Raw genomic sequence first — 111974 nt, forward strand, 5'->3', positions numbered from 1 at the left:
GCCACCAACTAAAATGGAATATCAGGCAGTATTTTTAGCTTTTTTCCTATATACTTACACCATTACCGCTGATTTGTTTACTCCCATGTCGCACTAGACAGAGGTTTAAAATGACACAACCACAACCCTCACATTGTAACTGTATTTTTTTTTTTTTTATTCAACTACCTTTAGGTGCAACTTTGCTGTATTAAGTCGTGTAAATAAATACCGCTTTACTGGATTGTGCCAGGTCTGGTTATCCCACCGTGGGAAAGCTTTAAGAGGGTGCGGCGTCATGTAAGTCAGAGACACAGATGGATTTAAAAGTGCACGTTTTCTGTCTGGCTGGAATTTCAACCTTTATGGGTGTTCTACTGCTGCTCCCTGCAAACACAGGGGATGAAAATAATCATATCAACAATCGCAAATGAATTCTGGATCATCCACATACTTAATTTTAAGTCTTTCTGCATTTATTGTTTACATAAAGTGATTTGTAACTGTATTGATAAATGACAATATGTTAAAGAAAACATGTTTGTCTGGACTTGGAATAAATGCAATTTAAAGGAGACCCAAAATTCGCAAAATAACGCTTTCACTCTGTTTAAAACTCATACGCCAGTGGCGGCAGAGACGTTTGTAGGACAAGCGGAAGCGGTAATGAACGAACGCCCGACGTTAGTCACACTGTGCTAAAAAAAACAGCCTTAAAGAAATACCTCTTTTTCCTGAAACCGTGACCCGGTGGCTCAGGTCAGTGATGGTGCTGAAAACCAGACTGGCGTAAACGGGTTGGGTTGTGGTTTGGTCAATTTTATTTTATCTTATACATCGATTTTTTCATATTTCCCCAATTGCCCCTCGGGGACAAATACATTTTTTTCCGCTCCTGATATTGACCTGATGTTCTCATTCGAATATTTTCCGATGCATTGACTTTCCCACGACAAATGGCGAGCGCGGCAGGGAACGGGACACCTATCTCCTCGGAGTTTACCGTCTCATTGCACTTGAGTTGCAGTCGACAATGCTTTTTTTTTTTTTATTTCGGCGGAATGAAGACCAACCAGCTGCATACCGTCGAGCTAATTTGTTCTTTTGGAGTTTCGGACTCTTCTGCAGATTTTATTGGGTGACTCATCGCACGACGGCGATGACAGATTCTTCTTCTTGTTTACGATAATCAATGAACACATCTTGAAAAAATTATAAAAGAGATAAAGACAAGTCCTGTTTTTTTTTTCTATAGCTACTAGCAAATTATAATTTTCTCAAGAATTTCATTACATTTGTGCACAAGCCTCAAGCGGATAGACAGTTTTGGCAGGGACTTGTGTATTTCTTTATTGAAAGTAAAAGCTTCCGAATCTCTTCAGAAACATTTTTGTGTAATGCAACTTCGCTGTCGCTGAGTTGGAAAAAAAAAAAAAAAACAGGCTGAGTCACCCGTCAAAAAACACATTGCTAGATGTAATCAAGGCATTTTCTGCATGAAACTAAACACACAATGGCGTGACGCCGCTGACTCAAAGGGGTGAGTTAAGGCACATGACATTGAAATACTGAAAGTGACTGAAAAGTGTAATATTTAGTCCAAAACACGGAGACCTGACACACACGCACACACACACACGTTGCAATGGAGGAACAGGTAGGGACACAGGATTGTTCAGACAGGAGGGAAACCGGAGTGGACAGTTTTTCCCCGGTCAGGCAGCTTCCTCCCCCTCAGGAAACGGCTCCTGACGGCCCAAATAAAACCTCCTAAAGATATAGTGACAACAACAATGTAGCACAGCGGCGCAGCGGTTCGCGCCTCTGCCAGAATTTGGCTTGCTTCGGGCCGTCCGGTTCCCTACCAAAGTCCAAAAACACGCAGGAGGCTCGTTGGAGCCCCCCAGAGGTGTGGTTTGAAACTAATGTGTGACTCAATGAGATGGTGACTGTGTGTATCACCATCAGATATATTTCACTGATGAAACTGAGTTTTTTTCTGTTATTCCATACAGTAAAGAAAATGAAATAAAAAAAAAAAAAAGATAAACAGAAATGATTAATTAAAAAAATAAAACACAATAATATATAAATGATAATAATATATACATAAATATAAATAAATAAAATAATAGTAATAAAATAAAATAAATACAATACCAATATATAATAATAATATAATCTATATAATAATAATAATATAATAAAACTAGTGCCAAGAATTAAGATAAATAAGTTAAAAATGGCAAAATACAATTATACAAATATTACACTTACACACACATACAGGTGTGGAAAATCAGTTTTCCTTGTTGCGACGGATGAAATACAACAACATTGTTGCACGGACAAATTAAAAAAAAAAGAGCCTGAAACGTAAAATCTGCATTAATAGAAGCAAAACACAAATAGATATTAGTAACATTTAACACAACAGAGTAGAAATGAGGGGATGTGGTGGTGGAGGTCAGTGGGGGAGGAAGATGCAAGGTTATTTAGGGGTTTGCAGGCAAGGAAGAGGAGTGTGTAGTGTGTAAGTTATCGGATGGGGGTGATGTCGTCTCTGGAGCCGGCGGAGGTGAGTAACCAGGCGGCTGAGAGCTGTATGAGGTGTAGTTTTTGGAAGTCAGTAGGGTAAACTAGAGGATGCTATTACAGTTGTAAAAGTGAATCAGAATTCCTAAAAGAGCAGGATATTCCTGTCCTGGGCTCCGTGTCCCCTCCGACATAAAGTGCACATATCTCACCCCCATCGATGAAACTAGATACGAAAAGGAGGGTTTTGAGGTGGGAACCACCTGCTGGATAGGAGGTAGGGGGAGACGCGGGGCATGGATTAGGAGTCTTGGCGAGGGTGGCTCAGTGACTTGTGCGATCGGAGACACGACAGAAGGCTTCTCTGGCAGCCCAACACCGGGGGAACTCGGCAGAATCAAAATATACGCTGCCAGATTCCTATTCTGGGCACTGAGAATGTTCATCTGGGTGGTTGTGGCAAATTGGACGTCCTCCTGAAGCCCCTGCAGACTCCCCAGGCAGGAGGGCGTTGAGTACAATATCTGGTCCTACCGACTTTATTGGTCGAGCTCAGAAAGTGAAAACTAAACAATCTTTAATTACAAAGTGCAAAGAGACATTTCTCACAGTGGTGAACATTGTATAACCATATAAATAACAATAAGAAAAAAAAAATCAACAGACCTGATCCTGATGTGAAGCTGGGACTTGGGGAGAAGTTTAAGACGAACCAAAAGGAACACACACACACACACACACACACAGACAGGTGTGGACAATCAGTTTTAATCAGATGAAACAATCAGATGAAATACAACAGCATAGTTACACGGACAAATAAAAAAAAACCTGTCACGTAAAATCTGCATTAATAGAATTCAAGTTACATTTATTATTGTTTTATTATTTCTATAATTATTATTTATTTGTCCCTGCCTGTTTTATCTAAGCTACACGTTACCTGTGCAAAATTCATTTTAGATTAATAAACATATGATGATCAAAAATATGTCGAATCCAATAATACAATTTCATTTAAATGTGTAATATATCACATTAATTCGAGGTTTAGAGTGAGCCGTTACAAAGCGGAAGTTCAATTTTCCTCCACAGGAAATTGTCAGTGGTGTTTGGATTGTTGTGATGGAAAAATGGCGACGCCCCGCCGCTCCCCTCAGCAGCCTCAGTCCAGTCCGCTAACGTCCTCCCTTCCCCGGGGTTCGTCTCCCGTCGTCACCCCGGCGTCCCCCACCGACGTCGCCGTTCCGCTTTCCCGTGCCGCCACGACGGAGAGTCCGGCCGACAGCGACGTTAGCTCGGCCTCTCTCACCGGCGCCTCCTCTCCATCTCTGGTTCTCGGCAGCGGCTCCTCCTCCCCGTCCGCCTCCGAGGGCTACGGGACCGGCGCAGACTCGGCGGCCGATTCTGGCGTCGGAAACCCGGATAGCACCGGTAGCAGCCCGGGTAGTGGGGGTGGAGCTCCGGAAGGAGCTCTCAGAGGGCTGTTCGAGGCCTGTCGGAACGGCGATGTTCCGAGGGTGAAGACACTCGTGGATGCGGTGAATGTGAACGCTAAAGATATGGCCGGACGCAAGTCGACGCCTCTTCACTTCGCCGCAGGTAACGACCAAAACACTGGGTTTATTTATTTTTTTTAAACCCAATTTTATTTATTTGCTAAATAACATTCAAGGTTGACGTCCAGGTTGTCCCCGCTACGGAGCTTTGCTGTAGAAATTGAAGTGACCACAACACATCTAACATCTTCCTTAACAAAAGATGATATAACGTTTGGTTTACTTTTAAGCAACAAAAGAGAGGAAGTCTGTGTCAATGTTAGTTTAGGCCTGGACAAGTTTTTAATTCACAAAAACAGAATGTAAAAGTAGTGCCCCAATTTTTATTTAAAAAATTCTTAAAACTTATGGAAAGATCCAAAAAATATACAGTTTGTTGTCTGAGATTCCTGGTGAACCACCAAGTTAAATCCATATTGTATTCCCCTTGCAAGTTTTTTTTTTTTTTTTTTTACTTTATTTATCTATTTATTTATTTTCTTTCACTTTCTTTTTCGTCTAGCATCAAACACTTCTCACAAACCTTTAACACTGTTAACTTGTACAGTTAATGTGTTTGCATACAGAACGAATGTCCTTATGTCCTTTGCTTCCTCATTTCCGTTTTTTTCTTTGACATTTGATTCTACCTTGCCACGTTTATTTGTACATGTGTATATCTGTTTATACTATTTATGTTCAATAAAAAAAACAAAACAACAAACAAACTCTTCCTTAACAACAGTTTGCATGATTTTCTAAACAACCACTCTGTTCAAACATGATCTGGTTGTAATTATTACTTTAAAGTTATTACATTTGCATTCAAGTTTGCTGTTTCAAGAAATCCTGTCTTTGCATGTCCATGTATTTTAATTAGCTTGTATTTATAAAGATGAAATTGATGGAATCATTGCCAGCTTGTGACCTTTCTGGTTGTTATTGTTGTTGTGTGGAAAATATTTATCTTGCTTAAATAGTGGAAAAACACATGCTGATCTCAGCTTTTGAATTATCTATAGTTTGTGACTGAATCCCCTAGAATAGGTGTCTTGAACGATTTCAGGCCAAGGACCCCCAAACTGATGGAGAAATAGAGCAGAGGCCCCCAGCTGTATAGTGTATAAGTTTTTATTTTTTTTATTTTTCATGAAACTGGGCTCATTGCCATGTATTAACATACCTTATTATTGTGTATTCAATTCTTAACTTGAAAAAAAAACGGAATCCCTTTTAATTCTTAAATCTGTGTAGAGTTTGCTTAAGTTTGCATAGAGAAGTATGTACACATGTTGCATATAACTAGAAGTGCAGTTAAAGGACAGGCTTTATGAATAATAATAATAATAATGATCTTTGACATTTATCTGAACGGTTATTATTCCTACTTTAAATGATTAGTCTTTTTCATCCAAATTTGTATTCAAATGTGAAAATGGTGCCCTATCACGAGTGTATGTGTCTGTCAGTGTGTGTAATGTCAAATTGCGAATCAGTCAATAGTAAGTCTTGATGATGTGTCATGCAAAAATTGATCCTTTTCATTTTTTAACCATCCTAACTGTGATTGTATTTCTCCACCTTCCTTCCTCTCTATTCCGTCACCTCAGGTTTTGGACGGAAAGATGTGGTTGACCATCTGCTTCAGATTGGTGCCAATGTGCATGCAAGGGATGATGGGGGTCTGATCCCTCTTCACAATGCTTGTTCCTTCGGTCACTCGGAGGTGAGATTTTTCTCCAAACCAGACAGTATTGCCAGTCCCACCTCTGTCTCGTACACATTACCTCTCATTCTTGCTGATACCCTTTTATCACACGTCACACCTTGCACTTTCCTCCACCTGTTCCAACCTCCTTACTCACCTTTCACTTATTTTCCATACTTGTCATTCCTCTGGACTGTTGACCCCAAGTACCGGATTTTCTGCACTATAAGGCGCACCTTCAATGAATGGCCTATTTTCACATTTTTTTTCATATACAAGGCGCACTGCATTATAAGGCGCATGTAATAGAAGCTACAGTAGTGGCTGGGGTTGCGTTATGCATCTACTAAATGGAGCTGCGCTAAAGGGAATGTCAACAAAACAGTCTGATAAGTCAGTCAAGCTATTAATAGAATACAAACCAATGTTCTGACAACTCCGTTCACTCCCAAAACTAGTTAGTGCATTGACGATACGGTACCGTACGTATTTGCGCCACCTTCGTTCAAACAATGTATTTCCAACACAATTTATCACAGTTCAAAGCGTTTCATAAAACGAAAGCACGAAGAAGGACTGCCTCTAAATTTATTGATGTTAAGTTCACGTGCTAGCACTGTTGCCTTCATTTGAATAGTGACTGTAGAGACGCTTCTTCTTGCTGCTCTCTGTTCAACAACCCACTGTTCAAGTTTATCCTTTAACTGTGGCCATCTTGCTTTATTTCCTCGGAAACTCTGTTTGGTCTTGTTTACTTGGCGCAGGTTATCTTGTCGCTTCCTCCACCCCGGCACCATTGATTCGTTAATATTGAATTCTCTCGCAGCCGCTCTATTCCCGTGTTCTACTGCGTGACTGATCGCCTTGAGTTTAAACTCAGCGTCGTAAGCGTGGCTCTTGAAAGATGCCATTTTGGGGTCTTTATACACACACAAGCGGTGTGGGACTGGAATTACCCTTTACACACACACAGATTCAAATGAAAATGCATGCTTTGCGCAGTCATATATCCCAGCATGCACCGCGCGCTACTTCATCTTTGGGAGAAAATAGAGTCGGAGGCTGCTTCCTGTAGTTGCGAGACCTCTTGCGGCTCAATATTGATCCATATATAAAGCGCACCGGATTATAAGGCGCACTGTTTGTTTTGAGAAGATTAGAGGCTTTTAGGCGTGCCTTATAGTGCGGAAAATTCGGTACTTAAAATCCCCCATTTTCTTTATCCTTATTCCTTATAGAGGGAGTGCCACCGCTACTCTTGGGTTTCTCTCATTCACACACATGTATTCTTTCTTGCACTGGCCGGGGAGACCTCAACCTCTTTGAGATTTTCCTCCCCCTCGCACCCTGTTCTCATTTTTCATTTGCAACCATCATAGTTCACGGAGATTCCCGTCTAACCTCATTTGCCACCCTGTCCATCACCAGAGCTCATTCCTGATCTAGTCCCACCTTCAGCTTGAACTCCTCTGTCAGACCTACGGCACACCTGCTCACTGTCTCACAACTCTCATACAAGCTCTGCACCAGTCCAACATACTCTTCTGCCACTCCAGACTTCCTCATACAGTACCACAGTTCCTCTCTCGGCTCCATGTTTTCTGCTTTTTCTACAAAAGCACAATGTAGCTCCTTCTTCTCTATCAACATTCTTGAAACAAATACTGCATGAAACCTACTGCTGCTCACAAAAACTGACTTCCGCTCTAAGTCTGAGTTCCACTCTTCTTTCCCATAACTCAGTTGCATGGCTCATCAACATTATTCCTCTGTCGTTAATGCAACCCTGCACATCCTCTTTGTTCAAAATATATAGACGCCATACCACTTCTCCTCCATCCCTTAGGCATCCTCTCTTTGTCTCCGATCCTGTTGAGTAAGTTAAAAACACCACTGTCGTCACAGGTCGTTCACAGGTCGATCATCAGGACCTACTGTCTTTCCATTCTTCTTCCTCTTCGATGTCCTTCTCACTTCACCCTCACTAATCTCTACTACATTGTAGTCCACAGAGTCTACTACTCTTCACTGTCTCTCATTTTCCTCATTCATCCACTCTCTTGATCTTCCTATCACATTTCTGGCACCTGTTAATACATTTCCCTCTCCGTCCTCTATCACTCTAACCCGCTGCAAGTCATTCCCATCTCTATCTCTCTGCTTGGCCAACCTGTATTACTGTATAACTATCTTACAAAAATATTTTTTTTTTAAATTTGTATTCATTGATTTTGTATGTCCAGCCCAGCATACAAGTCACTGTATGCTCACTCTGTTTGGCCTTTAGCTCCTTTGCCCTTTGCCTACTCTAGTCAGTTCTCTTCAGTCCCCTCAGTGTCCCACTTCTTTGTTAACGTCTTTCTTTGTATGCACTTCTGCACTTCATCATTCCATCACCTAGTCTCCTTCTCAACTTTCCTTCCAGACAACAAGTTCCCACCTACCTGAATTTAGTGATGGTTGCATTCGGCATGAATCAGTTGAATCAGCATGAATCAGTTTTCTCATCAGTTAGACAATTCCATGAACATGTGTCTTCCATCATTGGGAAACTATCTACAATTCGCATACGCATGATATGATCTGATCTGATATGATAAAATCACATTAATGATTAGCTCTGGAGTAAAAGCAAATATTTGTGAAACTGAACCAGTTCATTACCACAGTAGAAAAAAAAACAACAGATCGAAGGAGCTTTACTTTGCCATTTAAAAACTAAAGGCAGATGACTTATGTTTTTTTTTTTTTCCCCTCTCAGGTGGTGTCCTTGTTGTTGTGTCAGGGTGCAGACCCCCGGGCTCGAGACAACTGGAACTACACACCCCTGCATGAGGCGGCTATCAAGGGGAAGATCGACGTCTGTATAGGCAAGTACACAAATACCATTAAAATAATAGAACAACTGAGATATTAATTCAATTACAAGGCCTAAAGTTTTAATTTAATTGCCAGAGTTCTTCATCTGGGCCGTAAGTCCAGTGGTATTCGAATCCTTTCCTAAATGCTCTTCCGAAACCAAAATGTTTGGAAGCCGAGACAAAATTTCCCTTAACAAACAGTTTAATATTGATTCATCTGTTCCTAACCTCCCAAATGAAACCCTTTGAAAAAAAATGTAACATTTTCAAGTTTTTTTTTTATGCAAAGATTAACCTCCAAAGCCTCTTTCCAACACTGATTGATTTGTATGCTTTGTGTTTAAGAACGTCAACTCCCTTTATTCCCTTTGCTCGTCAGTATGGTACACCATGACAGTTTCGCCATACTGTACCCCAAAGATCCAAAACAAGAATCTCTTGTTCGTGATTTCATATGAGATCTTTATTCACCACTGTTGAGGTTCTCACAACTTTATTTTTCAAGTTTTCAATCACCATCTGCCTGCTTTGAGCCCATGGGAACTTAGTGACTGGTCTAAAAAAGAAAGTATAAAAGCAATGAAAGAACTGAGAACCAATAATGACTGCAGCCGTGGGGCCCTGCTGAAGCTTGGCTGATGTGCAAATGCGTATCTCAGCTAACAGTTAGCCAGCTGTTAGCAGGTAGTTTGCTTGTCAACCAACTTTTTCCAGGTGTATCAAGGCATTTGTTTCCCCTCAACTGTTGTTTGTAGAATGCCTCGTTTGGGAGCTGGTCTAATAGTAAACGGAGGTACCGCTGTATTTCTAAAGATTGCCCCTTTTTGACATGTGGCACATTTTTGGATGAAGACATTCTGCAACATCCCAAAACAAAAACGTAACTTCATTTTCATTCTATAGCTAATTTTAACTGGCATCCAGTAGAGTTGAAATGTATTTAATTGGTCTTCCTGTCTTTATGTCTGTGGCACAGACACTTAACAATGACTGATTACAGTTAATGATCAGTTTTTTTGGACCAAATTAGCATAATCTGACATTTCCCAATGGCAAGGCGAACCAGTGCGTCATGGCACAGGTGTTGAAAATCACGGCTCTAGGAAAGCCTTTGGACTTTGCGCCAGTCTCAGAGCATCATCCCTTTATCCATCTAGTCAGTTTGAAATTCTGGTCTCCTGCAAAGCCTGCGCAATAAGCTCTGTGGGAATTTCTTTTCATTCTCTTTGATCTGCCTATGGGCACTGCCCAGTGCAGGTCTCATTTCATTTCCTTGACTTGTAATAGATTGTTCATCCGATGAAAGCCAGTGCACCGGCTTCTGCCAAACCCTGTCTTTAAAAGCTGTGTTCATTTCTTCATCCTGAGACTCCGTAATTCCAGTTAATGCCCCCGAAACAATGGCTACGGCTGTCCTGACAATTCAACTCACTAGCCACAAACTTGACTGCGGAGGTTCTCGGTCATCCAGGTCACGGTGAATTCTTGTCGAAATGACACATGTCATAGGTCATCAGAACTGAAGAGGCCTCTCGGATGAGGGGTGAAAACATTTCAGTTCAAGTCCAGTTGCCAAGACGAGGAGATTTCGACATGAATTAGCAACAAACTTCATTACTCCCCCCCTTAACACACCCATCACCATAATGTGTTGTCTCAACAATGAAATAAAGATGGATCCTTTAATTTGAAACATCAACAAAATACAACTAGAACTTGAACATCCGGGATCATCTATATATACCCGGCTTAACCACGTGGCCCGACCGAAAGTCCCGTGGGGCGAGAGACCCCGACACCTCGTGTTCGCCACAATATCACCTTTTTCTTCAAAGGGCACCTACTTTCCTGTACCAGACAATTAATAATGCAATTCCCCCTTCTTAGCTTATCTTATGCAATTGTATGGAGGTACCTGTTGGAAGTCCCCCTTCAGGAATTGTTTTCATGTTAATGATGCAAGGGACTGCTTTTTAATGCCACCTGCACAACACGTCAGAAATCTCATGCTCCTTCCACCCAAACTTCCCCCATTTTTCCCTGTTTAGTGCATCAGAACTCTTATGTCAGTCATCCATTATAAAATACTACTGTTTCACAATTTTCTCCTCATGACTTTTAGTATTTTGGCTAGATGTAAGAGCTTCTTCAAGGTGAAATTCCCTTTCTCGTAATAAATATGTCACACTCCACAAACACTCACTTGTACCAAGTAAGCCATCGTGCCACCATAACTCAACAAATCACTTTACAATGCGGTTGTAGCATTGATATATTCAATGGATCCCAATTTGTCAATTGAAAAGAATGTATTAAAAGTGCAGCTTATATACCTGTATTGACAATTGTCTGACACCGTGTTCTCACTGTTCCATTCTGAAATCACTTTTTGTGGTGGTCTCAGCACCTTTAGTATGATTTGTAATTGAAGGTGATACTGCTTAGCTTCTCAGCCTTAAGTTCTGTATAAATGAAAATGTTGTAGAAGCTATAATATTGTCCCTACATACTGTAACCCATTGTTTTTCACTTATCGGAAAGAGGCAAATAAGCAGCAAATTCTAATGACAGACAATTCTTAGGTCTACTCAAAGTGTATTAACTTGTTTTCTAGGTCACATTTAAACTGAGGTTGACTTAATTTCCTATGTTATAAATGACAAAAATGCTGTTCCCTCAGCTTGTAAGGTACATCAATAACAGCAGGGCCACGTTCAAGGATCCCTGGGGGATTAGAAATCTGGTGAAAACAGTATATTTTGAGAGAATCTGAGAGGCCCGATTTAATACACTCCAAATGTATGCATCCAGATGATAATCAGCTCCCCATACAGCTGGTATCAGTCTTGGTTGCTAAGAAACAGGAGGCACAATGTGCCGGGGATTTTATTTTTTGACATTTCTATAGGAGTTTCCAAAAAATATTAACCTCTGAATGTTTGCATGGCAGCAGAGGGCATTGTGGATCCCTGAGCACTTTTTTTTTCATTTTTGGTTCAATATGCTTTTTAATAGAGAAAGCAATTGTGTGTGTGTGCACGCGCGTGTGAGTGTTCTTTGCTTTTTTATTTTTTTGTGCTTCAGTCACAAAAACGCAGTCAATTTGGAAATGGTGTGGGCGAGTGCTTCTTATGTTGTTGCTTAAAGTAATTTTTTGGGATTAGCTTTCAAGTTATCTACCCTCCATGCCAGCCTTCCCGCTCTGCTGCTCTCTGGTTCTCCGGCTCATTTTACCAAAAGGTTCACAACCAATTTGAACCTCAAATCACAGACAGGCTGCACAGAGGAGATAAGTCAAGGTAGATAAAACCGCTAATTTGACGAAGGTGAAGTTTTTTGAGCATGATCTCATGCAAATATTTTCCCATGTTTGTTCTCAACAAGTTAGTCGGCTACCTCATTCAATATTCACTCGGTATTGCATTCAGCTATTGTCATTTAAGCTTTCTTACTTTAGCTAAACTGAAATTAGCATCTAGTTAGGTACGGGACTGACTCAGAAAATTTGAATATTGTGATAAAGTTCTTTATCTTATGTAATGTAATTACAAAAACAAAAGTGTCATACATTCTGGATTCATTACAAATCAACTGAAATATTGCAGGCCTTTTATTATTTTAATATTGCTGATTTTGGCTTACATCTCAAGAAAACTCAAAAATTGAATCTCAAAATATTAGAATATCATGAAAAAGTAATTTTTGTTTTTTAATTACAGAAGATAAAGAACTTTATCATAATATTCTAATTTTCTGAGACATTCCTATTTATCTTTGATAATCATAGGCGTTAAAGTAGGTCCATTTTAAATATTGCGTTTTTAAATATCGCTGATAATCAGCTGGATTTTCCAGATAAATAAAGAGAGGGAGAAAACATCCGAGGCAGAGCCTGGCCAAGTTACTTTTAATGGGAAAGAAAGAGCATCCCCTCTGTTCAGTTCATTATTTAGGAAAAAATCAGCAACAAGCTGGCTAGTTTTCCTCTGAAGAAACTTCTAAAGGACTTGAGACACTGAGAGGTTTGGTGGAGGAAATGCCTTTATGCCTTTAGAGCTACATTTACATTAAATCTAAGAGCATTGGGTTCTTGTAGATTCAATCGGCAAGAACACACACAGCACTTCTACTAATAAATGTTGTTTGTGTCTCTGGGCCTCTTGCTGCTCTGTATATTTCTGCCTATATAAATCGAATACCTAATATTAGGTAGTCCCTCAACCCAGCTGTGTGTTTATTCGGTATATTACATATTATTTTATTCATTGGAATATTCTGAGAACATCACTTCTGAATATGATTATTACTCAATCAGATCTGTTCGTGTGAATTTCACTGCCTTTTTTTAAAAATAAGCTATTTTTTTTCTACTATTAATGAAACCGATAAATGTTCTGTTGTTATTACAAGTGTTAAATTTGCATTTAATAGCTACAGTGTTGAACGGATTTGATGAATGAAATGCTTTATCCAATTGGGCATTATTACACTGAGAAAAAAAACACAAAATAACTTGAAACAGAAAATTGTGAAATCATTTGTTTCATTGAGTGTCTTTTGAAAGAGTTATAGATATAATACTTACTGCTCATTGTATTTTATACAAAGAGTAGCAGGCTATCAAATAATTATTTCTCGTGTTCAAGAAAAACACCTTCATGCCATCTAGCCAGCTTCAGAATATTGCAATCAAGGGGGGGGCGTGAAATTTTCAGGCATGTATTTACAGAAAGCAAATGGGAGGAACCCATCCCACATATATATAGTTTTCCACAATATTATCAGCTTAATACTGCTAATATCAATATTCGTCTTAGGCACAAAGCAGATGATATTGAACATTTGTATTGTACCCTTGTGTTCCAAAACGGACATTTGGACCCATCACAAAAAAGATAACAAACCTGTGTTCATGCAAACACAACAATTTCCTTTTATGATTCTGAATTGCGAGATTTATTATATAATTCGTTGTGCAATCACTAGGAAGTGACACACGCATTGTGCATCTTACCTTGAGGGCCTTGTGAGTACCAAGCTGTAATTTTACTCATTGCATTTCACAGACAAGAAATGGATGATGTAGTTCATCTATTAAATGCAGATGCGGTCTGTGAAAGGCTGACCAATATATTGGCCACAATGAAGTCATTTCATTTATGACATTTCAATTAAAAAGTTGTTACTACTCTTTGGTTTTGCTATCACCAAGCCAGCACACAGCAGGCAGCACACTGGAATATATTAACATATTGAGTTTTACATGACAGTATATAGCTTGTTATAATATTCAGCCCAGCATTTATCCACCCATGCCTACAGGCAGTTGTCTGCTTCCCCTGCTGCTGTTATTGGTCTGAAAAGATAAATCAATTTGAATTATTGTCTAATCTCTTAACTTGACAGCTTACATCAGTGATAACCCCTGTGGCTTTCTGTCAGTAGAGTGGAAGAGGGGTTTTGTGTTTTCATTAGTGACAAGGCAGCAGAACAGGGGTCAGATCAGCTCTGACTGGGCACAGGATGGGATGTCTGTCCTCTCTGTACTGTAGATGAGACAAACTTTTTGTCTGATCCTCCATCTTGCTTCTCTTTTCTTGTTTTTTTTATTTATTTGGCTACTCAAATAATAAAGTTTGGGTTATAAACCCCTTTAGAGAATTTCAAGGACGCAAGGATTCAAAGTGTTTATTGTCACATGAACAGTAAGGAAACCCATTTCTCTGTGCAATGAAAATCTTTCCTTGCTGTTCGCAGTGAATGCCAGATAGTATTACATAAGTATTAATAGTAACATAAATACAAGTAAAATACATAATAGTACAATAAAAGGCAGCATGTGAAGGTAACAGTTAAAATGTAAAATCTACAAAAATGCGAATGATTTAGATGGGGCTACATACCAGTTTCTCAACTGTTGCGTTGAGGACACCAATGTTTGTGCAGATTAAACACATGCTAATTCAAAAGTGCAAATTGAGTGTGTGAGCACTGGAAAAGTAAACAGACAAGCGCAGGCAGTCCATGAATATTCTGAGGCGGTTGTGGCCGTTCGACGGCTATTGTGCACGATCAGCGTGAAAATTGAGATGTCAACATTGAAATATAAACAGTCAAGTGCAGAAGTGAGTGTGCAAATCAAAAAAAGGGGCCGATTGTAATGAAAAAAAATCGGAGTTGGCCTACATCTGATTGTTCAGAGGTAGTCCATGATTGTAACCTCCCATTTAGGAGTTTGATGCAAGGCGGGTAGAAAGGATTCTACAGTCGTGGGTTCCTGCTTGTCACACCTCTATATTTTTTCCCCTTTGGCGTTTGCCAAAGTGGTGATGCAGCCGGTGAAGATGCTGTCAACAATGTAGCTGCAGAAGTTACTGGGCATCTAAGACGACATGTCGAACTTCCTCAGCCAAGTGAACAAGTGGGGTTCTCATTGATTTGGACACCCAGGTATTTAAAACTGCTCTCCCTGATGAGGTCTTCTCTCCTTTGTCATGTCCACGACTATCTCCTTCGTCTTGTCTTAGGGTGAGAATTTCCTCACACCATGGCACCGGACTGGCCGCCTCCATCCTGTCAGCCGTTATGTCCCCTATAACGTTCTCATGGTGTTCTCTACTACGCACACAGGGCGCACTGTACTGGAGGGCGCGCCGCACATTTTAAAGAAAATCTAAGACTTTTTATGTCGTGAAAATACGGCATTGACATTTCGATCTTTAAAAGAGCACAAATTTATGCAAGATACGGAAAGATGCTGAAAAGAAATACCCTATGCTGGGAAAAGAAAACTTGACTTCCAAGGCATGGACTCCTAGAACTATGTGGGTGTGACGTAGTTGCTGGTACCACCTAGTTCGCAGCAGGGGAGGAGGGCTTTTGCCAGTCAGAGTTGTTTGCAAACTTCTGAAGAGAGATAAGGTGGCTCCCCAGAATTATCATAATGGTTGTTGAACATTTAGAATCTGGAATGAGTGTATGAGAGGAACGGCACATGTTGGATGAGTTGGAGAGAAGGTCAGAGAAGCCAGACTGAGACGGTTGGGTCATGCACAGAGGAGGGAGAGTGAATATATTGGATGCTGGAATTGGAGCTGCCAGGCAGGAGGTCTCGACGAAGACCAAAGAGAAGATTTATGGACGTAGTGAGAGAAGATACGAAGGCAGTTGGTGTGAGAGAGGAGGATACAGAGAATAGGTTGATTCGCTGTGGCGACCCCTGAAGGGAAAAGCCGAAAGGAGAAGAAGAAGAAGAAGAAGAAGAAGCTGTTGAACATTTAAACATTTAAAATGGTCACCCAGAAGATTAGCAGATGCTGTCTGTCGGTGAATGTGAAGCACGTGAAAGCAACACAGAAAACTAGAGCTCAAGCAGCCCATCATCTTGTCATGTTCACATTCCAGTGCTTCAGTTTGTATCTTTCATGATGTCTGATATCAAATTATCAGCAATAGCTTAAATCTCTTAAAGACCTCCAATGCATTGCACTGAAAGTTGTGATTTAATCTCTTATAAGCATTCAAAATGCGTAGATTTGCTATTGAGACAATACCTGCGTTTTTTTTCTTTTCTCCACACAAGCCGACCTCCTGTTTTGTTTTCCTTTCTTTCTGTCCGGCCTCCCTCATCCTCTCGGACTCTCAGTCTCATCCTTCCCCCTCCCTTCTTTCCCTCTCTTTTCTCATCTCGCTCTCCGCCGCATCACCCAGCGAGCCGGGGAGGCGAGAGTCTCTCCACTTGCACTGCCTGCCTCGCATCCCCCCTCGCCACCGTAATTATCTAAAGCCTCGCATCGTCTCGCTTCCAGTCTCGGTCCTCCATATTCATTTTTATTTATTTTTTTCTGTCATCCCTCTTGTAACCTCTCCAGTGAATCATGGATGTGAAATGTGTTTTGCAGCCTATCACCCGGATGCTTTGTTAGGTTTGTTGCTCTCTGGTGGTGCGGTGCAGCTTTTCGCTCGCGATAGTGTACCCCGTTCACACCGGCGGCGTGGCTCACGGGGTCGGGGCGGTCGGGGGGGGGGGGGCAACCGTGGGAGCGACGCTCGCAACAGAGGAGGAGCAGCTGGAGGAGGACGAGAGAAGTGTGAAGCAGGACCTGCCAGAAGACACAACCAGAGGAAGAGGGATAGCGTATGAGCGAGGACGAGGCCCAGAGCAAATGGGTTTGAGAGCAGGATGTGGTTCAGCGGCAGCGTCAGGAGGAGCACGAGGAGGAGGAGGAAGTGTTTGTTGGGGAGTTTGCATGTCAGTCCAGGAGCTCAGCTACTGTCTGTGTCTGCCCTGTTGTTGTACAGTGTTACTGCAGCACGGAGCCGACCCCAACATCCGCAATACCGATGGCAAGTCTGCCCTGGATCTTGCTGAGCCCTCTGCCAAGGCTGTACTTACAGGTCAGCGTAACATTCCACACACACAAGTCACTAAAACTATGTTTTTTTTTTTTTTTTTTTTTTGTGTTATTTTTTTTCCATTTCAGTGTTACTCTTATTATTAAGCGAAGGTTGTTGTCCCGGACTTGTTGTCACTTGCCAACATATAGCAAAGCCACATTTCTTTTCAAGGCTTAACTCTCTTAAACAACCTTTTTCTGTGAATAAAGTGAAAAAATGTCAAAAAATAAGCAAACAAAACTACCTGAATTGCAAAGTTTAACGGGCAAACAGGAGGGGACACAAATAGGACCCGCAAAAAGGATGTGTACCTTAGTATTCATTGGACTATTATGGTTCAGCTCAGTGTTTTTCATTGGACATGGATTTAAAAGAAATGTACTAATATTAATGTAATAGTAAAATGATATTGAGTAGGTTTTAGGAAAATCCCTGATGGCATTTTTATTATACATTCTTTTTCTTTATTTTTATGGAGCATTATAGAAATGTTTAGCTTTATTTTGCCAGCTCCCGGTGTTTGATGTCTATTTTTTCGTAAGACGTAATCTCCTTATGGTCTAATCCTAGTTTGTTCTTTGCTTCTGGGATTTTTTTTATCACATTTGTTTGATATTCAAAGAAACAAAACTTTTACTGTTAGTGCTACTTCATGGTAAATTATTGGCAATATTAAGTAAACCACATTAAGAGCTGTGGAAACCAGACATTTTGGCAATTATTTGATTTTCTTTTTTTTTTTGTCTTACTTTAGAGCTCCATCACAATTGTCATTTATATTTATCATAATAAAGTTTACATTTTTTTAAAGCAGTTTTGCAGACCACCATACAAGGGTTTACTGTAGTAAACCATTCTCCCGTGGCCATCAGAAACAAGTGTTGGAAGTTTGGTGTTTGTTTGACTTAAAGTTTGACAGATATAATCTTTTTCCAAGTTGGCCAAGACCAAAAATGAACTTAGACTTCTCCAAGATCCAAATTCTTGCGTCTAAAGAGCAGTTGCTGTGAGGTCATCATCCTGTAGGGCTTTGTTTCTTCGCCTGACGCCACTATGGAGTATCGCTACTGTTGACAGTGATCAATAAAGATAATCCTGTTGAAGACCATTTTATTATTGAAAGCACGGTGGCATAATAAGGGCTAAAGGGAATATTTGAGCCAAATCTTTAAAGGGGAAAACCTTCCAGAATGTAAATGTATATGCTATGTGGGTGTGTTTATGTCTTGCTCTATTTTGTACTGCAATGGCATCCTGCATGAGCTTTTTTTTTTTTTTTTTCATCTTGTCTCAGTCGTTCTGTGTGTGTGTGTGTGTGTGTGTGTGTGATTTAGAGGTTCTGCTCCGCTACCCATCAGTGCCACAGGCTAGCACAGCTTTCAGTTATAGCCCGGTGATGGAAACTTATATTAAACCATAAATTAGTTCTATGGCTGTGTCACATCCAAACTGCTCTCAGAAATGATAGACTTTGTCCCTTGTTCGCTGGAGAAAAGGGAATCCAAGACAGTTATTTTGAAAGAGCTTCAGATACTCAGTCTTTTTGAAAAGCAGCCGTATGTGTAACCGTAGTGAAACAGGAAACTAAATATATAGAAGTTTTTGATCAGGTTAAGCTGAGATTGGAACTGAGGATGCCCGTGCACATCATTTGATCCAAACTAAGTCCTCTCACATGTTTACCCTTTCACAAGCCGAACAGTCACCGTCGAAAGACACCACTGTTGAGACCACCCTGAGACAACAAGCTAAGACAACCATCACGAGTTCTGCTGTGTCGCTGCGCTTCTGCCCCGAAGCCATTCGTTACTAGAAATATTATCAGAAAAATATTGGTCATGCTGAAAGAGCTAATTTACAATTGTCTGGTAATTGATGTCAGAAGATGGAGATGTTATTGTAAACTTGCAGCTCATTTGGATTTTGATTAGTTGATGTTTGTGTTTAAAACAGGAATACAAATGATGTTTTGTATTTTTTTGGAATCGTTTTAGTTTAAAAGGATCACTATTTGAGCCAGCTGGTTGGGAGCAATTGTTGAAGAATATATCATTATTATTGTTTGATCAACTGATCAGTTACTTTCTGTCCCTTTTTGTGGCTTTGTATTCCTGATACAAAGCTACCCTTCTTCATCCATGAAGGATGCGCGATCAAACATTAACAAAATGCCCACTTGTTTGACACAAAGTCTTCTTTCAATTACCGGCCTGTTCACAAAGGGGCTCAATGAGCTCAGCTGACAAGATAATGTCCGTATAATGTCCCCTGAGTGATGACTACTTTCAGGGTGGCAATAAATATGTAAAACGGGTTTGATAAAGAGGAACATTAAACAAGTACTTCAACATTTAAACACTTGCAGTTTGTTTTAGCAACATCAAGAATATCACTTGTGATATTTCAAGGTTTTAACCTTTACTCTTTTTACGGAGTCATATTGTTTTTTTTTTTTATTTTTGTTTTTGTTTGATTAGGCTAGTGTAGCTACTCCACTTGAAATATATTAAAACAAAAGTGGTCAATCCGTGGCTTGCGGGGCCGCATCCGACCCGAAATATTTTTTTCTGGCCCTCAGGGATTTGCATCAACTACATCCTGTAAGATATTTACATATGTAGGATTAATTTAATCATTTGTTTTCCCGTGATACTTACTTAATACCATTAGATAACACACCACAACCACAAGAGGTCTTTTCTAATGTTAAGTCTCTCCTCTTTTCTCGACCTGATCTCAGATGCACATCAACACAAACGCACGGTTTTCAAAAGCGGACTGCAATTTTTTTTTTAACTGAACTGTGACCCAGGGCCGTGCGTTTTATTGCTCAGGAAAGCATAAAGAAGGAACACAACATGTAGCATGCTAACTGTGGTAAATGGTCTCAAGTTAGGTAGCGCTCTCACTTGAAAGCATTCATCTCTTCAAACACTGTTGGATGCATCGTTGCCGTACAAGATGGCAACCAGGCCAAGGGGAGCAACTTAGGGTTCAGTGTCTTTCCGAGGGCAATGTGACATGCAAACAGGGGGCGCCAGGGATCTGGCTGCCAACATCCTGAACCGAGAGACGTCCGCTCTACCGACTGAGCTACAGCCACCCGAACGCTACGTAACCATGCAAGCAACTTCTCATCCGCGGCTACTGATGCAAGTTTAGCCGCTCACAAACAGCCTCAGCAAATGATGTTTTTATTCATCATTCTACTGGCATACAAACAAGTAAATAAGCAAAAGATGACAAACGAATCCTCACGTCATTGATGCTGAAAGAAGAGGCAAGGAAAGCCAGTAACCTGCTGGACAAGCGGCACGGAGGATTCTCTGGCTAATTCTCTGATTGCTAAAGGTTGGAGAAGTGCCTTGGGCTGCTGTTGTGTCTCCTGTCAGTGGATGATGAAGGAGCTGCGCAGGAATCGCTGCTGATCGGTCTCCAGTCTGGCGCTGTCCTGAAGGAGAATTTCAGCTCTGTCAAACTGGATGAGTTTCATTCCTCCCGTAACGAGACAACCTCTCTGCCCCCCCGACAGCTGGTAGGAAAACACTGGTGTTATCTGGTTCTACTTTTGTGAGAGGGTCCGGTGGGGGTTTAACACCAAATACCACAGAGTTCAGCTCACTGATGAACACCTGACGCTATCCTGAGAATTTCCACAACAACAACTACCCGCGGATTTTGATGCGCTGTGCAAAAAACACTGACCAGTAACACCGTTACCTTTAAATGGATCTATGGGTATTTTTTTTCAAATGTTTAAATTCATCAATCCAAAAGTAGGTCAGTGGAAAAAGACTTCACACAGATTTGATACTTTATGCGCCCTCATTTTTCACTTCACTTACCAAATGTCTGACTCATCGCTCAGTTTGAATAACTAGATGTGGCCCTGTGTAGTTTGCCCCCTCCTGCATTAAAACAAGAGCGAAACAAACTGAGGGGTGATCATAATTATTTTATTTCAACAAAGCTGGTACTAATGATCACAAGGCGTAAATGGAAGTTTATGAGGTTTTAGCATATGTCGCATTGGTATGTTTACATGGCTGAGGTCTGCAATGGTTCCTAGTTGCTATGCTGTCCATGTATGTGAGAAAACTGCCTAGTTCCTGCAAGGCTTCTACTGCAAAAAAGTTCTTATGGTGTGGAATCAGCTAAAATGTACTATGGGTGAGTTCACTGGGAGACTGAACACAAAAAGGTGTGTTTTCTCGGATGTAGGCTTATATAACAGTGTTTACTTGCGATATCAAATCTGACCAAGGAACGGTCAAAGGATAAGTCAAATAACTGGTTGACATAATTTGGGTTCTAGAGCTTGACTAGCTCTAGATTATCTAAAAAAAAATGCAATTGAAATTTTTCTCTTCTTCCCGAACATTTGACCTTTGGTCTTCCAACCCATCCCATCCGACTGGAATGACAATGCCAACTCTGCATCATTATGACTTTGCAAAGATACCCACAAGACTGGTTTGTTGAATAAACAAATGTTTGTTGTGTCATCAGCAATAGAGGAAGCTATTTAGCTATTTGGTGCTTAACTAGTAAGCATAAAATGTACTCAAAAGAGCACTGTACTGCCCTCTGCTGAGCTGGAACACGTATGCTGCTTTTCTGCTTTTTGTTATGGACCAACTCAACTGAAAGAATAAGGGTCAGTGACAAGGTTATATTCAAGACAGACTAATAAGTATTATGAAATTGTCATGGCTGTATTTCACACATCAATAACTTACCAGGAAGCATCTCTTCACTTGAGTCACACAGCAGTTATCTGATCGACTGTGACGCACAGCTCATCTACATCTCCATCTCATTTGCTGTAAGCAATGCTGAACGCCTGCGCAATTAAGTTGACGTGCACTGCCCTTCACAAAGTAAGGCAATAATCCAAAACAATTTTCAGTGTTGTGTTCAGTAAAGCCTATACACCATTCGTATATATGACAGATGAACCCATTTAAGGCCCATCTCAGCAAAACGCACAATGGCTAGACTAAATATGTTGCCTAACTTGGATTTTTATTTTAGTCATAGAAGTGATCAGTAGTGTTGTATTTGACTTCTAACTCAATAATGCAATGGCACTCAACATTCTTCTGGAGTGAACAAAAAAACAAAACAAAACAAAATAAAACACTTTCAGGCAAACCATCACATGAATTTGCATAACCCTGTTTATAAGCACAAATTTAAACGGATCTCAGCGGTCTTTACCGATCTACCAACAGTTTCATGCAAGTCTCCAAAATTGTAAATAAGAGAAAAACAAAACAGTAATATAAAAAGCCTTGAAATAGCTGACTTTGGAAACAGGACAAAATTCAAGAGGATTTGATTGGCATTGTTAATCACTGATCTTCCTCTATTTGGTCATTTGCATTATGTTCTATCTGTCTGTCAAACCTTTCCCTGCTCATTCCTCCCGTCTCCTCCTTCCTCTTCGATAGTATCGCTTAATGAGCTTCCAAGTTCATTATTTACCATTGAAACACCCTTGCGTCATCATCACTGCCATGCTTCTTCCTTCTGGCTCACCGAGCTGGGTCCGCCGGTAGCATATGCTCATTTTAAAAATTTAACCCAGGTCTTCAGTACACAGTTGGCACACTGAAATGGCTCATTATCCACAACTAGGTAAGAGGGATATTATAGTGTAAACAGGCTAATATAAATTTGATTCGGGTGATAGGGCACACTCAGTTCATTGATGAGGCTATACAACAAATATGTCAAGAACATGGTTGACATTGTTTTACAAGGGCATCACAAAGCATCCCGGGCTTATCACCCAGTGGAAGGAGAGGCGCTTACACCGACACGAACAAACTGCAGCCTTTTTCTAATGGATTACAATGAGTCAGGCCAATTATTACCTGCGCTGGAACAGGAAATTGCTGAGTTGGTGCACAACAGCACAGCATTACACTTAAACAGATGGCAGCAATATCTAGCTACAAGGAAGAGATAATTGCAGCAGGTCAATTCATGGCACTCCTTTCACCCATTATGCATCAGGTTTCCTGAAAATGTATGTTTTTACTATTTCATATATGTTAAACTTTACAAATCAACCTTATTCAATCTGTATTCCTTTTTTCTTGTAGCCTATGCCTTAGTGAGATAATGGAATAAAGTAGACAAGAATGAAATTTGCGGGAGGTCGGGTGCGGGGTTTGGCTACGTGTATGGCAGGTCAAGTGTACAGCGGCCGAAGCAGATTGGCTTGGACTTCCCTTTTTCTGGCCAATTCATCCTGCTCTGCCAGGCTGATCCTGAGGTATTCCCAGGACAAATGAGAGACATCGTCCCTCCAGTGTGTCCTTGCTCTTCCTTGGGGCCTCCTACCAGTGGGACCTACCCAGTACACCTCACCAGGGAGGCCTCAAGGCATCCTGACCAGATGCCTTAGCCACCTCATCTGGCCCCTCTTGAATGACTGAGCTTCTCAGGATGAGCCCAGACTCCCTGAGGAGGAAACTCATTTTGGTCTTGTGTATCCTTGATCTTGTTCCTTTGATCGCTATCAATGACTCGCGACCATAGATGAGTTGGAACGTAGGAAGACGGGTAAATCGCAAGCTCCAACTTTCGGCTAGGCTTTGTCTTCAGTGCAACAGACTCATGTAGAGTTGGGATCACTGCTAGCATCACTGATCCAACTGTCAGTCTCTTAATCCAGTCTTCCCTCCCACATCAACAAGACAAAAAGATACTAGGACTCTTTGACTCGGGGCAGGATCTCATCCCCAACCAAGGGAGGGCACTCCACCGTTTTCTGCAAAAGGACCATGATTTTTTTTCATCCCCAGGAATGAGGTTAAAACACCAATAAGAGGAGTTAATCACAGATGAGCTTGGCTGCAAGGAAATGTTCTTATGGGTTACAGACTTAAAGGGGGGAACTAGGGACAAAAATGATTTCTGCTTGCTTTTTCAGGAATCCCTCTCATCCCAATGTAAGTGGAGCTTGTTCTAATCTTTCTCGCTTTTGATCAGTTAGTGTACATTCTGCTTTCTTTTGAAGTGACTACTGCTTAGAGGAAGATGTCGGAAACTTGGTTTTCAATCTTATGCAAACATTGTTCAAATCCTTAAAAACACATAGTCTTGAATGGTAGTATACTTTCCAAGGGATATCGTATGTTTTGTTTGCAGATTTGGTGTCAGCGAGCATGGCCATTCTGTTCTAAAGATGCAGAAATGAAAGGTTTGCCAAGAGAGTTTAGCAGATTTAACAACAGACAATTACTCTCAAGTGCTGATGGAAAATGAGAAATTTACAACGAGGAGGTTGAGAGACACTTAATGTGAGGAAGGGCAGAAGAGAAAATAAATGACTATAAGGAAATAAGCACAAGAAAGTTTGTAGAGCGAGTGAAATAAGACAAAATGCTTCACTGGCCTGGGTGACGGTCAGACATCGCAAACAGAGACCAGCATGGTTACAACCTCAAGCGCACCAGTGTGTGCGTAAACAGCCTAATCATCAAGACAAAGAACTGCTATAGCTGCTGTCAAAGCTTTGTTCAGATAAAGCACAAGAGCAAAGGCAACACTTGTGTACACCAAACTGTGTATGCGTGTGTGTGTGTGCTTGCGAAGTGCACGTGTTTGTGCTCAAGGAGGTTCTTGCGTCCAGGTGTGTATTTTTCTTGTGCTAATCACTGATATATTTACTGATTTCCATGATGACTTCTGTTCTAAATGTCCAGAGTAATAAATGGAGGATCGCTGCAGCCTGTTTTCCCTCAGACCATTACTAATGGATTCTCATACATTTATTAATATGTGATTCTGTGTTGTTGTTTACCCATCTAACAGACAGAATTACCAATGAAAAGAAGCAGAACTAATACTTTCTGTGAGTGTGTGTGTGTGTGTGTGTGTGAGCGTATGTGTGTGTGTGTGTTGTCTATGTCTGCACTGGACATTCAAGCTTGCCTCAGCCCATTTGGGTGAATTTCCTGCAGCTGAAATTGCATAGTTTTCCACATGATTGCCTGGCACCACGATTCTATGTGACTCTGCAAAAACAGTTGACCATTCTGTAGTAGTTCTCTGAATTAGTTTAATGAACTACAGAAAAGAGGCAAGCAAACACTAATACATTTTTTTTTCTGCATATGAAAATTAAAATGAAGGTTAATTCTGTAGATACCATAGCTTGATGTGCAACTTCTAAAATCTGATGTATTCAAACTTTGCTGATTGCATTTGAAATCTCATATATTTAACTGGCATGCCGCAACATATTATTTCCTATTGTGCAACAAAGAATCTAAAAACAGAACATATTATTCAGAATGATGTGGCTAGTAAATAGGCCGTAGTTCAACATTGCAGTAATATGTTTTACATATTCTGTCAGGATGTATTTAGTGCAGCAGGCTGTACCGGCTTGTGTGCTTGCCTGAATGCAAGGGGTGAGATGTGCAAGAATACTCTTACTGTGGTCTGCTTTGTTTACACTCTGTTTTTTGTGTGGATCTTGTTTGTTCTTGGTTGATGTTGTTGATTAATTAGTTTTTTTTTCCCAATTCATGAATCCCACCTTTGTTTGTCCCCCTTGTACCTGTTCTAACAGACAGTTAGTTCATAGCAGTTTCTGCATGTATGTGCACGTACACCCGCGCTTCTCTTCCATGTGGACACTATGACCTTTTGACGACAAATTCAAGAGTTAATTTAGAGTAATGGAAATATCGAGAAATATATACCCTGTGGCCATTCGAGCTTGAACCTCATCTGAGTAATTAGAGTGATGACCATTAACATCTGTGGCTAGAAATTATTACGGCATTTACAATAAATGAATGTTTTACTGACCGGATAATGGTTTCATCATTGACTTTGCTGCTCGCTCTCCCTCTGGATTCTCTTTTTAAGATGAATGGCTGCTTGAGTCTGCAATTCAAAACATAGCCAATTTTAAAAGTATATTTAATGTCGGACAGTTTTCTCACATAATTATTTTTGATTGTTCTGTGGGGACTAGCCTTGTTATATTCATTTGGTGGGTCATTCATCGTTGGCATGTGTCATCTGATAACCCAGGGATCCAGTACGTGTTGAGCAACAATGTAGGTTCTGTGGTTTGTTAAGATGATATTACTTCCTATTGTTAAAATATACCTAATTTCTTAAAGCTGCACCTATGAAGCACTTTTGAAACAAATAACATTATCCTTGATAATGGCCAGCTAAAGTTTAAAGACACAGAAGTGGGGCAGACACTTTTTCCAGTTAAATTTAATATGGGGATATTTTTTCAGTTGTTTCATTAGGAAAAAAACACACCATTAGCCAGTGTTTTCGAGCTTTTGAAATACTGATAGCGAAACAGAAATGATCACTTAAATTATGAAAAAAACTGACAGACACAAAATATTTTTTTGACTGTAAGTTTACAGACTCTTGAGGATTTGTGCCAATTGCCCCGGTCTACCATGCTCCCAAAATACTCCTAAAAGACAATTCAGCTCATACCCCTTGTTCTACAAATTGTGTTTTTTCTGTATCAGCAACCATACAGGATTGTTCTGGGAGGGAAAAGCTTGAGGCTCTGCATTGTTATCCCTCTGTGGATGGAATGACTCTTCTTACCCCACCTTTGAAAAATGAATAAATAAAAAAAATAAAGCCGCCTTAGACTATTACAGTATTGTCACCCTTCTTCATCCAAATTTGATGGGATGTGTCAGGAAAGATAGTCCCACAATGTCCCGAGGTTCTTTGCACAATTTCTGTCCACTCCGGGTAGCTTGTTATTGTAAAGCGTCTTACCAGGACAGTGGTCCCCAAGCTACCCATTTACCTCCGCCTGTGCCATTGACACCATTTTGTCAGATTTGTTCTGTTCTGTTTCCTCCGCAGAGAGCATGTCACTCAGGTCTAAAAGGTTTTTACTATGTGCACTGAACTGCCACCAGTCAAGGTTAATAGGTGTCCTATCCCACTGGTAAGACCTTGGGTCAACCTGTGCTTGTCTTTTCAAATGTTGACAGTTGACTGAACCTCTTCAATGCCAGCTGAATGTCCATTGCTTCGCCAAATACAGAGCCTTATTTTTCAACTGCCTAAGCCACATTTGTAGCCCTTGTCTTTTTGTTTCAAGTTTTAGAACAAGGTATGGAGATAAGGATACCTGGAAAGCACAAACAGCTGACCGTATCAGTAGACTCCTAATACAGGACCTACAGTTCTGGCTACTGGACCTAAGAGATACATCAGGGAAGCAGAAGATATTCAAAGATGTTAAACACTGAATAGTCCAAAGCATACTCTTAGTAGCATAGCTAAAAGTGAGCTGTACTGGAGCAGCATATGTGAGAAGGAAACCACATACACCGGGGTTCCTGTTGGATCGAGGTGTAGACTGCAACAATCTTTGAGAAATAGACCAACATTATAATGGCATTAATTCAAGAAAGAATATCAGTAATTAATAGCTGGATGGCACTGCTTCCTGACATGATTCACATCTATTGGCAAAACTAACCTGATGGATACGGTCCACCCAAGGTGGCTCGAGGACAGACAAGCCGTATGCCAGGAATGTGTGGGATATCAACTAACTGATTCACATCACCAGGATCTACAGTGGAAAAATTAAGAATCGTTTGGAACAGATGTGTGTGACCGAATCGTTTCAAAGGATGATCGGAGCCGATCGGATTAAACTACTGGAAGCTGTCATTAGAGAAGCCCACGATAGCTAAAAATACCTTTAATTCCCTCGTACAAATGGAAATCATGAGGAGGCTGCAAGAAATGCTGTTACACAAAGTAAAGCACGTCTTGAAAAGTAAGCTGAATGGCGGGAACAAAACCCAAGTGATCATGTACTCATTGCCAATCATCCAATACCCCGCTGACATAGTGAGTTGGACAAAGGACAAAATAGTAGCCAATGATTTCAAGATAAGATAAGACAGCTCCTTGCACTGTATTGGGGGTGTTCATCCCAAATCCAGCACTGGTAGACTGCAGTGGAAAAAAGGAGGCCAAGGACTGGTGAGCTTCAGAACCACTATCTGGGATGAAACGATCAAGATCGAGAAATACATCAGGAAGACGGCCCCTAAATATGAACTGCTAAGAGAATACCTAAGGCAGGAGAAACCTAATGACGCAGAGGAGGAAGACGACCCATTACGGAGGGACGAGCCCTTAGGTGGCATGCGTCAAGACAAATTGAAGTGGTTGATATCAAGAAATCTTATCAGTTAATTGAAAAGGCTGGAAGAAAAACAACAAGGAGGGCTGAGCATCGCAACACAAGAAAAGGGGGTCTTAGCACAAGCTCAGAAGATAGTGGGCACCAGACAGGACCCCAGGTGCTGATCATGTTAAGATGCCCCTGAGGCAGTTCAGCACATAATAGGAGATTGGAAGATGTTGGTAGAAAAATGCTACATGGAAAGCTATCACATTGACATTGTGTTGACTGAAAAGATTACATAGGAGAGCAGTGATTCATGTAGCCGGACCAACTGACTGTCTTATCTGTGCACGGGATGAGATCATCTTTGATACCGTCCTGTGCCCAAATCTCTGTCTCCTCCTCTCTGGTGGAGCTATCATACTCAACTACTTTTGATCGAGAGAATGTGTTTTGTCAGGCTTTTATGCAAGCTAATACAAACTGCAGCGTACACAGTGTTGACAGTGCACCGCTTCCCCTCCTGAGATGGAGGATAGAATCTCCTTGAAGCCGCACCGAGGTCGTACTCACTGGCACAGCCGTGACCGCATCCTTGCGTTTGCGGACAACATCACAGTGGTGGTGGGACAGATCAGGGGGAAGACAGAAGGCACTTACATTGAGGAAGTGGAACATCTGACTGCCTGGTGCAGACACAACAACCTGACCCTGTGGTCATTGTGGAGATTACCTCAGAGGTGCATGTCTCGCGCTTCAAACCAAACAGAATCTCAGCTTGTATACCAACACAACTAAGATGGTCTAGAAAAAAAAACAGAAACATCTACGCTTCCTAACCCCGGCAAAGTTTTGCAAACGCTCGATTGACAGCATCCTGACCTGACCGGCTGTATCGCAGCGTTGCTCAGCAGTTGCACCACAGCAGTTGCACAACAGCCACCAGGCCCTCTCTGTCGCGAACCGACCTGGCTCTGGCTCCAGACTGAGTCCTGGTGACCCAAGTCTTTTTCCAGGGAAATTGGATGCATTCTAGTAGTTCATCATAGGGGATCTTCCGTTTACTGCATTCTGTCTGGTCCCTCACCTAGAGCCTGGCTGCATTGGTGATGCTATTAGTTGCATGAAACCTCTCCGCTGTGCCATCCCCTCAAGGAGGGGTCTGCTTTGGGATGCCGTTAGAATATCCAAGACATGCATCAGGTTTTTGCTTAGTCTGTGTGGTTATATTGTTTGTGGTACTCTGACAGTTTGAAATAGATGTTTGTCTACTTGCTCTCAACTATGAATCTGCATGCACATCAATGAGATCTACATAAAATAATGCATACACACACTTATGGGTGCTGTTGTCTTCTGGTATAAAGTGACACATAAACACAGAACATAGTATTACAGAACAGCAAATATGTCCTTCAGCAGGGTTGTTGGTACTAGGTATAGATGGTCAGTCTCAGATGTGTTCATGTATAATGCTAAAATGCCTTAACAGCACTTCTAACATATAGACATGTCACAACATTTGTTGACCGACTCAATCGCTTGCGATTGTTTTTGTTATTTCTCAGTTCAACAGACATCCCCATGGGTGTTGGGATAAAGCAATTTTTTTTTCTCCTGACATCAATTGTGCTGTCCTTTTGTACGCTGATCTATCAGTATGCCTCATTGATCAAGGTATTGTTGACACGCCATTTTATTTTGGGTGTACAGTAGCGGCATGTGGTCCATTCAAAGCAAACACAAAGAACATTGGCCTCCTCTAAATATGGGGTAAAGAACCTTGCTGCAGTCACCAGACTGAAGCATACTACTCTTTATGGGCAGGTTGACACCGCGCTTCATGCAAAAATAATTTAATATGATCTTCTGAACTTTGAGTGGCCACTGGCCTAGAAAACTGCCAAAAACATTTGGCATGTGAATCATCAGTCGCCCCATGGCACAATATGATCACACTGCAAAATGTTGTAGTACTAATAATAAACAATACTAATGGTGAGTTTAACACATTCCCATATATTGTGATTTTTTTTGGAAATCTACTGGAAGATGTCGTTTATGCTACATATGTATGTAGCATAGTGTTCTAACATTAAGCTTAACATAGCATGTTTGTTGGAGGTTTGTATTTTACGGCTTCACATTTTGCTTGTGAAAATTGAGTTTTCTTTACTCTGTGATTCCACAGCGCTCAGTGATTTTCAACTTCGTATATTTCTGCATTACATGCTCGACAAACTGAAACAGGTGTAAATAATTAAGCAAAATAACATGCTCAGTGAAAATGCAATATATTTTTGTTGCGATAATAATCATCATCAGACCACAAATATCAAATTTAAAATGACGAGCACATTTTTCAACTAACTTGATGTCAAAGAATGTATTTATATAGGACTGTCTCAGAAAATTGGAATATTGCGATAAGGTTCTTTATCTTCTGTAATGCAATTACAAAAAAAAAAGATGTCATACATTCTGGATTCATTACAAATCAACTGAAATATTGCAAGCCTTTTATTATTCTAATATTGCTGATTATGGCTTACATCTTAAGAAAACTCAAAAATCCTATCTCAAGATATCAAAATATCATGAAAAAGCAATTTTTTTTTTTTTTTTAATTGCATTACAGAAGATAAAGAACTTTATCCTAACATTCTAATTAATAACAGTCCTGTAATAGCTCTGTTGCTACCATTTTGCATGTTTAGTATTACGATTGTCTTTTTTTTTTTTTTTTGAAAGATTTCGTGGCTACCCGCTTCATTTACATTGCAATACTAAACAGAAGTCACGCTGGCATTTGTGTGTGACTACCACCTGGTGCTGCCTTCACAAGATGATCCACCATGCAGGCCATGTTTTTAAATGAGATCAGCACAGATCCGGTTACACTGACAAGTTGGTTTGTGTAAACAGCCCGGACAGCTCAGCGAAGCCCTCGTGCAAATAGACGCCTCACGTGTGAAAAATGGGTGAATGAATGTCGACTGCAGCAAGACAGGGTACGTGCGTATGAATGAAAAGGAGAGGAGGCGAGGAATGTACGGGCGTTTGAATATTTAGGATCGACCGTTCAGAGTGACAGGGAGTGCTTAGAAGTGGTGAAGAAATGATGGCGTGCGGGGAGGAGATGATGGAGAAGGGTGTCAGGGGTTATCTGTGGAAAAAAGTGTAGCGGCAAGAGAGAAAAAGAAAGGCTTCTAAGATGGTGGTGAGACCAGCCCTCCGGCTCGGAGACGGCGGCTCTGACGGAAAGACAGGAGGCGGATGAAGATGAAGATGTCGAGATTTTTTTCGGAGAGGATCGTTATAGAGCGTATCGGAGGGACAGCTCGGGTTAGACATTCTGGAGGAAAAGTCTAGGGAGGCCAGACCGCAAGGGTTTTGGTATGTAAAGAGAGAGAGAGGCTCGTACGTTGGAAGAAGGATGACGGAGACGGCGCCGCAAAGGGAGGATGAAAAGGCCAAGACCAAAGAGATGTGAGGATGTTCGTGATAGAATTAGTCGGAGACCGAGGAAGATGGAGACGACAAGATGGAAGCGAATGATTCACCATCTTTTACAGGGGAGAAGCCAAAAGTAGATGTGTGTGAAAAGTGGTTGATGATCATTTATCCTTTATTAATGCCCGACATTTGCTCGCCGCAATCAATCCATCATGGATGAACCGTGAGCGAGCAGCTCCTGGGGAGCGGTTCGGGGTTTAGTGTCTTGCTAAACAACAACCCTCTTCGAGGAGGTTCGAACCAGGAAGGTTCGGTTCCAAAAATGATCGCCGTACCGACATTGAAAAGGCTGAGTCATGGACACTTCATCACGAGTTGACTTTTAAATTAAAAAAATAAAGTCTCACCATAGAATTCAAGCCATAGATTGAAGAGACGCACATTAAATAGTGAAGGAGAAAATCGATTTCCTGAGAATTGATTTGACAAACAACAACAGACAACACTTTTAAGTGCAAACATGAGGTAGCATTCCTCTTAAATCTGTTCGACTTTTGGACGTTTGTGAATTCTATAAATCCGTATTGTTGTTAGTGTATTACACATATACACCCCTTTATGGAGTGGTAATGTGGCTCTGTAGGAGATAAACCCCCGGATAACCAGTGGCATTCTATTAGTGAAAAACCGCGTTGGATGCAGGTTTTTTTTTTCTTTTTTCCGGACGGGTGTGTGTCTTTCCTCTAGCTTTGTATTCATACATTTCAATTTCTCTGCCTTTCCTTTCCCTTTCTCATCTCCACCCTTCCTTCACCCCCCCCCCCCCTTAGCCTCCCTAACACCAATTATACCGTGTCAAATCCATGCATGTCGGTTTCCCCGGCCCTAATCATCTCTTCTCTCTTTCATCTACAAATCCTTTGTTCGTCCCTGCTCCCCCCTCTTCCCTGTACTGTAACCTCGCTTATTCGCTCCTCAACCCACCCCACCCCTTCCGTCTGCTCCGAGTGGAAACAGCCCTCCTTGATTCTATTTGTCTCTATCACATTTGCCTTGTACTCTCCCTTTTGATTTTTTTTTTTTTTTTTTTTTTTAATATTCTCCTTTCAATTTTATACACCGGTCTCTGGCAAATTAACTTTGTCCCATTAAATGTGCTGACAGATTTTTCATGGAGGTCTCAGCTTTGGAATTGCATTTTTCAAGGTTACAGTCTTTTTTTTTTTTTTTTTTTTTGTTAATGCCAGTGTCTGCACCTACTTGCCTTTTTCCACTTGCGTCAATTAATCCAGCATCTCTCTGCGGCTGTTAGGTAGTAAAGCTATCAAAAAGCACTGCCAACCATTTGCTAAATATGTTTCCCTTTCTTTTGGAAAGCTTTGAATGTTAAGCAGTGGGCTAAACCTTGGCCAACATGGAACGTCTGTGAATAGAGGATTATGAAATAGTTCTGAATACCTTTCATTGTAATTTGAATTTTCTTTAAATGGGAAAGTAACTTGCCTCGCCTGGAGAAAACATAAAACTTCTCATACAACAGCATCTTGTTTTTTGGGGATGGGGGGGGTCTTCTCTGCCTTTTCAATATGAAAAACTCAAATAATGTTTGAATTGCAAATGAGATAGTTGAAGTAAATATGCATTCATAAAAACCTGAATTTTTGTGACGATAGATGGTATCTAGTTGCAGCATGGTGCTTTTGGCACCTATGATCCAATATCTGTGTTTATGGTTAAACTTGAAATACAAAATCACGAGACTGGAAAATATCCATCCTGCTTAGTCCTGAAACTGATATGTGCCCTGGATGACTGGATCACAAATACGTGATTTTATATTGACATTCAAGTGCTGTATTGTTTCCTCTCTCTTAGCGCCATATTTTTTTTCTTAGTAAACACTAAATATTTTAGTTTAAGTGCATATTTGACCTCATTACAGGGATACAAATATTAAACACTGAGGGCTTGGTTAGTAATAATGCAACTCACCACAGGCATTTGAATGTGGAGGTATCCACTTCAGTCATTTAAAGATATTCCCTTTTGTAGTTGATTCCGTTTCCCGAACTGAAATGAAACAGGATTCCCACCCCTGTTACTCTGTAAATGCTGTAATTATTGATATAACTGCTCTTTTTAGTTACCCGCACACAAATGAGCATGGATATGCTAATTATGCATGACTAACATACTGGATGAGGTCAATTAAAGGGTTGCAGTGTGAATGCTGTTCCAAAACAACTTTGGAGACACACGCACAAACACACACACACACATGGATTTTTCTTCACATTGTGGCATTGCGTGACAGCATGACGCATCAGAGAAAACATATAAAGACAAGCCGGTCCTCGTGCAGTCTTTGCAGGAAACAGAATTTGTTTTACGAAGGGGTTTAAAACTAGCTATGCTATGCTACAATGTATGTTAAATGTTTTTTTTCCTCCCAAGTACTCATAAGATTATTTTACTGAAAAGTATTAAACTATTACAAACTCTAATTACATATTTTTAAGCAAAATTGGGTTGGTGAAAAAAAAAAAACAGTTATTTGGAATTTACTTAGTGAATGCATCCGGTGAATGCTGTTTAAAAATGGGAACAGTAGGGATACATCTACGAAGGGAACGTTTACAGGACATTTATTAATTGCTTTTATTTCACTATTTATTTGTTAAGGATAATTTTATCAATACGGTGAGAATCATCGGATCCCCAAGAATCTTGGATCTGTCAATCATCATCCGCATCAATGAATTTGCTGCATTATTATTTTTTGTTCCGAGACAATTGTAAAACATATAGAGAAGATATTAAGGAGTCAAATATCATCTATAAATACATGAATAAATGAATATGAAGAGTAACGAATGAATCATTTTACATAACATCAACTCTCTGCCCTCTTTATTTAACCCGTCATGTGTGAACCATCAGCAGTGGGCAGCCACTGAGCAGCGCTCGGGAGCTCTTAGGGCTCATCAACACTCGGACAGGTTAGGAGGAACTTAGGAGTTGATCCAGGAACTTTTGGTTCCAAGACCTGTATGTACACCAGGGGTCCCCTAACTATTTCCTGCGAGGGCCAAATAACTTTACCCTTCTGTGAAAGGGGGCCTGGCCAATTTGTAACAAAAAATGTGACGATTGCAGAGGTGTCTAAACATAAACATTTATTGTTTTCCAGAAAGCCACACCTTCCCAAAAATTAACCCTTTCTTTGATCTTGACAGGAAGAAAAATCGGAAAATAAATAATAACATTATTATTGAATAGTGTCTCTGTCTCATCTCTTGAAAGATGAGACAAACAGCCTTCTCTTTGAATTGAACAAAAAAAATAATCCAATGCAGGTCAAATACCCTGCATTCTGAATCTATTTTTCTTTTACCTGATCTTTTCGCTATTATTCTGTGTTATTTGACAGGGGTGTGTCTAGGATTTTGTTGTTTAAGGGCCGGGCAAAATGTGGAGACGGGCCTTATCTGGCCCCCGCCCCGTAGTTTGGGGACCACTGATATCCATGAATGAAACTACACTCTCAGTTTTCAAATTCCAGTTTTTGCACACATGTTTTGTTAGCAACTGGATTTTCAGCACAGCAGGGACCAAAACAGGACGTGGACTACAATTACTTCAGTAATCACCAAATCCAAATTGTTTGCCATATTTTGCAAAACAGAACTACAAAAAGAACATAATGGTCCCCATTGTCCATTTCTGACTAATAACCGCAACGGATGCATCGGTATCCACAGGGGGCCCCACCCAAAATAATATTAGCGACCCTCCTTTTTATTAATGGCAGGAATAATAAAGCTGTCAGTTGGGGCATCTGAAAACGTGGAGAGCAGTTTACATGTCAAAGATGTTACAATTCTAATCATATAGATGGAGTCGGCGATGCTGTAGATCTTTAGCGTATCCTGTTGAGAAGCAGACACATATCAGAAGGTGTGCGAGTGTTGTGACTGTCGGGGTGGTGGGGGCTGGAGGATGGAGGGGGGCAGGGCAAAGAGAGATGGAGATGGAGGGAGGTGGTGGGAGGGGTTTGTTTATTTCTGTTTTTTTTTTTTTTTTCTTTCCGATGATAACTGTGCCTCCGGAGCCATGGGGGGATGGGGGTACACAACGGCGAGGAGACGGAGAAGAGAGAAGGCTAGAGACTAAGTAGGATGGAAGACGGTTAGCAGAGAAAAGCGTGTTTAAAGGAGAGAAGGATGGACTGACTCGCGGAGGGATCGAGGCAGAGTGTGTGTCAGTCTGCCACTCGTCGCCTAAACAATGAACGTGCTTTGGTTGCTGCCGGCAACGCATCGTCACGGCAACCGGAGCCAAAGGGGTGCGCACTGAGCAGGAGTGGCAGAGAAAGGGAGTATGTGTGTGTGTGTGTCTGAGTGAGAGTGTGTGTGTGTGTGTGTGTGTGTGTGTGTGTGTGTGTGTGTGTGTATGTGTGTGTGTGTGGTCGTTGTTTGTTTGCAGCCAGTTGTTTGACACCATGATCTTCTGTAACCATCTAGGTGAATACAAGAAGGATGAGCTGCTGGAGGCGGCGAGGTGAGTCTCAGACTGACGCTCTTTGTTTAGATTTTCCCTTTTCTTCCCGATCTATGCCTCATCCTGCTTTCCCGGTTCTTGCGTAAACCTTTTAGACCCTTTTTTTCGCCTCACTTTGGGTGTTCGCTCATCTCAGGATCCCAGCTTACTTTCTTCCTTGTTTCTCCATGGTTTTCTTCTTTCGTCTACACTTTTGTTTCCGCCCACCTCTCCCTCTCTCTCTCCGTGTCCTTATTTTTCTAATTGTGTCATATCTGATTGTTTCCATGTTGTTTCCATTATAATCTCTCATTTCAATTTCTAGCTTTTTTTTTCCTTCTTTTCCCACCATTTTTCTCTCATTTCCACCCTCTTTCATCTTTACCACATCCCATTCCTCCTCTACATCTTCACAAGTCTGTTTACTTCACAATTTTTTTCACGTCTTGTTTTCCTGCTTTTCATTTCTTATATATATTACCAATTTGCTGTTTTCTCTCAATTTTTTTGTCATATAATTTTTATGATCCTCTTGAAGTAATTCCTTTTTGCATCGCCGTGTTGTATATTATACTTATTATACTCATTTTTCTTATTGTTGTTGCTGTCATCAATAGTAATAGTAATAGTTGATTGATCAAGTAATCAATTCATATATTTAGCATATATAATATATGTGGATGTTCTGGTTAAATTGGCTTAACCTACATAAAAAATACTCTTTGAGCTAAATGTTACCCTTGTCTATCAATATCCAGTTGATATAAGAAGTCCTAACATGGTTTAATCTAATCCCAGAGAAGGTGGCTCTTTGCTGGCTACCAAAAGTTAACCAGTCAGAATACAGTGAACTAGCATTGGTACTATTACTACCACTAATACTAATGCTACTACTATGATTACTTCTTAGTATTATTGTTGTTGTTTTTGTTTATGTTAGAAGTCCTTTAAGAGACAGCTGCTGACAGTGCCGGTATAAGACGTCGATATATCTCTATATATATCAAAGAGTGGTTCGAGAAATTATATTTTGATTGATAGTGATCTTATGATGGCGATCTTGTGATGAAGAACAGCAAAACAGTAAGAAAAAAAACTTTTAATTCTCGCGCAGCAGGCAAACATATCAATGTGCCTGGTAAAATGCATTGGTAGGCCGGAAAGACGAGTTCTAGTCGTGTTTTTACCACATCATCTGCTGCCACCTTCAGTATTCTGTCAAACCAGGTATCTGTTATTTCCCTTTCATGCTTTGTTTTTTTGTGTCAAACTTTTGAAACTGTTACATTCTTTATAAATATCACCACTTCTTTCCCCGAACACACACACACACACACTTAAACATTCATCGACAAAGAGTAAAGTGCTAAGAGGGCCAAGGACTCTTCAGAGCGCATATTATTGTGCGGGCAGTGGATGTGGGCAAAATGTTTGCACAGGTTTCTGTGATATTTATTCTCGTGGAAATGGCAGGGCCTACATGGTTGTTTTGAGTGTGGGTAGCTGAGCGCTCAGTGGCTAAAAAACCTCTGTCTCTCAAACATGTGTGCGCACACACAAACGCCCACGTACAATCACCGACCCACACACACACACTAGCAGCCCCAAAATGTATTTTGGGGTCAGAGCTCTTTTAATGTGTGAACTGTGGGTGTCGTTCTCATAGCTGAGCCAATGAAAGATTAATCTTTCAACGCCATTTCAACCTTTTTGGAGGATTATTTTTTTTCCTTTTTTTTGTTTTGGGGAATATAACTCCCACACATGCCTTATGGGAAATAATTGTTCCTCTATGTTGTGTTTTCTTGCTTCTTAGTGGCCCACACAGCATCCCTGCACAGTGGGAGGAAACATTATGATTATGGCTTTTACATGGTTTTAATTGGTTCTACATAGTCTTAATGGAATGCAGTTGTTCACATTTAATGGAAAAGGAATGACAGAGTCATTGCTTTTTGACCATGATGTTAAAATCTTCGGGCTGGATATTCTTATTGTACCTTTGGCCGTTGCTTTTATGAGGTCGCCACAGCTTCCTCCATCTAACCCTCTCCTTTGCATACACTCTTTGGTCTTCCTCCAAGTTTCCTGCCGGCAGTTCCGATCTCAGCATCCTTCCAGCCAGACATTCCCCATCCTTCGTCCATACGTGTCCAAAACCTTCTCGGTCTGGCTTAATCTCCGAAACATCTAACATTTTCTGTCCCTCTGTTGGACTCATTCCTGATCCTGTCCATCCTCCCAACTCCCAAAGAACCTCAACGTCTTCCCCTCTGCTACATCTAGCTCCGCCTCTTGTTTTGTCCTCAGTGCCACTAAAGCAACAAAAAAAAAAAAAAAAAACGGCTAATTGAGATAGATTCCTATCGGGTACTATGTTAGATGAATATTTCAACTTCATGTGCTGTGCTATGAATGCAAATGGGCAAGACAAGGGACAAGATGTGTAAGAAAAATGTAGGGAAGCAGTAATGCATAGAAAAAGTAATTAAACTATTCGATTCAAGATATTGAAGAAAGGGACAAGGGAACACAGGGTCAAGTAGCCGGAACAGTCGACGTATCTAGGTGAGAAACGTCCGAAGAAGTTTGTAGTTCTTGATAAATCTTGCGAGGGGGTGCGCCGGGATGGATTCGGGAAGGAGAGGAGTACAATTGATCTAGTGTTGTGTCTTCCTCTTCTCCTTTGGACTGGTGGGTCACCTCCATCTGACCCTCTGCTCTGTAAGAGGAAAACACAACAAGCAAGATTCAGAAGTGGAAGGTCATTGTACTATTCAATTGAGAGACTGGCTTCCAATGGAGCTTCATTTTGGCAACAATAATAGGCCTGAAAAATTAAAAGTAGTGCAAGCAAGAGCTTTGCGGAAAAAAAAGAGCTTCTGCGAAAACCCGACTTTATGAAAAATCAGTGACTAAAAGTTGAGGACTGGTGACTGCAAGTATACAAGTCAGCATTGATGAATGGATACAGAGCATGCTTTTAAATTACAGGTTGAACTTGCTTCTAAAGATCGACATACAACAGGAAGTCAGGTATAAAGGTGTTTGGATGGAAAGATAGTGGTGAGACCGATTAAACAGCTTTCTGGAAGAAGAGCCAAACAGACAAAGGGGGAAATGTAAATGAAGGGAGGATGTTAAACAGACAATGACAAAGAGAATGATGGTTTACACAGTAAACTAGGAAGTAAATACAGACAATGAAACACAGAGGACATTCCTTAAACAGATTTATGAATAAACCTAAACTGTAGTGAGCTGTTTAAGAGGCCACAGAGATGTGAGGTTGGTTGAATGCCAAATCAAGTGGCAAAAAGCTGCGAACATCCTTGTGTACAGTTCGAGACACCCAATGGGACTGTAGATCAAGATCCATTACGTATTTACGTACACAGTGTAGGTACGAGGGCAATGTATGGATCTTTGCTGTCGGATAAGAGGATCAGGATTGTCCCTAACTATATGACATCATTTTGCAAATGAAAAGTGAGACATCAGAATAGAAAACCTTTTTGAGTTGGCACGACATATTTAGCTGAAGATATTCTGTTTCAGTTCTTATAAGCATTTAAAGAGGAAGATCCATCACGTATTAATATTTCTCAGGAGGTATTTCTTGCCAACTCAAAAGCAAAAAAAAAAAAAGATAGAAGTTCACGGGGGGGAGTTTAGCGCAGGAGATAGAGCCTTTGGAACCAAACATTTCTGGCTCCTCCTTTTGGGTCGAAGTGTTGTAGAGCAAGACACTGAACATCTAACTGATCTATTTGCCCCCTTGGACGGCATGCCTACTACTCATGGTTCATCCATGATGGGTTAACTGCAGAGAACAAATGATTAATAAAGGATGAATTATTATTAGATACTCCAAAACATTCTCCCATTGAAAATAAGAGAACAAAACAGTGAACAAAAGAAGCTGAAAGGGCTGGAAGTAGTTGAAGGTAGACTGAGAGCAGAAGTGATCATCTGTGAGCAGCGCGATGGTTTCAAGCCAAAAACTGTTTTATAAAGAGTCAGTATTTGCTTTGAGAATGTTGATCGTGAAGTATAGATGAGGTTAGACTGGAATCTCCACGGACGGTGACGTTCGCAAGTGACATTATAATCCGTCATGAAAGTAGGGAACCAGTGGAGGAAAATCTAGAGAGGTTGAGATACGATAGTTAGCAAAACAGAATACATGTATGTGAATGAAAGGCGCTCTCGTGGAACCGTGTGGCTGCAGGAAATTGAATTAAAGAAGGTGGCGGTTTTCAAGACCAGCGATATCTAAAGACGAGAAGGCAGAGTTTTTCGTAGCGGAGATGAAAATGTCGAGATTCTTTTTTGCCAGTGACGAGAATGGATTGGAATGAGACCATCAGAGGGACAGCACATGTTAGATGTTTTGGAGATAAAGTCAGAGAGGAGAGACCAACTTGGTTTGTACATCTACAGAGGAGAGATTGTGAATATATGGTTAGAGAAATGCTGCACTTGGCAGGCAGGAGGCCGAGAGGAAGACCAAAGAAGAGATTTATGGATGGCGTGAAAGAGGACATGAAATTAGATGATGTGAAAGAGAACGCAGAGCAGAGGGTTTGGGGGAGGCAGATGATTTGCTATCATGACCCCTAAAGGGAACAGCCAAAATAAAATGATGAAGATCCTGCTTGGAGAACGAAACTGAACCCAGGACATCACACACACACACACACACACACACACACACACACACTAACTCTAACTCACCTTTCTCAAATAACCATGTCATCGTGTTTCTGCAGATGTAATTTCTGTCTTTCTGCCAGTCATTGTCTTCTTATTTTTTTTTTTCATTTTTTTCATTATGTTTTCTCAGTAACACAGCTTATCCTTTAGGGTGATGATTTTCTTTTCCCCTAATGTTTGTACATGTACGTTTTCAGGAGCGGAAACGAGGAGAAGTTAATGGCCTTGCTTACACCACTTAATGTCAACTGCCATGCAAGTGACGGCCGCAAGGTAATAGCAAAGCTTTCACATGCAAGAACACTGTGAGGCAGAAACTAACTACGATGTGGTATTTTGCATTTGGCTCCACTAGCATCAACCAGCTGGAGCTGTTTCTTGTTGTTGTGAACGTGAATTTATTCAGTTGATACATTGACACTCACGCTGAACGGCTAAAGGGGATAGCAGCAATGCACAATGAACTGGTTGTAGACATTTGTGAAAAGTGGTGAACTAGTTTCCTGCACTGGAGGAGCAGTGTCCTGCTCAACATTACTTCAATCGGCCAGGAGTAGCTCAGGAATTGAACCAAGAGCTATTTCAGTTCCAAGACAGCACTTTTTTGGCTTTCATAGCACCAAAGCCAACAAAAATCCAAGATAAAATTAGGAATACCCAATGTATCTTTGGCTACAGTCAGGTCAATTATGCTTTAATAAATACATGTTGTAATAAATCAGGTCAGAATAAAAAAATCTATTATTATTATTATTACTATTATTGTCATTGCTTATTTTTGATTGTGTAATGTCATATTCATATGACCTGGTTGAAGGGCTGATGCAGCTCAAACAGCTAATAACTCATACAGATTCATTTATATGACTACAGCTCATTATAACCTCTTATAATTAGTCATTAACACATTTGATGGCACTGTAACCTGCATAATAGTTTCTATAGCTTGTAAGAGTAATGATGACAGTATGCTGCTTGATAATATATAAAACTAAGCTGTTAGATCACTTTTTAAAAGAGAAGTAGCCTGAATCAGCAGTGTTTCCTTTTTTCTCCTAGTTTTGTCAGATCCCTAATGTTGTGTGCCATTTATACACCTTTCAATTGAATTTCATGGTTTGTTTTTTGTGTACCCATGGTCACATCTACACGACTGTCTCAGAAAATTAGAATATTGTAATAAAGTTCTTTATCTTCTGTAATGCAATTAAAAAAAAAGAAGAATTACTTTTTCATGACATTCTAAAATTTTAGATAGGATTTTTGAGTTTTCTTAAGATGTAAGCCATAATCAGAAATATTAAAATAGTAAAAGGCTTGCAATATTTCAGTTGATTTGTAATGAATCCAGAATATATGACATTTTTGTTTTTGTGATTGCATTACAGAAGATAAAGAACTTTATCACAATATTCTAATTTTCTGAGACAGTCCTATATAGACTAGTAGCAAGTCAAATTTTCCTCCATTGTAGGAACTGATGCAATGTCTAACTCAAATTTCAGTCTTATGCCAAATAAAAGCAGTCACATATCAGGCAAGGAAGCACATTCCTTTCATTTTTTTGAAGCATCTAAAATATTAAATGCAATATCTGATATGAAGGAGGAGGTTGGTCAACTTTTGGTTGGTTCAGGAGCTGCTGCAAAATAGTCAGGTGTGCATGAAATCCAAGTCACTGAACAACACCGGCTTCGCTGACGTGCCTTTTTAACATCGCATAGATGTCAGAGACAGTGCCAGGAGGTGAGGCAAACTGGAATGTTGGTCCTGATTTTCAAAACAGGGGAATGGAAGGTGTGTTCAGAGGGATCTCGCTGCTTGGCTATGAAAGGAGATTGACTGACTGTTGAATCTGTGCGATTCTGTCTGTGCATTAGTGGACCGACTCTTTACTCTTGCAAGCACCCTGAAGGGTTTACAGGACTTTGCTCATCCTCCCTACCTGTGCCTTGTTGCTCTGGAGAGGGTATCACAATGTTCCATTGGGCGCTCTGTGTGGGGTTTCATTGGAGAATGGAGCCACTTGGGCGTTCCTTCAAACCATTCAGTCTCTGTACTTATGTTGAGTTCTACATCTATTCTTCACATAACCTCAGATACATTTCATTTGAGTTCTTGGCTCCACTAGAGGTGCCCTTCTTCAACTATTCTGTTTGGGATCTTCATCGACAGAACTCTTAAGTCCAGTCTTTGGGGAGGCATGTGTGCAATTTGGAAACCTCAGGATTGCCTCTTTTTAGCAGACAATGCAGTCCTGTTAGTAACAATCCCAGATGACCTCCAGCAGGCACGGGAGGGTTTGGCTGCTGAGAGTGAAGCAGTCAGGATTAAAGTTAGCACATCCAAATCAGAGGCAAATTAAGCTGTCCTGTTTCTTATTTCAACACAGGATTACTCCTCACTAAACACAAAACAGGCATACATGCCACTGGTAGAGATCTTAATGAGCAAAAGACCTCCGATTGTTTGGGATGTCCCGTCACCCAGGGTGAACAAACAAGGAGATGAGACCATAATGAGAAAGATGGACTTTTCAGAGTCCATCTTTTTCAAGTCGGAGGATTTTGTGCACATGTGGTTCCCCATGGCTTTAAATTTCATTTAATGTCAGTCAGGTTGGGTTTAATTCGTTGTGCACCGGGAACATGTATGTGTCTTCCATAATAAAAAGGGGGAAGGGGCACCAGAATGTTCCACCCAAGGGCAGTGCGAGCTGCTCCGTGGACAATAGTCTGGTTCCAGTGGAAATATGCAAATGATGAATTGTCAGCATCAGTTGCTCCAACCAGTGCCAGTGCTTCAGACCCTGTCATGAGTATTATATATCTTCAACTGAATTTGAGAGCATTGCAGTTGGATTGAGGACATATAAGAGGCAGCGAGAACCTGAACCATTGTACGGTTTCTCAAAAATAAAAAAATAATGAAAAGCTAGATTTTGTCCGGCGACCACCATTTAGTAGCCTTTGAACAGTGGAATGCTGTGTTACATTTAGGCGGAGAAGTATCACAGACAGAAATAATGCTTTATTTAAGAGTGCCTTATCTTCAGAACCTCCATATCATGAATCTGTTGTTTCCCCATGGGCCCCTTAAATGGAGCAGTCCTCTGGCTGCAAGTCCCCGTGTGTGTTGTACTTTTTGTCATGGATATTGTTGACCATTGTTCATTGAAGGGGTTTAAACTGATTCCCAACTTTCAAGAGCTCATCCCCAGCAATAAGACATTCCCATCTCAGGGTAATTGGAGGCAGTGATACCCAGAAGGTGTCCCCTGAGTTCAATTCGCTTCGTAATTTTGTTTTGGTTGCCGTCGCTGCAGAAAAAATCTGCTTGATAAAGATAGGATAGTGATTTTGGTTCTTTTGTGATTTGCGAAATAAAGGTTGAACTCTTTTAAAAGCAAATGCAGGTCATTAGCAGCTGGATGAAGACGGCCTCCGTCTCTTCCAAAATCCCTGCTGTTATTTGAAATGTCAAAAAAAAAACTTTTTGTTCACTCACTGCTTCAAAAATCACAGTTTTGCTTTGAACGCAGGTACGTTATCTGCCCACTTGAAGACACTTGTCATTTTCCCTTCAATAACACATTGAATATGTCTAGTTTAATACATCCAAAAGTATGGACATGATACACTCCTCTCCCTGTCATTGAGATGTGCTTCCAGTGGTAACTTTTATCTGAAAGAAATTGCCGCATCCTCTTCCATACCTCAAACATGTTTCTGCCCAATTTCCTCACAAAGCTGCGCAAGCCTGTGATGAATTGCTCTTTTTAGGCCCGGCACCTTTTAAAAGAGACACCTCTTATGGCTCCCAGTAGGTCTTTATTTAGTATTATTAAGAGCCTAATATAGCAATTCAAACAAATCAAACAAATAAAGACCAAAGTCTTAACATTATGACGTTAATGACGTTAATTATGTTAAACATCTTTAGTGCAGGTGGAAATACAGGATGGCTCAGCCTGAATAAGATGATGCTATTTCTCCTCTCTGTGATTGTCTTGTTTTTGAGAAGACTCACAGCAGCCATGGTGTCCCGCTAGTTACACTGCGGCTCCGAGTGGCTTGGGAAAATAAATTATAAATATTTAATTGAAGTGTATTTCATTTGTGTTAATTCATTTTTTTGAATTTTATTTCTAAGTTAGAAGATTATTGTGATCTTGAAATATTACATAAAATTATATTTATTATTTTTCGCCGCTCAAAATAACGTCATACTCGCGGAAGCAGGTATACCCGCCGGCCGGTAAAGTCCCGATTTGCAGAAGGAGCAGAAGTCCCATAAACCAGGTAAAATAAATATCTATGAAGATATTTAGCAAATATCTATTTTTTATTGTTTACTGACGCTGTGATTTTTTTTACCGATTTATTTTTGAAATTCAGGTCAAGCCTTTGCTACACGCTCTGAAAGCCCAAAGCTCAAAATGAGTTCATTACATAAATACATTTTTTTTTTTTCGTAATACTTTGTGAATTTCAGAAGCGACACACTTTACACTTGTTTATACAAAGTGTAAAGGTAATGAAAAGCAATATATACAGTGGTACCTTTATTTTAGACGTCAAAAAGTAATTGCGGCTCCCAGTGTTTTCTTTTCCGAGGAAACCGGGTCCAGATGGCTCTTTGGGCGTTACGGGTCGCCGACCCCTGACCTAGTTCAACATGTCTTCAGCTCTTTGGTCGAGGGACTCCTCGAGACAGGACCTCACCTTCAGTACAGCATCAGCTGTGGCATTTCTCCTTGCAGGATGTCCTGTTGCTCTTTCGTCAAAGAACCTCTGCACAGCAGAAGCCGTTGGTCTCTGTGTATCAACTTCTTTTTCTTGGTCCACCGATGGAGGAGCTGACAGGGTGCTGAGGTTGCACCTTGCCGCTACCGCTGCACTTATTCTTTGAAGTGCCTCACCGGTAGTTTCGGCGCGGCTGAATACAAACTTTTTTTTAAAGTGCAGAGGTTGCGGAGAGCTCGGTCATGTACTCTATCCTCAGAAAAAGTTCCTTAAAATTGATAATCCTAGTCTGCCCTCGCATGTGATCGGCTGCATGTTATGCACATGAAAATAAAGTACTGCAATTGCCTGCATGGATTCGCCGCAAAGCTGAGCAGGAGCGGCGGAGGGGTTAGCGCTCCCTGATGGAACTCGGCTTTTCTCATTCGCTACAAGGAATGTGGGAATAACACATCACCGGCTCGAACAGATATGAGTTAAGGGCCTGCACTTTGATGTATGTTGAAGTTAATAACCTCAGATGGTGTGACCAATCCTGACAATCATCTCTAAATATTTCTTTGAACCAGAGGTTATCCACGCTGAACTCTGGTTGGCTGGGTATCGAATGACCCGGAGATGTGTTGGGGTGGCTCGTGAACACTGACCTAAAATGAATACAATATTTCTTTAATCGCCCCACAGTGGGGACATTTCAACCGCTCACAGCAGAAACTGGACAGAGCAAGAAAAAGTTACCAAAAATGAAAAAAATTATAATAAACAGTGTAAACAATATATATAAATAGTAGGGAACTTGTTTAACAAGCTGCAACTAAACAATATGTTGACAATATGTATAAAAAAGTGGGAAAAAATTGAGCAATTGAATCATATTAATATTTTATTATACGAAATATGACTATAGTCTGACTAAAGCAGTGCATTATTGCAAGTCTCTTAATACACTAGTACCCAACCGAACACTTTACAATCAGGTTCACAATATATTTGGTAGGTCTCCCTTTCTCTTCTAAGAAGCAAATATGTTTATGTCATTGTGCCATTATTTCCCTATGGCTTGGACCAAACTCCATTATTTTGTTGCTGCATCCTGGAAAATGAACCGTCCTGCATAAATCAACTGATTTGTTTTTTTGGTGGTGGAAAGTCTCTCAAATAGCAACAAAATGTTCTGAAAGCTGGTTTAAAAACTGGCGGCCAGATGACATTTTTCTGTCACACGGGTTGTCTCCGACTGATGCGGGGAGCTAGGCTACAGTTAGCAGTAGCATCCTTGGTTGACATGTGAACAAATTCATTTGATCTCTTTTGTGGAAGCAACCAGTTTAAGTTTAGCTGCAATGTGGAGAGCATAAAATTCATTTTAGCTCCAAGCTCCAGCTTCCCCCGCCACCCTGAGTGCAGGATAAGTGTCTGACAATGGATGGATGGATGGACTTTTTCTTCTTCATCCCTTCAAAAACAATTCTAAGATTAAGAAAAACATAATGAATTCTACATATGAGAAATATCATTCACTTCACCATTAATGCATGTAACGCAACGTCACAAAGATAGTTAAAGTTCCTTTTCATACTGATGCTTTAACCTTAAAGAGTATTCAGTGTTAAATGCGTCCAACTGCAACTAAAAACATTTTTCACGTCTCAGATAGGTTAACAATTTGTAATTGTAGCAGACAGCAAAAGTCTTGCAAATGTTTGTTTTCATTCTGTGTAAATTGAATAAGATGTGTTCATACACCCTTTTTCTCAGTAAAAATTGAGACGTTCAGGACTGAGAGTTTATTCTGTTTCCTTCCGCCCCATCCCCCTTCTTCCCTCAGTCCACCCCGCTCCATCTGGCAGCAGGCTATAACAGGGTGAGGATAGTTCAGCTATTACTACAACACGGAGCAGATGTTCATGCCAAGGACAAGGGGTATGTACGTGTGAATATGTCAGAATCAGAAATAGTTAATGATTAAAAAACAGCGTGTTGAAAGTATTGCAAATCTGCAAATATTTCTCTGGCACGACTGCTACCAAGTAGATTTATTCTCAAGTAGACTTTCTTGAATTGTCTGAATAAAGCTTTCACTTATTTCTTCATCATCAAATATTTCATTTAGATAAATTACTTCAGAGATTTACTTTGGAAATGTATTTGCAACACACACATACTGACTCAGTGTGGGATTGACTTACTAACTTTCTATTTTTGTTAAATGAATAGGGCATATAAGTTTGATGTTGAAATTATTTTTAGTTTCTTTAATCTTTTTATATATTTCGTTTTTTTTGCACATCATTTTCTTATGTATATTCCAGTGGTCTGGTGCCATTACATAATGCCTGCTCTTATGGACACTATGAAGTAACCGAGCTACTACTAAAGGTATGCTAAAATGCACGCACACACACACACACACACACACACACATGCAAAATATGTGAACCTGATATTGTGTAAATCAAATCATCTCACTGAACATTACTGTACTGTTTGATTTCCTTTTATTCCTAATAAGGGATGTTATAAGGGGACATCAGATCCTGTGCGGCTCAAATTCAACTGACTAAAAAAATTGATCTGACTAAAAAAACTCACGTGTCAGTATAAAACTGAATAATATGCACTCTTCTTCAGCATGGTGCCTGTGTTAATGCCATGGACCTGTGGCAGTTCACCCCGCTTCACGAAGCAGCATCTAAAAACCGAGTGGAGGTGTGCTCGCTGCTCCTGAGCCATGGAGCCGATCCAACTCTACTCAACTGTCACAGCAAGAACTCCGTGGACATGGCTCCAACTCCGGAGCTGAAGGAGAGGCTCACATGTGAGTGCAGAATACAATTTACATAAACTGCTGCTGCATTGATTGATTTAAGAGCATTTGTATTTTCAAAAAGCATGACTGAGTACTAGGCTGCACTGTGGTCTATTAGTTTGGACTCCTGCCTAACAGTAGAAAGCTTCCTTGCTTGGTACCATTAATTCTGTGTGGAGTTTGCATGCTCTGCTTGCATGTGTCTGCGTGAGTTCTCTTTAGGTTCTCCGTTTTCCTCTGACAATAAAAAAAAAACACCGAGTAGCTCAATGGGAAACTGTCCGATGGGGCGAATGACCAGACTTAACGTTCGATTCTCATGTGGTTCTCAGTTTATCAGATATACAAATTCTCCAAATATCCCCATTTTGTTCCCCATCCCGAAAATATAAAAAAATTAAAGCACTCTTATGAGGATTCACGTGGTCAAACATACGGGCCACATGCAGGAATTCCTCAGTCGGTTTTCCCTCTGCTCTGCTTGTTGCCACATATAAATGGTAAATGGTTTCCACTTACACAGCATTTTCGCACTTTGTGGGTTTTACACTCGATAGTTTTAACCCATTTACAAACCATTGGCAGCAGAGCCTCCGTGCAAGGTGCTAACCGGGCCATTGGGAACGACTGGGGGTTCAGTGTCTTTCCCAAGGACACTTGGGCACTTGGGCTGAAAACATACCTCTTCACCAAACACTACCCCTCTAATCGCAAAAAAGAAGATGAAATGAATTTATGTGTGCATGTGGTTCTTAGATCTCTATTTGGTTGAGCGGTCACTTCTGACTTCTGACTACCGGTACTTCCGATCTTCGGTGACTGAATTGCACTTTTTGTAAGTCACTTTGGATACAAGCATCTGCCAAATGACTGGAATGTAATGTTATGGCATAAAGACTGGAGGAGCTGGGAATTGAATCGCCAACCCTTTTGGGGATTAGAGGGACTCCCGCTCTACCACCTAAGCCACAGCTGTCCTGTCTCTTTTGTAATATTTTAGAATCATAGCAAAAATCAAAAGCTATTCAGTCTTTATTTTATGTACAACAGTGGCTTGTGATGCTTTTGTTAGCGGAATGTTTTCCAAGGCTGTGTTTTTGAACTCATCGCACATTTTCTTGAGTAACTGATTGTAGAATACAAGTCATATACAAAACACTTAGTACCAGTATTTTTTATTAAATCTTTTGCTTCTCGTTTTTACTTGAGGCTTTGGATTACAAAACATTGTTTCAGACTTTTTATTTGGCCAAAGGTGCTTTTTTCCAACACACCATCCTATTCTATTCCAACGGCATCACACAGACTAAGAAGATCTATTAAGTCACTTGAACCAAATGGTGTCGTGTTGTGAATCCCTTATAAGTCTGGTTAATATAGTGACTTTATTATACTATAATCACTATATATATGTATTAAGGTTTCGTTGTTTCTGCCCCATAGCTGAATTGTCTGTGTTTTCATACAGATGAGTTCAAGGGTCATTCGCTGCTTCAAGCTGCTCGGGAAGCTGACATGGCCAAGACCAAGAAGACATTGGCATTGGAGATAATCAACTTCAAACACCCACACACACATGAAACGGCATTGGTAGGATGCACACACGCTCACACGAACACCGGCAGTACTTTGCACACACATATTTCTGATCTGATGCGCTGATGCAAAGACATGCGTGTGTTTCAGCACTGCGCTGTAGCGTCGGCACACCCCAAGAGGAAACAGGTGACGGAGCTGCTGTTGAGGAAAGGCGCCAACGTCAATGAAAAGAATAAAGAGTGAGTCCTGCTTTCAATCAAAATGATGTGAGACATTCACCGAATTGGAATTTGTTAGCTGATACTAATACATGAAATAACTGATAGCTGGTTCTATGTGTGTTTTGTTTTTTGTCTTCTCCGTGTCATAAACAGTATATTGACACTGGCACATATATTTGGTATGAACACTAATCTAGAATTGCTGGGAGAGAATGTTTCCTAGGTTCTCTGCATCTGAGGATGCATTCATTTTTTTGTTAGCATTTGTTACCCCCGTAAAAATTAACGATTGCGCACATTTATGATGGATGTTTTTTTTTTATTTTTTTTTTTATGTAGTGTGTAAAGATTTAACCTTTTTTACTGATCTTTTTCATTAGTTTTGTATATTTATCATTTATAAAAAAAATACTTTCCAACATTCTTATGATTACATTTTTTCTTAACATCACCTGGCTCTACTGTATCCTTGCAACTGACATGGTCAGATGTTATCATTTACAAGTTCGAGGATTTCATTCAATAGCTAAACCAACATGCCAAAGGAAGCAACCTTGGGGTTGTTTCGTCTAGCATTTCAAAAAACATACATAAAATATTACCTGTCATGGTGCAGCATCTCCGAATCGTCACTGAAATTTCTCCCTGGTTATATAGTTTCATGACTCCCCTCCATGTGGCGGCGGAACGGGCTCATAATGATATTATGGAAGTGCTACAGAAACATGGCGCCAAGGTAAACAATATGTCTCCCGCTCCATATGTGATCCATGTTTATGAATCACTGCATTTAGATTCTTCCTTTCTCTTTACTCCAAACTTTAGAAATGAAAATGAATGCTTGACGCCCTCCTTGATTCTGCCTATTTTTAGATTTTCCATATATACACCCAGATACCAAAATGCTATCAGTTAACATCATGCCTTTGGTTGTACCCCCCCCTCAAAAAAAAGTCATCGCAGTCTATGTTTATCTGGTTTAAGCCACTAATTTAAACGTATAGTCAGTTTAAGGTTGTCTGAATTGAAGAAAGATGCATAATAGTTGTCCAATTCCTTAACAATACGTAGAAATAGTTAATGTTGAGGGGATTGCCCCATGCTGTCTGATCTCTAATGGAAATTCATAAGTAAAAGAAACAGAGATGGTATAGAACAACAAAGATGAAAATGGAAAAACAGTAAAATCAAAGGAAAATATTTGGGATTTTGCTGAAAATCAAAGTTGAGTATTACACTAATAAATTGTTTAGGGTAAATCAATTAGGGTTCCAGATTGAAGGAGCGTTTGGTTTCTGCAGACTAATCATAATGGGATGTTTGCAGGTGAATGCACTCGACACCTTAGGTCAGACAGCCTTGCACCGCGCCGCCCTGGCCGGGCATCTACAAACCTGCAGGCAGCTGCTAGAATTCGGTGCGGATGCTTCTATGGTGTCACTACAGGGCTTCACTGCTGCTCAGATGGGAAATGAAGCAGTTCAGCAGATACTCACTGGTATGAACATATATGTGTGTGTGTGTGTTTATATGTATATATATAGCTATACAGTGGCTACCAACGGTTGTTTGCTTGAAAATGTGCCTAAAGGTCAACGTTGATATGTTTTTCCCTTTAAGAGAAATTGTGTTAGATCATCGCACATTTGCTTGCTATTTATAGACACACTCCATCTGTCATGTTGCCAACAGTCTGAATCACTTCTGCTCTTCTATTTCCTCATATTTCAATGAAACCATGACCTGTAGCTAGAAATCTAACCAGTGTTTAAAATTGAGCTGTCAGTAGAATGAAGGGAGAACAAATGTATCAAAGCAAAGACAAGCCCTTTCACCTTTTATTTACTTCAGATATGGGACACACACTTTAAGGATCTTGAGTATTTATGCATAATGTCCTGTTTCCACTCTCCAGAGAATATCCAGGTGAGAAACTCAGATGTGGACTACAGACTCCTGGAAGCTGCTAAAGCGGGAGACCTGGACACCGTCAAGGTAGTTTTGTTGTATTTTTCAACAGTTCTTACATACATTTGCACATTACATGTGTTTTTCATAAAGCGTGCAATAAAAAAGACGTTCTTAGAAACAATTGGAATGGCTCCGGCTCAGTTGGCTCAAGTGTGCGTAGAAATGGAAAACACAGAAAGATGAGAAAGCACTATTTAAGTGGAGACCGTTTACCATCTGCTGGCAAGAACAAATTAATAATTCCTTCAGTTTTTTTATAAGATAGAAGTTGTTTTCTATCATCATTTGGAAAGTGTTGATATAAATAATTTTCCACCATGTAGTGAAGATGTTGAAAGAAAAATAAAAAGATCCATGGAAGCCCCCTGGCACAATGGTTAGCAACGGTCAGCACAAAAATATGCAATAGGTTCATTGGAGAATCTAAATTTTGTGTGTATGAGTTAGTGATAGGTTACGTCACCCCTGCGACTCAGAATCCAGGATAGTCAGGATAGGTTATGAATGATCCAAGACTTTAAGTGTAAAATGTAGCCAAGTCAGTGAGACTAGTGGAGATGCATTTGAATTAAGTAAATGTATGCCTTAAGCGCTTCTCCTGTGTGTCTGTCCAGTCATTGTGTACAGCTCAGAATGTGAATTGCAGAGATCTGGAGGGCCGGCACTCCACCCCCCTTCACTTTGCCGCCGGCTACAACAGAGTGTCAGTGGTGGAGTACCTGCTGCACCACGGGGCCGACGTGCACGCTAAAGACAAAGGGTGGGGTGTTTAACGTGAACACAACAGGAGTCAGGGTTTATGAGAAGTCTTCGCAGTTGTCGGTTTCTGCAATGCTCATTCCCTCAAACATTATATTTTCCACTGTAGCGGTCTGGTTCCTCTTCACAACGCCTGCTCCTACGGCCATTATGAAGTGGCAGAGCTGCTGGTCAGACACGGAGCCTCAGTCAACGTAGCTGACTTGTGGAAGTTCACGCCGCTCCACGAGGCCGCGGCCAAGGGCAAATACGAGATCTGCAAGCTGTTGCTCAAGGTGTGTTCTGCATTTTCTGCAAAAAAGCAGCACAAAACAGACTTTCGTTAATGTCCTACTTAAATGTTGTAATGTTATTACCATTATTTAGTAAGTGCGTCATCTTTTGAGGCCTCAGCTCCGATTTAAGTCCCAATCACTGAAATTCTAAATCGCACATTGCTGATCTTTTCATAGGATGGTGCTGTTTCAGAGCTGCTTGTGTTTTGTTTTTTCCTCTCATAAGCGCCTCCAGATGAGATTGCATCACTGTTGTGTTTTTGATATTAGGAATTTCATGCTTTTCCTTTTTCTATTAAACCAACAACCAATCGGAGTGTATGTAAACAGGAGCGAAAAGAAGACAAACACACCTCAACCCCAGGGGAAATGTCTTCTTTTTTCTTTCCCTTCAGGGATCGCCACAGCCAATCATCTGTGTCCATCTAACCATCTTCTCCTTTTACCAATATATTCACTATCCCTCCTCTGTAGATATTCAAACCATCTCAGTCTAACTTAACCTCCAAAATATCTAACCTGTGCTACCCGTCTGATGGACTCATTCCTGATCTTATCCATCCTCCTCACTGCCAAAAAGATCCTCATCATCTTCATCTACGCCTTCAGCTCTGCTTCCTGTCTTTTCCTCAACATCTTTAAACATTTAGTAATCACTGTCTTCTACGCTTTTCCTTTCATTCTACCCTTTTTATCACCCCTGACACTTTCTTCCACCCGTTCCAACATGTGCACATCCTCCCCTTTTTTTTTCTATTGACCCGAGGTATGTATAATTCTCCTTCTTTATCTCGACAGTGCTGAATATTTTTTAAAAAATGTATATGACAATGGACCAAAATTTAATTGTAAAGATTCCTTCCTGCTGTCTGAATATGGGCATCATATACTAAAAAAAGCTAAGCAGGCAAGCCACATTTATAGAATGTTGTAGGGGATGTACGTGTCAAACATTATTTTCTTTCGGTTACCATATGTGATGCAGACAGTGTTATCTGTCTCAAAAAGGCTGTTTCCTGCTGTTCTTCTTTTACACGTTATTAATGTGTCTTTTTCAGTCAAGGCTGTCGCAGCAGTTTTGGCAGTTTTATGTATTTTTCTACAGTGCGAGACTTCAACCTCTACTTTAAGTTGCATCTTGAACTTTTAAAGTTTTATGCAGTAAGAAACTGTAGTTTGTCAGTTCGGGGCTGTCAGTCAAGCAGTGTATCTTCTAGTTTTGAGAGAATACTGCATCCTCTTGTGTTTATTGTTAAGATTGGATGGATGGATGGATGGATGGATGGATGGATGGATGGATGGATGGATGGATGGATGGATGGATGGATAAAATGTGGCACGGTGACATGTCGTCAGTGTTTCATCCTCACAGCAAGAAGATCCCTGGTTTAATTCCTGCATGGGCACGGTGTCTCCCCTTGTCTGCGTGGGTTTCCTCTGGGTTCTCCAGTTTCCTCCCATAACCCAAGAACATGCAACACATTCATTTGTGAATAAGGGAATTCATCTATCCAGTATGCAACTCAGAGTGTAAAATAATGGTATAGGTTCGTTTAAAGGACTTGATGTTGCAATCCATCGTGTTTGCACCTTTTTTAAGGGCAGGACAGGAAACCCGGGGGTCGCTATTACAGCTAAGTAGTGTAAAGACCAACTTTAAGAACTCACAATGACGTGAAAGGTTACCTTTAAAAAGGGAAATGTAGGGGGGGGATTCTGTCTTCAACTCTCTCCATCTTTTTCTCTGTTCTGTTCTGCTCTGGTGAACGGTGATGGGAAAGCATCCGCTTTTTTCAATTTTGGTTTATCAGCACTAATATCCAATAATATAACTTAGGAAATTGTATTATTTTTCATGGATTCTTTGTAATATTTAAAAATGTGATGTGCAATTTTAAGGTCTACATCCAGAAACATAATGTTTTTTTTGTGTGTTGTTGTTATTTCTTGACAACCGTTTCAAGTTTATAGTCACCTTCAAAAGTATTTTCTGATATTTTTGTATGCTACTGTTTTAACTTAGATTGATTTCTCAACTACCCGTATTGCACTGTCCACTTTTTGCTGTGCAAATTGAAATCCCCACCATTCAGGGACGATTAAAAGCACATTCTATTCTGTTCTATTCTATGAAAATTAAAAAGGAAGTTTCTTATAATAGCAAATTCTGAATAATTTCTTCCTATCAAAACAGCCGTTTTTTTTTTGAAAATATTTTTTGTCCTCCTCCCAATTCTTCTGAAATGTCATCTCTGCAGCACGGCGCCGACCCCACCAAGAAGAACCGAGACGGGAACACACCTCTGGACCTGGTGAAAGATGGAGACACGGACATCCAGGACCTGCTGCGGGGAGACGCTGCCCTGCTGGATGCGGCGAAAAAGGGCTGTCTGGCCAGGGTGCAGAAGCTCTGTAGCCGGGAGAACATCAACTGTCGAGACACGCAAGGCCGCAACTCCACCCCGCTCCATCTCGCAGGTAGAGAAAGATTATTTGGGTGCACGTTTCATCGGTCATGCAGAGAGCACACTTAATATACAGAATGACTTTGGCAAACGGGGCATGTCAGATTTATTGATACTCATCATTGATTATAACAGTGTGGGTTGGGAGTTGTGCAAAGAGCAATTTGACCGATGTGTACGGACAAGGAATAACTCCCTGAATTGCAGCGCTGAATTTCAATCTGATGTGCATTTTTAACCTAATCGACAGAGAATCGGTCTAGAAGCACGTATTCGATCACATTTTTTGGGATAGTTAATAGATAACGTGCTGAAGAAGAAAGATTTCTCTTTCTTTTCTTTCCAGAAATTTAGTTAACGTCTTTTCTGATCATTTTATACGTCCCGCTGTCTGTCTTTCCGTCCTAACGGACCGTGAAACTTAATTTTTTTCCCGCTTTGGTTTTTCCCAGCGGGCTACAACAACTTGGAAGTGGCAGAGTATCTGTTAGAGCACGGAGCTGACGTGAACGCGCAGGACAAAGGAGGGCTGATACCTCTACACAACGCTGCTTCATATGGGGTAAAACACACACATATAAAGGTGTGTATATACATATATATATATATATATATATATATACACACACACACACACGTATATGTACATACAAATATTTGTATATATATATATGAAGACCTTTATATATATATATATATATATATATACCTTTATAAATGTATATATATGTGAAGCTTGTTACCCCCCCCAAAAAAAGTCCATATATTAGCCGCCTTGTTGTTTAAGTGAAAAAAGCGGCTCATCGTCCAGAAATTAGGGTATATATACCTAGATATATACATACACGTGAGTGTGTGTGTGTGTGTGTGTGTGTATATATATATATATATATATATATATACACACTATATAACATAAAAACAAATCAATTTGGCACTCTGCAGTGAAAGCAGCTAGCCGGCTAGTTAGCGACTATATATATATATATGTATCTGGCATAAATCACTGCAACACGATGCACTTTAATAATACATTATTGTTCCTTTAATGATTTATTATTGGTAATAAATATATATTACGATGCATATATACATAATATGTATGTAATATTATGTTAACATTAATATCTTGATATTTTTTATTTGACAAAAATTTGAGCCAGATTAAAAGAAGAAAAATAGCAAGCATAGAATAGCCGTAGCTCTGACTCAGTAGTTTAATAATTTTAGCACCGTCTGGTCCCTTATAGAGGTTATGGGCCAGACCTTCGTGGTTGTTATTCTTCTTTTATTGCCGTCCCATTTCATGGCCTCTGCCGTCTCCTCAGACTCTTCACTTCTAAAACTTTAAAACCCGGCCATAACTCTTTCCTACCTCTTTGCTTCTCCTCCGCTTCAACCCGACCTTTTATTGCCGTGTCCAGCACGTGGACATCGCCGCCCTGCTCATAAAGTACAACACGTGTGTGAATGCCACCGATAAATGGGCATTCACTCCTCTTCATGAAGCGTCACAGAAGGGCCGGACTCAGCTGTGCGCTTTGTTACTGGCCCACGGAGCCAATCCCACCGTGAAAAACCAGGAGGGACAGACACCGCTGGACCTGGCAACGGTGAGTAATGGAAAACATTTATATTTTTGTCACGTGTCAATGTTGCCGGTGACTCTCTATGGGAGCATAGATTTAGTTCAGGCGGACCGCCGATTCAAGTTTGGCTTGCAAACAATTAGCTGATCCATCCCGGTCCAAATTGGCGGACGACCCATTTCCTGTGCATTCAATTTAGTTCAGCTGATTCCCATTTTTTCCCTTCATTGGTAAATGTCATTATAGCTGCTCCCGGTGCTTCCTGTGGGTGCAGTTTTACGAATTGCGAAATAACTCCGTGCGTTCAGTCGGCGGGATCCTTAAACTCACTCGATCACCTTCTGCCGCAGGCCGATGACATAAGAGCGTTGCTTATCGACGCCATGCCGCCGGACGCCCTGCCGAGCTGTTTGAAACCGCAGGCTACCGTGGTCAGTAATCCCGCGCACGCATACCTGAACGGTACTAATTTGTCTCTAAAACACTGCTTGTCTCTTCCTCTTAAGGTGAGCGCGAGTGTGGTCAGCGCCGGTGCCACGGGAGGTATGGTCATCTCCCCGTCGCCGTCGCCGTCCTGCCTGTCGGCGGCCAGCAGCGTAGACAACCTGACCACGCTGCTGGGCGATATCGCCGCGGGAGGCGCCGCCGGTGCAGCCGGTACTGCTGACGGTTCATCCGGTTCTGACCCAAAAGAAGGAGAACGTACGAAAAGCACAATTCTTTTACCCTTTTACCACCGTTTTGCTTTGATTTCCTTCGCACGTCTCCTCATGTCTTAGTACCACCGCAAATATTCTAGTCAAGATGTTTTTTTAAATGTAGCTTATATCTAGATAGGTTATATACACACGATTATTATCACACATTTTGACACTTTTGATATCGTCATTGTGAAATATTCTGGGCTTTTTTTTTTTAAATTAAGTAATTTATTTTTATTCATCGTATCAGTTGTTTTTTTTCTCATGCGATCCCAACAAGGCTACAAATGTAATAATCTTACCGGTACAAAAAATTAACTCTTCTTGCCTTTTTTTTCTTTAATTTTTTTTTGTTTCTAACTGTGGGCCGTTTTTTTTTTTTTTATGATCAAATCTGTAAGTGATGATATTTATGATGTTGCAATTTTGAGCTCAATATTCTCATTAATTACACAATACATTTGTGTATCTGTTAAGATATCTGTTAAACCACTGTAAGTTGGAGTAATGGTATGACATGTTGTAGACATTTATTTTCTGTTATTCTATTGTTTTCTGTTTACTGAGTAAAAAATGTAGAAAGAAATAAGAAAAGAAGACAAAACAATCCTTAATCAAAAAAACTTCTTCAGTCTCCACTTTCTTTGATTTATTTACTATCTGCCGAATGGTACGATTCTAAGATAAGGCAATCTTTTATAAGTTGGAAAATTCGGTGTTAACAGCAACAAGGAGCGTCTGCATAGAATAAAGAAAGGAGTTGAATGTAATACAATTGATTTATTACAATATTCATCATTGATCATTGAACCTCAATGTTTCTATTTTTAAAAATATTTTCAGATGGTTAAATATGGCACATTATGATTTTATGGTGAATTACAATGGAGACACCCGTATGTTCTTACACATCTTTGCTTGTCCTGTCCACAGCTCTACTTGATATGACCATTAACCAGTTCTTAAAGAGTTTGGGGCTGGAACACCTCAGGGACACCTTCCAGAGGGAACAGGTACACAATCAAGAGATTTCCTGATACAGAATTTAAGGGAACGAGACAATGACGGATCCAAAATATAAGACTTTGCCCCTGATCAGCTTTTGCTTCGTAAAACTGTCTAAACTGTTGACAGAATATGATTCATGACGCTTTGAGGTTTGTTCAAAAAAAAAAAAAAAAAAAAAGAAAGAGTCCCGGCAGGAGGAGATGCAAAGTCAGGAAGAAAAGGATCCAGAAAATGAGAGATATTCTTACCGAGGGGAGACGATCTGTATTGATAAGTTTACGTCACATTCCAAATATGAAGTCACGGAATTCCATACAGGTTTGAATTCAGTTATTTATTATCTTTACCACTTATCCTGCTCTGGCTAAGAGGCAGGGTTTACCATTCACCGGTCACCAGTTGATCACTGGGCCACATATGGAGACCAACACTATTCACTCTCATTCACACATCCATGAGTGATTTAATGTGTTTTGGACTGAGAGAGAGAACAGGAGCGAAAACAGGAGACGAAACCTTGCAGACTCGGATAATATATGCAAACTCCACATAGCAAGACACGCTTTCACAATCGAACCAGGGACATTCTAGTTGTGTGGTAGTGGCGCTAACCAATGCACCCTCTGTTATTATTATTATTATTATCATTAGTGGTAGTAGTAGTAGTATTAGTAGTAGTAGGATTGCTATTATCATTGTTATTATTATGTCCTAATTATCCAAGCCTGATCTGAACTCATTGCCAAAAGTGTGTTGTGCTGTTGAATGTGAAAAAAGCGCATTTATCTCTACGAGATTTGATTTGAACTCAAAAACTTTCTTGCACAAAACAGGAGAGCCAAGCCAAAAGTCTAATTTTCTGCCATAGAAGAGTAACATTTAATGCTGTTTCTGGCAACAAACTTTTTTTTTTTTTTAAGTGATGTTGAAGTAAAGCAAATTTAGAAAAGAAAAAGCAAAAAGCAGATCGTTCCCGCTTTTTCTTCTGGGCAGATTTCTCTAGACGTGCTGGCAGACATGGGCCACGAGGAGCTGAAGGAGATCGGCATCAGCGCTTACGGTCACAGACACAAACTCATCAAGGGCACGGAGAGGCTGCTCGGAGGCCAGCAAGGTCAGGAAAAACACACACGTTCCTGGAAACACACCTCCATAGATCAAGTTTACAAGTAGAGGCTGAAAACCGGAAGCTTAGAAACGCAGTGAACGAAATGACAATATTTACCGTTTGATGGGATTTTCACTTCTTTCCATTACATTTTTTTTTTTTACATTACATTACATTGCATTTGGCAGACGCTTTTATCCAAAACGACTTACAATAGAGGACATAGGGACTGCAAATACACTTGCAAATACACGAAGCACAGGAAATATACAGAGCAGTAAGCTTGGGTTAGTGAGGGTTTTTTTTTTTTTTTTTTTTTTTTTGGACAGAGACACACAAACGTACACACACACAATGCATAGGCTAAGAGAAACGTTTTTACCTGTTTCTTGAAGGTTGAGAGAGATGATGCTAGTCTTGTTGCTTCTGGGAGTTTGTGTGGTGGAACAAGATCATCAAGAAGCTCTTTCTCGCTAATCTGTTTCTGCGTTCGGCCAAGTTGTCATTTATAAGCCGTCCTTTATCCGCCGATCTATTGTTCATGAGTCGTTTTCGGAAAAATGTGCCCGTAGGTGCGACCCCCTACCTGACGTTCCACTGCTCCAGCCAGGGAACTGTGCTGATGGACCTGGCATTGGACGACAAGGAGTTCCAGTCTGTGGAGGAGGAAGTACGCAAAACACACACACACTAATGGTTCAATATTTGTGGGTGTATGCGATTTTTGTTTTTCTAGCACCGGGATTAAATTGGTAGCTGTCAGGTTATTGCATATAGTTTTTTGCAAATGTCATTTAAATGGCAGTGTTTTTACTTTTAAGACAGTTTAAAGCAGGGGTCAGGAACCTTTTTGACCGGGAGAGCCATAAAAAGCAAATATATCCAAATATATTTCATTGAGAGACATATAGTATTTTTAACGTGTAATAAATTAAATTACTTTTAATGCGACCTCTGGCGCTGCATGGATTTGTTCGAAGTGCCGCTTTATATTTTTGACCGTTTCATCGATGCAATTTTATCGTTGCGTATTCGTCATACCGCTGATCCAAACGTAAATTCCTCTGTTTAGCAGCCTGGAAGGCACGGTAATAGTCGTCTTTTTTTTCTTTTCGCCATCTTCCTGTGCAAGCAGATAAACTAGTTGGCTCTCTGATTAAATTGATTTCTTCACCTTTACAATGACCCGGACGTGCTCGGGAGCCATCGGTTCCCGACCCGACCAATGGGTGACCAGTGAAATTTATCTTCTAAACTAATATCTGTTTAAAATGACACAGTATTATGAAGAAATATCACAAGTATTTTAAAATCAGTTCCTAATTTTTTTTTATTTTTATTTTTTTTTTATCAAAATTGTCTGGGAGCCATATACTGTCACAGGAAGAACCATAGGTTCCCGACCGCTGGTTGAAAGTATTAGTGTAGAACATTTACTCTGCACTGGTTTGGTATATAACTAATCTTGGGAAGTAGTTTATACCTGCCTGAATGGATCTGGAGGTTTTCGAATATTAGACTTTAACAGAAACGTAAACAGCCCCCTCGCAGTAACAATTTCCCTCTGGTTCAATTCCAAAAGGGGTTCTTTCTGTGTGGAGTTGTGCATATTCACCCCATATCTGCACCGGTTTCCTCCCACAGTGTAAAAACATTCATGAGGTTCATTGGAGACCCAAAATAGCCCAGACGTGTGAATGTTGGAGTAAACGTAGTTTCTATATGATGTGTGAATGAGAGGGTGAACGGTTTTAGGTCCCTAAATGTGGCTCTGTGATCAACTAACACCAATCCAGGGTTAAACCCAGGATTGGGTTCCCTCAATCCTGACTGCAGGATAAGAGGTTTAGATATTGAATGAAGGTTTTTCTTGAAAATTACCGTCATGATGTCTCTGTATTTAATGGCTTTTCCTGTGAAAGCCACCGTTTAATTTTATTTTATGGGCCTCAAAATGTTTTTCATTCGGAAAATATAATCTGACTTAATCTTTTTAGCGAGCTATGGTTTTCTGCTCCACTACCCAGCAGATATTTTGAGTTAAACTCTGGGCAGTCCCCCCCCCGGCCTTTCTTTAATGAACGATTCTTATATTTCCGCATGTTATTACTGAACGGCAGTTGTTACAGAATTCATTTTCTCCTGTTTGTCCTCGCCAGCTTCAGAGCACCATCAGAGAGCATCGTGATGGAGGCAATGCAGGCGGCGTCTTCAGCCAATACAACATAATCAAGGTAACCAATAACAAACAGCGAAAACGTGTGATTCAGACTTTCGGGCTCGCAAGCCTAAAGCCTATTTTCTGGCTATTTATATATTTTCACTCTTCCTTCCGCTTCCAGATTCAGAAGGTGGTGAATAAGAAGTTACGGGAGCGGTACACACACAGGCAGAAGGAGATCGCAGATGAGAATCACAATCACCACAATGAACGCATGCTTTTTCACGGTAAATACCGAATGAAAAGCAGAGCGACATGTCGTCGTCGGCGCGGTTAATTTTTAAGAATGTCTAGTAAAGTGGACTGGTTTAGAGTTCGTGAGGAAGTTTCCGAGTCTCTCATCTAATATGGTTTTTTTGCATGTTCTCCCCCGTGTACGGCACGGTGGCGCGGCGGTCAGCGCCTCGCAGCGACAATTTCCCCTCGTTCAATTCCTAAAGACGGTCTTACCGTGTGGAATTTTCTCTTTTACATATCTGCATGGGTTACCTCCCGGTTCTCCGATTTTTCTTTCACAATCCAAAAGCGTGCGGTGTGTTCATTTGAGACTCTAAATTGCATGAATGGTTGTACGTCTCCAAATGCGGCCCTGTGATTGACTGGCATGAGGTCAAAAGGTCAAACCCAACCCCTAACCAAGTGACGCTGGAATGGGCTCTAACCCAAACTGCAGGACAAGCGGTATATATAATGAATGTAAGTTTGTCCGTTTCTTTTTTTTAAGCAGAGGCTGGCTCTTTGGAAAAGTGTGCGTATTTACATAAAGCAGTTTAATCATGTGATAGGCCGTGGTTCAAAATCATTTTATATTTAGATTTCCTAAGTTATCCATACTTCCTGAATTCCTGTTTACCCAATAAGTGAATGCATCCTGTCTTTTTTTTGTTCTATAACGTAACAACGTGGTGGGAAAAATCTCCCATATTCATGAATCAATACATTAATGAGAATTCGGCAAATTTCAATTTCACCTCACAATTGTCCAAAACTGTTGTTTTATCTCGGATAGAATGATGAGATGGCATTTGAAAAGGTTCAGTGTCAGTTATAAAAGGAATTCAATCGATCGATGAAAAACCAAGCCCTTAAAAACGATCGAAGCGCTCTCTATGAATCTTTTAAGGCATTGGATTTTATTTTCAAGCCTCTTAAATCATCAAATAATTGATATATTGGTCCAGATAAGGATCATCTCTATTTGTCCCCAGCTCATGGAGCTACAAGTCTCTACCTGCAGGTGGTACTGTAGCACAGTATTTCAAATGTACACAGCAAAATTTGAAGTTTATCAATTCAGATATATTTGTCTCTTTCCTGGTTTATTAATGTTTTATACACTGATCAAATCTGTGGGTTTCATTCTGAAACGCCAATTTAAAAAAAAGCCGTAAGTCGTGTAAATTGAAAATTAACTTTATCCTCTGTAAGACTCAAAATAACATAAAGATTATCTAGGTAATATTTGACATTATGTACTTGTATCTACTCTACATTATCTACTTGTAGCATTTATTGCATACAGGATTTTTCTTGGAGTTTTATTGCCAGTAAAACTCCATGAAAAATGCTGTATGTTAAAAACACTCAACCGGTAAATTCCTTATTTAGTAAGGGTAATTAGTCGAGGATGATACAGTAATATGCTATGTTAATGCTAGTAATAATTATAGAAATAATAATAATAGAATCGATTATCACCTATTTACAACAACAGCAAAAAAATTTGAGATTTAATTGAGAAAAAAGATTCTCTGCAGGAGGCTCCAGAAAAGCATGCATCTTATTTTCTCAAGCAATAACAAATTTATTTGTTTTGAAAACATTCAAGGTGCCAAAACAGACGAAATCATGTCAGACTCGGCAGCTTATCAGGCATCAAGGAAATCGTTCAGTCATTTCACCGCCTCCCTCCTCTTGCCAGGTTCTCCTTTCATCAACGCCATCATTCACAAGGGTTTCGACGAGCGCCACGCCTACATCGGCGGCATGTTTGGCGCCGGGATCTACTTTGCGGAAAACTCCTCTAAAAGCAACCAGTATGTTTACGGGATCGGCGGCGGCACTGGGTGCCCCACGCACAAAGACCGCTCGTGCTACATTTGCCACAGGTTCGGCTTTTACCGTCTCTCAGACCAAATACATTTTGATCTTTGGATGAGATGAGATGAGATGAGAACAACTTTATTTATCCCGAAGGAAATTGTTGTGTCAGAGTTTCAAGTAAAAACATAACAGTAATAGATAATAGTAGGCAGGAGGAAGAATAAGAAATACAATGAAATATAAATTGTTTTAACTGTTAACTGGATAATAATATTATTAGTGCTTGTTCAGATGAGGTCTTTTTTTTTTTTTTTTTGTTTTGGTTTACTTTGATATGTATATAAGACAGAGCACAGTCAATGCAGTAATGAAAGTGAAAACCTTTGGATCAGGGGTGCAGACACTTTTTTGCCTTGTGAGCTACTTTTCAAATGACCATGTGAAAATAATCTACCTCCGCCAAAAATGCTTATATATATTCATTGAGATATCTACTGAGTATACTTTACACAATAAATGTTTGTTGATCTTGCGTGACTGCATGAACCCTTATGGCACACGACAACAGAGTACTTTTTTGGTAAATACCTTATTCTGATGACTTGAATGGAGTCAGCAGCATAGATGAAGTTAGCTGGGGGAAAAATGACGGCTGTCCTGACAGCTGGGATTTTAGTTCCTTCACCTTTCTCCCCCTCGGCTCACTATTCGGAGGGAAGTCGGTGTCGTAGTTTTTACGAACGGTCTGGAATGCCGCTCCGCATTTCCCTTTTTCGGTATAGCAATGGCAGACGGGCGGATGAGGCAAACACACTTTGAAAATGACATGGTGAAAAAAAAAGTCCAACTCCCATTCCGTATGGAAGTGATACGTTTTAGTCTTTTTTTAGTCTAACTCGCTAGCTTGCTAGTTTAGTTTAGTTTAAAAAGTTTATTAGTTCAGTGTACAGTTACATTAAGCACAGAGGCAGAGATGTTTGTTCCAGATTGTAGCTCATAGCTGATTTCCATCTGTAGTCCTGGGAAGACAATACAAATATAAAACTGTACAAATAGACAATATATATAAAAAATAAAAAAGGCAATAAAATATACATAAAATATATAAAATATACAAATAGGCAATAAAATATCTACACAATATATAAACAGACAATCAAAAAAGGAAAACCCGAGTTGAAAGTGATATTGTTGTGATATTATTAGTTTGGCTAGAACGCACCGTTATGTGCACATGCGCAGTGACGCCCGTTTCAGAAAATTGGACGGACCGACTGTCAGTCAAGTGATAAATTTCATAGTGAGGAGGATCGGCTGACGTCTACCTTTTAATGCCATGCGATCGAACCACATTACGTTTGCGATCGACAGGTAGATCGCTATCGACGTACTGGGCACACCTGCTTCAGATGATGGGCAACTCTTTGATTGTTGCACCAAATTCCACATGTCCAATCTGGAAAACAGTAGGAAAAAATTGCAGTGAAAACATCCAAATAAGAGGAATCTGGTCGAATTCATCATCGCCGGAAACAATCAAAAGCTTGGGGAAAAAAAAAAAAAAAAATCAATCTCATTAGATGTTAGAAATAAGGAGTGATAGCAATGACAGTTGCATAGTGATAGCTGAGATGATTATTTATAAAAAAAAAAAAAAAAGGCATGAGCGCTCACTATAAGTTGTCCCTCATTTCAGACAGATGCTGTTCTGCAGAGTGACCCTCGGAAAATCATTTCTTCAGTTCAGCGCCATGAAAATGGCCCACGCACCCCCGGGACACCACTCTGTGGTGGGACGGCCGAGCGTCAACGGGCTGGCGTACGCCGAATACGTCATCTACAGAGGCGAGCAGGTTGGTGTCGACGCACTTTATTCGCGCGTGTAAACATCGCCGGTCAGCCTGTGAATTGCTTTTTTTTTTTTTTTTTTTTTTATATATGTATATTTAATATATAGAATATATTTTGTTTCTTTTTTTCACAGGCTTATCCAGAATACCTGATCACCTACCAGATTGTCAAGCCAGAGAGTCAGGCCACTCCCACCGCCTCTGCAGAGCTCAAGTCCTAGAACACGGTTACTTCGTGCTCCAAATTGAGGGCATTTTAAACCTCTGCGATAAAATGAAATTTAAAGAAAAAAAGAGCTGAATTAGATTATGGCGATCGTTCTGACCAGAAGAAGTCAGAAGAATCTTTGAGCTGGAGTAAACTCAAGTATGGCCTTTTGATGTTTTCTGTAGACGCGATTGACAACTGCTCCGTTCTGTTCTGAGCAGGTGGTGGAAAAAAATGTGGTCAACAACAAGGTGGAAAAATACTCAAAGATCAATAAGGTGTAAAAAAAAAAAAAAAAAAAGATATCAGAAACTACGAAACTTTTGTCGTCGGCGCAGGAAACCGACTTGCGCCGAGCCTGAGTCTCGAGCCGGAAGCAAGAAAGACGGAGAAACGCTGCTCTGGTCGCTCGCCGTTTACCAACGGAGAGGCAGTCATCGCACACCAGTATTAAGTCGTGAGCCATTATCTCAGTTTTCCTTTCTTGTAATGAACGACGGCGGCACGAATGAGAACATCTGGAATACAAATGGAAAATATGGCAGATAGGCGATAGGGCGAAAAAAATCGAAGGGAACCTCATCCTTCCCCGTGCCGTTGAAGATTTTGTCTTTGCTTTGGACGTCGAGTGTCCCGACGTCGGGGCTCGCTTGCCGCCGTACTTGTAGGGAAAGTCGGGCGACCGATGACATTGCAAAATGAAAGCGTGATCTTATATTAAGAGACTTTCTTTTCCCGATTTTTTTTCCATCCGCCACGCTTATTTATAAACCAATCAGGTCTCTTACAGTAATCACACAAGTCATTTAAGCAGAAATACATTTATAATTACCACCTCCGTGTACAGGACAAACGCAACGCTCGCATTGTTTTGTCACGCCGGCTGGATCGTCACGGCAAACTTCTTAAAATCGGTGAAACTCATCTGCAGATATGAGCGGAGTGACTCTGTTAGCGCCGGATCATAATCGGATTTTTCTGTCATTAAAAGAAGAAATGTTTGATTTACCCGACCGCAGCTGCAAGGGGATCGAGGCCAGTAGATCGGTGTAAATGCGTCTGGAGGTCTTGGCATTATGAGGTTTTACGCATCGTCCTTGAAAAATCACTGTCCGTACGATATTCAAGTCACACACGACGGCTTGTTTCCGTTCAAAACCAGGAAAACGCAAGAAAACCATGCCGTGTGACACCGAAGCGAAACGTATCGGCAGACGCCGCTGCCGATCTTCATCCGTGCATCTTCTCCCGCTTCCTGTCCGATCCTTCGTGACTTTTTTCGGGGGTCTCTCAGAGGGTGCCGTCATTTCAGCTTGTCGTGCACATGAAACCGCTGCCTTCTTCGCAGGTAAATGTTAACGCTCCTTTGTTTGTGACAGAGGACCGGCAGCGGATGGTATTCTATATGTTTAATTTCATGCTCGCTATTTGTGTTGCTCTTATGCGTTTAAGTTTACAAGCTTCAAATATGAAGTGGATGTTGGGGAAAAAAAAAAATGAGCCTTTCAGTGGAAACGTACATTAAAAACATTACGGAGGCAAATATATAGATATGGTATCACTGTTCAAAGTGACAGAAACTTAACCTTCGCTCCGATCGTCCCAAAATCCTATCACTGTAATTACTCAGCTATAAAAGCAATATGCACAAAACATTACAGAATACTGGAGTTCTCGTATTCAGGTTGATAAACAACTGATGACTTCCATTTACGGCTACCGTGATAAACTCATCTTTGGTTTCTATTGCAGTTATTTGATGAAGAAACAAAAAGAACGAAGTCTCTTTTGTTTTTCTTTTTTTTTTTTTTAATCATTATTATTATTACAATAACAATAGTAATAATCGTTAGGAAGCTTGTGTAGCGGTATTTTTTTAAATGCAAACACATCCTTTATTTTTCTTTATTTATTTGCGTATTTTGTTGTTCTTTTTAATTATTTATTATTTAATATTATTTATCTATTTAAATCTGTTTCATTTTGTTTTTCTTAAATGAACTAATTGCCTTGTGAACTTATGACTGCAACCGCTGGACTGCAAACTCCTCATTCCTGTTTTGTCAACACGGGTGCATCTGTCTCTTGGATTTCAGCTAGTTTTTGCACTTCCTCAAGGGAAACGTTGCGGTGGCCGTGTTTTTTTCGTGTGTGTGTGTGTTCGCACGCGGGTTTTTTTCAGAGTGAACTGAACCCGCTGTGTCACATGACTTTCTTCAAAAAAATCCAGTCCTCAGGTAAACACATGAAACAGTCTGAGATAGTTCGACGTACTCTCTCCATTCTAAAACTGTCAACAAACCAGATTCGACAAGATAATCCAACCTGATATGCGGCGACACATTTTCTTCAATTACGATAGTTATAACTCTGTAGGTTTAAACTCACATTTAAATGAAAAAGCGATGACGTAACTTAATTGCAAATGCAAACGCATTTAATCAACAAAACAACATGCGAATGCATTTTAATAACTGCAAGTAATTAACCGTAGGCAGCAAATGCCTAGATTTCAATGCCATTATTAAACAGGAAAGGCGTGCAGTCTGGAGAAGAGCTGGAATGTAATATTTTTTTGTATTTTTTTTTTTTATATGGAGGATCCCGCCGGGCATTTGACCTCTGTCGCTCTGGGGTCGTCTTGGTGTCTGTGCAGTTCGATTTGTCTCCGTGTACGTTTTAAAATTTAAACGAGCTCGACATTGCTCTCATATTGTCGTTTTTAAAGATGACTTCACGTCGGCTTTGTCTTTTTTATTTTTATTTTTTTTTCCCTTCACCTGTTTCAAGTTCCTTCTTTTTTTTAGGAACGGTCTTTCTCTGAGAGACGGTCGCTGTAAATATTTTTGAGGTCGGCGCGCGGGTGTTTCAGTGTGAGTGTATTCAGTCAGTCCGTGTCTCCACCTCTTGAAATGCCTTCTGCCAATTAATTCAGTCCTTCTGTTGTAAATCCAGTGATGTACAGCAGGTTGTACAAAGCTGTTGACCAGCTGTTCTTGAACAGAAGAAAACCTTAATAAAAACAGAGTATCTGACCGTCTGTCTTTTTTTTTTTCCCAGTCTTCTCTGCTATTCCGTTCAAAAACAAACTTCCCCGTTGATAGATGTGATCCCGTTGGATGAGAAAAGAAAAGATGTGAAAAATATAAAGAATGCATGTTTTAGCCCCGTATCCATTTACTTTGAGTATCCAATGCTGCCATTGGATGGCGCTATTGTTTAAAATGCAAACACGCGTACTCTGTTTCACGTTTGGGGAAGAGACAATCTGTTTCTAATCAATGCACATCGATTGAGAAACCCGCTATCGACAATGCGATTGTTCCCGGAATCTTCCGGCTTAATCCGATTCATATTTGCCGTATTGATTTGGGTATCGGTTAGCACGGTAGCTGCTTTCACCTCGCGGCAAGAAGGTCCCTGATTGGATTCTGACAGGAGGCCCATCCGTGTGGAGTTAGCATGTTTATTTAACGGGTGAATGAATGAGTGAATGGTTGTATGTGTCTATGTATGAATATATATATATATGACGTGTGATATTAATGTTTTATTTTATTTTTTTTTGCCGGCAGATTCAATTCAACATCTTCTGCTCATCTCATGAAAGTTCTAAAACTATCCAAATCGTGGAGGGTTTTAAGCAGCGGAGAGTGTGAGATGTGCGAGCAGATGGAGGGATGTGTCATGTGTGATTTTAAAAAAGAAAATAAAAGAGAGAATCAGCCAGAGTGAGTAGAAAGATGAAGAAGATGAAGGTGAGACCATCCATTTTGTCTGGTTTAGCAGCCTTGAGGAAAAGACAGGAGACGGAGCCGGAGGTAGCGGTGATGATGTTGAGGTTCTCTTTGCGGGAGAGGAGGATGTACAGCATTGATGTCACTGCAATTCTATTTGGCCCGCAAAGCCATACCATATGACTATTAGAGCCGGCCCGCTGGGATAGTCTACAGTGCATGTATTGCTAATTCTACAAATCCCAGAACTTGTGTTTTAGCACGAAAATCACAACAGGACCCATAAACACCCTCTCCTCTGTGTACAGTAGTCATAGCGACCTTATGCTAATACTGGCATCCTGCTACTTGGGCAGAAAACAGGATTTTGCACGTGTGCAATATTAAGTTATGTATTGTACAGTATTAAGCTATGTTTGTTCCATATTTCCTTTTTAAGCAAAACTTGTTTGGATCCATATGAAAAGGTTCATTGTTATATCTGGAGGAAGATTTTTTTCAATAAATATCAATGTTGGCCCGCGATTTTGAATTTTGGCCCACTGTGTATTTGAGTTTGACACCCCTGATGTATAGGATCGCAATGAGTCCATCAGACGAACAGCGTATGTTAGATTTTCTGAGATGTTTGGACATGTAAAGAGGCAGGATAGCAGATATTTGGGTAGCGGGATGCTAAGGTTGGTCCTGCCAGGCAGGAGGTCTCGAAAAGTACCAGAGGAGACATGAAGTTAGTTGAGCAGACAAGATGATCCATATTTTCGTATTGATAACTGATGTTCAAAGTCAGTTCAAAGAAACCCAAAGCTTCATTAAGAACACGGTTTATTCAACAACGGATCCTCGGTAATAAATAAATGCACAGATCATTCGTTCCACAGTCAAATCCAGGTAAAGTTGTTTTTGTACATGTAGAAATTTCCAAAAAAAAGGAGGACTGATATTGCCATGACGGGTTTTGACCAGACAAAGAGACCGTTAACACACAAAAGAAGTCACACAGAGGGGACGGACACACACATAGTATTGCGTTTTCTTTTCTTTTCTTGTCTTTCAGAGTTCCCTCCATCGCTCCGGTAAGTCTGTTACCACCATGATGTGCAAATCAGTCTTAAATTACAAATACAGTATTGCATCACTTCAAAGTGCTACAGAAAGAGGTGCCGACAATCTTTAGAAAACGGAGAGTGTGTTTTCTTTGAAAACCGTGTGTGTTTGTGTGTGTGTGCGCGCGTGTCCGGGATATAAAGAAACCACTGTTGGGACTTTTGTGCCTTTATCCATCTACAAAGTAACTCAGCCGTAACACAACAAGGGTCGTGTTGTTGCATCTCCGGGCTCGTGCGTCGGCCCTCGTGCGCTTGTGTCCTGGCACGTGCCCGCGTGCGTGCGTGCGACGGGGGACCGAAACGGACGCCGCCGTCTCATTGGATGACGCCGCGAAGCCGACTCATATTTCTGTGTCGCTCGAGGAGTTCGGTCGGTTTTTCCGTTCGCTTTACGGAGAATGAAATTGTAGGAATCAAGACGTTCGGTCTTAAGTAATCAAGAAAATAACCAAGACAAAAGAAAATGTACAAACATATTTGCGAGAGATTTTTTTTTTTTTTTTTTTCCCACCGCCGCCGCTCCTCTGATTAGCTGGACTTCTCTTTTTTTTTTTTTTTTTTTTTTTTTTTTTTGAAAATGAGATTCAAAATGTATAGCAGCCTTATTTCAACATGTAGATAAATTAACAAAGTAACCTGAGTTTTTTTTTTTTTTTGTTTGTTTTGTTTTTTTTTAACCCTCCAATGCTATGTTGGTGAGCCGTTTTTACTCAAATCTAAAACATCTGATGTCCATTTCGGTGAAATGTGTTTGACGCGCGGATATTTTGCGGATCAAGAGTCGCAAGGGATTCGTTCCCTTTTTTTTTTGTTATTGTTGTTTTTGACAAACATTCTATCATTTGCTTCGTAATAAGAAAGACAGTGATGTTACACAATGAACCCCCGTTTTGATAAAAAAGGCACAAGCTTCTTAAAGGACCATTCATTGTTTCGTTTTTTTTTTTTTTTCCAGAAATGTCCCCTCGGTGGCTCGCACCTCGCAGAAACCGTCGGAGAAGAACAGAACCCTGTGTCTCACTCGCTTTAGGGAAGAAAAAAAAAAAAAAAAATGGAGAAAAGCGAAGACACGGATTCCTCGGTTCGTTTGTTCAATATCGATATCAGGAGGTCACGGGAGGTCACAGATCCGCTTACAACCGTTCACGTGCCGCGTCGGGACACGTATCGTCCGCGCAATTACGAGCCTCAGATGAACCTCCTGCATGTTTTTGGGCTTCGGGGAGGGAATGCAGAGAACCAGGAGGGAACTCGTGCAGACACGAAAACTCACGTTGGAATCAGGGAATCAAATCTTCGTCGCTGTGAGGCCGAGGCACTAATGCTAACAAAAACACCGGCGCAACCCTCCGAGAGGAGAAGACAAGAAGGGACCCAAAGCGTCCCCCGGGGGAGGGGGGGGATTTCTGACCCTATTTATCAAATTTGTGCTTTCCTTTTTTTTTTTTTCCCCGCTGATTAAATCACATAGCGGACCCCTCTGTTTTTTCGTCATTTTATATCAGTGACGACGACGGAACTAGAGTAAGGTTTGATGGAAGAAAAAAAAACCAAAAAAAAACGGTAAGCTGGGTGGAGGGAAGGGCCCAGGCGGATAAAAAGCAGAAGAGGCAAAGCAAGTGCGCAAGGGGCGGGAGGAGGAGGAGGAGGAGGAGGAGGGAAACCGAGGAGAGGAAGAGGAAGCGTGAATGGCAGGAAACTCCGGTCGGATGGCCGGCAGGGCACCTGTCACTGGAGAGGCCCCTGCTTTCTATTACACTCCCTTCTTTCTGCCGTCCATCTCTTTGTCTGGTGGCAGAGGACAGCCAAAGGGAGGCTGCTTAAAATTTTATCCTTCCTTCCTTCCTTCCTTCCTGTGTCGATCTCCTTTCTCAAACACCTGTTTTCTCCATGGCAACAAGGCCCCCGTCTTCATACATACTGAGCTAATTTAGTTGTTAGTCATGAGTGTGTGTGTGTGTGTGTGTGTCTCTGCGTAAGTGTGTTCTCTGCGCAGGAAGAGGGCGGATCTTCAGTCAGTCCAACATCGAGATGATTTTTTTTTTTTTGTTTTGTTTCTGATTTTTTTTTTTTTTTTTGGTCAGTTTGAGTTAAGATCTCAGTTTAAAAATGGAAGAAGTGTTGGCTGGTTTCTGAACTTGAAAGTTGTTTTTTTTTTTTTTTTTTTTTTTTTTTTAAACGAAGCAGCTCCGAGCGATTCTCGCCAATCGCCCTGGGGGAGAAAAAAAAAAAAATGTACATCCCGCCGTTCGCCGGCAGCTCTCGGGCGCGAACGCCGTCCATCAGCAGCCCGGCGATGTCGTAATGGGGCTGTGGTGCAGGTACGCCGGGTTCACCACGGAAACCGGGAAGTTGAAAATAAACGGCGAGGTGGGCGTGGTCGTCGCAGAAGCAGCGGGGTTGGAGGATTTGGGTCCGAGCAAAGGGCTGGCGGTGGCGGCCGCCTCGGCGGCGCAGGAGGTGGCGAGGAGCTGGGACTCAAACTGCAGCAGCTGACCCATGAAGCTGAAGTTCGGGGAGATGATGCTGCGGCGCCGACGGACGAACTCGAAGGCTTCGTCCAGACGAACGCGCTTCCTTTTCATTAGGTAAGCGAGGCAGATGGTGGCGGAGCGGGAGATCCCGGCCTGACAGTGGACCAGCACTCTCCCGCTGGATTCTCGAACCGAGTCTGAGAAGAAAAGGACAAGCAAGTGTGTCGACGTGTTGTTTTCGTGATGCGGCTCGTGGCGTTTATCATTTTTTACGTTTCAATGAGGAAAAAAATACCGTCATCAAGTGATGTTGGATATTGGAAAGAAAAGGTTTTAAAACGATTGAGTTCATACTATCATGACAAGATCAGAATTATCAATATCGTGATTCCTAATTAAATAATCTGCAATATGTTAAATAATAGTGAGCCCAAAAATTTTTCCTGCGGGAGCAAAATAAATAACAGTTTGTAACAAAAAATGTGACGATCGCAGAGGCGTCTAAACGTAAACATTTATTGTTTTCCAAAAAGCCACACATAACATAAAAATCAGAAAATAAACAATAACATTATTACCGAATAATGTTTTTGCTTATCTCTTGACAAATGAGACAAACAGCCATTTCTTTGAATTGCACAAAAAAAAAAAAATAATAATCGCTTGTCCACTGCAGGTTAAATACCCTGCATTCTGAATCTATTTCTCTCTTGCCTAATATTTTCGCCATTATTCCGTGTTATTTGACAGGGGTGTGTCCAGGATTTTTTTTTTTTTTGAGGGAGGGGTTTCAGATGAGTCACAGACTGCAGAAGGGTGGAATAGAATGTTACGTTCTATGCATGCAAAAGTCACGATTACGTGGCCAGAATTTAAAAAAAAAAAAAAAATTGCAATACATCTCTGGTATTGATCAGGGGCAAAATGTGGAAGCAGGCCGTTGTTGGGGGCCTCTGGTGTAAATGATTGTGTTTTGGAATGTATGAATGAAGAAATGTGAAATAATACAGGGAATCAACCAAACAGCCCTTGGATCATACTTTGCTGAAACAGTAGAAAATTCATAATAACTTGACAGTAAATGTGAATTTCACTTGTTTTTTTTTCTTATCCAATTCAAGAATTGAAATTATACTTGCAGGTAATAAAGCTGACCTATGACCTCTGATGTTCCTCACATTTACCTTATGTATGCCAAGAATTGGGAAATGGTGTCCTCAAATACAGCACAAATCTATTCACCCATTCACACACACACACACACACACACACACACACACACACACCCTGTTGGAAAGGCTTCTGAAATTGCCTTGTGTTTCATTCCTTGCAAACACAGCATCGCACTAAATCTAAACTAAATGATTTGATGGAGCAAACAAATGATTAAATATTCAAACTGTGCTCGATGAATAAACATTACGTAATTTAATAGAAATATATTTGAACAAGCATTAATATCACATTGTGACTTCAGTAATTTGTACTGATGTGTTGCCTTTGGTGATTCCAGTCCTCCTTGTATTAGCTGTTTTCCCCCCCTTAACATTTGCAGAAACTATCATGGTATAAATTGTGGATCAAAAATAATATTAATGATAGTTATTGTTTTTTTCACAAAGTTACGGTTTGGCTGTAACCCCCTTTTTGGTCACATTTCTATCTGACCATGATGTCGGAAAGCAGGAAACCGCATTTTCTCTGCAACGAGCAGGTGCTGACACTCGAACGATCAGCCCTTTTTCACACTTCCTGGCTTGTTCTATTTATGACTCTCGCCCACTTCTGGCGTGTTTAAAGAGTCCCATCATTGCAGGAAAAAAAAAAAAAAGAAGGTTTAAGTAATGGCTTGTGGAGAGCACTTAGAATAACTGAATTTAACCAAAACGGCTATTTGTTTGCATGATAAATTGAAGCATCGTGATAAGTGTCCTGGAGTGTGTGTGTGTGTATGTGTGTGTACGGCGTATTATCAGCAGGAGAGAATGACAAAGCCTTGTTCTTTTCCATATAAATGACCTCAATCAAAAACTTTAAATAGAATCAAAAGCCTGCTGCGTGTTTAAGAATTTCTTTGAAACGCCTCGAAGAAGGGATATCACTCATCCGTGACTCATCCATCCCATTAATTCTGCGCACGTGGCGACCGGAGTCAATCATAACTGACACCGCCGGCCGGGAGAGGCGGGATTCACCCGGAATGCCGATCAATACCGCGCGGAAACACGCACGGATATCCACCCTCTCATTTACGTTTCCACGATATAGAGTTTCGGGTTTAACCTGCGGCGTGCGTTAATTCCTCCTCTCTTAGTCTGTCTTTCAAAAACACTAATCTCAGGTAACTCCGACACAGCTTCCGTTCGACGCTGACAGCCGATGAGTCAGAATTCGGTCCCACGGCAGCGAACCGTGACGCATACCGGCACCTACGGACTCACACACACACACACGCAGTTTCATGGAAATCGCACGCGCGTATACCGGATATGCAAAAACCTCACACTTGCCTGTATCGCATACACTCGGGAATTTATTTCACTTGTGTTGGTTAACGCTCTGTGTTAAAGCTAAATCTGCTGAGTCGCGTGTAAATCCGTCATGAGCGGATGACGATGAATATAGGTCAAATTTAGAATACGCAGAATATTTTTACGCAAACGACAAAAAAATGCACATCTCCGAAGCAAACTCGCGCGATCGTGGTTTTTTCCTAATAAAAGTCGTAATTTGAGCGCGTCTCGTTGCGTCGCGCCATTGCTAACGTGCTTTCTCACTGACCTATGAACTCTATGGCCTCCAGGAACCAGCAGCTGATGTCCTCTTTGTGATTGTCCTCCACCGGGATGCATTTATACTGGTAGGCTCCCTCGAAGTGGTTCGGACAGTCTGACGACACGTTGAGCAAGGCGGAGATTCCCACCGCGTCCAAAACCTCCTTTTTCGAAGCGTGGAGAGCGCTTCCAAGGTAGAGGAAGGGGAGGATCTCAACTGGGCCTCCCTAGGAGGAAGCCACAAAGAGAGGGAGAGTTATTTAACCACCAAAATCTTATTTTTAAGTCATACTTTGTTTTTTTTTTCTACCCGAATATCAGCTCCGGTTTGTTTTTGGAGCGCCGCCAGACAAAACCGAGCGTTTGACATGCCGACGGGACTCCGGGCAGCGGTATCTGCGGTCGCCATGGTGATGGGAAGGAACGAGATATTTCTCATTCGTGTTTTCGCAGTTTTTGGCGAAAAAGGTCTTTGTCGTGGGCGCTGTAAGGCTTCAGTACAAAAAAAAAACATTCTGACTAACAAATATTTTAAGAGGTGTTTTTGAAAAACTGTAAGTCTGGTCACGTTCAGCGATTAAGAATAAGAATAAGAACAACTTTATTAATCCCGAAGGAAATTGTTGTGCCAGAGTTTCAAGTAAAACTTAACAATAATAGATAGTAGGAAGGAGGGAGGATAAGAAATACAAATAAAATACAAAGACAATATAAAGTGTCAAAGTTAAGGCTATCAAGTGTTTTAAGGTCTTAAGGATAATTTTCATAATTTTCAAATGTTTTGACCTGTGAATTGTTAATAAAAGTTGAACCACGGGGGGAATTAAAGCGTACAATTACACACACGAACAAACAAGCTTTAGAGAAGTTAAATAGAAAAATTACAACCATTATTTTCACCATGCAAAGAACTGGACTGAGGGTGAACTAGCTAGTAAGTTTTATAGGCATTTTAAATTTGTCAAAATGTGGTAAAAAAAAAAAAGGTCATTTATCGTCCCTGCATTTTAATTTGTTATTTTGCCATCCTGAGGCATTTTTCAAACCTCTTATACTCTGAAACAAATGCACTGTCATGGAGAGCGATGTGAAGCCAAAAATGATTTATTGGTGAAAAATAAACAAAAGTAATAGGCAACCGCTACATGATTCCAGTATAAATGTGACCTCGGTTTAACATTTGATGGATTATAATATATTAATTATAGCACAGTAATATGGTATCATATACAACATATAATGCAGTATAATATAGTATATAGTAAGAATATAATGTAGGAATAATAGTCACACACAGAAGCAGCATCACATCAATACCATGTTATATGAATAATTTCAGTGATTAGAGTTTCCATCCCCAATCACCAGCGGTTTTATTTTTAAGCCAATTGATAAGAAATTCTGTGTTCCCATGGTGCACGAAGGAACCCTTGCACTTGGACATACCATTTTATGTAGCTAAAACACAATCAGGAAGTCAGTTCCTGCAGTACTTAATGCATTTACCACAAAATGTTGTTCATCTGCATCTGGAAGGTTCTCTGGAAGGTGCTCAATAAATATATTTATTATATTTATCACATTGTCTTTTTCTTAAATATCTGCAAGCAAAATGGAAGTGTAATTCCACTCTAAATTATTTAATATTACAAATCATTTAATCATTTCAGTAATTACAAATAATAATTGCTATTTCTAACTTATTTATACATCATACGTTGTCATAGATTGCGATAACTGTTACGTGCATATGCAAAGAAAACAAAAATAACTGGCAAAAACATAGAAAAAACAAAACTAAATGAGTAGAAAACTGTTTATCTTATATATGAATTAATTCTTTCAATCAAAATAAATCTAAATAAATAAATAAATGAGTGAATAAGTGAATAAGTGAATAAGTGAATAAGTGAATAAATAAATAAATAAATAAAATATAATGAAGTCCCTCTCTCACAAAAATATAATCCTGTCATGGGCAGAAATGATGCATTTGTGCATCTACTCTTCTGATAAATCGTGGCATAAAATGTTTCAACAGACATAAGCGGGTTATATCCTGAAGCCTGCATGTACTCCTGTTATTACGAGCCTGTTGTTTTAAAACGAAAAGTGCTGCGAAACGGAAGTATTTTGTCTCTGTTTGTCTCGGTTCCGAGGGGTCAGGAGGCTTTATTGACCGACCCTCTGTGTATTTATGTCACCGTCGTTGACGACCTCGGTACTGACACGGTCAGGAAGCGATCAATACGGCTTAGAGATGTAATGTGAGGAGGAGGGGTTGGAAAGCGAAAGGGTGATACTCTGCTTCCCCCCCCCTCCTCGCACCACCACCTCCACCCCGAGTCCATCAATTCTCCACTGCAACAGGAAGCCATGCTCATTCCCCGGGCCTAACGCGGTCCATTACCAGAACAAAAATCCACCTAGCAGTCGCCATGACTGCCTCTTTTCTTCGAAAACAAACAGAGGACGGATTGTCTGCATCTCTCACCACGTGTGTGTGTGTGTGTGTGTCTGTGTGTGCGTGTGTCCTGTGGAATTAAAATGAAGCCACACGTGACTGAGAGGACTGCACTCAATCTGCAGGCCCGAGCCACATAAACGCTGGTGAGTCGGGTCGCCGGGATGAATCACGGGTGACATTCGATTAAGCTGTGCGGAATTTTTTAAAAAAAATTGGTCATTTGAGCAGATTGACGGCGTCTAAAAATCTGCAGGTTCGGAGGACGGTTAGTTTGCGGCACCCGACCGAGGCCGTGTTTGCACTCGGGATCAAAAGAGCGTGGAACCCGAGTTGACTGAAGCGTCTCAAACAGGCGCGTCGGCGGTATTCGAGCCGTACCTGGTCATGGTGCGGCGTTCCGCAGGACGAACAGGCCGAGTCGACGCTCGACTGGCTGGCGAGGGACGGCAAGTATTTGTTCTTCAAACAGAACTCCGGGTACTCGGTGGAAAACCTGTCGTATCCACCTGGTAGAAAAAAAATAAATAAAAAAAAATGGAGAGTCAGGACAATTTAAATATCGGCGGCGTGTTTGGATTGGACAAACTGCAAACAGTGGAAAGGAAAAGCAGGTTCAAACGCAAACTCCGCATCCGGCATTCAGTTCATCCCAAATACAAACGCCTGTGAACGACACACAAGCGTGGATATGTGTATTTCCCCTCTGCTTCCAGCACTACCAACACCGGATTTCATTCACGAAACACACAGACTTTCTGTGTCCGGCGTGTTTGCATCATAAGGAACACAAAAAAATGCAGGGAAGGGGTCTAAATATACTGCAGCGGGCAAAAGAAGTGTTGATATTCCAGCAGATATTGCTGTTTTCCTCCTCCGGTCTTAAGGGTCCTGCAAGTCCCTACAGCTTCTACGCAGCAGCAGCAGCATTACCTCATTCAATCTGCTCAGGCCCATTGGCCTATATGTTGAATGTGCATGTGAATGGCTGCGTGCACGTTGACAGATAAATACATGAATGAATGTGTTTTGTTTGTCAGCAAAAAAAAAAAAATCCAAACACACATCATTTGTACATATATGACTGCAAAATGTCCAAGCAGCTGCACTGTTAAGAAGGATCCTATTAACATGGATTCGGGGATTCTTTTGGATGGGGTTTCTTTTTTTTTTTTGCATGCAACCGATCGCTCACCTTTGAGGAAATAAACATGCGAGGCGAGGGAGTCCCTCCGCAGCGCCTTGGCCACCAGGCTGACGGTACTATCCTCCTTCACCGCCTCGCAATCCGACGTCCTCTCGTCGTACAGCGCCACGGCGGAGTACATCCCGGAGCGCAGGCGGCACCGGACCTCCTCGTCCCCGGCCAGGATCTGATCCAGGCTGAGCACGGAGCCCTTGGCCCGGCGGCGGACGATGGTGTTGCAACGGGCGTTGACGGCACCGCGGATGTGCCCCGCGCTGAAGGCGAGGAAGGAGCGGCAGTCTAGCAGCAGGCACTTGGCGCCGTCGTCCTTCAGGAGCCGCTTCAGGAGCGCGCAATCCATCTGGCGGAGCTCCTCCATGTCGCGTCGGTTCAGGCCGAGCCGAGGCTCCGACGCACGCCGGACTTCCTGCGTGTGCGGGTCGGATCCAGACGCGTGGATCCTGCGGATTCCCCCCCTGCGCCTCTCCTCTATAATTCGCCCATCTTGTCTCCCGTGGAGCTCATTGTGAAAGAACCGCATCCGAACACAATCTTTGTCTCTCTCTCTCTCTGTCTCTCTCTCTTTCTCGTCTCTCCCGCTGACTGCCTCCTTTTGGGGTTTGTTTCGCTTCTTCTCTTTTTTTTTATGAATGGATGTATGGCGTCATGGCGGAGATGACGTCAGTCTGCAGTGGCCAATCACAGCGCGTCTTGCTCCCACCCTCCCCCTCCTCTCTCCCCTGCTGTTCATTCATAAAGACGGACGTCGACGAAAAGCATCAATGGCCACAGGTCTTGACTACAAACGATGCGTTTTCTATTAAAACCCGATTAAAATGACACTTCTCTGTTAGACTGAACATTCAAATATTTAGCTGGAGCCTTTTTTCTATTGTGTCATATGCAGGCTTCTTTGAAAAACATCAGGTTTAAAATGTTTTCTCTTAATTTAACTTAACTCCAGGTGCTTTTTAGCTAATTTACCAAATGTACCAAAACACCCCAAGGCATACACGACTGCTACTTGAATGTTGTGACCTTATTCATCATAACACTTTCACCACTTTTTCTTAAAATTAAAATAGACTCCTGCGACAAACAAATTTCCCCTATGGGGAAGTCCTATCTTATCTTATCTTATCTTATCGTATCGTATCGTATCGTATCGTATCGTATCGTATCGTAGCTTATCTTATCTTATCTTATCTTATCTTATCTTATCTTATCTTATCTTAAGGTCATTGCAAAGAATAACTTATATGAAAATGCAAGGCCTATTTTCTAAATATTGTATTGAAGGATTCTTAATATGAATTAGCTTTGTGGTAATTATGCTAAAGCAAGCCATCATTTTCGTGACTGTAAAAGCCTTGAAATAATCATGTATCAGTAAGCGTGACATTCCTCGATTGCCCTTCGGGGACAAATTCTGATTCTGATTCTGACATTTTATCCGCCTTCAACAGGTCAAATGTTAATTGAGCTTGAGAGTTACGTATTTATACTCACAGAAACAAGATGAAGAAGGCGTTCCTCATTTGTGACATGAATTCATGCATGACAATTTTCTTATATATTTGAAGCGCCGCATGTTCCAGGAGACATTAAGACATAAAGGAATACGGATGACAATAAAACATGGATAGAAGAAACTGGTGAGAACTGCTAAGGGGAGACTTGATGAAGAAAGAAGGACGAAAAGATGGAAGAGCTGAAGAATGACGGCGGTGATGCCGACAGAGAAGACAATGGAGTAAGTATTGATTATATGCACTGAATTGTGGCCTCTTAAAAACCTAGAGAAATGCACACATGCCACACTGTGTTACTACCAACCACAAATAATTCTCTGCATAGGTGGGATGGGGCTGCTGCCGTAGCAACAAAAGAAGAGGTAATGGAGGGTGGAGACTGTGGGCAGCGAAATGTGAGGCGAGTGGCTGGGAAGAGAATTTGTGCTGATGTCATCCATCTTTCCCTCCCTCTCAGTTCCCAGTCTTTTCCCCTCACATACCCTGCATACATGGCAGCATGTATTTATATTGTGCATGTGTGCATTCGATTCGCTAGTGAAATCTTGCTCCTATTCCACGTAAATCCATTGTAAGAGATATTTGTGTACCACACTGACACACGCAATTTAACAGGTGTCAAAGAAACGACGTGCACTGCAAGCACGCGCTCACAGAAAACTGCATGCATGCGAATTAGAACGATGGGAGGAAACGAATTCGATATTGTGTTCTTTACTTTACTTCTGGCCTCATGCGTCCTTGAGTGAGACACCAACACCAAGGCCACCGCTTCATTGTGTGCGTGTGTGTGTGCGTGTGTGTGTGTGTGTGTGTGTGTGTATGTGTGTGAGAAAGTCCATGTGACAGCCCACTCAAGAGTCATTTCCTGTATCTGAGTCACATGTCGCTTCAGCAAGCAACACCCCTTGAGGCAACAACAGGTCCTCAGTCACTCCGATGGGAGTAGTCGGTAATGACCTAGTGTTTTTCACTTTCATAAATACATTTTTAACCTGTATTCACAGTTTTGATTCCGTATATCACACACATGGACACAGAAATTAACATTGCGTTTCTCTGTCTTCTTGCATGTCAGTGCCTGTTATAAACATTGCACACCCTGTTAAAGGGGTTTAAAAAGGATATTCTATTAAAGGTTAAAAGTGAGATTAAAAAAAGACAAAAGTACTGATGCTTTGGGTACGTATTTATGAACTGTCGTCATTGGTTTGCTGACGATGCAGGTCGACAGTAGGTCCGAATTGTATGTAGTCCAGGTGGGCATTATATGACAATTACACAAATATACGTGCTGGCATAGTAGCTGATGAAAGAGCAGTAAACCATTTTTTCCCTCAGTATTATTACAATCCTGCATGCGAAGATTATTCACACAAGGACCAGGGGCTTGTATATGTGTGTGTATGTGTGTATGTGTGTGTGTGTGTGTGTGTGTGTGTGTGTGTGTGTGTGTGTGTGTGTGCGTGTGCCTGTTTCCAAGAAATTTGTCCTATCCTCTAAACCCCATAATGAAGTGGATAAGCCTTGCCTCTGTATTCGTTTCATTTGCCATGTAGTTGAGAGAGAGAGAGAGAGAACAGGAAAGTCAAATTGAGTGGCAGATATAAACAAGCGGCATGAAGTAGCTGTTAACTCTGTAAAAGATTCATATTTTCCTCTTTGATGGCCAGGCTGAGGACAAACAGGACTTATTATCGGCCCCTCCAGTAACACTGCAGATGTTAAAGATCTGAAAATGTCGCCGATTTGATCGGGTTTCAGTAACTTGAAGAAATGAATAAAAATATGATTACAGGAGCGAGTTAGCACACATCCATCAGCTGTCCACGACCCAAATCCTGCATATATCTGCTTTACAGGACTGTCTCAGAAAATTAGAATATCGTGATAAAGTTCTTTATCAAAAACAAAAATGTCATATATTCTGGATTCATTACAAATCAACTGAAATATTGCAAGCCTTTTATTATTTTAATATTGCTGATTATGGCTTACATCTTAAGAAAACTCAAAAATCCTATCTCAAAATATTAGGATATCATGAAAAAGTAATTTTTAAGAATAAGAATAAGAATAAGAATGAGAATAAGAATAACTTTATTTATCTATCTCGAAGGAAATTGTTTTGCCAGAGTTTCAAGTAAAACATGACAATAATAAATAATAGTAGGAAATTGCATAAACAGTATAAAAAAGGGGAGGGGGATAAGAAATACAAATAAATCTATAAAGTGTCTAAGTAACAAGTCAAGTGACACTGTAAAGTGTCTTAAAGTCTTAAGGTCTTAAGTACAAAGGTTTTTTTTTCGGACAAGGAGCACAAACTTACATTATTAGGTCTGTGTGTGTGTGTGTGCGTGTGTGTGTGTTTGTGTGTGTGTGTGTGTTTGTGTGTGTGTGTGTGTGTGTGTGTGTGTGTGTGTGTGTGTGTGTGTGTGTGTGTGTGTGTGTGTGTGTGTGTTGAGACCCTCTGTCATAAATATCTGCACATTCCCCACCTAACTGTCAAGTCAAACAAGGTTAATAATTGTAATGTTATTTTCAGTAATGAAGAGAAATGTGAACTCCTTAGTTTCAACAAGCCGTCCTGACGGAGTGTGTTGGAGTGTTTTGGGATCGATGTCATGTTTGTTGAGCGCTGCGAGCGGAGACTTTTGGTCAATGAGTAACAGGACGAATGTGTTCGAGCTGCTTACGGCCACTTACCAAACACACATGCAAAGCCATTGGATGTTTTGAAGCCCTTCTTGTGTTGCCCTTATGTGCTAATCAACTGAAGCGAAGGCTTTACGAACAGATCTATGCAGTCTCGCATACTTGCGTATGGTTAAAAAGCTCCTTTTCTACAATCCAGGAAATGAAGGAGACTTGTTTAACTACCTCCATCACTTTGAAACATATTTGAGACACTCTTTGGTAAAACGCATGGCAAATATACACAGTGATTGTAATGATATACAGGACTGTCTCAGAAAATTACAATATTGTGATAAAACTCTTTATCTTTTGTAATGCAATTAAAAAAACAAAAATTACTTTTTCATGATATTCTAATGTTTGGAGATAGGATTTTTGAGTTTTTTTTGTAATATTTCAGTTGATTTGTAATGAATCCAGGATATAGGACATTTTCGTTTATGTAACTGCATTACAGAAGTTTAAGAACATTGTCACAACATTGTGAATTTATGAAAGGGTGTTCAGTTCACAGCAGAGAAATTGGCCATGATTGCCTGTTTTTTTTGTTTTAAGGGCTGAAAGATAAAGAATATCAGTCAACGCAAGAAGAAAATAAACTTAGCTTTCTGAAGATCAATAAATTGGCAAACACCAGCTCTAGCCAGCTATATCTATATATGTGTAAGGAGTATACATATACAAGACTGTCTCAGAAAATTAGAATATTGTAATAAAGTTCTTTATCTTCTGTATTGCAATTACCAAAACAAAAATGTCATACATTTTGGATTTATTACAAATCAACTGAAATATTAGAAATAAAATAATAAAAAATATATATTAAAACAATATTAAAAATATTAGAATATCATGAAAAAGTATTTTTTGTTTTTTTGATTGCATTACAGAAGATAAAGAACTTTATCACAATATCCTAATTTTCTGAGGCAGTCCTGTATATTTATATGTATGCATATGAAGACTTCAATTCATTATTCATCGTAAATATTGGTTCATTCAGTTTAGTTTAAAAAAATGAAATGAAAGTAAAAGTTTTCCTGTTCCTGACCATCAGTCGAAGCAATACACAGTTTATACCCGATCCCACTTTTGTAATTTCATTAATCGATAAATTCATTCATTTGTCATCTATACAGCTTATCCTACATGCTTTATACAGCTGTATACATTTACCCTGGACCCGTCCTCAGTTAATCACAGGGCCACATATAGAGACAAACAACCATTTTCTCTCTAATTCACAAATGAACCCCATGCATCTTTTTTTTTTCTGACTGTGGAAGAAAACCGGAGAATCCGGAGGAAACCCACGCAGACACGGAGCGGAAGTAGAGACTTCATAAGTGCCCCCTGTCAAATCTGAACCAAGAACCGTCTTGACACCCTGATATTATTATTGTTATTATTGTTGTCCACTTTATATTTGGTGTCAAAATCAGCTTTGTCAATGGGCTATTGCTCAACATTAAAAACACAGCATTTAAATGTGATACCGCAGAGCATTAGTTATTAACAGATAATGTGCGGGTCAGTCAAGATGAAACATTTAGACGAATAACATATACAAGAATGATTTATTAGTGTTGTGAGCTTATTTCTCATTACTGCAAGTGTTTGTACGCATTAATGACCAAACTCAGTGGTCTGCCTCCCCCCCGTCTAAAAATAGGATTTCATTAACATCCGACAACTGCAGTTGTTGAAATTCATCTGATGTAGAAAAATAGGCTGTTTACGAGATGTTTTATTTGCATGAATTATAAAAATGAGATTTTCCTTTCCCTTAGATTTCAGGCTTAGTAGATAATTCATTTGTCAACACAAATTCAACCCTTTTTATCCCTGATTTTCCAATCTAATGAAATACATCAGTGTAAGTCATTGTACCAAATGTCTTTTTTCCCTTCTGCTATCTTATTTCAACAAATCTATCCTCATTCTGACCTTTACAGAGCCTTTGGGGAAGCTTATTTGGAAATCAAAACAAAGGCAGGACTAATCTGACATACACATGCTTGCTTCAGTTTGACAAGTTTGACAGTTTGACAAGATATTTTTCCCGCAGAAAGAATCCAGCCACTTTGCCGGATCCTATTCTTTTTCTGACCCTTTTCTAAAAATCTAGATGTGGCTTTGTGCGGAAATCGATCCGCAGTTTCCGCCATTCTACCTCACGTCCAAAGCCACTCCAATCGCAGTTTTTCACCCGAACACGTTGAGTTGCCGCCATGTGATTGGCTGATTGGCTATTCGTGGTTATGTGCGGTTGAACAGGTACATCTAATAAAATTGTTGCAAATATACAAATACACACAGTCACGCCGTGATCCTGCACTCTCTGCCCCTACAGGCAGCAGGTGTGTTCACACCTACATCATCAAACTCTTTCTACTTTTAAACTGTGACCAAGTCAGAAACCCTGGTTGCCAAGACAACCGACCACTGATATTTAACCGGTCAACAACAGATACGGAGCCATGTCTGCCGCGTGAGAGAAGAACGACTGAACCTTTGAACGCTCTGTGAACCCGCTCTCCTATGACACTTTTCTGGGAAACAACATCCGAAGGAGGGCGGACGATGGGTGAGGAAGGGGGGATGGTTAGGGAAGGGGATGTGACATGGTCACATTTAAGTGATTGAATTTCTTGCATGTGTGTGTGTGTGTGTGTGTGTGTGTGTGTGCTATAACTAACAAGAGGAGAGATTCACAAAATACAACTGGAGTATTTTCTCCCTCCATTGGCTGGAGGGTGAGAGTGAAATTCCGGAGTGTAGTTTTGTTTTTATCACAATATGTCACAGTGACGCTTCTAAATCATATTACTGTGTTGGAACTTCCTGAAAAGGGTTCATCTCCGGCGTGCTTCCTGTGCCGCCGCTGCTGCTGAACTCCGCTCTAAAAATATTTGCAACAGACGACAACAACAACAACATGTTTTTTTATTGTGCAACTGGTCATGTGACCGTAATGCTTTTTGAATGACATGTCATAAAAACACAAAGAAGAAAAGCCAGAGAAATGATCCAGTCTGTCAATATAATCAAAAATGTCAATTATATTTCTGATATTTTTCTTTCCTCTCTGATTTAGTTATTTTGATTGAACTATTTCACTTTTATTTGTCCACTTCATACTTTGAGGTATATGCACTATATAATTTTCGTTTTCCATTAATTATTTTGTGCTGAAACAACACGTGATACTAAATGCATGTTTGAAATTCACCATTTAAGCATAGATGTCATCAACAATAATACTGATGAACATTTTATGATGAGCAATTTGCACTCAGTTCCTCTACAGTCATTCCTCTACAGGGCAATTTCTTCCACCAGGATCCCAGGAAGCTCAACTCCCTCACTGCCAGGCTTTCTCTCCCCTCCCCCCTGAATACACACACACACGCACACACACACACACACACACACACACACACACACACACACACACACACACAAATTCTGGACTTTGAGCCGCCCCCCAACACAGGAGGCCACAGCAGCCACTTAGGTGGCATTGGACTATATCCTTTGCACTACAGTACTATTTTTCCCTTTAAAATGTCGTGTGCCTCGAGTTATTTTTTAATGAACCTGTTTTTCACTCTATTTTATCTTATTTATATGCTTTTCCTTATATTGCCTTCTTCCCCTTTCGGATTTTCCCTTCAGGGGTCGCCACAGCGAATCAATCTCCTTCATCTTACCCTGTTTTCTGTATCCTCCTCTATCACACCAACTACCTTCATATCCTCTCTCACTACGTCCATAAATCTTCTCTTTGGTCTTCCTCGAGACCTCCAGCCTGGCAGCTCTAATTCCAGCATCCATCATCTAATTTATTCACAATCCCTCCTCTGTACATGACTGAACCATCTCAGTCTGGCTTCTCTGACCTTCTGTCCAAAACATCTAATATGTTGCTGATCATTCCTGATCCTATCCATTCTGGTCACTCCTAAAGAGAACCTGAGCATCACTGTTTCTAGGCCATACTGCATCGATGGTCTCACCACTGTCTTGTACACCTTTCCTTTCATTCTAGGTGATAGTCTTCTATCACATAGTACCCCTGACACTTTTCTCCACCCATTCCAACCCGCATGAACCTGTCTCTTCACCTCTTTTCCACACTCTCTGTTGCTCTGGACTGTTGACCCCAAGTACTCCAAGTGAAATCCTCCAACTTCTTGATCTCCACTCCCTGTACCCTCGCTGTTACACCCGAGTTCCTCTCATTCGCACACTTATACTCTGTCTTGCTGTGACTATCCTTCATTCCTTTCCTTTCCAGAGCATACCTCCACCTCTCTTGATTTTCCTCTACATGTTCTCTGCTCTCACTACAGATCACAATGTCATCTGCGTCATGGTCCATGGAAATTGCAGTCTAACCTCATCTGTCAGCCTTTCCATCACCACTGCAAACAAGAAGGGGCTCAGATGTGATCCCTGATGAAGTCCCACCTTGAACTTCTCTGTTATCCCTACAGCACATCTCACCACTGTCCCCGCTGTCAAGCATACATGTCCTGCACCAGTCTAACATACTCCTCTGCCACTCCAGAATTCCGCATTCAGTACCAGAGCTCCTCACTGGACACCCTGTCATATGCTTTTTCTAGGTCTACAAAATGCAATGCCACTCCATCTGGCCTTCTCTGTACTTCCCAATTACATTCTCAAAGAAAATTCTCCATCTGTAGTACTCTTTCTAGGCACGATGCAATACTGCTGTTCACAGTGCTGACTTCTGCAATCAGAAGTCAGCACTGTTATTTCCCATAACTTCATTCTATGGCTCATCAACTTTATCCCTCTATAGTTGCCGCAATTCTTCACATCCACCTTATTCTTAAAAATGGGCACCATCACACTTCTTCTCCATTCCTCAGGCATCTTCTCACTCTCTAAGATCCTGTTGAATAGTCTAACCAGAAACTCTACCGCTGCCTCTCCCAGACACTCCCACACCTACACAGGTAAATCATCAGGACCAACTGCCTTGCCTTTCCACTCCTAATCCTCTTCAATGCCTTCCTCACTTCACTTTTTCTAATCTCTTCTACTTTTGGGTCTAGAAGAAGTAGAGAGAAGAAATGCCCTTGTTGTCACATACAGTTATACATAGAACACAACAATTTGACTACTGCATTTAACCCATCATGGATGAACCATGAGCTGGAGGCAGCTCAGGAACAGCACCAGGGGAGCAGTTAAGGGTCAGTGTCTTGCTTAACAACACTTCGACAGGCTAGGAGGAGCCGGGAATCAAACCAGGAATGTTCAGTTCCAAAGATGATTGCTCTACCTCCTGCGCCACGCTGCCCCCAAAATAATTTATCCTTTATTAATCCCCGTGGAGAAATTTGTTCTCTGCAATTAACCAATGATGGATGAACCATGAGCAGTAGGTTGCCGTAATTTTCCTCATTCATCAGCTCTTCAAATTACTCTTTCCATCTTCCCATCACTCTTCGAGCATCTATCAATACATTTCCTTGTCTATCCTTAATCACCTGGACCCGCTGTACATCCTGTCCATCTCTATCTCTCTGTTCCGCCAACCCGTATAGATCATTCTCTTCCTCCTCACGGTCCAACCAAGCATACTTATCATCGTACGCCCTGTCTTTTGCCTTTGCTACCGCTATCTGTACCTTACACTGTATCTCCCTGTACTCCTGTCTGTTCACTTCAGTCTCCTCAGTGTCCCATTTCTTCTTTGCTAACCGCTTTCTCTGTATACACTCCTGCACTTTCTCATTCCACCACCAAGTCTCATTATCTACTTTCCTTCCAGACGAATCACCAAGTACTCTCCCTCCTGTCTCCCTGATAACACTAGCTGTAGTTGTCCAATCATCTGGAAGCTCACCCTGACCACCCAGAGCCTTCCTCAACTCCTCCCTGAAAAACATACACTCCTCCCTTTTCAGCTTCCACCACTTTGTCCTCTGCTCTGCCTTTGTCCTCTTCATCTTCCTTGTCACCGGAGTCATCCTACAAACCATCATGCTTTGCAGTCACTGATCTCTTTCAGGTTACTGTGTCTATACTAGATGTAGTCTACCTGTGTGTTCCTATCTCCACTCTTATAAGTTACCTAATGTTCCTGTCTTTTCTGGAAAAAAAGTGTCCACTACAACCATTTCCATCCTTTTTGCAAAGTTTACCACCCTCTTTCCCTCTGCATTCCTATCCTGTATACCAAATCTACCCATCACCTCTTCATCTCCTCTATTGCCTTCACCAACATGACCGTTGAAGTTTGCACCAATTACCACAATCTCATCTCTGCGGATATTCCACATCATTTCATCTAACTCATTCCAGAACTTCTCCTTCTCCTCCAACTCACATCCCACCTGTGGGGCATAGCCACAAACAACATTGAGCATCACACCTTCAATTTCCAGTTTCAGACCCACAAGTCTATCGACAACCTTTGCACCTCCAGAACATCCCTAACAAACTCCTCCTTCAAGATAACACCTACTCCCTTTCTCTTCTAGTCAGTACCATGATAGTACAAGTTAAAGCCTGCTCCTAAGCTTCTAGCCTTACTACCTTTCCACCTGGTCTCCTGGACACACAATATATCCACCTTCCTTCTCTGCATCATGTCGAGCAACTCTCTACCTTTTCCTGTCATTGTCTCAATATTCAAAGTCCGTACTCTCAGTCCCAGACTCTTGCCTTTCCTCTTCTCTCTCTGCTTCTGAACACGCCTTCCTCCTCTCCTTCGACCCACGGTAGCCCAATTTCCAGTGGTACCCTGTAGGTCAGCGGTACCAATGGCGGTCATTGTTAACCCGGGCCTCGACCAATCCAGTATGAGATTTATTAGGTTTGATTTGCATGTTTGGCAATGGCAAAAGTTTGATGCCGGATGCCCTTCCTGACGCAACCTTCTGCATTTATCCGGACTTGGGACTGGCTCAGGGAGACACTGCCCCATGCTGCCCTGAGGCTGCATTATATATTTTTCTGTTTTTGTTTATATATTTGTGCAAATTCATCCACTGCATAGTTGATCTTAGAGCAACTCTGTTTTGATCCTATGTGTTCAACACATGGCAGGATGGACAATAAAGTAAGACTTTAACTTTGATATACATATATACTTTGTTATATATACATATGTATTCATACACATAGTATATAAATACATAGTATATAGACAATATAGAATTGCACACATTTTTTTTTTGTTGTTGTAAAAATTTTCTTTTTTATTTCTTTTTTGTTTGCTACATTTGAGAGACTTACTATTATGGAATACATTTGCAAGCTTTCAGTTGTCAGCCGTGCGCTCTTTCAGAGAGTGGATAGGAACCTAAAATAAGTGTCCGGATATGATAATGTCGAGGCTGTTTTGCTCTGATTTTTAGTTACCCAACTTGACTTAACTGCTGATATCCATTGCTTATTTATGCACGCAATAATACATCCTGGATGACTTGCTTTCAAACACCATATGTAAATAGCCAGCCAGTGTCACAAGGCAACTTTTGCACAATATTTACAGGAGCATTAAACAGTGGCTTAACGGTTTATTTTTTGGGGGGTTAGACGGAGGAATCAGCTTTACTATTCAAATAAAATGAGACTGCACTTATTATATGTTGTGCTGCAGGGACAACAAAACCTCCTGCTGTGGCCTCTTGCATTTTATGAGAAGTGCTTGTTCCGAAAACTCACAGAGCAGCCAGATTATTGTCAGGAAGACACTGTTCTGGGATGCCTTTTAATAACGTCTCACAGTCAAATCCCGCATCCATCAAAACCCAACAAGAACCGTAATACTGGAGGACTGGCTGGACTTCAGAGGCCAACTTTTATACATCTAAACAAGAACAGCCCAAATTCTCCTTCATTAAAGAATCAAAAAACAACAATAATTGTTGTTTAAAGTGCATATTCAGGCTTTTTGTCTGGCATCTGTGTCGGGCCTGGGAATAAAAAAGAGATTTGCTGCAACGTCAAACATCCTGACCACTGTTATTTTCTCTATTTTTGGACAAACAACTCTTCCAACACTCCCACCTCGAAGAGTTCAGAGTAGAACCGCGACGTACGAAGCGTTCCGGGATGCGGCAGCGAAACGAGAAACACTTACTGCACAAGCAGGGTTAAAAACATTTTCCTTCATGTGTGGGATTGAAACCGCAAACCCTCAACAGATCAATTCCATGTATTTTTTTCTTGACTTCTTCTAATTGAAAAAAAAAGCACGGTTTGTTTACGACTTATTTGAGATCCGTATGAGTCACCTGCCGTCACTGCCGGTACAATCCAGGTTCAACGCTGTTATTCTGAAAGGAAACATTTCAAATATTATAGGGAAACCTCTTGCTTTTCCTGTATTTTCTTAGAAACTTAGACAGCCGTGATGCAACATATTAAACTGTTCTCAGCTTTAACCTGCTTCACTCGATCGGGGTACGGTTTGTTTTTTTTGGAGTTTATGATTATAATTGGATCAACTCAAATGTAGGACAGATAGATGAGCCAAGACGTATCTGATAGAAAGAGCAAAAAAGGAATAACAAGTTTTTCTTTTCGTATACGTCATAGTTAGGAGTTTCCCTTTCCTCATTTTCTTAAATCCAAAATACATTTGACTTCTTTGTCCTAATATGGATCGCCGAATACGATTTCCTCACTGATCCATGGCGTCAGCACGGGGAACGATGACTCCCAGAGTTCCAAACATATACTTTCATTTTTGACAGTTGATGATTCTAGACCTCAATTTTTTCATTTGTCTTTCATACATATCATCCTCTCCCACGCCTTTTTCAGTACTTTCATGCCCCTCCCCTGGTACTTCACTTCCTCCAGGCAGACGTCAGTGGGAGACGGCGATATCATCCCGTCAGCTTAAAACATGTGTTCTTCCATGACTCTAACACAGATGAAAAGCAAAAAAGGGATAATATGAAAGGTTGGAGAGGAGCGGTTGAAATTATTGAAAAGACAGAGAGGATTTCATAGAGGAGGCGCCGTCCCTCCATTGTCTTCTCCTGACTCCCACCTCCCATTTCTAAATGCGAAGGCAACATCACAGAACGCTTGATTTGAATTTTTAAATTATTCAAGTCACCAGAGAATGGAAGCTAGTCCCAGATTCTTCCAGGTGTTGTCTGTGCAAAGGGTAACTGATTTTGAATAAGGAGAAAATGATTTTATTTTAATACTGTAACTGTCGCACGGTGTCCTATTCACTGTAAGATGATCAATCGAATAATAATAACTTGTATCATGGCGTAACCCTGTTGTGAGATGGAAGCAACGGGCTTCCGACAAAATTCTCAACAAAACGTGGATAAATTGCATTTCACTTTATGATATTTTTGGTTCCTAGCCGTTTCCTTGAGTCGCTGTCGCTGAGGGAAATTCCATGATGCGCTTCTCTCTTTCCTCATCCTCTTCCCATGCAGTCTGCACTTTTGTCCCCTCATCAATGCTTGAATGCTATAATTTGTGCCCACCTCTCCCATCCCCCTCGCTCTCTCTCTTTCTACCCCGACAGGTCGAAACAGAAGACTGCCTACACTGTCCTTGGATTCTGCCATTCAAGGCGGTGTTTCATCGCCACTGTTGCAAAGTGCTTGCTCCTTAGGGAACGTTGTGTTTCTGTATTTTATTTTAAAGCGTGAGGTCCAGACCTGCTCTACATGCTAAGTGTCTTGAGACAACTGTGTTGGTGCTTTACAGTATGAATAAAATCTAGATGAAAACACTAGATTAATTAAAGTGTTGGTGCTTTACAGTATGAATAAAATCTAGATTAAAAAACTAGATTAATTAGATTGGAATAACTAGATTGTTAATCAGATTATCGCTAAGTGTCTTGAGACAACTGTGTTGGTGCTTTACAGTATGAATAAAATCTAGATTAAAAACTAGATGAATTAGATTCGATTAACTCGATTAGTTAATCAGATTAACGCTAAGAGTCTTGAGACAACTGTGTTGGTGCTTTACAGTACGAATAAAATCTAGATTAAAAAACTAGATTAATTAAAGTGTTGGTGCTTTACAGTATGAATAAAATCTAGATTAAAAACTAGATGAATTAGATTAGGTTAACTAGATTAGTTAATCAGATTAACGCTAAGTGTCTTGGGACAACTGTGTTGGTGCTTTACAGTACGAATAAAATCTAGATTAAAAAACTAGATTAATTAAAGTGTTGGTGCTTTACAGAATGAATAAAATCTAGATTAAAAAACTAGATTAATTAGATTGGATTAACTAGATTGTTAATCAGATTAACGCTAAGTGTCTTGAGACAACTGTGTTGGTGCTTTACAGTATGAATAAAATCTAGATTAAAAACTAGATGAATTAGATTCGATTAACTAGATTAGTTAATCAGATTAACGCTAGGTGTCTTGAGACAACTGTGTTGGTGCTTTACAGTACGAATAAAATCTAGATTAAAAAACTAGATTAATTAGATTAGATCAACTAGATTAGTTAATCAGATTAACGCTAAGCGTTTAAGACAACTGCGTAGGTCCTTTACATTTTGAATAAAATCTAGATTTAAAAACTAGATTAATTAGATTAGATGAACTAGATTAGTTAATCAGATTAACACTAAGTGTCTTGATGATTAAAAAGTAGACTAAAAATCTAGATTAATAGATTAGATTAACTACATTAGTTAATCAGATTAACGCTAGGTGTCTTGGGACAACTACGTTGGTGCTTTACAGTATGAATAAAATCTACTTTAAAAAACTAGATGAATTAGATTAGATTTACCAGATTAGTTAATCAGATTAACTAGATGCGTTGGATTAATCGCAGTGAAACTTGATGGTTTGTTCCATTCCAAAGCTAAATGGTTCAGTGATCCCCTGATTCCTCAGGTGTTTCTCAAAGCTGCCTGTAACGTCGCAATTTTCACGGAACATTTACAAGATGACGGCAAGATTTACGGCGGAAATGTAATCCTTGCTAATTATCAGCATGTTGGCAGTGTCGCGCTATTTTGGTATTTAGCTCAAGATTAAAATATAGCATTTCTATTTAAAAAAATAAAATAAACAAGTATGTCACACGAGAGTGACATGATCCTAATGCTGTAAATCAGCCGTCTCCCCGGTGGATGCGAGTCTGGGTGCCTGCTTCTGCGGCAGAGGGAAGATAAATGAGACAATTAAACAGTGCTTGATGGAACATCCATGATGAATGGCTTTTGCTTCCTGTTTGCCGCGGAAGAAAACGGTGGCGAGCGAGGAGTATGTAATGGTCTATGAAGTACTTCAAACATTTGGGAAATACCTAAATACATAATGCTCCACAGCCTCCATGCAGCATGTGTGAGTGTGGACTCAACTGTGTTTGTATAAACAGACTGTGCACACGAAACACATTGGTGTTTACTGGATGTGTGAGTGTGTGTGTGTGTGTGTGTGTGTGTGCAGGCTGTTGTTTCACTTCCTGTTGTCTACAGTATTAAAGGCCAGCGCTCCACTGGGAGTGGGCAGTCGGGACAGCCAGGTGGTCATTAGCTCTGCTCATTAAAAGTGACTCCAAGCTTTGTTCTGCCATCTGGATACGCCGTCCCACCTCCAGGTAGACATGAGGGTCAGTGTATGCAAGTGACTGACATATATTTTCCTTTTTTTGATGTCTCATGATTACAAGGTGTGTTATGACACCTTACATGTAGAGCAGGTGTAGACCACACTCTTAACCCAAGAACACTAAGGTTAAAATAAGTAACACCATCACTAACGTTGGGTTTATTTTACCCAATACAATATCCTGGATAAAATACAGTTTTCATCAATTTATAGATGGGCCGATGGGAGGAGGGAAACAAACAGACAATTAATAACATCGATGAGCAGCCTGAAGGACCCATAAAACATAATGGCAACACAATTAAAATAACCCGACGTTAGTGTTATAGGGTTAAAAACAATTTGCTGAAACCCGGCATTCCCAGCCTTTAACCAGGATGAAATCTTAGACAAATTCCAGCTCGATGCTGGCGGCCTTCTGTCTTGACCAGTTTTGGAAGAAAGAGAAGAACAGCGATAGAAAGCAAGAGAGTGATAGAAATGAGGGAAAGGAGGGGATCTCTTACTAGTTACCGTAGCGCTGACAGTTACATCGCAGTAGATTCGCTCCTCATGTGTTGATGAAAGGACGAGTGCAGACAATGAAGGAAGGATTGGAGGAATGAGAGAAGTGCATCACTCAACAGAGTCAACCTATGGCAATAAAACCAGGCATTACACCATTACTTCACTATAAGCTTTCTCAAAACAAAGATTTTAAGCCTATTCTTAAACAAAGAGAGGAGACTCCAGGGACAACAAGTGACCCTGCACGTCCGGAGCGTAGACTGGGTGATGGTAACTATAGTAACTTTTTTTTTTTTTCCATATATATCCTGTCATCACGCAGTAACATGATGCATTTACTTGAAATCAAATCACGGGTGTGTGTGTGTGTGTGTGCTGATTTGTAGAAATTAAACATTATTCAGTGCCTGGAGGATAAGCCTTAGCTTGTGCATTAACTCATCTGAAGGACGCGTCAATCTGGATAAAGATTGTCGGAAAAGATACTTTCCACCAATTTATCTCTCGCATTCTCCGCAGCTTATTCCGAATCCAGACCTGCGTGGTTTGACTCAATTATTAACTTTGCAGTTTTGTTGTTTCCCCCGGAATGAATCGCTCATTTGTCTACTACCTCTGACATGCGCCAGCCGTGACTGTGTCATGCCTGAATGAAGGCTTCTGTGCACAGAATGTCCACGTCAGCTCCCATTTCATTTCTTAATGAGTTGCATTCTGGTGTGATTCCTGCATGTGAAATGGGGAAAAAAAAAAAAAAAAAAAAGAAAAAACATGGCCTCACGCCATATCAGCTAATCACATTCTTGAAATTAGATAATGTTTTATTCACAAGAGCAAATTCAGCCATCATTAGTTGAGGCTCAGCAGATAATAACATTGTGAAAGGGTGGATTGAGTGCATTTAACGTCAAATACAATGAATTTACAACATTGGAATGGCCGTCTGTTAATCCGGTTACTTTTTTGAATCAAACCTGCAGCAAAATTTTCCTTATTCCTGCTTTGTATACATTTTCCTGTCATTTGATAATCAATTTTTAAAGTGTTTTGAAATAAGATTAATAAGAGGAGCTGAATCTACAGTAGCTGTGCGAGCTCTAGTGATTTTGGATTGATATACATGATGATTTACATGTGCCTGATTTTACAGGCATCATAGGGATTTAAAGAAAAAAAAAATCTATTACTCTATGTTGTGTACCATTTTTATTGAAAAGTTGGCATCATATGTTAATAAGACAACCCAGTTACAGCCAAAGCTGACTCAGTGAAAACTGCATTCTCCTGAGAGGAGGAGCAGGTTGGAGCTTGAATCTCGATCCTTGGAAATAGAGAGAAATTCAATAAAAAACAAGCAGCCATGAGATTCTTTGACAACAGGTTTTTGCCGCAATCAACCTCCTTCTGCAACATTTTTTTTTTTCGGAAGTCGAACGCACTCACTCAGCTCGCAAATAATCAAAACGGCAGCTCCAAAGATGGTAAAGGAGAATGAGGAATGACGTGAAACAAACAAAACCTGAGATTATTTGATGACTGATGTATGTCATATCTGACCTTATAACGCTGACATTTTATGCAGAGGCCTGAGTTGTCAAGACACCCTTAAAAAATGGCACACCTCAGAGGACTAAGCACAGAAAAGTTCCTTATAGAGTGGGATTTAGGTGGACTGTGCAGCATTTGACAGCTGCAGAGATGCTGTAAACATTGTTTTATAGTTCTTTGCTCAACTGATGTGGAAAATAAAGGGCCGGCGATCTTCTTGTTGTGACATGGAAATGTGAACCACTTTGCCACCGTACCAACTTTCAGCTATTTCAGAAAAAACTTGAAAATTGAAATTGAAAAAAATTGAAAAAAAAATTGAATTGAATTGAAGACAGTTAATACAGATCTTCATCACCAGATGCATTCATCTCACATTCTGATACAAACAGAAAAATAGAAGTTTAAATCACATTTAAACTGTGACGCGTTAAATCAGCAGCAAACACATCGTGCTGGGTTTTACCCGTACAGACAAGATTTAAACTGGATGACTCCACTTAACACTTCCTTTCTGATATGAAGCATATTTTCTATTACTCTTCTATCACTGTCTTTTATTGCACTCTTCTGAATTTATCCGTATTATGTCCTCGCTAAGCTAAGCGTTACCAGCGACACGTCATGCTTTCTGGTGCTCACTACAAAGTAAGAATTTCAATGTACTGAGAAATATGTTTTCATTGGTGAGTAATTGAATTGAAAAAAAAAAACTTGAAAAACTGGTAAAACAAACAAAAACAGGGACACACACTTTTATTGCACAAGGGGGACACTTTTGCAGAGACACTCCTTCCTGTCGTAAATGGTTGCGAGTAGAAGAAGCCAAAGGATGAAACGAAGGGAGAGCGGTGACTCATAGCGCTCCGTATGAGAAGAGGAACCCCGTTTAACCGTTACGTCGTGATTCCCATCGACAAGTCTGTGAAAGAAATATGGACAGCTGAGGGAAAGGACAAAATATTCATGCCTGCAGCATAATTTGGCATATGTAGAAAGGAGTATTGTGTGTGTGTGTATGTGTGTGTGTGTGTGTAAGAATGGGAACAACAAGACGGACTGTTGGTTTGATTCGCAGCTCAGCAAAGGAATTTTAATATCCATGATTTTAAACCCCACACAACATAGCTGGCATTTCATAGAGGTTCACATAGTTTTTATCCATCTTCAGAGAATGACTATATTCTCAGTAGCGTGTTGTTACTTAAGCACAATAACAATCGCAATGCATTACATTTGTTCTGGTAATATTGCATTATTCATTTTGAGTCAAGCTCTTTTATTAATTGTAACCTTCTACCTTGTGTAAAGCTTTTTATCTTTCAAATGCAATCATGTTGGAAAAAAAAAAGAAGTTCCTATTTGTTTTTAAAAATCAGGAATAATATTGCAAACCAGCTTCAGATACCCTCACAAAATAATTTAACGCTGATCATTCAAATCTTCAACAATCTTTGAATGCCGCAGTTAGTTTGATGTGTTTGTGCATCATTTCCAGTGCGTTGCTGTCAAATATAACCAGGTTAGCATGCGTGTGTGTACGTGTGTGTGTATGTGTGTGAGACTTGCATACTAAAAAGGAAGCGAGTCTATGTCAATATGGGGGACTGTTGCTAAGCAGTGGTTGCTAGGTGGTGAAAGGATGGGGGCGGGGGGGGGGGGGGGGATACAGGGGCAAGTTCCGGTCAGTGATGGAATCTGAGGGCTTACCTCTGTTTTTTATTTCTTTTATTTTTTATGCATGTGTGTGTGCTTTTGCATCTGCCGGCAGTTGAGATAAAAATACACAGATATCCAGATATCTCCCAAACAAAATCATGAGAAAACCTGTTTTTACTGTCCCGTCACTTATTTACATTCTGACGGTGACATTTAGAGGTGTGGATATATATAACTATTTTCCACAAATATGAATATATAACCAAAAAGCACCCAGCTTGCAAAAGTACAGTACAATATTAATATGATGATATAATCGGAACAATGCAATGTGATGTAATGCTGCTAAGTCAAACAATTCATTTGATTCAAATCGAACAACTAATATTTCTGTCCCCTCACTCTATTTTCTGTAAAAGTAGGCTCACAAGACAGGGGAAAGCGTACATGGCTCTCATTTAAAAAAACGGATTGATATCACAGCCTGCGAACCTTATTGGGCGCAGAACTGAGCAATCGCATTCTGTGGGCACACAGGCTTTCTCCTCGATTAATGAAGAGTTTTCTGATGGAGGATGAGAGGATGATGAATGACTGGGGAGGAGAGGAAAGACGGGAGGGAATGCAGCAGGAATGATAAAAATAAGGGGTGGGAGGATGGAGGAAAAAGAGGAGGGGAGGCGATGAGTCACATCTGTGACCTAGATCCCTGCGGTCTACATTTCACTCCCGTTCCACCCTCGTGTGTGTGTGTGTGCGTGTGTGTGTGTGTAGGTGTCATTAGGTAGCCAATCAGTCAGACTTTAAACAGCCAGACACAAATTAATGGCACAGACCGCAGTGACAGACCGTGTGTATCATTCATCGTAAATAAAGGATAGTAGATGAGTTTAATTTTTGTGTTGACACAGATATATCTTTTTTTTTTTGCTCCTAAGTGCTAAAAAAGTAATGAATCATAATATCATAATATCTATAAAACTCACCCATCTTGGTTTAATGGTTGATTGAGGTAATGGGAACATATAATGAAACAGATCTTAAGGGGAATTCAAATGTTAAAGTAGACACTTTGTCTTACTGTCATATTATGTCAAAAATATTTATATAAATATATATATACAGGACTGTCTCAGAAAATTAGAATGTTGCGATAAATTTCTTTATCTTCTGTAAAGCAATTACAAAAACAAAAATGTCATACATTCTGGATTCATTACAAGTCAACTTTAAGCCTTTTATTATTTTAATATTGCTGATTATGGCTTACATCTTAAGAAAACTCAAAAATCCTATCTCAAAATACTAGAATATCATGAAAAAGATTTTTTTTTTTTTTTTAAATTGCATTACAGAAGATAAAGAGCTTTATCACAATATTCTAATTTTCTGAGACAGTCCTGTTTATATTTGTATACATATGTTTGTGTTTGTGTGTGTGTAAATACATATATACATACATACACACATTTTTGTCAAGGTTTAAAATCAGTGAGTATCAGAGAATTACCTAATAATGTAGAAAAAAGAAAATGAAAAGGACATTAAAAATCTTCAAACATTCACAAAAATGTTTATGATACATTCCAATTTTGAAATCGCCAGAAAATTTCCACTAAATAATATTTAAAATGTTTAATTAATGGAATCACAAATAGAAAAGTCTCATCAATCATTCATTCATTGCATTCATGTCTGCAAAGATGGCAAGTGAGTGAATCCTCGCTCCCACGGGACCCAACAATTGTCACTGGGTGATTTCGGGGTACAAACCAGGACCAAATACGGAGACAGAAAACCAGTAACTCTCACATTCTCATGTCTGAATAATTAAGTGTCAGTCCAGGCAATTTGGGAGGAAACTTGAGAAGGTGTACGTGGGGAGAACATGCACAAAGAAAGGCCCCGCTGGGAGCCTGAGGGGCTCGGAGGGGGCAGCGCTAACAACCGCCGCCCTTAAGTCTCACCATCACACCTGCCTTCATTCCCATGAGATGTTGACACATTTTGGGAAAAGCTGCGACGCTTTGTTTTGAATCCCTCTTAAACTTTTGACTTGCGTGACATCTCATATGTTGGTGAGGCCTTTGCACGTTTCTGCTCACAATGGATTTTCATTGATTTCGATGCAAAATGTCAACGCAGGAAAAACGCGATTGTCATAAAATAAAGATTTGCATGGATAAAAGGAGATGCATGTCATTCAAATGAATCTGACAACGTGTGCTGTGAGTGATTTTAGATTCCTGTCACTATTTATTTGTACTTTAAAAATGAACAGATGCTTGTTATTTATGCAAGCAGGTTTTTCAGGATTGTTTCGGGACCATCTCGCCCTCTCCTCTTGCTAATGCATCCTGTCTTCCGGAAATCTGAGCTCTCAGCTAAGACAAACGGGAAGCATTAGTGGGGCATGTGTGTGTGTGTGTGTGTGGGTGTGTGTGTGTGTGTAAGCACGGAGAAACAGTGAGATCTGCGGTACATGATGCTATTTTGTGATACTGAGACACAGGCAATTCCAAATATGAAGTTTGAGTCTTTGAGTCAGAGAGCTGCTCCGTTGCACAATATGATTATTTCCCAAGCAGATATGAGTGTGTGCTAAATTCTGTGTATGTTCTAAACCAGGGGTCACCCACTTTTACTACTCAAAGAATCATTTTGGACATGTTTCCCCACAGTAAAGAAAACACCCAACCCTTTTGCAATTTAAAATGAATTAGCACGGCATTGCCTTTATGCTATGTATAAACAAAATATGTGTTACACTTTTATTTTAAATCAATGAACCACTGCAGAGAACAACATTATATTTCTGCATGTAACAAAACATTATGAACTCTGAAAAAAAAAAACTTTTATTACTTTTTACGCAAAATACTCAACGTCTATTTGAATCCTTGTATTTATGAAAAAAAAAAAAAAAAAAAAAAAAAAAATGCTGTCCTCTCTGTGTGCTGTCATCCTTCTACTGGCGCGTTCAGTCAGCTGTCAACCCAAATAATAAAAATTCTATGTCACTGAACAATGGAAAAATATGAATACATTGAAAATAATAGGCAATTAAAATATTCATCATACTTGGTTAATGCCATTTCTGCTCCTGAACTTCAGTGCACGACAACTGCATACCAGGTTGATGACAGTAAGCCGTCATCTGTGAGGCGTGCGAGATGTTTGGTTTGAATAAAGTTCTTGTGGGAGAACACCTTGTTACATGCATACGTGGCTCCAAATACCCACAAGGCTGCAAGTAACGCATATTTTTTCATGTTCGCATAAACGTCGGGGAAAGCGTTCCAAGTTTTGAACACAAGTTTGTCTGGTTTGGGGAGGTTTCTGACGCTAACCCTGTTAAGATTGACAAAATTATTTTAACATGTTTTATTTACATGTTACAAGATCGCTATAATCGTCACATGTAAAATAAATTTTAAAAATGAAATAAAATACGATTTTTTTTTAAGAAAAAAAAAGGTTGAGTGACATCGTTAAAATGATCTTTTATTTTCTTATTTCTATGAAAAAAAATCAACGCAAAATCGATAGCAAAAAAAAACAAAACAGGCTGAATCAAAAAGATTTAATAGCCAGAATAGCCACCATTAGCCTTGTAAACATTATACTTCCTCTTTTACATGCTACTAATCAATTTTCTAATAAATTCCAATGCCAATTTTTTTTTCTCTATTAATATTTTCTTTTTTAACTCAACAATATTTTTAGGGTGTAATTTCATCAATTCTTTTTTTAATATTCATTTTTAATATTATTTGGTCATGTATTTTTTAGAGGACCAGTTCATTACATAGAAAGATTTTTATAATTTACCTCCTTTACACTAAAACAAAGGAAACATTTGGACTTAAGAGTTATTTCTGGGTAATGATTTTACTTGTCTGGCTCCCTTGACATCAAATTAGGCCATATGTGGGTTAGACATTCCTAGATGTATAGTTTCCCTGACAGCATCTCACCCCACTTGTCTCATCTTTGCACAGCCTGTAACTGGGTTCTTGTCTGGCCTGGTGAACCACGACCTCAATCGATATTTTATTCAAAGCTTGGACTTATGCGGTGATGATCAACGCCCCGGTGCTGTCTTTCAGCCCTGCCCTTTCTAGCCACTGTTTTCTCGCTGTCAGCCACTCCTTCAAGGTGTTGATGGTCAGTCCATAACAGCAATGCTGACACCTCCTTATCGAGCTTCTGTTGCTTGAGGTCTCAAGATCCTCAACTAAGAGGCGAAACCCTTCATGGATAAGTAAGGTGGCTTCTTGGCTCGATACCAGTGGCTTCCATTTCTTCAAGTGGTTATATCATCGGGTTAGGGAGTTCAGGCATATGCAAATTAGCAGGGGGGGCATCTCCTTAGAGTACAGCACATGTGGTTCTCACATCAGCTTATTATTGTCGATCCTCAGGTATTATTACCAACTCCTTTCTGTCTCCTATCTATCTATCTATCTATCTATCTATCTATCTATCTATCTATCTATCTATCTATCTATCTATCTATCTATCTATCTATCTATCTATCTATCTATCTATCTATCTATCTATCTATCTATCTATCTATCTATCACTGTCTCAGAAAATTAGAATATTGTGATAAAGTTCTTTATCATCCGTTATGCAATTAAAAAAAAACAAAAATTACTTTTTCATGATATTCTAATATTTTGAGATAGGATTTTTTGAGTTTTCTTAAGATGCAAGCCCTAATCAGCAATATAAAAATGATAAAAGACATGCAATATTTCAGTTGATTTGTAATGAATCCAGAATGTTTGACATTTTTGTTTTTGTAATTGCATTACAGAAGATAAAGAACTTTATTACAATATTCTAATTTTCTGAGACAGTCCTATATCTATATCTATATCTATATCTATATCTATATCTATATCTATATCTATATCTATATCTATATCTATATCTATATCTATATCTGTCTATATATATATATATATATGTATAGATAGATAGATAGATATAGATATAGATATAGATATAGATATATACAATACTATCTCTATGGACTTTGTTGTATCTGTATCCATTTCAGTTACAATTGGAATTTAATATTTAAATATGGCATTTGAAAAGTACTTATTCAAGGGAAACATTTTAATTTCTTGGAGTTCAAACAATAGTGGATACAGAGACATGAAGATGCCATAGAGAACCGTGCTCTGTCAAAAATAGATATAGAATAACCATATCTTTACACTACAAAAGTATTTATTTTGTTGACTTGATGTCTTTACCTATGAAAGGAGCATAGGTAGAAAATAGCAAAATATTCTTACACACACACACACACACACACACACACACAGTGAGAGAGGGAGCAACTGCACAGGGAATTCCCATTGGTAAAACCTGACGTGAGGTGGCCAGTTACCATGGCAGCAGCTACCCATCCATTCATGAATATTTTTTTTCCATCCTCTTCAAAGGGCTGTGCTGTTTTAACACACACCCCTATAGATTTAAAAGCCCATGCATTCTGATTAACCTTATACTCCCAGTCACCTATATTATATTTTAATTCAACTTCAAAAAAAATATGTAATGCAAAATGAGACCATCATTTGAAAGTTAGAAATGAATACCGAGCCACAAAACTACCCTCCCCACACACACACACACACACACACACACACACACACACACACACACACACACACACACACACATCGGATAAAAGATATGATCATCTCTGACTCATTTCTCTCTCCACAGGGTGTCATGGGAGATAAAAATGACAGCTCCCTTACACTGCAAGTGCACACACACACACACACACACACACACACACACACACAAATGTGTGTGAACGTCTACAATTTTGCATACAAATAGAGTGATCCTATTGGCTCAGATGGCGTCAGGTGACTGGTTACTGTACCACAGCGGCTGCTACATACATATATTCATAGGATTTCGCCTCCTGCTTTAATGAACACGCTTGAATGAAAATGAGCAGCTGAATGGAGGCAATAAATGAAAAGTGACTGAATGAATGAACACATCAGGTTCCATTTCATGCGAGGAGAGGACAACGAACTGGTGTTAATGGTCCGTTTGTGAATTTATTTGGAGGATTATTTCACAATCTCACAGTCATGCCCTCCCGTTTCCACTGAAAGTGAGTAGATCACATGCTGTATGTTTGTTACTATGGTAACATGGTAACATCATGGGGACAGAAACTAAAAGCTAGATCTGAGTCATTTGAGTGGGTTTTTTGAATGAACTACACACACACACAGACACACACACAGCCACACATAGCATTAAAACTATTTCACCAGTTATTTATAAAAGTAGCCTTTCTCACAGTCTGTATCAAATAGCCAGGATGATGATGTAATACTGTTGAGATTTTATTATTTTTCTCTGACATAGTCAAAAAAGACTGTTTAATGGTATTTATGATCGTAAACAATTAAGGAATCATGATGAGAAGGGTAAAAATGTTTTCATTCGTTATATGTATGTTGGCAAATGCACATGAAATAGTAAATGAAAAGTGCATTGAAAACCAATTTGTTGGGTTTGAGACAGCAGGTTCAAAGTTCAATGTATGGTTTATGTTATCAGTTTGTTTTGCAACAAGAGAAAAAAATTGTACACGACTTCAAAACTACGACCCTGTCCAAAATACAATGATGAGGTCATTATTTGCTTTTTTCCTTTGCAAAATTCAAGGTCAAAAATATGTCATTCATTCCTATTTAGCATCTTTATGAAGGATACTGCAAGACTGTCAGCCCTTGGAATTGATCGGTAGCCTTCGTGCTTTGGGGAGTTTTCCAGGTTGCCATGGAGCTGATTACTAATCATGTGGTCACCGCTTATCAGTTTCCTGTACGTTTTCAATAATCAAACCCTTTAGTTTGCCCTTTTAACGGAGACCGCCGGATATTGGCGAGCAAAAAGGTCATCGAACTATTCTGAAATCCGCAGCGTTCTCAAATGTTAAGGGTCTCAAAAATGAATAGATTTCATGACGCGACTGAGTCACCGGATTTGCAATACAGATCTTTGTGTCGTAACACGTGGCTCCCCTGTGTATTGTTAAAAACCCCATCGCTGACAAGGGTAAGCAGAGTGAAAACACTTACTGCCCCCCTACTGGTTGAAAGTGCTCCTATTTCGGCAACTTCCGGATTCAGGATATTTTGCCATTCAGAACATTGACTCAGATAAAATCAGGGTTCGGGGGAAGCTGGATCCTATCCCGCGGGGTAAACCTTGGACTGGTTGCCGTCCAGGGTGTACATGTCATTTGACATTCACCCACTCGGTCACGATTCCCCAATTTTTTCGTAGAAACCCGCTGGAGAACTTGCAAACTCCACACAGAGAGGTCCCTTATCCTCCTTGCCGTGAGGCCGAAGCGCTAACCGCTACGTCAACGTGCACCCTGAAATAAAACCTGTATTTTCTATTTTCATTTAATTTTTATCAGACCTTTCCTCAAGGTACTGGTGGAAAGAAGCCCACTTGAGGCAAAAAGATCACTTACACAGTTGTTCCAATCCACCTTTTCACTGTAGCCATTAGTCGGCTGGCTAATGGACTGCCAGAGAACGTAATTACTTTTTCCTTTTCTCCTTGCACCTTTATCATTTTTCTATTTGCCTCTACTGGAGTGGAAAGTTTCTCCCTCTATTTGCTCTTAGATGACTCTGCTCTTGCTGAACTTGAGTGCTCCTACACTCTCTGATGGACACACATAGAACAGATTTTAAGTTTAAAAAAACAATTGCATACCTTAAATCCAGTTATTAGAGCTACAAATTTGTCTATGGGATTTTGAGTACTGACTCAGACAGACAAACATTATAATACACCAACAATGACTATTGGTCTTTTCATAAACAGTTATAGTAATGCAATGTTACGAAAGGCCAAAGCAAGACATGCATCTTTGGTCAATGTTTACCAGTGGAAGTCATGACCTTCGGCGTGACCGATTGTACTCTTCCAACTAATTTGTGGTTTTTTTTTTGTTCCATAATGGCTTTTTCTTTTAAATCAGTCTTCACCACGTGTTCTCACTGTCAATATCTCATTTAATTTATCCAAACAAAGGGTCTTTGAGTTGAGTACATTTCACTGTGTGCTCCAACAAGGACTGCGCTATTATTACAAAGCATGCACTTAAAACATATTCATGTTTTCAGAATGTGGCAAGAAACTGGAGGAAACCCACGCGGGCGCGACGACAACACTTTTAACGCACAGAAAGGCACCCTGTCGGAATCGAACCACGGACCATCTTGCTACGAGGCAGAAGTCCTTACGACTGCCATAAATATAATTTTACTTATTCGCTTCTTCTATTTTCTCCGACCAGTGTTCCTCTTCAGGTGTTCATACATTGCCGTCACAAATATAACACTTTCTCCTAAAAAAAAAAAAAATCTAATAGAATTAAAAGAAAATAAATATTGGAATTCTAATGATGAAGTGACCTTTCGTAAATCAAAGAATCAAAAATACCAGATATCTTGTATTTTGTCCGATGAGTAATGGATGGAAACATGTTGTCCTCATGGAAGCCTTACATTACAACTTTACTTTAATTGTTCAGGATCTCTAAGAAAATTAGTGTTAATCTGCCAAATCTGTTTGGCAGGATATGAATGAATGAATGAATGAACGATGAAAAGAAAGTATCTGACAGCTGATCGCTTTTGATTCTAATTTTATCACGGCCAGTTTTGAAAATTCCTCATATTTTTACACTGCGCCGGCTCTCTTGGCCTCTGGGTTTTATTCTGTTTTGATGCTGTGTCGGTTGGGTTGCGCTTGACCCCAAGACTTTCTCTGGACTTGAGCCTTGTAATTTTGCTTTTAACGACAAATCCTATTTTAAGAGACCGGCTCCTCCATCCCATTTTAATATTTAAGGGGACATGCCAGTGAAGGAGGCCAGGGAGTCATGAAGGGACTTACACCAAAACCACTGGAGCAGGGTAAGGCAATTATTTCTTGTTTAATTAATCTTATTTAACATTTATTATTTAATTTTTATGCACCAACTAGGCCAACTAGGTGAACTAAATAAAAATTACAATTAAAAAGGTCAATTTTCTTTACATTTTATTTCAATTTTAAAATAATGATAATAATAATAATAATAATAATAATAATAATAATAATAATAATAATTATTATTATTATTATTATTATATAGTTATATCAATAATAATAGAAACATACTGATCAACATTATTTTGGAAAAAAAAATTAATGGAAAAAAATTCAAAAGAAAAAAATAAGTGACGAAATTCAATATTGATTGAAAGTACTTGATAAAATATTCAAAGAAAATAGTTTGGCGGGCCGGATAAAAATGCAAAACAGGTCATAAAATGCCCAAGTCTGTACTACAATATATGAATGAGTGAGTTGAACACTTCCATACCCGAGTTTGTGTGCTCCAACCAGTGTTACTTGCTCTAACTATTAATGTTCTTTATCTCTAGCTATATATTTCTCCATTTTCTGTATTATCTTGGTGTTCTGTTTCCAAAAAGGAAATGATATTTCTCTTCTCAGAGTTTGTTTTAAATACCCATACATCATGTACCCACAAAGGGAAATCGAAGTGCTCCAACACATTTCCCAGAAGTGACAAATGACTTTTCGTTCCAGTTCACAACATCACGGCTTCACAGTACTTATCAAACCTGCCATAAACCATCTGCGCAACCCTCCCTCCCTCCCTCCCTTCCTTCCTTCCTTCCGGCTGGGGAGAGCGGGCAGTGGAGCCAATCAGTCACAGGATCTGATCAATTCCTTTGATTGGGCCATTGCATAAGCCTGTTTGATGACGTCACTGGGGATCATATCAGACAGCACTGATGTTCTGACTGTCCTGAATGTGAGCGGAAGACCAACAGGGAGACTTCAAATCTAAAATTTCAAACCTGTATTGTGTTTGTTTAAGTTTTTTTTTGGGGTAAAAATACAGTCATAATGCATGTACTTGATTACAATTATCATTCAGTCCAACCAGAAGGGGTGGTCAATGAGTTTGTGTGTGTGTGTGTGTGTGCATGTTCTACGTGGAAAAGGCCTGCAGTGAATACCAGTGCAATGAAGCTGATAATTCTGGCTCTTGTGGATAAGAATGCTGTGATTTTGTGCCCCTGGTGACTTGCATATATAGACATATATATATATATATATATACATATATAGATATTATATACAGTAAATGAATATAAATATAAATTTGTTCAATATATAAAGGTATTTTGAGAAATCAAAAGGATTCAAATGGCAATATACTGCAAATTGTAATGGGCTTGTGAGCGTCATGGCAAACTAACTCTTAAGAGTCTTGCCGTTTCTATAGGTACATTTCTTTATTCAAACAATTACCTAATAAGCTTGATAAATAAAATCATGGGAATGACAAAATGTAGTCAACCACCCACGTTAAAAAACAAACAAACAAACAAATAGAAAAAACAAACACCAGACATAAAATAAAATATATTAACAATTATAACCAGCCTCATTTAGCAATAGTTCATCCATGGATAAAATAGTGCTTGGAGTAAGATGAGGTTGGCCAGTATTGCATGTAATGGCAAGATCCACATTCTTTCCTCGCCTCCAGCGATGACCCGGTTGTTGAGTCACTGTCGGTTTATTTCGGGCGTCTGGGCAAATACCGCCAAATTTAATAAAAGTAAGGATGCTGTTTCCTCATTCTGCATAAAATAAAGCACCAGATCATTGACTCATGGCGTTTACTTTACACTGGCCCTGTCATCTTGCTATTATTATTGCTTTTAAATTAGAAATCCCGGAATCTTTACCCATCTGATCATATTTTCGAGCAATTACACAAACCATGTGTGAATCATGTGAAGTACGAAATGCTCAACATTCCAACGTACGACACAAGCTTTCCAAATTTAGGGTATGCAACTGTCTAGCCGTATTTAATGTTCAACTGGTCGCGTTCTACGTGATAACGTAATCTAATCTGTATAATTAAATAAAATCTCAAAATTGAATGACCGGATTAATAAAGACAAACAAAAATCATAGAGAGAGTAGTTTCCAGGGTGATCAGTCATTCCACATTCTTCAGTGAGTGGAAGCGAGATGCTCTTTATCCATCTAACCTCTGCCGATAGACTCATTTCAAAAGTTACAATGGCAGAAGAATGAGTAATAAATAAATGAATATATAATATAATATAATTCAATACAATATGATATATGAAATAATGTAAAATAATGTAAAATAATTTAAAATGATATAATATAATATAATATGATATATTATAATATTATATAAAATAATATAATTATAAAATAATAATACATAATCTAAAATAATTTAAAATAATATAATATAATATAATATAATATAATACAGACATGGCAATGCCCTTGTTCGATTTGAACATGCAAACCCCCTTTCTATTTGTATGTTCTTGTATGTTGTCTGCATTGGTTCTCTTCTTTCCTCCCACAGTCAGCCGGATCCCCAGTGACCCCAAAGTGTAGAATTAGTGATCGATGATGATTTAATAATATAAGGCTGGATCTTATCTAAGCTGTCGTTAGGCAAGAGGCGAGGTTAAACCCGGCGTAGTTGCCAGTCAATCGCAATCGGCTTATAGAGTTAAATAACCATTCACACATCTGGGCGATTTGGGGTCTCCTGTGAAACTACTGCGTGTTTTTGGACCCTGGAAACCAGGGAACCCCGAGGAAACCAAGACTTAAGAAAACCCAGTCTTAAGAAAAAAAAAAGTGAGCTTTTATCGATGAATTAATTCTTGATCAGCTCTTTGTATTGACTCAAGATCAGCTCTACAGTAGCGTAACTCCCACACTCTCACCACAGATTCACACAGTCACATAAAGTAATGCAGTTTGTTTTTTAATATGATTATCTTTATATATTTATATATATAAAATATTATTATTAGTATTATATTATTATTCCACTTCTGTAATTTCAGCTCTATACAATTCGGGTAACTTCAGAAGACTGGAGTAAATTGCAAATTCTAAGGAAAAAAACGCAAATTCAAATTCCTCATGTGTCTCCAACCTGACGCAGAAAATAAAGTCCTTTTAAACTGAACATGAATATTTCTAAATGTGGTATTTTATAGTGTTGCTGGTCAATGGATGATCTTCGAGCAACCCTTTAAGAAGATGCAAAAATCATCTTTCCCCAAATTTATCCAAAATAGTTCATGCAAGACAGTG

General features: G+C 40.1%; 2 protein-coding genes across 4 annotated transcripts; one reads left to right on the forward strand and one right to left on the reverse strand.

Moving 5' to 3' along the window:
- The first annotated feature begins 3583 nt into the window (after positions 1–3583).
- Positions 3584–66528, forward strand: LOC147231245 (poly [ADP-ribose] polymerase tankyrase-1-like). Of its 3 annotated transcripts, XM_086152526.1 has the most exons (29): positions 3584–4116; positions 5663–5778; positions 8522–8630; positions 16923–17018; positions 36165–36201; positions 41094–41169; positions 47470–47564; positions 47954–48020; positions 48273–48459; positions 49919–50040; positions 50137–50228; positions 50868–50946; positions 51537–51708; positions 52126–52205; positions 52796–52941; positions 53050–53215; positions 55474–55693; positions 56133–56242; positions 57105–57293; positions 57620–57700; positions 57776–57971; positions 58904–58983; positions 59972–60092; positions 60659–60756; positions 62246–62320; positions 62429–62534; positions 64229–64415; positions 66047–66203; positions 66335–66528. In XM_086152526.1, exons 1-29 carry the CDS (start codon positions 3648–3650, stop codon positions 66419–66421), a joined length of 3816 nt encoding a protein of 1271 aa, XP_086008652.1. In that variant the 5' UTR covers positions 3584–3647; the 3' UTR covers positions 66422–66528. The 3 variants fall into 3 exon arrangements, with proteins under 3 accessions (XP_086008652.1, XP_086008653.1, XP_086008654.1); XM_086152527.1 differs by lacking the exons at positions 3584–4116; positions 5663–5778; positions 8522–8630 and adding an exon at positions 16495–16546; XM_086152528.1 differs by lacking the exons at positions 3584–4116; positions 5663–5778; positions 8522–8630; positions 16923–17018 and adding an exon at positions 35695–35986.
- A 5956-nt stretch (positions 66529–72484) lies between these two features.
- On the reverse strand, positions 72485–80794 carry dusp4 (dual specificity phosphatase 4). Its single transcript, XM_086152529.1, has 4 exons — positions 80162–80794; positions 79348–79475; positions 76510–76729; positions 72485–73925 (listed from the first exon to the last, which is right to left on the reverse strand). The coding sequence occupies exons 1-4, from the start codon at positions 80691–80693 to the stop codon at positions 73537–73539; spliced, it is 1269 nt and encodes a 422-aa protein (XP_086008655.1). The 5' UTR covers positions 80694–80794; the 3' UTR covers positions 72485–73536.
- Between the last annotated feature and the right edge of the window lie 31180 nt (positions 80795–111974).

The sequence above is a fragment of the Fistularia commersonii genome, chromosome 9 (genome assembly GCF_037954325.1).
Source record: "Fistularia commersonii isolate RoL2024-O1a breed Wild chromosome 9, RoL_Fcom_v1.0, whole genome shotgun sequence".
NCBI classification, from domain to species: Eukaryota; Metazoa; Chordata; class Actinopteri; order Syngnathiformes; family Fistulariidae; genus Fistularia; species Fistularia commersonii.

Excerpts from the sequence above, each read along its gene's own strand:
- LOC147231245 (XM_086152526.1), top strand. The coding sequence starts at position 3,648 with ATGGCGACGCCCCGCCGCTCCCCTCAGCAGCCTCAGTCCAGTCCGCTA. Across the intron at positions 50,947-51,536 it reads TACAGAAACATGGCGCCAAG|GTGAATGCACTCGACACCTT; the intron begins GTAAACAATATG and ends GGATGTTTGCAG. Across the intron at positions 52,942-53,049 it reads GTGCACGCTAAAGACAAAGG|CGGTCTGGTTCCTCTTCACA; the intron begins GTGGGGTGTTTA and ends TTTCCACTGTAG.
- dusp4 (XM_086152529.1), bottom strand. The coding sequence starts at position 80,693 with ATGCGGTTCTTTCACAATGAGCTCCACGGGAGACAAGATGGGCGAATT. Across the intron at positions 79,476-80,161 it reads GCATGTTTATTTCCTCAAAG|GTGGATACGACAGGTTTTCC; the intron begins GTGAGCGATCGG and ends TTTTTCTACCAG. Across the intron at positions 76,730-79,347 it reads GAACGCCGCACCATGACCAG|GGAGGCCCAGTTGAGATCCT; the intron begins GTACGGCTCGAA and ends GCTTCCTCCTAG.